The 105,000-nt window shown below is 39.6% G+C and overlaps 2 protein-coding genes across 3 annotated transcripts; both read left to right on the top strand.

Moving 5' to 3' along the window:
• Window positions 1-51,590: 51,590 nt before the first annotated feature.
• Window positions 51,591-89,820, top strand: LOC131686750 (ribosomal protein S6 kinase beta-2-like). 2 transcript variants are annotated; one of them, XM_058970700.1, is made up of 10 exons: window positions 51,591-51,614; window positions 63,980-64,147; window positions 77,520-77,651; window positions 77,732-77,865; window positions 78,031-78,222; window positions 78,317-78,407; window positions 78,477-78,725; window positions 78,793-78,900; window positions 78,960-79,453; window positions 87,191-89,820. In XM_058970700.1, coding segments are annotated over exons 1-10 (1,578 nt in total). In that variant the 5' UTR covers window positions 51,591-51,605; the 3' UTR covers window positions 87,192-89,820. The 2 variants fall into 2 exon arrangements, with proteins under 2 accessions (XP_058826683.1, XP_058826682.1); XM_058970699.1 differs by lacking the exon at window positions 51,591-51,614 and adding an exon at window positions 63,766-63,807.
• Window positions 89,821-96,353: 6,533 nt separating this feature from the next.
• On the top strand, window positions 96,354-98,258 carry LOC131691370 (tektin-1-like). The gene is made up of 3 exons (XM_058977695.1): window positions 96,354-96,594; window positions 96,664-97,179; window positions 97,574-98,258. Exons 1-3 carry the CDS (start codon window positions 96,449-96,451, stop codon window positions 98,151-98,153), a joined length of 1,242 nt encoding a protein of 413 aa, XP_058833678.1. The 5' UTR covers window positions 96,354-96,448; the 3' UTR covers window positions 98,154-98,258.
• Window positions 98,259-105,000: the final 6,742 nt, after the last annotated feature.

Raw genomic sequence — 105,000 nt, 5'->3', positions numbered from 1 at the left:
ATCGAACACGTTAACGCACAAACACTCGAGCGCCTCGCGATGATACATGCGATCGTAGGGACTTCCCGTACATATCTGAGCCGTACAATTAATGAATATCACATTCAGAATCACGGTCCGCTGCAATTGGCCTTAAGAGGTTACATACATTTTTATTTAAAAAAATCGAATTTATTTATTACTTTATCTGAAAGTACAACTCCTTGAGAATATTTTGCCAAATTTTTATAGAGATCCTAAAAATAGATTGAAAGTTAGAGGGCTACCAAGCGCGCTTCGTCTACCAAGAGCTAACTTGAAATTTTAAATTCTATTATCTAGAAATGTCATATACCCAAAAATGCTTTTTCCATGATCACGATTGCCGAAAAACCACTCAATCGAATTTCTTCAATGGATAGTAATTAATTTTTCTCGTACCTTAACGATTCCTTTTTTATGCATAAATGTGTTGTAGATGATAATTTTTAAATACAATTTTTGGAGGTTGAAACAGCGATTTTGTAGCAATACCGTTCCCGAATGCAGGAAAAAATTATTTACTCAACTAATCGTTTGAGTTTTGGGACTTTAGTTGATCTATTGGTATTCAATCGTGATCACCGCAATCCTCTTAAATAAAAAAGGGTTTAGGGGAAAAAGCCATAACTCCGCCAATTATTAATATATTTTTATAAACTAATGCTTGTTTATTTCACTGAAAAATATACTACCAAAATACCATAAGTTTGGTTTAATGCAATCATTGCTCTATGCCTTTACGCAAATTCAAACTTTCTTGGCATTTTTCTCACAAAAGAAATTTAATACCCTTTAAGCAGTATTTCAGTGGATGTTACCCGGCTCGTCTGCAATTGTAGTGGGTGATTCTGACGGGGATCTCTTCCGAGACCCTAACTCTACAGCAGCTCTCGATAAAAACTTTAGCGGTTTTCAACCTCAAACCGTATGTGTAGCGTCCTGTGTCTGTTTTCTTTAGCATTAGCTTTATAATTGCCCAATGCTTTTCTACTGTGTGGAGCAGTGTAATTTTGCCGTGGTTCTACTGTTGTAACAGTAGTAAATCTGACCAGAGCTTCACTGAACCTTTTCGAGTCTAATTGAAAGGAAGTATACATTTCTCTTTGCACTCTTGCGTATAGAGCTTAAAATTCATTGTTTTGTTGGTGATGAAAAGTTATGTTTTGAATCTGCAGCTTCAAATTCCTTGCCAAATCATCGGTTTCTAAGTGAATTCATCGACGAAAACAAACTTGACTTTGGTGGGAGCATTAGCCCGTGCTGTAGCCAAATAAAACGTTTGTTCGGGAACCGGTGTAGCCTGCTCGCTGACGGATTAAGTACTATTCACACGATACATCAAGCTTCCGTCACCGGTACGGAACGTCAAGATTACTTACATGCAATTAAATGAAAGCATTCACACACAACATCAACGGCACGGAACGTTTTGACGTACGTCACGTTTGAACGGACACAAGGGAAATGCATTAAAGCTGATGTATCGTCTGAATCGTCCTTTATACGAACGGTATAACTGCTGACAGTCCTGGGTTCCGATTGATCAACCTCAACATCTTCGAGTTCAGTTGCCTATCCAATGCTGTAGCACGATATTTGCTTTGAATCGTCTGGATCACGCTTACGATTGAGGGACCGCTGGCGAACATTCTCCATGATTGGTACTACAGATTTCAACTTTACGAAGATATTTCGGATTGACCTACGTGGGTGCGCAGGATCAATTTTACCTCTTGTTTTCCATTTGGCGCACCTTTTTTAAATACCGTACGTATCGTAGCGAAACTTTTTTACCTTCAAAACATTCCAAATTCAACCACTACAAACGTTCGGATTCAAAGCGGACGAGGCTTTACAGTCGTTTACGGTTTCGAGTATTTTGTTTTAATGGTCGTTGCTGGTGTGCCAATAGTTTGCTATTTGGCAGAAGATTGTGAAGTTTTTGGCTTTATTTTTGTGATAGAATGGTTTCTGCGCATGGTTTTTATCAGTGAAACTCTACACGGATGAGACACGTGGTAATCTGATTTTCATAAGTTCTCTACGTTGTCTGAGTGTAGAGGTGCCATGGGCCGAGGTTATGAAAGGTGAAATAGTGTGAACTATCAATACTTACATTCCGTTGTGAATGCTTGCTTCGGAATTGTAGAATACGGAGAACCTGCCATTTAACCCAATATATTCTGATTCCTGATTAGCATTCCTCCCTTTTTCGAGTTTGAAAAATCTCTAACCCTTTATGCGGTACTGGAAATCGAACCCAGGATAGTTGCGTACAAGGAAATCGATTTACCAACTACGCTATGCAACCCCTCGTACTTGAATCTTCATAGTCAGAATAGTTCTATTGTTACTAGTTACCATAGTCGGAATTTTTTTTTTCATTTGCCAAAATCAGCGAAACTGACGAAAGAACGAAGCTTCTTTTCATACCACTAGCACTTTGCGAAATCGAAAATGAGACAACGGGCTAGGACAAAGCAAGCATGCAGCGGAGCGTTTTCATTATTCTCTCCGCATGCTCGTTTTTGCTTTGAGATTCAGAATGAGATTGGTAACTTCGATGTTGAGCTTACTGCTGGGGAAACGAAAATACACTAGTAACGGTATTTATTTGTCGATGCTCAAATCTGTAGATTTGCGAGCTAATGATGGTATTGTAAGACGGAAGCCTGATCGGTGTGCATATTTCTCATTTTAACTATGTTCTAGTTGCATTATTAGATGCACATTGCATTAATTTCATTTAATGAATGAGAATCGCAAATTACTGAGCATGCATCAAAACGAAATTGAAATTTCGGATTGTCATAGGAAAACGAAAGTCGCTGCTGCTGCTACTCGTTTTCGTAGAATCGAGAGAGGAGGGGACATCGGCTTCATTGTTTCATTTTTTCATGCATTTAGCGACGAAAGAGGCATAGAAAGGACGAAGATGAATTCTCTGAATTTCGTCGTTCATTGAGAATTTTAGGCTCTGCTAGTTACTGCTTGAAAATTCTTTCTAATTTGTTCAGTATTTGATACCAATTTCTCACATGCTCACAATAAAAATAGGTTTTCCGTCGAAAGTTCCGTATCAGTAAGATTATTCTGATTTTTAGATCTATGTTGCAGTTATGATTTAAAAACATAATTTGAGTAAGACTCGCACGATTCCAAACAATTCCATTCATCACTGTAAGCGCACTGAGGAAAAACTTCTGTCCCCGTGCCAAATTGTCAATGACGTGATAATCAACATCATTCCGGTCGGCCAGAGTCGTGTGGACGTGAATTGCTATCAAATGCCATATCAGGGGAGGTAGCCCAACTCGGACCCAACTCGAACTCGGTTAGGCGGTTGAAATTCGCATCGATTTCGTATTCCGAGCACGCACATTATTTATCCGTCCGGTTCGACCAGAAGCAGACAGATCCCGGCGAAGCCTACATAGTTAGTTAGCATAAACGAAATTTAATTTTGCGTTGCCGCATACCTCCTCTTCGGACTTCGGATTTCAGCGGAGACACGTGTTCACAGGGAGAAATAAGGACCATGGAGTTGGACCAATTTGTGGGGGTGGTGGTGCTTATCGGGTTAGACGCGGTATTTGACGCACATTGTTTAGTGTGTTGGGGAGGGGGGGGGGGGGGGGTTGGATGTTGTTGTGAATGGGATCAGAGTGTTTAGCGAGCGGATATTTTTAGATATTTGCTATTTTTGGATTCTCTCATTTCGTCATCACATCAAGTGATGCTGGAGTGAAGATTGTCATCATAGTTAGGATCAGGCAGTCATCGATGCCGAATGCGTAGGAGGCATGTTGGGATGAGCCGCCTATGTCAGACGACATCTAGTTACAATGTATCGCTGAGTGGGTTTGGAAATAAATATTATTGATAATAGTTGTGCTGATTTTCTTCCACATCAGAAATGGTTTACAATTTCAAATTGCCTTTTGGAGCTACTAGATAGCTCCTACCTTGCCTTGATCCTGAGAAGTATTATAATAAAATTCTTTTGAGAAAGGCAAAAACCGATGTGATAGATTTAAAATACGTAAAGTGAAACTACAAATTCAGCGTCTCACTTTTCTTACTTAACGAAGACAGCCGACGCTGCTCAAACTAGTGTGTTCAAACGGGTAACAGGACTAGAAGGGCTAAGATAGATTAAGGAACAGTTACTCTACATATACACACTAATTGCATAGGTCTGGCTGCTTGACGACGCAATAGCTACGGAATCCGAGACGTAGTTTGTGTGATGGCGCCAGTGTTATATTTGATACAATTCTCAGATTTCTGTCGATGCAGGGAACACGAAACATGCTGACCAAAATGTTTATTCTTGGCAATTGCGAAATAGAGGCGACTGTATTCTTGTAACGGCTTGGCTTATATGCAATGCTGCATCTATTCTTTGAATCTGGCAAATATTCTTGGCATAGCAAGAATGAACTAAAAATCCTTGCATGTTCAAATCGATGTTATCCCCATTGAGCTGGGTCGTGTTGCTTACTTATTAAACAGATCAAAACGGTAAGCGCATGATTCCTTGACAGTCTTTGACGCACAAAGAAACAGTACAGCTGTCTGCTGTGTTATTTCAAAATCTGACTCACCAACATTGTTGACATCTGACAATACTTGCACTCCGTTTGAGGGTGTCTTCTCCATTCCTTAATTTAGAACAAGAGAGTTCGTACGTTCATTGTGACAAAAATGTTTCCCATCGATGTCTTTGTATGCACCTCAAAAATAAAATTAAAACTCCCGACTGCAACTTTCAAATCTTGCTCAATTTTAACTGAACGTTACCAGCAAATTTACATCGACGACGTGAACAATTAAACCTCCATCATTTGTTGCACGTTCCGGTGGACCCAATTGCAGTGTATTTCATCGTCATTGTCACAGCATGTCAGCTCGGTCATGGCCCCGAAACGAATCGGTCAATCTGTTTCGCTTCGATTGCGGTTTAGGTGCGGAATCGACCACACATCATGGGGGTTCCTCGAACGAAACAGCTATCCTCTGCTTGCCCAGCCGAACCAATCGTGTATTTCGTAAACTTACGTAAAATTCGCACACAGCGTTGTGCTGTCCGTCGTTGTCGGAAGAAATAGCCGGCAGTGAAAAAGAAAGTAGGTATGCCGGACGGATGACCGGCGGCAAAAGTCTCGAAATGTAATTAAACTAGGCCAAATATATTGGTAATGATTTCGGTGCCGTCCGTCTGGGTCGGGGTTTGGTGTGTGTGATTGAAGGTGCTGCTGATGGCGAACCTGCTGATGAAAGAACCGCGAAGCAACAGTTGCGGCGCGAGTGATTTCTCCATCCATTGATCGATAGCAGCAACACTTGCGCTGATGGTTTTTTGACGATGAAAAGATTTAAGAGTGTTGCCTGCGGGGAGAAAGCATCGTTTGCGAAGAGTGATTGTAGTTTTTTGGCTAGTGCAAAAAAGTACCGACAGGCTGTTATATCATTGATTGGGTTGACTGGCAGTCTCGAGCCGTCTTAGTCTACTTAGTTTGAGTAATGTTTTTCTGTTAAATGTTCCCAAATTAGTAAATTACTTCAAAATACAGTCAGATTTTATGTTTGGAATTCATCTCATCAGTAACTAGCACCAACTTGGGACCAGTTTGACGACAAATCCAAACTAAAGAGATTAATTCGAATTACAAAATCCAACTTTATTTAAATTAGATGTTGTACCCTTTATGCACAAATTAGGTATCTTCTAACTGGTGCAAATTTTGTGCTAGTTTAGATTTGTAGTCTAACTAATCCCAACTTGGTACTTATTACCGATGAATTCGAAACAAAAAATTCATCTTCATGCATACAGATAATGAAACGGTTGCTGTTGAGTTACGTATGAGCTTGAGCTTGCGCGAATATGATAAAAAAAAATAAATCTATTTACTGTCAGTTAGATCTTCGTTCTATTATCGTACAGGTGCATGTTATTGGATCGCGGGTCAACACGTACTGCAAATTCGCTGCGTCTGTTTTAATGAATCTAATTTCAAGTTCCGTTATTGGTAACAAGCCGGTGCATCAGGTTAACGATCCTCCGATATTAGAAATAGGAAATCCTTTCGTTGATTTATAATATCTCGAGCTATCATAACTCCTTCTCTGTATAACGTGTGACCGAGTGATAGGTAATTTGCAACCCAAAAAATATATCATAGAGAAGGTATAGCAAAATTAGTCTAAATAATGTCGCAATGAATAGTGATCCGGCCCATTACGCAGATAAGATTAGCTTTTCTAGGCAATACTCCCACGATCGGCTGTGTGGAGTTGAAATTGCTTTTGTTTAGAAAACATAGGATACTCTCAGTAGCCGGTTACCCAGAGTTAAAAAAGAACCAAAAACTAAACAAGATCTTCTTTTTCGAGCGATCGTGTTCTCGCAAAATACTACTAAACTACTACCTAATACACTATGGTTACAGGTCGTATCGCTTGCTTGGAGCGAATCCTAGACTCTATTTCCTTCCAAACCACCAACTCCGCGCCACCTATGGAAGAATCTGATGAACCTTCTGTATAAGATTATAAGACGATCGCCGGGTAAAATCAGCACCGACACGATAGAAACCACGAAAAAATTCGTCGCGTGATTGAATATTATTAAAAAATATAAGCAGTGCTCCATTTGCTTGTTTTGCCAATCGTATTAATACAACAAATGATAAATTTCGCAAATTCTCGGCAGCCGGCTTCCCTGAGCAATTATTACATGATAACGCTATTGGCACAATTACTAACAACTCTCCCCTTCCCGTGATACATGTGGAGATGCAGAGGATTCCTTGGTCTCTAGTAGCAACATGTATCGGACTAACATTGCTTCCTTTCCCAGAAGATCTGCATTCGGACGTGGCCGGCGTCGGTATTGATCAGCATGCAGGGATCAGAATAGATTGTACAATGTGGCTCATCATGTTATTCCCAAGCATGTTGTTCCAATAAACATTTTGCAACCTAATTTGGTATTGGTCAATAACGGAGTAGCAACAACGGGCGATCTCTTATGCTTATGCTTATCGTACAGGTGCATGTTATCATCGCTATTGTTTTCTTGGTTGTTCATAATCGGAGTTTTTGTTTGTTTCTTGCTATGGCGGCTCACCATTGTTTATTCATCGTATTCGGCGACTTCACTGGTTTTTGGCTTGATTTCGTAGTTAAGCGAGTACTCGTTACAGGATTCACATGATGGGATATACCCTAGATGCGTAACCAGAGTGGTCTGACTATATGTTATGCCGAGGATTGATTTGCTTTGGATGGTTAGGTATGTAGGTTCGGTCAGGTCACCACGCGAACTCCGTCGGGGGAAAGAATTTCCTTCAAGTATCTTCTTCACTTCTCGGTATTCTGACATGTGTCGTTTGGTAATGCATCCAATGGTACGCGAGGCCAGATCATGTAGTCGTACCCCAATGTTGCCATCGTCTATATAGACTGGTCTGCTGACTGCAATTAGTCATATTCGACGACGATGCAATACGTTCAGTGAATAATAAGTCTACTTGGGTTATGGTCCTAAGCATAATCGGTAGTGTGTTTTAAATGGTGCAATTGCAGAGTGTACATATAAGTTCTAAGGGAGAGGAGATAACAGTGAAACACATTTTTCCTACGATTTAAATTTGATGATAATACATGTTATTGGTGTAGCCAAAAGTGGTACTTAGAGCGACTTTGTTATTAACTAATACATATATTTTTTCCAGCTGGTGAATCTCGCGAGAAATAATGTTTTATGGGTAATAAATAGGTGGTAAAATGTACCAGTGTGCCACATAGGCAGGTATTATGAAACACCATGTCGTCTATAGTAAAATATTCTGCTTGTAAATTTTATTCTTTTGTTTTGACGAAGAATAATACTAACGCTTCGAATTAAAGTTATATGCATATTAGTTTCAATCCTGTAAGAATAGACAATTTCTACAAAACATGCCCAAATTTACCAATTTTGCACTATATGAGTAGTATTTACTGTGGAAAATCGGAACCCATTTTGACACAGACAACAAAAACAAAAAAACAATCACTGTTCCCCATACGTCATCGTTTCACAGTTACGCAATGGGTCTATTTATGAAAATTGTGAAATTACGCAGAACCATGACAAGTTACCAAAAAATTGTTTGCGGCACATGTTGAGTATAAAACTTGCTATATATAGCAATAGACTAAACATTTAATCGATGAACTTACAAAAATAAAATAATGTTTTTCGTTGCAAATTTACTCTGGCTATCACCCCCTCCCCAAGGTTGAGGGGTTTGACGGTATTGCAAACATCATCAAGCATATTGCGTGCATCAGTGCTACTCCGGCTATCACCCCTCCCCAAGGTTGAGTGGTTTGACGGTATTGCAACATCATCAAGCATTGCGTGCATCAGTACAGAACCCCTGACAGACAATTGCTTTAAGATGGTTATTGCATTACGCCTCGATAGTGGTGCGTAGAGGAGACCGAGAGGACTTATGCGCCTTTTTTGTGTTCTATGTTTCTTCATACTCTGCACCTGCACATACCAACGCTCAACCACTGGTCTGTGCGCGGTGCGTGGCCCACTGGCGGGTCGACATGGATTGACTTTTGCTGTGTGTCGTGTTTGCAAATATTGTGCTACAATTTGATGGCGGTATTCGTGGACGTGGTTTCTTTTGTACATCTATTAGTTTGCTTTTCCATTATTTATGTGTACCAAAATAGTATTGGTCAATTTATACTCTTCTAATCAAGCTCTTTGTATATTTTTTTCTTTATTTGGCATGTAATGATTCCTTTTATTAGTATATACCTACTATACGCTATCTATACTCATATAGGTATAAATGCTCGTGGCCTTCGCTATAACACAAACCTGGTCACAAACGCGACCATGCAATTGCAATAATCCCCTCATACTTACGCCCGCGATTTCGCCAACATGAAAACACCCCGGTAGTTAAGTGAACCACCTTTAAACTTCCAAATGCGGTCTCGGGGGTGGGCGTAGCGTAGTTGGCAAATCGATTGCCTTGTACGCAGCGCACCTGGGTTCGAGTCCCGACCCCGCACATTCGATTAGAAATTTTTCATAAGAGATTTTTCTAACCCGAAGAGGCGAATGACCTTAAAGTTAAAGCTTCTATAAAAGTAATAAAAAATGTCTCAAACATTAAGCCACCACTCGCGCGATCATGAAACGGTCACGTCCGGAAGTCTTTCCTCGGCCTTAGCGGTCTGGACTAATGCCTTCAGTTGAACCAATAAAAAAGGGACGCTCATATTCACTAAACAACACGTGCAGTGGTGACATGACCTGGAACTCTAGTGATATGGGGAAACGGACTCGCTTCTACCATCTGTACCATACACTAAAACATCAGATTCACGGTCCGCGCCCCCGATCATTCAAGAATACACGCTACATGATTATAAAATCAAAATTATACACGCCAAGTCACATACACGTGACAAACACGTTAATATACAAATGCTTCAGCCCTTCGCGACCATCCACGGCACCTACACTCGCGATCTCGTAAACATCCCGGTGATAAAATGAATGTCTATTCTCCTATAAATTTTCACACGCGGTCTCAAGCGTGAACCTAAAAACTTCCGCGCTCGCAAGATCACGAATCGGTCACTTCCGGAAATTTATATCGTTGGTATCAGCAGACTAGGTCCATGCTCTCAATTGGACCAATTAATAAAAGAAAGCTCTCATATCCACTGGATAACACGTTCATGGCGACATGACCGGGAACTCTAGTGATATGAGGTAACTCACTCCCTGTCAGAATGTGAATTGCACACCGGAAACTAAATATCATAATGAAGGCCGCGTGACCATTCAAGAACGCACGCGAATATGTTAATGACCACACGGTTACAAAAACCAGTTTTGTACACGCGAAGTTACAAGCACGCGAATACACGCGACAAACACATTAACATACGAACGCTTACGCCCTTCGCGATTGACAACGCCCGCGATCGCGCAAACCTAACCCTAATAACACCCCGGTAATAAGGTGAACGTTTTAGCGCTTACGAAGTTTCAAACGCGGTCTCAAACGCGAACCTACAAACGTTCGTGTTCGCGCGATCATGAATTGGTAGAATCCGGATATCGTTGTCCTCCGTCCTAGCAACTTAGGTCCATACATTCAGTTGGATCAATCAAAAAATAATATATCCACTAGACAATACCTTCCATGGCGACATGATCGGGGACTCTGGTGATGTGGAAGATCTCACTTTCTCCTGGCATCTGAGCCATACACCAAAAACTAAGTATTAGATTCACGGTCCGCGCGCGATCATCCAGAAACACAAGCGAGTATGCGAAAGGCACACGGTTATAAAATTGAAGTTACATACACGTTAGCACAAGCGACATACAAACGCACACGCGATTGAACACGTTGACGTACAAATGCTCGAGCCCTTCGCGATGATACACGCGATCGCTCGCACATATCTGAACCGTACCATGAATATCACATTCAGAATCACGACCCGCTACAATTGGTCTAAAGCAGTGTTTTATTGGACGCGATTGCCTGTCTCGTCTGCAAATTGTAGCATGTGATTCAGACGGGGAGCCCTTCCAAGAACCTAGCTCTACAGCTCCAGTAGGACAACTCCCGAAAAAACGCTGTCTCAAGCATTAACCTATCGTTCGCGCTATCATGAATCGGTCCGAAAGTCCTTACCCTCGGCCCTAGTAGCATGGGTTCATGCCTTCAGTTGGACCAATCAAAAATGACGCTGGTATCCACTAGACAACTAGACTAGACGACAAGACCGGTAAGTGATATGGGAGAACTCACTCTCTTCTAGCTTCTGAACCGTACACTGAAAATTATCGGATTTACGGTCCTCGCGATCATCCAAGAAGCACACGCCACATATAAACGTGGCAAGTGACATACAAACACCCATGCGATCGAACACGTTAACCACAAATGCCCGAGCCCTTCGCGATTATGCGCACAGACAGACATGCAATTGCGATCATTCACGCACAATAGGGCATTGCAAAATTTTTTTTTTTAATTCTCAAAAGCCCCCCCTCTCATATTGCGACAAATGTCAAAGTAAGCTCAGATGCCAAATTTCACATCATTTGGACAATCTCAGACCCCCGCCCACTTCGCTTGAAATTTTTTGAAATTGGTAGTATGGGAAAATATGGAGGAAAAATACATTAAATGCTATAACATTTGAAGTAGCAATCAGAAAATTACAATTTATACATCTTTTGAAAGGAAATAATCTTAGTATTTGAATGACGATGTTTTTGTTTCTAGGAAAATACGGAAAAGTGGGGTACTGGTCATTTTGGCCCCAAAATCCCATATTTTTAATGATTTTTCTGCTCCGTGATGCAAATCATACATATTTTGTAGTTTTTCTAATGTGAAAAATCTCAAAAATCGATCCGAGCCTTTTTGACCTTTGTCCAAATACGAGAAGTTGGGGTTAAATGGCCTTTTGTCATTCATATGCTGAAAATTTATACGGCAGATATACCGAACAAGAGACGTATTTTAAGTCTATAAAATTAACAGTCTGGTTGACTGGCAGAGCAAAAATATTGCAAGTGCTGTGCTTGGATATGAGGCATGCGTCAATATTTCCAAGTATGTACGCACGAGACACTTTACGTGGATTTTTCAGGCCGGTTTTGATGAAAGCAACAAATAGAAAATTTTCTTTTCTGTACTGCCTCTAGGATGATTTTAACCGGAGAAAGATAGTATGCTGTTATGAACCCTATTAGTGGACCACAACCTAGTTATAAGCTCAATCAAATTAAGATGAAAACCGGGTTTCAAATAAGAAGCTGGAAAATCAAAGATTTTTTTCAGAAATAAGTTTGTGGTGTTCTCTTGTGTTTTCATGTCAAACATAATTGCAGTCAGAACATGATACTTAGTATACCTCATCATCACTGATATCTGGCAATAAGATTGAAAAAGCAAACCATACAAACGATGGTTTACAGTCTGCACTTGCAAGACGACGCAAAAGTAAAAAGAAACAATCACCAACTACTAACACCATAAATCCTGTTCCGACGTCGATGAACAAGGACACAACATGGTATCCGGAAATCTTGGCTTCAAATTGCGCCCCGCTAGGAAATTGTTTGTTTATTGTTGGAATATCAATTGTCATCTACTTCAGCCCGCAATTAGTGAATCCATTTTATCATTGTTCAGCTATCTTACAGTTACCGTACATGTACTTTCCATTCGTTCGTTCCGGCTGAGATATCAACAACCTGAACATAACGGGTGCAGAGCCCATTCACCACAGGCAACCTTCTGAATCGAAGCGCATTTTGGACCCCGTTTTAACTTTTATATTGCCTTCTTCCGGTATAGTAGTGCTGCCAACCACGGTATCTATGCAGTAATCGTGAATAAATAGGGTACAGACCAATAACTATATCAATATAGATAAAGCCTACTAAGGTGCGATACGGTTGCCGGCATCGCCGTTACTCTCATTCCACCCTTCTTTACTTCTCTTGCGGGACTTCCATCCGTACATCGTTCGCTCTCTGCACTAAGACTGCGCATGATGTAGTTTGAGCTTTACAGCTGACTTACAACACAACTACCATATATCAAACCACAACGACGACGACGACGATGATGATGATGGTGATGACACAGCTAAATAGAAAAACTATGTCGTGACCCATTTTCAAAGCATTTAGTCGAGGTTGTTTCGTTCGGTTTGATTTTACTTTTACGGCCACTGTGAGCTGCTTCCCACTCGACATGCCTGCCATCTGGTTCAATTACGTGTTAGTAGCATATGTCGAATGTTTTAACCTAGCTTACTGGTCGGAACGCTAATTTTCCTATTGACTCACACTCGAGTGATAGTGATAGTAACAGTTTCGAGTTTAAAGAAACCATTCGTATCGGCGGAACACAACTCACCGATACACGATTCATTTCCCTGCCTGCCATCAACTCAGCCCGTGCCAGAGATGCATAATTTTGAATAAACAATGTACACACGACCTATTTATGAACAAGCCTCCTCTCCCTGACCTGTTGGGCGGCAGACGGCCACAATCCACATGTCGGCTATGACCTTAATTGGAAAACCATCATTACAGTAGCCGCCAGGCTTCCGGCTTTTCTCGTTTCCACGCCCGTTCGCCTGCGGCGGCCAAGGTATAGGTGGAGAATGCACGGGCGCATAACCATTTTGCTCCATCGTTCATTCGTTCGTTTCTACATCTACACGAGGTACTACACAACGACTGGAGTACGAACGGCTAGTTCATTGAGAAAATGTCGGCTCAACGTCTTGTTATTGTGCGGTGACCTCAGCAACACCAGATGGGTGTTGGTTCGGTCCGGACTTCGGTTCGTGCTGCAACATAGATCGATTTGAATTTCAAATGGGTTCCCTCGAGGTTCTTACTAATGGATCGGCTGCAACCGATGAATGTTTTGTGCTCTTCCCCCGTCTTCCTGCGTTAGGCGTTTTATGGTCACCCCGTCGTACACTGCCCTGTTTTGATACACCCTGTATCAAGCCGGGAATTAATGACATACCAGGCGGTCCAATGTAGAGCGTATTTACGTACAACTAGACATAGAAAAAGACCTCTTGGCGAGAAGTAGGTCAGCGACGAATGAATGAAGAAATGTGTGGTACAGAAATGGAAACTCAATGCTCAGTTTCGAACAGATTGTGCTTCAACGGAAATCACCAGCTGTTTACATTAGTTAGTATTTCAAAAAATCCTTACTGTTCGGTAATTAAATCAGTACAGTGATAGGATAGCAATATATTTTATAAATTCACTTTCCATACGATTGCAATACATACACCTTTCACATCTCACAAAATGAAGTTTAATAAATCATGGTGGGCGTTTGTGGAGGTATCTGAACTCAATAATCTCCCCGTCAGTCTCTTAAAACTGTAGACCTCTCGCCACAGTATGTAGTATGTAGTAATTCACCTTGGCCACCTTTCCCAGACTCCGTCGGTCGATCTCGAATGCGAAAAAATAAACCCAGACACACTCGAACCCGGAACTTGCCCCCTGGCGTGTATTTAAACCCAGCCGCTTACATTGGACACATGAAGTGAAGGTATCTGGTCTGGGAGGTAGCATTAAAAAATGTCTGACCGAAGAGGAAAAAAACATAAAAACTGGAATGCGTCTGGGGGCCTGGTCCTCACTGTGTCTAAATTTGGCTATGTGCGAAACCTCGAACTGTTTCGTCTATGTTTAGTTTCGTATCGAATTTATTCTCACGATTTTTGAATTGATTTTGATGAACTAGTCTCGCTATTTGAGCTGTAGGAATTCGGCAAGTGGAGGGGGGTCTGGCCGTATTTTTGATAGGGGCCCTGAATAGGTTTTTTTATCGAACTACTCAAGCCGGATAACGGGATCCCCGTACATTGCGCAGAGTCACGTTAGTCGTTAGGTTTGTAGTAACAGAGCAGTCACATCCACATCGGACAACCTATTAACGCTGGTAGAAATGGGAAATTCCAATTACGACCGGCATATTGAGTAACAATCGACTAATGCTGGCAAAAGGTTGCGATTTTGATTTGCAAAGTGAGAGTTCCTCAAGATAAAGTTGGGATCGATTGCTTTCGAAAGTTGAAACACCATAGCATTAAGAAGATGTTTGAGCACTGGAACTGTTATGATTGCTTTTGCTGTAGCCTTCGAGTACCGTGACGCTGAATGACAATGTACGTTGTACCATCCTTTCGTCTTTTTTCCTGTTCTTCCCATCACTTCGATTTTGCAATCCATGTGCATAGTTGACTATTGAAAAACGGAGAATTATTGAGATTGGAGAAATTGGGGAACGGATAAAATCATTGGTCAACTTTCGAACAGTTTGACTAATCTACGTGAAAGGCAACAAATAACGGACGCAACTTTCTGGCTATGAAATGCAGTGTCGCTCGTCACTGATTAATCGCTCAGTCTTCCGTCGTGATGCAAAGATTGTGATCTACTTTCGCTTTCGAGGTTAATTTTGCTGGCTTTGCATACTAATATGGCCTGCGCACGACTTGAGCTTTTTTGCTGGTATCCGAGATTGACGCGTTGTGACCATTATTCAAGTTCAAGGCATTTCTAATAATCGAATTGCGATATTAGCACAAAGATATTCAAAATTATTGCCACCAAGAAATATTAACGAAAGAATTTTTATTTTCGAGAGTTGTCCTACTGGAGCTTTAGAGCTATGGTCTCGACAGGGCTACCCGTTAGAATCATTCATTACAATTGCAGACGAGACGGAAAATGTCACTCATTAATACACTGCTTAGGGCCAATTGCAGCGGGCCGTGATTCTGAATATTATATTCATTGTGCGGTTCGGCTATGTGCGGCCGTATCATCGTGAAGGGCTCGAGCGTTTGTACGATAACGTGTTCGATCGCGTGGGCGTGTGCTTTATGTATTATGTAACTTAGCGTGTGAAAATTCGATTTTATAACCATGCTTTCTCTTGTGTTCTTGGATGATCGCGCGTGAATCTGATACATAACTTTAGGTGTACGATTCAAATGCTAGAAGAGAGTGAGTTCTCTTGAGCCATATCACAAAAGTTCCCGGTCATGTCGCCATGGAACGTGTTGTCTAGTGGATATGAGCGTCATTTATGTAGAGCTATGGTCTCGATAGGGCTCAGTAGCGTCTGGCTCAAATGGCACGTTCCCCATGTTGATCGGAGATTTGTGATAGGGCTACCCGTTAGAATCACTCACTACAATTGCAGACGAGACGGGAAATGTCACTCACTAATACACTGTTTAAGGCCAATTGCAGCGGGCCGTAATTCTGAATATTATATTCATTGTGCGGTTCGGCTATGTGCGGCCGTATCATCGTGAAAGGCTCGAGCGTTTGTACGATAACGTGTTCGATCGCGTGGGCGTGTGCTACCGATTATGTAACTTAGCGTGTAAAAATTTGATTTTATAACAATGCCTTTCGCGTGTGTTCTTGGATGATCGCGCGTGAATCTGATACATAACTTTAGGTGTACTATTCAAATGCTAAAAGAGAGTGAGTTCTTCCATATCACAAAAGTTCCCGGTCATTTCGCTATGGAACGTGTTGTCTAGTGGATATGAGCGTCATTTTTTTATTGGTCCAACTGAAGGCATGGGGCTAATCTACTAGGACCGAGGGTAGAGATTTGCGGACGTGACCTGGCTGATCGCGAGAACATGGGCGTTTGTAGGTTCAATATTGAGACCGTGTTGGTAAATTTATAAGTGTTAAAACGTTCACTTGGTCACCGGAGTGTTTTCTTTTTCGCGAGACCGCGGGCTTTGGTGTGCGTGATTGATCGCGAAGGTCTTAAGCGTTTGTATGTTAACGTGCTGAATGCTTGGAGAGAGTAAGATTTTTCATAATACTAAAGTAAACGGTCATATTGCCATGTTTCAGTGTTGTTTAGTGGATATGAGCTTCACGAAGAAACTCTCACAGCTGCCCACAAAATGCAAACCAAGCGTCGGAGTCGAATCATCGTCAATTGCGATAGAACGTCATTCGGAAAATTATGGCTGATCCACGCATCCTAAATTATGAATTGGCCCAACTAACCGAATGCCTCTGTACTTTGCGATGCATTCGTCCTGAGAAGGCTACAACTGTTACCGAACTAGTAAACAACCCAACAGAAAACTCAAACAAGGAACAGTAACCAGAACCTGTGCCCGTGACCTGTACGACCAGGTGCTGACGAAATTCGATGGATGTGTCTCGATCGACAATGAAACTGATGTGATAACCGATTTCAAACAAATCCCGTGGCTCAATCTAATTCTACAAGGCTTCCGCTCGTGGCAAGGTTCCTGACAGAAACACATTTATTTTCGCTGATAAGTCCGCAAAGGGATTTGTTCCTGTAGCAATAATATGTTTCTAATATGTCTATCCTCTCATCTCGCACAAAGCAGAAACAAACATAAAATCGCTACATTACAGCCACCAGGGACGCAAAAAAGCGCTTTGTTCGATATCCTGTGCACAAACAGTATTGTGTTGTTGAACTGCGCAGTGGAATGAGTCAGATAAAAAACTAAGAGGTAACACTCAATCAAAATGACTTTACGAAAACTCGTGTTAGATCAACAGTTCATGAGATAGAAGAACTATTAAAGGTTAAAATGGAGTTTAATCCCGCGGAAGTGATTTATATTCAACTACACCACGTTACAAATGTCTTCTGATTGTGTTTAGAAGTCCAAGCCATGTAGAAAACATTATTGCGAAGACCAACATGCTACATGACGTCACATAAAATAACATCAGAACCAAGATCCTCATGTATATAGGACTTTGGAGAAAATTTTTCACCGGCATTTGTGTCGTGATAATGCTTGTGACTAAACCTATTTCTTCTTATTTGACAATCGAATATAAATCACCGATAGATGACGTACCGATAAGCAAACAACGCTGATCACATACCCCGGACAGACCCCTACATGCCAGTTCTGTAAGCAGACGGTCCACTACAAAAAACATGCGCCGAAGCAACTAGTCAAAACTCGTCTACTACAGACAACTCTAACAAGTAGCCACTGACATTTACAGATAAACCACAAAAAGCCACCCAATCAACGAATGGCGAAGTGACAACGATTAGGACTAGCACTTGCAAACCAACAGCCAACATCAGCAATAAAGAAGCAAATATCGGTGAAGACTGATTTACGAGTGACCTGTAAGAAACAAATAAGAAAACTGACCGTGAGCAACAAGGAAGCACTACCCTAATAATAATCTTATGATTCAATAGCCTAACTACCTGTTCAGGGTATCATCCAAACAATATGTGGAATCGTAGGATTATATGGGTTAAAGTTCGTGTATATTTTTTATTAGGGTACCGATGAACAGCAAATGGCTCAAGCGCTTCAAGCTGCAATGAAACTAATAGTACCGACGGCTAATGCAACTAATGCTTCACCGCCAAGAAAGAAAATCTCAACACACAGCAGCAAACATTGTCAATATAGTCCAGCAGACTGGCATTTTTAGTATTGCTGATTTTTGCTTACTGTAAAAATATGAAAGGTCCACGGCTCGGTTGAACTAACGCTTTTAGCTGTATCAATTTTTTTAAACTCGTTTTTATAATGACTATTAATTCAGAATAGCACAAATGGGAGCGCCAGCACATACGGATTTTACCCTTCGTTAGGTCTCATGATGGCCCTGTTATGTCCAATTTAAATCCACTGGAACTGGTTTTTATAAGGTGATGGCCACCACTTGCCTCCAATCAAAAGGGACAATGTTACCCTCAAGGAACCTGTTGAAAGAGGCGAATGACCTTAAGGTTAAAACCTCTATAATAGAAATAAATAAAAACTTGTTGAATAAATTTCACAAGCGTCTATTTTAAAAGCCAGCTATATTATTCAACAAGCCGCATTCGATTCTTTCAAACCCCGGTGCGTTATTGTGGCATGACAAGATATCAAGTGAGAACTACACTACTGAAAGCGATGACTCGTTCCCGGTGTCTTAACACGGCGCGTAGGTTTTGTGTGCTGGCATAGAATCCTGATAGATCTCCTTGACGAAAGCGAATTACCAGCGCTTTGAATATTCCACGCTCTCGATAGGCACTGTTTCGTGTTCCAAAGCATATTCATCAATGTTTCTCTCGATAACCTGTCAACGAACCGGTGCCAATGGTTGCGTTGTCTAGTTTATATCAAGCGCCTCATTGTCTTTTCTAACGTCGTATACTTCTTGAAGTTCTCGGGTACTGTATCGTTCCGGAATGTTTTATAAATAGAGGCCTCATTCGCGTACACGTTACAGCATTCTTTCCCGTAACGGAGTAGAGGACCATCCGTGGGTGCTTGCGCCGGGTCTTAATTTTACTGGGAATTTGACGTCGAATTTTACGTGGAGCTTCACTTGGAATTTAACGCAAAATTTCATGTGGAACTTCACGCGGTTTTTACGTAAAATTTAACGTTTATTTTTAACGAATTCCATGTGGATTTGCACGTTATATTGCATCTGTAATTTTACACGGAATTTCACATAGCATGCATTGCGGAATTTCACGTAGAATTTACCGCTAAATTGTGCGTAGACGTTACGTGGGATTTCACGTAGAATTTTTCGCTCGAGCAATCCCACGTGAAATTCTATGTGGAATTTCTGTGTAATTTCATGTTGAATTTAACACGGAGTTTTACATCAAATTACAAGTGGAATTTTACGTTGGATTTCCTGAGGAATTGCACGTGAAATTTCGCAAGGAATAGCACGTAGAATTTCACGTGAAATATGACACGGAATTTCGTGGGAAATTTCACGCTAAATTTAACATGGAATTTCACGTGATTCGATGATGATTTCATAATTCGCTGCAAGGAGAGGTCATTTTGCTGTCAACTGACTCAAAGAGAGCTGTGAAAATTTAGTTCACCATATCATTAGTCCAGTATTGCAAAAAAAGGGAACACTGGAGGTTTTTGGTGTCACTAGAAGTGGTGCGTACTCCTTGATGGAATGCAAATTTCCAAGTCAGGGAGCAACTTGCTTCGGCTTTAAACCAGCACTTCCATTGTATTTATTGATTGAAGGTGGAGCCCTCACCTAGAGGAACACCTTGGGATCCTTGCAAGGGAGTCTAAGGGGGAAAAGATTCGTCTTCTTCCTGCACGCGCCCAAGTTAACAAAAGATGTTTTCTCTTGTGGATTCGTAGGGATTTTCGAGGCGGTGCCTTTGTTCGGCATTTCTGCGTAAAAGCGCTTCGCATTTCCTCAAAGGAGCGCTCAATTTTATCTCGTCACTGTTTGTACGCAGGGCATGTTCTAAGATCCCCTTGTAGTAAATACACTTTTCACTATCTTTGCCGTAAAGGCCATCCTTCCCCTCGCATTTACCGCACTGTTTCTTACTGCCGCAACAGGTTTGCTCTGTGGCCTAACTATTTGGAATTCATGCAGTTCAAACTCTGTACAAACAGGCGAATAGGTAGATTAATCTTTTCAAGGATATATATTCGAAAAGAAAAAAACCCGGCGAAGGTTTCCTTTAGTAAGTCTGATAGAGAGTAAGTTGTCTTGTTCTTCTCGATTTTTGCTTTTGCTTGCAGTGATGGGTCTTTAAAACAACCACCCCTGTACTTCAACAGGTCTTCGCTTTTCAGACCAGGTTTGGAGACCACGCCATCAATCTCTACTGCCGTTGCAGGTACATAGACAGTAATGCCTGGTCGAGGTTATTCGCTATAAGACGTATCTTATCTGACCGAACACGTGTTATCTGAGTTATTGCCAAGTAGTGAGCAGTCACGTCCAGAAAATTTAGTAGAATTTAGTGGTTATTGGTCTACATGGAAAGTAATGTGAGAAACAGGGAAATCAGGGACCATGTTGATATAAGGTGGTTTTTTGCACTCAGATACTATGGCAGAGCGTTGTGCAAACGTAAGTTTATTTTAATTTCACGGAAGGTGTGCGAGGAAACAAAATCTGTTACCTATCTTTACTAACGGCGATTATTCTGCTTCAGCTAGAACAATGTACTGGATTTAGTGCCAGCACCAGCAGATCAGCGCAAACAAAACAAACGAAGGTTGCCCTTCACTCAAAAAACTGAACTGAATGCGCCGAACACCACAGTGAAAGCAGAACGATTTGCGTCGGTCAAATATTCGGAAACGAAATTGATTAAAACCAGTTTTGCGCATGAAGGGAAAAAACCTGTAACTAAAATAGGCGCTACCTCAATCCGTATCTAAGTTAGTGTCGGATTCTGATGACACGAAGTCAAAGCGCAAATTCCATAACTAATTTCTTCAAATGAATTTGTCTTACGTTGTGTACTACTACCTTAACTAATTCTTGGATCGGGTCATTGTTTTTCGTTCGTCACGGAGGCCAACTTCTTTATAATATCTTCATTCGCTACAGCAGTCTTGCTGCCACCAATAAGTACCTAAAGTGTCAATTCCAACTCTCATTTCCACCTGCACAGCGTGAACAATATCATTCATGGTCTAACATACGCGCGTGTGCATCCCCATTACCAACCGCCAGCTTGCTTCAATGGGCATGCATATGTGCAGATCCCCATTCACCACCACACATAGACACATGCTACATAGTAGCATGTCGAGGACAGACCTAGTGACTCAAACAGATAGTGGAATGCTTGATGGTTTGCCCTAGATTCGACGAGTGAGCTAAATGCAACACATAATAGTCAGTGTCAGTTCGCAACCGTTCGTTGAATAGTTCCTAGGACCGGTCCGACCACTGCCGAACATTGCATTGCTTTGGCAGGCAGACTAGTGCAAAAGCAAACTCTACATAGCTCGGGATGGGGGTGGGAATACAAATTAAAAATCTGCTCTTCTGCTGCGCTGATCCAATACTGCGGCGGCAAACATACACTTACACTTTGGTTAGGTAAAGTACCTACATAGTAGAGTTCGAGAGAAAATAGTGATATGCCTACTCGGTCCGGTCCGACTCTGCTATGCGCGTGCCGGTTGGTCGGTGCATAGGCGAGAGCGTGCCGCTATAAGGAAATCGAGGTGTTCCAGTTTCGGGGTTTATATAACCTGCTTGTTGCGGTTGGTCTGCAGAAAGAAAAAAACCGTTCTCTCTTTCTCTGGGTCTCAGGCACCGGCAACGGTGTTTATCTTTTCTCTTTCATTGGTGTTGTCTATGCCGGTCTCGAAGGTACCAGCTAACGTCAATAGAATATCTCGGTGCCGCCGCAATGTTTGGCTTGCAATGACACTCAGCCAGCCAAACGGTGACGAATCTGCGGAGCCGCTTGGTTTGCTGCAGTGCTGTAGGCTGTGGAATGCTGTCCCATCGCAGGACAGGTTTCGGTGTTCTGGTTAATAGACAAGCTGACTTTGTGAACTAGTTTTGCTGCAGCACGACGGCGCGCGTGCTTGCATAAATAGCTTGCTCAGTCAGTGCCACACTCCTATATGGGACAGCACCGGTACATGAAGTGTTTACGATGGAATTGCTTTTATCAGTAGCGAACGTGATAAATGATGCAGATTTATTAGACATAAACGAGTTTTGATTGCAACCGGTCTGTTAGGATTATCTGAATGGATTACTGATTATTGACTCTGTAATTAATTTCTCCTTTTTCTCTCATTTCGTTACAGGTAAGTTGAAATTACCCACTGGTCTCTCAGATCTGGATCGCTAAGCAAGTAGGAAGCATTAAATGAATTCCATTAGTGTTATGACCTATTTATTCGGAAGCCTATTTCAGCATGACCGGCACCGGGTTGGTCTCCCGGTCATAACAAATTGATTTAAAATAACCCACTAAGGTTTTTAATCCGCAGTCAATGAGTAAAACATGAAACTACTTAATTCTAGTACATGTTCTTGCGAAGTGGGTAGCAGTGAAGGGATGTTCGTGTCAAATGAGCTTCTACAGGGTAGTCATTTAAGTTTTAAATCTTTTCCCCAACATACTCAATTGCCATAAAATTGTTTTTTATTGTATAATTATGTCCATAATATTGACATTTCTATGGGCGACCTAATTAACCGATTTTAACGAACTAACCAGCAATAAAATGGTCGTAAGACACAGATTTTTCGTATTTTTTTTCGATCCGAGCAGTTGTATATTTTTTAAACAACTGTCTAAAACAAACCCCCTCTCGCAGGTTGATGGGATTGAAAATATTGTAAACTTCATAAAGCCACAATAGATTCAATAGTTATCTAAATATAAGGACCTTTGCTCTTTTTAGTTTTTGTTTGCACCAAGTTCTACTACTAGAGGTTAATTAGTTCTCATGTTAGTAATCCTCCAATCATTATGACTACTCAGGATTTGAAGCCCGCTTCAAGATGTTTATTACAATACGCCTTCATAGTGATGTATCGAGGAGGCCGGGAGGGCTATGAGCCTTTTTTCTGTTCTATACCATTCCTCTTATTACCCGCTCATAACCAAAAATCAACCAGTAACAAATAGATAATTGAGAAAGGATGTGCTATGTGTTGTGGTTGGCTATTCAAGTATTAGTAGTGTTTGAAGTACTAATGTATGTCTTTCATGTGATGATCATAACTTCAGCTGTATCTTGTACCTGTCTAATCTATTACGTCTCTCATACATTGTCTTTTATTTATTCATTTCGAGTCCTATACTGCCATTCTACACCCGCCTTCAGCTGGGTCAGCAAAGATGGTGATAGTGCACGTCTTAACACTCACACATTCTCAAACGCGGTCTCAAGCGGGAACCTACAAAAATGCCCTCGCGCACTCGATTACGAATCACTTCCGGAAGTCTGTCCTTGATCCTAGAAGCCTGGGTCCATGCCCTCAACTGGACCAATTAAGAAAATACGTTCATACCTATTAGACAACACGTCTCATGGCGACATGCCCGGGAACCCTATTGATATAAGGGATCCCAATCTCTGCCAGAGTTTTAACCGCACACCGGTGCGGAAGTCTCTATCCTCGGTACCATATTAATCCATATTAATTAATAAAAAAATAAAATTAAAAAATTAAGAAAAGATAACTCCCATACCCAATAGACAAAACGTTCCATAACGACATGACCGGGAACTCTAGTGATATGGGATAACTCACTCCCTGTCAGAATGTGATCCGTACACTGAAAACTAAATGAATCACGGTCTGCGAATATGTGAATGGCCGCAGGGTTTCAAAATCGAATTTATACAAGCGAAGTCACAAACACGCAAGCAAACGCGACAAACACATTGACATACGAACGCTTAAGTCCTTCGCGATCATCCACGCACAACTGTGCCCGCGATCGCGCATACTTGATAACACTCCGGTAATTATGTGAACGTTTTAGTATATACGAAGCTACAAACGCGAACCAGCAAACGCGCGAGATCATGAATCGGTCACGTCCGGAAATCTTTACTTTTCATTCTAGCAACTTAGGTCCATACATTTAGTTAGACCAATCAAAAAATAAAGCTCATATCCACTAGACCGCACGTTCTACTGCGATATGACTGGGCACTCTAGTGATATGGAAGAACCCACTTTCTTCTAGAATCTGAATCGTACACGAAAAAATTAGTATCAGCTTCACGGTCCGCGCGCGATCATGGAGCACACGTGAATATGCGAAAGGCACACAGTTATAAAATAGAATTAATACACGCGAAATTACATACACGTTAGCACACGCGACATACAAACGCACACGTGATCGAACACGTTAACGTACAAATGCGCGAGCCCTTCGCGATGATACACGCTATCGCGAGTCACTACGCTCGAACATACCTGAACCGTACAATGAAGATCACATTCAGAATCACGGCCCGCTACAATTGGCCTAAAGCAGTGTTTTAGTGGGCGCCATTCGCCTGTCTCGTCTACAAATTGTAGTATGTGATTCTGACGGGGAGCCCTTCCGAGAACCTACCTCTACAGCTCCAGTAGGAGAACTCTCGAAAAAAAAACTGTCTAAAACAAACTGAAATAAAAAGGTGTTTTGGACCTCTTTTTGTCAAAAAACACATTTACTACTTTTAGTACCTGTGAAAACACCACTTGTCGTCCGACATTCATCGATGCCACTTGTTGTCCTTCTTCGTTGTGGCATTTCGGCGGTAGACAAATAGAACAAATGGGTCTACTTGTGACACTTTTTCTCTCGTCGATAAGAGCTGCTTGACGACACCAACACTACAAGTGCGATCACTGGTATTCTGCCACTGCGGCAGGCAAATGTGTCTACCCGTGGTTTGCCGTCGAAGCACCATTTGTTGAGGATGCCTTTGACCACGTCTCAACTGTCGCGCCACAATGAACGAATCGGTCTCCATTTCCCGCTACCCAACACGTATAGCGCCTCGCACTTTATCTAAAAGTACAACTCCTTGAGAATACTTTCCCAAATTTTTATAGAGCTCCAACATATAGATCGAAAGTTACAGTGCTTCCAAGCGCGCTTCGTCTACCAAGAGCAGTGGTAAATTGATATTTTAAACTCGATTATCTCGAAATGTCGTATTTCCAAAATGATTTTTCCGTGATCACGATTGCCGAAAAACCACTCAACCGATTTTCTTCATTTTTTTCAATTGATCGTAATTCCTTTTTTGTACATAAATTTTTGTTTTGTGGATAAGAATTTTTTATACAATTTTTAGAGCCTAAAACAGCGATTTTTTAGAAAAAACGTTCCCGAATACAGGGAAAAATATTATTTATTCAACTAATCGTCAAGGAATGCTCATATACTAATAAAATGTTTTGAGTTTTGAGATTCTAGTTGATCTATCGGTCTTCAATCATGATCACCGCAAAGCTCTTGGATAAAAAAGAGTTTCGGGGAAAAAGTCATAACTCCGCCAATTATCAATATATTTTTATAAACTTATGGTTGTTTATTACACTGAAAAATGTCCTACCAAAATTATATAAGTTTGATGTAATGAAATCATTGCTTCATGCCTTTACGAAAAGTTGATTTATCTGTATTTCGAATTATCTTTGTCATATTCCCACATTGGCATATTAGCTACAAAAGTCTCGATTCAGGTTGATGTTCATCAGTAAAAAATCGACCAGTCAGTTTTGGATCGTTTCTTCAAAAACGTTACTTGATGCATGTTTAAAAATCGTATCAAATGATTTTTTGTATGTGGACTAGTTCACAACGTTATGAACATCAATTATTCATAAAACCAAAGGTTGACTCATGATGTTATTCATCGATTTAGGAACATTAGTTCACAAAATAAAACATTCTGGAACTTTTCTCGTGAACTATTTAACGAAACATGGAATTTTTATTCATGGATCCATTCAATTATCGCGAACAAATTCATTATTCCTAATTTATCAGTTAGGATTCAATATCCGGGATCGTGAAATAATTCACAAAATCGTGAAATATATTTTTCATGTATTCGTGAACTAGTTGATGATTCCTAGTATAATAGTCACGACTTACCAATCGTGCTCGTGAAATAGTTCACAAAATCATTAAATATTTTTTATGTATTCGTGAACTGGCTCATGATTTTTAATTTATTAGTCACGATCCAATATCCGTGCCCTTGAAATAGTTCACGAATAAACGAAATATTATTGATATATTCGGGAACTCGCTCATGATTCCTAGTATAATAGTCACGTCTGATCATTCATACTCGTCAAATAGTTCAAGAAATCATGAAATATTATTCACGGACTCGTGAACCGGTTTTTGATTCCAAGAAGATGATTTACTATCAATGTTACGGGTTTGTGATATTTAGAGGATATGTGTATCAATTTAGCATTACACGTATTTAGTTTATTACTTTGATTTGTATATATAAATTTAAACATGTATACTAGAAAACTTACCAGTTTTTTCAGTTTTCTACCTGCTTTCCTATCTTCTATTTATGTCACTGTCAACTCGTATCAAAATTTCCTGTATTTCCTGTTTATTGAAGAAAAAAGAGAAGAAGCAAAAAAAGAGAAAAAAGACATAGCTGATTAACATCGCGTGTCCGGCGCTGCCGTTCCTCTGGGCCTGGTATCACTGCCTGTTGGAGTTGTATAGGTCTCCTGGAGATCTCCTAGTAGCAATCCACGGTGAGTGAGTACGAGGCTTAGTCGTCCTTAACTATTTTTAGTAGAAGCGTCTGTTGATCGATGTCATCGCCTATGCTGAAAAAACTGGGGATATTGCTTAAGTTTGGCTGTCATTCACTCGCTTAATCGGTCGGCGAGCACTATAACACTGCTAACTCGGACTACTTCGGAGCACGCGTTTTCCCTTGCCAGGGACAAAATTTTATAGAGTTTATGGTTTGCGACCGACCAATATTGTTCTTTCGAAATGAAAAGATGGTAGCCGGAACAAATTGAACCAACACCACTCGGTATGATTCCTTTGAGATTGTCAGTATCACATACAACCATTAAACACTAACAGTCAACGTTGGATACCAGCAGGCGAGATAATCTTTTTTGCAAAGGAGCCGTCTTACCGATGATCTACTTTGAACCGCGCTAATTTTGATAAGACATGTGAAGCCAACTGTTAATACCAAGCCAGATACCGATTTTATTAGGATCTATTTTTTATATCCAAACCTTAAACAAAAGGACTAACCCCTGTCAAATTTGTGAGGCTGGGTATTTTCATACAATAGGCTATACAGCAGACTTAACACCTACGCAATCTCATTCACACCTTGCTGTCCATTCTACCTATAGTTACTATATTCATAGTTAGGCGGACAAAAAAGCCGGAAAACTGGCAACTCTTATTTCAGAAAGAAAACACTAGTACCCCATGCAAATGTTCAAGCTCTCTAGCAGAAAAGATTCATTGTTAACATCGTGAAAGACATGTAAATCTAGAAAAACGACTTCGATTAAATGATATGGTTTTATGCTTGTGCGAATATTTCTGGGTGTCATAAGATTATAGTTGTTTTCGTTGTAATGCTCTATAACACAGGGAAAGAGTAACATATTTATCACAATAATCACTATACCTTCTCCATAAAGATACAAAAAGAAAACGTTTTGTGATGTCATGCTCTATTGGCTCTGAAATTTGATATGTTCAATTGGCTCCGCTCAATGTGTTCGATCAACTATGAATATAGTAACTATAATTCTGCCATCTTCCATTTCCATCCATGAACCACACTCAAAATCTTCGAATGAAATCTGTAACTAACAGCCTCACTCTTTCTCACTCAGTTGTACTTTTTACTGGTGTCTAACACTAGTAGTAAACCTTTAAAATCTCACATACTACGAACCACTGCCAGCTAGCAATTGAGCTCCTGTCAACTCTACTCCGATAAAGAACCGATAGTAACCAAAAAATAACAGATCGCAATAAGGGACCATTCATAAATTACGTAACACAAAAATTGACCAAAATTGACTCCCCTCCCCCCCTCATGTAACAATTTGTCACAAATTTATCTATCTCTATCATCCTCCTCCACTATTACGTAACGAATCATTCAAAAAAAAATTCTTCGGCAAAATATGTTATCTACCGATCTAGCTTAGCCCCCAAATAATTTAATTAATACGAGGTTTATTATTCATCTTTTCAGGAACTTGGTCAGGGTTTTCGTAAATCGTCCAGTTCCCGACTTTTCAAACAACAACTAATTCATTGTACATACTTCATTCGGTTAAAGTTTCGAAAGCATTCGACATAAAGAAATTTTGCTGTGATTGCTTTTTGTGTGGCAGTAAAAGAATTACAAGACTATTAGCTGTTTGAAGATTCCAAGGACATAAATTGATTATAAACTGCACTCCCTCTCTCGAATGGCATATTCTATAAATAAACAAACACACCTCAATATAGACACATTCCTATTTCAAGGCTTACCCCCTTAGTCCCGACAAGCAGTAACAACAACCCTGACGTACAAACCCTTATCCCATTTCCCTCAATCCTGCGCACCTATACACCGCCACAGCGACCGAAAGCCCAACAACGTGCTCGCTCGTGTTCCAACAGCAGCACCAAACTGTTTATTTATGCAAGCCCCGCGTGGCCTTATCACAACAGCAAACACGCGCTTGCTTGAAGAGCTAAATGTGAGCGACTGTGGAGCTGTCTGTCTGTCCTTGGCGGTCGGGTGAACTATCGGAAGCTGCTATAGTCGACTTCCCTTACGAAAGTTCAAGTCGCGTTTTATGTACCTAGCTATGTAGCTAGCTAAACGCGCAGTAACCTACTGTCTGGCTAACCGCCCGGGTTTATCGCTACCGGACGTTGTGATGCACGTGCTTCGTCCACCATGCTCCGAAAGGTGAGCAGTGAGCACCACCATCCAACGGCACGGAGGAATCCACGCGATTATATTACCGTCGTCAGTTTTTTTTTCCGTTACAAAGCCCCTTCCCCGTGCGCGTCCAAGCTCTTTTGCCGTGATGCATCACGAAACTCATATAGGTACACTTGCACTTTTTTTTTCCGCAAGCGCCCTTCATATTGCAAGTGGCGAACGAGGCGCTTCTGTTTTTGATAAATTTATTGTTATTGTTTACAGTTTACACGCTGTGTAAGCCGTGGTGTAATCTACACGCGCGGTCAATTTGTTTGCAACTTACCGACGGGCGTCGCGTCGCAATGAAAAATGCACACGGACTTGCGACGGTTGGTTATGGTGGTAGGTAGGTAGGTACGAGCAGAAGTTGGCTTGGAGTTGTAGTTGGTGGTGGTGGCGGAAGCAAAATTAATTTGCAAGCACATTACCTAGCTGTGTGATAGTTATAAAAGAGAAATGTACTAGGTGTGTGGCACATCGAATCGATTGGGTAATCGATTCAGAGATTTTATGGGACGCACCGGATATCGGTCTGGTTTCCTAGTATCGGCGCGTGAGTAACGTTTATTACGTTCTTTCTAGGAGCGCCTTTGTTTTTGCGAAGGTAGTGCTATAATGTGTTCAATGAAATGGTATCTGGATTGTTATTTATGACATTCACATGTTCAATTAAAACTTTTCGTGCTGATTGTGCTTTAGTATTTTCATACACAGAATGGATCGTTTCCAAAAATAATAGAATGTACTAAAGTAGATTTTTTTTGAAATTACTATCGATCTGATAGATTCTATCCAAAAGATAAAAAATCCACTAAATCGTTTCGGCTCAAAACAGACAAGCTGGAAAAGTAGGTACCCATTCTATGTACAGGACGAGGAAAAATATCCGTCATTTATTTCTCAGTGTAGGAGTCAAATTTGACATTTGCTATAATGAGCAAACCTGTGCCAATTGCATGTTTTACTTGCATCGTTTCACGTTTAGAGTCACAATAAAGCCATGTCCTCTGCGAGGTGCGGTAATTGTGCTTTATAATGAAGGAACTAGACCGGCCAGGACCTACATATTTGATACTTCATCGAATAATAAATCTAGAAGGTCAATTCGAAAAATTGCGAAATCATTAAAAACCAACCAATGTCAGTATGAGCTATTCTACGCGAAGATTTAAAGCTGCGTTCCTATATAATTTCGAAGAACCACTACCTAAATGAAAGGACCAATGCATATGTCTAGATCACACCATCCAGCTTCGACGATGGCTTGGGCAAAAATTACGGTTAACTCACCCAATATTTATCGAAATAGGCGTGAAAATCAACTAGTTTGGGTACTAGAACCTTCTGAAGAACATTATTGCACCTTGGACGCGTGTGTATTTTTTAAAACCACATTAATTCAAATACACGTAAAAAGCTTTTTTCTCGCTGGTAGAATTGAAGAATGGTTGATCATATTGATGGTGGTTTCAGAGTTTTGTTTAAACCGCAAACTGACATATTGGATTTCAAAATGGCGTCAATCATCAATTTGCATTATTTACTGACCACCCCTTTTCAAACGACACCCATATTGATGATGGCGTCAATCATCAATGTTTGTTACCTACTGACCATCCCCTTTCAAACGACATCCATACTGATGATCACCACTATAAACGTCTTTGTAAGGAGATGGTAAGTAGATAACAAAAATTGATGATTAACGCCATGATTAATATGGGCGTTTATTTTGTGGTAACAGCAAGACGCTATCATGGATTTCAATATGTCGTTATTTATCAATTTTCGTTATTTGCTAACCATTAGCCATCAGACGTTATCCATATTGTCAATGTTTTGTGGTAACCGGAAATCGCCATTTTAAATTTCGAAATGGTGTCAATCATCAGTTACCAAGGCAATAGTTACGATGTTTAGGGCGGTTTGTGTTAAATTAGTGAAATTTTATCAGCCACAGGTCCGAATATGTTCATAACTATGTTTCTATCGCCTCTTAAGAACCTACGCATTATTTTTTACCGCAAAAATATCATTTGTCGAGCCATTTTTGCAATAATTCTTATTTGACCTACTTTTGTCTGAGACTATAATAAATATAACATTTTGGATCTCATATTTGCTTGAAAACTAGAATAAAAGTACTTAAAAGAGAACTCAATCGGGTACCATGGAGAACACTTCATATCTCCGAAATTTCTAAACAAAAATTTGGCTCTTTGCGAAAAAGTTCCGTGATTTGAGCAGTGCTAAAACTTGGCGGAAGCAACCATTCTAATTTATCATCTATCATATGTTTATATATAATCAACGAAAAAGTTTTTACATGCATTTCATCTAGAATGAGTACCATCGCAAGGAGCGGAAAATACTTTGGAGATCTGTAGTAAATTTTATCCGAGATATTTAACCAAAGACAAATTCCCCTCACTTAAGTTAAGTCCGTAGGACTTTCTCGCCAAATCCAGAAGTCCAAAACACAGATTCTTAAGTCCACAACCCGTACTAAACCACACACATCTCTAAATCATCTATAGACCAGCCAGACAAAAGCCTGGGATACAATATCTGTTCGGGAACTGGCGTTCTTTCTTGATATTTCGTCTAGGCGATGAAAGATCTGTGTAAAAGTTAAGGACATTTCTACACATTTATGTAAATATCCAATTCTGTGTCAGTGCACCTATATTCCTAAGAAATATACTTTTGTTACATGCATAAGAAATAAAGCTATGACATAAACATTAATTACGGATAATTTTTCTCACTCTGCATATTATACAGTAAGCTTAAAAAATGGTATAACTTATCAAAAGTATAAAGCGTATCTATACATACTTGTCAAACTATTTGCTAACATATCATCAAAATCAAAACAAACAATTTGATTGCTACTTATTGTATCTAATATTTTGAGTAGTAAAAAAGATTTTCGTGCCGTAAAACCCAACCGAATTTTGAAAATGTAATTTAAAAAAAATATTCTGTGTCTTCCATTAAAATTCTAACCGCATAAAACACTTGAAAATATTGCGATATTCATAGTTTCACTGAATCACTAAATTCGTTCGTTTTTTTACATTTCTTATAAAAGAAATGTATAAAATTCGCTTTAAGTTTCTACACACCAAAAAATAATGAAATTTAAACGACATGTAAATCAATACGAATGTAAACATACAAAGATTGAATCAAAAATTTGATTAAAAATTACGTTAAAAGCAATTGGAGCATCAAACAGCACACAATTTTACACTTTCATTCGTGTAATATTACATGCCATCCATTTTACAGTAGTATTCGAGTAAAAATACATTGAAGTGCATCGGTTTTCCGTTTAAAGAAACTGTAATTTTGAATCCACGTGTAAACTTATAATAAAATTCGTTGAAGAAAGCACGACAAGTCGTGTGTATTTGTGGTGGAAGTTAATTTTACATTTATGTTCATGCTCCAAATATGTGCATGAAAATAAACTTAAAATTACAGAATATTTTTTTCTGTGTATTTTCATTCAGATTTACTACTAGAGAATAATTAGTTCTCATTTTAGTTATTCACCATTATGATTATTTCATCATTATGATTACTCAGGATGCCTCAAATTTTATCAGAATATGGCTTCAAGATGTTAATTACAATACAACTCGATAATGGTGCACCGAGGAGGCCGGGAGGGTTTAGCTTTTTTCTGTTCTATATTTTCCCTCTCTTTGCCAGATCACAACCAACAATCAGCCAAGTATTAGTAGTGTTTAAAGTACTAATGTATTTTTGTCATGTGGTGATAGTAGTTTTAGCTGTATCTAGTACTTTTCCCATCTTAACTTTCATTTCTTCTTATCGAGTCTTATAATGCTGTTCTACACATGATTTGCATTGAGTATGAGATAGTTGTACTTATAACGGCAGTGTAGTTAACAGTGAAAAAAGTTTGGTGATACGGCCATGTTTATTTCAAACGCGAAATGCGAGGTATACAACACCTAACCTCTTTTTATAATATATCTTAGCATGTGAGTCGTCACACGTGAACGACAAATATCCACGCGATCATGCAAACGCTCACGTGAACATACAGCCGCTCGAGTCCTTTGCGATATTACAAACTAGGTCTCGAACGCGAACATCAAAATAAACTCATCAACACATACCAACGCTCACGATCTCGCTAACGCGTAATTTAATCGCACTACGCGTTACACGTTAGCACTTACGAATGTATAGTCTTAATCGCGAATATGCAAACGCGCTTACACACGCGGTTAAAGAAACGGGTTCGCACACACCCGCTTCCATTCGATCATGGAAAATTCACGCGACAAGTTAACGTAACTGCAGCGCATAACGTAAGCTCTAGATCAAGCGACTTGACGCATACTAATGGACGATAAGGGGTGCCTCCAATTGAATGTTTGGAATATATCGAAGCTGAGTATCTTTCTCTTGATTGTATCTTTGCCAATAGAGTCCATATACGGGAAAATGTTTTCGGAAGGTCACTATCAATCAGCTCCATATCCTGATCACAAACTCACACATCAAATCGCCGAGTATCAGCAAAATTTTGCTGAATTTTCATCAGCTGAAAACTACGGGAATATCAGATGCCGAAAGTTCAGTAATTTGTATTAAATCCATTGAACAGATTCACTTTGCCGAAAATCAAAAATAGAAATTTTCAAATTGACGGCGCAATTGCCAAGTTCTCAGTATTTATGGCTGGATTATGCGGTGAATTCGGCAATTGCGGTGTCAATTTGACAAGTTTAATTTCTGAATCTGTCAAAGAAATAATATTCAAATTGCTTTACTTTCACCATCTTAAATTGCTACAACTTCCAACAGATGAAAATTCGGCAAAATTTTGCTGAAAACGACAAACAAATTTTTTAGTATGCAAATTAATTGTCACCCAGAAAGTGATTACGCAACTAACAGAATCCATATCTCAATCGCCAGTGAAAATGTATGCCAATGATCTACAAATATTTTCGAAAAAATCTCCCAATTCCAGGACTTCGTTCCGAAATTGACTGGTACTGGACTGGAGGTCGAAGAGGACACTGTGCGTCGGTACTTGAGTCAAAATATCAATATTATTTTAGTTGGAATTTATATAAGATTCCACGTCAGATTTCCAATTCCAATTTTTAATAATCCTGGAATATTTTTCTCGCATTCTTTAGTGAAACATATTCGACACATATTTTCTGTTTTTTTGACAATATATTTTTTTGAACTTTTAGAATTTTTATAATTGAACACTTTTCAATCAATGACTACAAGTGTCAGGGCGCCGCTCTGGTCGTATGGGGCACCCTCTCTCATATAGCGTCTGAACCGTACATTCTAAATCGCACACCAAAATCACGACCCGAGCTACAAATTTATACACGCGAAGTTATATCATACCACCAGCACACGCGACATACATACGCCCACGCGATCAAACACGTTACCATACAAACGCTCGAGCTCTTCGCGAGAGAAGCAACCTGACCACAAATGCGAACATACAATCGCGATCATTCACGCATACACACGCCCGCGATCTCGCAAACATCTGACTCGACTCGGTTATTAACTCGACGTGTTTACATTTATGAATTTATAACACCTCCTAAAGTTCAAAGATTCAAACGCTTGTTTCCGTACGATTATAAATCGTTCGCGCTCGGCTGACCGCACCGTCGGTGCGTCCATGGCTTCAGTTGGACCATCCTAAAAAACACTTATTAGGAATCAGAATATATTGGTTCGCTTGGCACTTTCCCCATACTATTCGTAGAATTGTGTCTTGCTATGTCGTCTCATCACTTTCCTGATGGGAACGGAAAGGGAGGTGTGAGGAAAAGGTAGAGGAATGGAAAAAGATAACACAATACATACACAACGCAAAACAGTAAACAGCTGGGATTCTTCACTCGCGAAAGAATAATGAACCCTACTGATACAGCCTTAAGCTCTTTATCGCACTGGGTTGAGGACAATAGCATAGTGTCAGATTTATGTACAGGAATAGGTTAATCTATGTACGAAGAACCGAAAATCCGGATGCGCAATTAAATTACGGCAGTTATATATTAAATGACATAAAGTTCTGTATTCGGTTTCACAAAGATCACAGGAATACTCAGCACGCTGAATAGCAGCCTTGTGATAATTGAGTTTGCAATGTACAGTAAGTGCCCTGACTAGAATACTGCAATTGTGCTTGAAAAATGCAACAAATTCTGCAACATTTTCGGACTCACATCCGAAAGAAAAGGTTTTGTTTGAACGCAAGTTTGCAAATTGCGCCAATGGTTGGCATGTTCGGATGCAGCCAAGCAGTACATCTTGTGCTTTATCCAATTCGACAGTGGTGGACCAACGAAATTCGTTGCGGCGCCCGCTCTAGCCAATTCGTCTGGCCGTTCATTTCCAGTGAATGAGCGGGCACCCATAGAAGCTAGTAACCATTTGAAATGCTAAGTTTTTCGATTTGAGGTCGAAATACGACTGCTTATTTCGACCTCGAATCTGCCATACTAAGTGCGTTTGGGGCAGTCTGACTGTCGGAGCAAAAGTAAATTTATTTACCGTAAATTCCCTGTTGAAGTGCTGATTGTACACCACACAGAATCGCAGATTTCTGCTTGGAATACGGTACAGTATCTACCAAGCAAATGGGATTGGTCTCATCTCAATTCACGACAATAAACACCAGTACCAGCTCGGCTGTCCAACAAAGAACGGTCAGTGTAACAAACTACGTATTCTTCAAGTTGTCGCTCCATTCAGCCAGACAGCCATTCCTCGCGAGAAGGAATTCTCACATTAAAAGTTTTTAAAGAAAAACTGCATGTGAGTATAAGGTCACTAGAAGCAAGCATATTCTCATTCCAAGTAATCATTTGGGGGCCACAGTCCTGTGTGGCTAGTTGCACGATCTATTGCGGTACTGTTCCAGAACCCGGTAACCTTAAGACGGTATGCAGAAGAGAGTGCTTTTTGTTTCACACATAGTAGTTTTGTGTGACAGAGTTCCTCTAGAGCACTAGCAATAGCAGTGTTATCGAGAACGCATCAGTTATTGTCATCAAGACCATCCTCTGAAGATGGTTTGACTTCGATTGGATTCTCGTGACTTCTCTCTTCTGCTACCACACAAGGCACCCGTAAGCCAGTATTGGTATAAAAATTGTTGTGTAGATTCACTAAATGTACTTGGGTTTGAGTCCCCAATATTTGCCAAAATCCCGACTACATTGGCCGAAGGCCAAGCAAGCTTTCTTGATTCTGAAATCGATGTGAGCTGTCCAATTTAGTTTTGAGTCAAGAATTACCCCAACGTACTTAACTTAATTTGCGACGATTATTTCAGCGTCAAAGAACTGCAACGGACGAGCTCCGGTTGTAATCCTTCGTTCCGCGAAAGTGCCATTGATGTTTCACTGATAGATTAACATGAAGTCACCATTGCTCAACAACACTGGTTGGCAGCATAAAATCAAAAAGTGTTGATGTAAATTCCGATAATAATTATATATGATAATCATCGACGAAACTATATGTCGGAAACCCGAGCTAATTAAACTTCAAAAAGGCAAGCTAAAATTGGGCCTCTGAGATACCTTGCCTTTTTGAGGGTTTAGCTTCCTCAACAAGACATTGGCGACAAGGTTCCATAAAAGTGGTGACAGTACACCACCTTGAGGGCATCCACAGACACTCAGTTTCCTTATCTCTACTTGTCTCAACCATACGCACAGATGTCGGTTGCTAAGCATTGCGTGCATCCAGTTCGTGATATATAAAGGTACCAATGACCCAAAAGCATCTTCAATATCGATAAAACTTTTGCGATAAAACTCAATTATTCAATGTTGTCGACAATGTTGTGTAACAGGGTGATAGTAGACTACCCCCGCTGATTTGAGTGGGAAGGAAATCAGACTGATAGGTCCAAAGCTCAATTACAATTATTTCCCGACACGCTGTATGGAATGTATCCTGTTGCAAGGCCACAGGTAAGAACTTCATTATAAATATGCTTGAAGTGTTCATATCCCCTTTGAAGGAGAACTGGAATGATTTCATTTTTCCCCGGAGACTTATACGGAGCAAAACTTACAATCGCCTATTTGATCGATTCGGTTGTGACAATTCTACGAGCAAATGCCCAATAATCAGAGCTACCTGAAAAGAACTCGGGGGCAGTCGTCGGTGATGGCTCCGTACAGTCTGGAAAGCGTGTGTCAAAAAGACAGTTGAGTATCTTTGTCTGATGAGTATTCACCATTAGCAGTTCTAATCGAACTAACTTGAATAGCTTTTCCAACCAGTTCGCTCAGGAGATCGAAGGGTATTTCTGTATGCTGTCCGAGCCAACTTAAATGCCTCCGATCCGTCCATGCGTCTGCGTTTCCAAGCTCTTCTACATAGCTTTTTAAGTGTAACATGTTCGACAATCCACCAAGTGGTTCTTCTAGAAGCGGACACGTCTCTTGGTATGAAATTCTTCTAGAAGCGGACACGTCTCTCGTTGATGCTACTATAAGTAAGTTTGTTGCATCCATGATCTCATCCAAGTCACTTGGAGATTTAATCGTTGGAACATATCCAAGGTCCCATCTCGTAGATTTGGGATTACGATATGCGATGATATCTAGTAAGATGTTTAAATGATCAAGGACTATGTACATATGATCAGATAACGATGGTTCAAGTTCGTTGGGTACGAGCCCGTTTGCCAACTCGTGCGTAATACTGTCAGAGCAGAGTGTTATATCTAACACCTCTTCTCAGCCAGATCGTGCAAAGCAAGAAGATGTCGGAGATTTCAAGAGATCTTTCGTACTTCCTCCCTTGAATCTTTTATCATAGTAACAATTTCATTATTTCTTGAATGTATTCCAACATATGATCTGCTCTGTAAATCAGAGTGTAATACGTCCAAACTACTGTAATTTTTAGTTTTGACGGAAAAGTTTTGACTCACGCTTCATTGATGCATATCGTTGTGTATGAAAACCGCGAAACTGTTCCCCCATCAGTGGAAACTATGTCGCCATCGCACAGCGACTCTCGAACGTTGTGTGTATGATAAGTGATAATCCAAACAGTAGAATCCGTTCCCTAATTGAACTGACTTCCTCGCCGTATTTCTTTGTGTAATTTGTAGCAAGTTTGATACCGTCATTGGTTCGCCCTCGTCAAGTGCTGTCCCGGTTTTACCTAATCTAATCCATTCCCAAGCAACATGTTATTCCCCGTTCGCTTTTAAGAGTCAATTTTTTCCCTTTACAACCTCATTCAAGGATTTTCCAATTTCGCACGTTCACCTTGACAAAAGCATTGATAAAGTTGGAATCTGTGTGCTGTACAAAACCGCCCGAACCAGTCAAGGGCGTGACAAAGGTACATTGGCATGTGCATTCTCACATTCGGCGATAATGATAACGGCCCGCTGGCGGCAACCTTGATAAGTTCTTTGACTTCGACTTTGGACAGCGCGAGTTGAGCGAGTTGACGGGTACGAAAAACTGCTCCTATCAACAGGTGAATACAATCAGTTGCCTGTTCGATTAAGCACATAGTACTGCCGACTTCCGTGTTTGCATTTCTAATTTGATGCTCGAACCAAGTGACACCAGTCTGGCAAGTTTATTGCTGACTGAATCGGCTATCAGGTTCAATTTACCGTAATACAACAGACATCAAATACTCACACAGACATCGATCCGATTGGAGATTTTCTGCGAATGTATCACTTCACACTTCTATCGAGTTAGTAGTTTGTCAACTTGTTTGACTTTGGCTTCACAGTAACATAATGGATGTCAAACAAGGATTACGGACTCCATTGAACATTTAGTTCACCTTCAAATCGCGTGTGAACATACATAATCGTAGCATAACAACCGATCCGACCTACGTGCTGAATTCATTCATACCAACAGCTCCCCCTCCGAACGGTAATGGAAGTAGATTGCATAAACTATAAACAACACTAAATAGACCGAGTAACCAAAACAGAATTGAAAATGTTGTGCTGGAGCTGAGAGGCGGTAGTTACTGCAAATGACGCCGGCTTGCATCCACCCACACACTGCACCACCCAACGAATGAAGTGTGCGGTTGTTGTGCATTTGCAACGAGTTGCACCGATTTGGATGGGGGGAGAGATGCTTGGAAGATTTCCTTTTACCGCATAACGAGCGATGGATAGAGTTCGACCTTAAAACATGCTTCCCATCCATGCCAGCTCCGATCGATGCCGCACCACACCAAGAGCACAGTATGGAATGGCCTTAAGGGGTCGTTACTGCGTTAGTGAAGGTTGTTTTAGATGTTGCCCTTTTTCCTGTTAGAGAGTGAAGAGAAACAGGTATTTGTTTCGTCTAGTTTTGAGCACAGATAATTAAATTACTCAAAGATGTAATACTTAAACGACATTTTGGTGATATTTTCGTAAGAACCAGCTTTATTATTACTGTAGATAACTTAAATTATGGTATTTGTAGTTCAATTTTAAAAGATAAACTTTTATGACTAATAGAAACAAGACTCGATTTTTAAAATCGATTCAATCTTGTACCATTATTATCCCCGAAACAGCCGGGGCACTGTGGTATCGTTGCTACAACAAAGTGCACCAAAAGGTAGGTCATGAATGCATCAGACTCATGAGCTCAGATCAGGAATGCTGTTGCATTCACTTGCACTGGTTGCATCGCAGCTGACACCCTTATTATCGATGAGAAGGGAAAAGAGAAAGTTGGATTACTCATATTGCTGTTTGGTGAGATTTTTCCATGGGTGAACGGCAAAATGTACTTATTATTAAGTCACCAGTTATTTTGAATCGCAGATAGCTCATGGTATATTATTAACAGCACCTTAAAAGTATGCATGGGAAAGTTACATCGCGTTCTGTTTTCTTCGGCAGGTTATTTTTCATATTTCATATTGGATTGGGTTTCACAAGTATTCATTAACTAAGAAAGTCTTGGAAACCGAACATCTTTGATAACGAAAAAAGCCGGTTTTCATGAAAATCGAAATGCTCAAATTAGCGTTCGTTTATAAAAAACGCTTCCAGATTTAGTTTATTAAGTCGAATATCAGCTTGTAATATCTGGCCATTAAATAGCAATTTCCTATGTTTCGTCCTAAGATCTTGATCGCACCAACCGTATTCTAATTCTTCTCACACTTACATTATATCTACCGTTATTAAAATTGCTGTTATTAAAATTAATCTGTTGTACACAAATGCCTGTACCCAGTATCATCGATAACCAATCTACATGATCGGATCGCTGCCTAAGTTGTGTTTAAATCAATTTTCTGTCTCGAGGCATAAACTAACATTCAACAGCGATAACACGTGCGAAGAAATTTGCTGAGCGCCGCTGGTGTAGAGAAGATGAATAGCCTTGAACTAAAACAAACGTGCGATTCCTCATTCTTGCTGCTAGCCAGCGAACATTGACGCCGCCTTCGATGCAAATCGATTGCGAGTATTTATCAAGAAAACGAAGTTCAAGGGAAATGCAACATTGCAATAATTTTAGTAAATATTGTGTCGATTTTAACCGTAGTGAAATTAAGCGTAAACAAATAAGTCAGAAATTTCATCAGAAACTATATGATATGTACATTGATTTGGCAAGATTTTGAAAGTGATGAATAGTAATCTCAAGCATCGTTGGTTGAAAATGGTTTTATATTTTTTACTATTGTTAAATAATAATTATTTTTAAAGAAAAAGCTGTTGCAGGGGACCTTCTCCTGGATTCGGCAGAAAATCAATATTTGAGATTTTTTTAGTAGAAAAATGAAAAGACATACGAAATTCTACTTTTGATCTTTTATTCGTTATATCGATACAGTGAAGACCCGATTTTATCAGCCCCCGATTTGATAAGCTTCATATGAAAATTGATAGTTGGTAGTTTGATGGGCTCTAGCAGACGAACCAAATTGAATACGAGTAAATCCTTTCTTGAGCATATTTTTACTATCTTAGAGATCCGAAATACACAAACAAAAATTTTATTTTTTTTTTTAATTTTGCGCTATCCCCCTTAAGGGAAGTTTAAGCTAAATAATCAAGATAGGTTATGAGGCTATATCCAGGGACTAAATTAGAATATTTTAAGAGCTTCGGTTTCTTAAAAAGAAAGAAAAATATATGTCCTGATTTTAGCAACGTGCCGGTTTTATCAGCCTAAAATTCTCCAAGGGGCTGATAAAAACGGGTCTTCACAGTAATTATTTTTTTTTTCTTTCCAAAATTTAAAATGGCGGATCTCGTCGACCTCTGCGCGCGAAACATCGTCCTACTTCGCCAAGTCTAGAGCCTCTCGCAGTTAACCGAAATGAAAAATTGATATAGTTTATTAAAATAGATAAAATTTCCTAGTTTCAATAAATTTAGATGAAAAAAAAAAAAACAATTTTATAGTCGTTAAAGAAAAAAGTGAAATTTGTCTCTTTTATTACCGCAATCTTGTTTAAAAATTATAAATAAATTATTTGTCATGCCAATGTTAGTTCCCTCTCGCAGGTTGATGGGATTGACGGTATTGTTATCAAGCCACAATAGATTAAATAGAGTTATCTAAATATAAGGATCTTCGCTCTTTTTAGTTTCTATTTGCACCAAGTTCTACTACTAGAGGCTAATTAGTTCTCATGTTAATAATCCACCAATCATTATGACTACTCAGGATTTGATTTATATAAGAAGCCCGTTTCGAGATGTTGATTACAATACCCCTCGATAGTGGTGTATCGAGGAGCCCGGAAGGCTGATATAAGCCTTTTTTTGTTCTATACCTTTCCTCTATTTGCCCGCTCACAACCAACAATCAACCAGTAACAAATAGATAATTGAGAAAGGATGTGCTATTGGTGGTGGTATTTCAAGTACTAGTAGTGTTTGAAGTACTAATGTATGTCTTTCATATGATGATCATAACTTCAGCTGTAACTTGTACCTGTCTATTACGTCTCTCATATATTGTCTTTTATTTCTTCTTTTCAAGTCCTATACTGCCATTCTACACCCGCCTTCAGCTGGGTCAGCAAAGATGGTGATAGTGAACGCGGTTTCAAGCGGGAACCTACAAAAATGCCCTCGCGCACGCGATTACGAATCGGTCACGTCCGGAAGTCTGTCCTTGATCCTAGAAGCCTGGGTCCATGCCTTCAGTAATCGGGGTCTGGAGTAGATGATGGAGCTGTTTGGGCTTTGCTCGACAATATGGCTAATTTTGGCATCGCTGCGATGATGGTAATACCGGAGTTAGTTCGTTGGGAGTGGCCTTGATGATTCTTTCTTATATGACAAGACTTCGGGTTCAATTCCCGATCAATCTAGGATATTCCCAGTTGGGAGTTTCTCTTGACTGCCTTGGGTTAGTGGTAGATTAGTTTGAGGTCTGACGTTGATGATTAGGGCATTGCAAAAAATTTTTTTTTTTTAATTCTCAAAGGCCCCCCCTCTCATATTGTGACAAATGTCAAAGTAAGCTCAGATGCCAAATTTCACATCATTTGGACAATTTTAGACCCCCGCCCACTTCGCTTGAAATTTTTTGAAATTGGTACTATGGGAAAATATGCAGGAAAAATACATCAAATGATATAACTTTTGAAGTAGCAATCAGAAAATTACAATTTATACCTCTTTTGAGAGGAAATAATCTAAGTATTTGAATGAAGATATATTTGTTTCTTGGAAAATACGGGAAAGTTGGGTACTGGGTCATTTTGGCCCCAAAATCCCCTATTTTTAATGATTTTTCTGCTCCGTGAGGCAAATCATACATATTTTGTAGTTTTTCTAATGTAAAAAAATCTCGGAAATCAAACGGAACCTTTTTGACCTTAGTTCGAATACGAGAAGTTGGGGTTATAGGGCTTTTTGCCAGTCATATTAAGTTTTATCATTTTCTCATGCATATATCTCTATTATTCTTCAATCAATTTTCATAAAATGTAACTTATTGAACGTGTAAAATTCTGAGGAATAAAACAAAAATAAAAACGTTAAAGGTAAAATTCAGAAACATCAAACTTTTTGATATTTACTCTACAAATCTCATTTTTTCATTATTTGTCCTAATACCTCAACTTCCCCTATTTTTCCAGGAATGAAACTTTTCTCATGTGATCCCTAAGCATATTTTACACTAAAAGTAGTAAATTAAATAAGAATTTTGTTGTTAAATGGAGTTAATATGTGCGATTTTATGATAAAAATGTGAAATCGACACTATGTCAGATAATTTGATGTTCCTGAATTAAGGTAACGTATCTATTTTTGTTATAATCCTAAGAATTTTCCACGTTCAACAAGGTATAGTTTATGAAAATTGAGTGAAGAATAATAGAGATATATTCACGAGAAAATGATGAAGTTTAATATGAATTTCAAAAGGCCATTTAACCCCAACTTCTCGTATTCGGACTAAGGTCAAAAGGGTTCCGTTCGATTTCTGAGTTTTTTTTACATTAGAAAAACTACAAAATATGTATGATTTGCATCACGGAGCAGAAAAATCATTAAAAATAGGGGATTTTGGGGCCAAAATGACCCAGTACCCCACTTTCCCGTATTTTTCCAGAAACAAATATATCTCCATTCAAATACTAAGATTATTTCCTTCCGAAAGAGGTATAAATTTTAATTTTCTGATGGCTACTTCAAAAGTTATAGCATTTAATGTATTTTTCCTCCATATTTTCCCATAGTACCAATTTCAAAAAATTTCAAGCGAAGTGGGCGGGGGTCTAAAATTGTCCAAATGATGTGAAATTTGGCATCTGAGCTTACTTTGACATTTGTCACAATATGAGAGGGGGGGTCTTTGAGAACTCAAAAAAAATTTTTTTTTTCAATGCCCTATTGATGATATAAATCGGCTAGGCTCTGCACTGCCACCATACTCGATACTTTCCATCTTTGTATGTAGGTAGTAGTAATTTGCTTGATGAACTCTGGTTGTTTGCGAAATATTTGAAGCCTATCTGGTTGCGGTCTTTTGAAGGAAAATCCATGTCTGAACTGTTAACCAGTCCGTATTTGTTTTGTTCACTGGTTTAGCCATGTGTAAAAATATCAATTATCTATTAGATAAATCGTCCATCTCACACCTTTGTAGGGGTATGAGGTGGGACCATCATCATCATCATCAGCTGGACCAATTAACAAAATCCGCTCATACCTATTAGACAACACGTCTCATGGCGACATGACCGGGAACCCTATCGATATAAGGGATCCCAATCTGCCAGAGTTTTAACCGCACACCGAAAATTTGATATCAGAGGTTCGCGCGACCATTCAGGAAATATGTTACAAAATCACGTCAGCGTACAAACGTTAGAGTTCCTCGCGATTTTCCAAGCAACCTACGCCCACGAACTCGCAAACATGATTACACCCCGGTGATAAGGTGAACGTCTCAACACTCAAACTTACCAACGCGATCTCAAGCGTCAACCTACAAACTCCCGCGCCCGCCATCATGAGTCGGGATCATCCGGAAGTCTCTATCCTCGGTACCAACAGTTTAGGTCCATATTAATTATAAAAAAATAAATTGAAAAATTAAGAAAAAATAACCCATATCCACTAGACCACACGTTCTACGGCGACATGACTGGGAACTCTAGTGATATGGAAGAACCCGCTTTCTTCTAGAATCTGAACCGTACGCGAAAAAATAAGTATCAGATTCACGGTCCACGCACGATCATTCTAGAACACACGCGTATATGCGAAAGGCACACGGTTATAAAATAGAATTTATACACGCGAAGTTATATACACGTTAGCACACGCGACATACAAACGCACACGCGATCGAACACGTCAACGAACAAATGCTCGAGCCCTTCGCGATGATACACGCTATCGCGAGTCCCTATCGACTGTCATTTTCCTGAAATGAAAACAATTCTAGTTTATTTTGAACTATTGTCAGTACTTTTAAATTATTCACATCATAGGCCCGTATACATTTAAAAAACTAGGATTTGCATCTAAATTTTTATGTTACGTTTACTTTAGGTCGGTTCATATTGCCAAATATACACGAAAAAAGAGTTGCGCAAAATTTAGTAACTATACAACAACTTTTCCTCCCCTAGGTTGATGGGTTTGCAGACATCATCAAGCATATGTCGTGCATGAGTTCTGAAGAACCTCTGATAGATAATTGCTTTATAATGGTTATTGCATTATACCTCGATAGTGGTGCAACGAGGAAACCGATAGGACTAATGGGCCTTTTTTATGTTTTGTGTTTTTTTTCATATTTTGCATCAGCCCAAACTAACGATCAACCATTACGTGCGGTTACCCCAATTCGGTAAATAAGACACATTTTTGTGAAAAATCGAGTGTTAGTACATTTATCCAATTTCCATATAATAATGCAACAATTGAACAATATTTTCTCAAAATTTCATTGCAAAATACTGAAAGTTGAACGAGTGACAAAGAGTCTCCGGAGGCGCCTCTTTGAAAACTTCTTTTACGGTGTACATCGTAACTTAAATTCTACTGGACCAATCGTTTTGAAATTTTGCATAGTTCTTCTGCACAACATTTCTCAGGTAATGATGGGAGCTTCTTATTTTTTCTCGTCCTTTTTTTTAATTTTTTGTGGCACTTTGAAGCTAAAACCCCGATTTTTGCTAACAAAAAAGGTAACATGTTTTATAAAAATAATAATATTTTTGTAAAAGGCTTCCGTAGTTCCCTGGACGTTCATGTGAAGAACTGTGCAAAATTTCAGAACGATTGGTCCAGGAGATTTTGAGTTATAGTGTACACCGCAATTTTTCGAGGTGCCTCGTGAAGATTCATTCACCAAATTTTCAAGATTTTGCGATAACAATTAAGGAAAATGTTCAAATGCCGCTTTATTGTATGGAAATTGACTAAATAGATCAACACTTTCTGTATCGTCAAAAACAACGATATACGATCTAAAACATTATGAAGCAGTCACGTCCGAAAGTCCTACCCTCGGCCCTAGCAGCATAAACATATGACGCTCACATCCACTAAACAACTCATGTTCTTCTGGCATACACAATTAATAAACTATAAATGCGGTCTCAAGCAGAAGCCTACAAACGCTCATGTTCGCACGGTAATGAATGGGTCACGTTCGGAAATCCACCTTCTGTCCTAGCAGCCTAGGTCTATACCCTCAGTTCGGCCAATCACAAAATTAAACTCATCTACTATACAACACGTTCCATGGTGACATGACAGGGAACTCTAGTGATATGGAAGAACTCACTCTCTTCTAGCACCTGAACCGTACAATGAAAATTAAGTATCAGATTCACGGTCCGCGCGATCATCCAAGAACACACTCGAATATGTGAATGAACACCCAGTTATAAAATCGAATTTAAGCATACACACTCCCCGCGATCGAACACGACATACAAGCTCCCACGGGATCGAACACGTTAAGTTACAAACGCCCGAGCCGTTTGCGATTATACACAAAGCCGAACATGCAATCGCGATCATCCAAGCACAACTACGCCCTAGATTTCGCAAACACAAGAACACCCCTAAATTTTAGTGAACGCTTGTAATCTGATTAACGGGTTCTCAAGTGTGCACAAATAAATGCTCATTCCCGCGCGATAGTAAAGTTCCATCGCCCGCTCATAGCTGAACCGTACATTGCATTCAGAATCACGATCCGCCTTATTTGGTCTTAAGCAGTTGGCCTTAAGCAGTGTTTTAGTGGGTGACATTTCCCGTCTCGTCTGCAATTGTAGTGGGTGATTCTTACGGGAAACCTTTCCGAGAATCTAGCTCTACAGCTCCAGTAGGACAACTCTCGAAAAAAATCTTCCGACTTTAAAAATAGCGTTATATATCATAATCGTAAGCAAGCACAAAATATATAACCAAACAGTTCGGAATAAACCAATTTGCTGCTGTACACTTCACCGTAAACACATTGTGAATGCAAACCTAATCATTTTCGCACCAGAAATTAAGTCGAACTAATATCTCAGTAAAGTGACAATAATTTGATTTTCAGCGATATATTTTCCGAGTTTCAGCTAAAAAACGTTACTTGTACTGAGACCTCGCAAAAGCTTTGTTTTCTGACTGCTCGGCTGTGTAGAACTTGGTAAAAATTGCGAAAAAAAGCTAAGGTTCGGTAGAACAAAATTAATGGTGCAACACCAGACGATGTTCAATTTTGCAAAGGTGTCGGTGTGGCCAGCCATTTCTGAGAAGGATGTTTCAGTGCCCCTGATCCGTCCAAACATAGCTGAAGCGGTCATTGTAGATATTTATATCAGTAAATGCTTACTGAAATTGAAGAAATTTTTCAAATAAAATCACGCTCATGAAGAAATCATATTTTGGCCGGTTGTTTGAAGCTGCCATTACGATAAAAACCTGTTTAAATCCACATAGTGGTGCAATTGAGCCTTTTTATGCATCGAAACATTCCATTATTTGTTATTTTCAATATAAACTTGACAAAATCTTGCATTTTGATTACACTTATACATATACTTGAAATGATTTGCTGCATCCACGAAATTCGTAATCTCTTCAAATATTACTGTGTTCATTTTGAAATAATTATTTTTGTCCATCAGCTTTTTCTATTAGAAGGTAAAAAACCGCTTACACTACAAGCAATTAAACTGTTCAGGTGTTCAGAGCGAACTTCAAATTTTAATTCGATTAAGCAAACAATGTATACTATATAATGTATATAGTTCAACAGATTGTACAGTATCGATATTAATAAACTCCCGATTGTTAAGAAACCCCGATTTCACGAACTTTTGTTCCCGAATTTGAATAAACCCATAAACCCAAGGTGTCAAACAGACAGTTCAGTGCTATTAATAGTCAATAAAAAAGGGTTCAAGTGCTATCATAATGTAGTCATAATCTAGATTGTATAGCGTAATTTACCACATGTTGGCTATACTAAAGAAAACAGCAAAGTGAGAAATTTATATCCCATATGATCAGACAACACTGGTCACACACTCAGATCAGATTCCTACGTGCCAGTTCTGCACGAAGATGCTACACCTCAGAAAACCTTGTGGAGACACCGTCAAGGAAAATCCGAAACCACAAACAGCTGCGGAACAAAAGTACAAATGAAGGAAATGTCGAAGAAGACGGATACACAATAGCATAAAAGACGCACGGCTCAGTTATGCTAACGCATTGAGTCGTGTCAAAAAAACAAAGCAGTTAAAAAGTTTTCAAATTTTTCCTTTTAAAATCTCATAGAACATTTTCATATCATATTGTCATCGCAGAGGAGTAAAATCAGTTTGTTACAAATTTTACTATTATCGCAGTCCGTAATTTGATCGGAGAAATCGAAGACAGTTAACTGCATCTGATTGCGTAACCTAATGCGTTTTCTCGTACGACATTTGTTAGAGGGCAGTTTTATTGCAGGATTTACAAGTTACAGTCTGGTTTCCATTGCTTCCGTATATTGTCTACCTGTATACCTGAGTCAAAAGTAAAAAAGATGCATTGGTAATTTGAGAGACAAAATCGGATAGAAGCAGAATATACTTCACGTTTGCATATCAACTGTATAATTTTACATGATTCTGAAATATTTTATTCAGACAAGTCCATAAACATCGGAATTTAATGTACACTTTTTTGTTTTGTTTCGATTATAAAAGTTTTAACTTTAAAAATAAATAAAAATCTCTAACCCTGTGTGCGGAGCACAAGGAAATTGATTTACCAATATATTTTCTTATTTGTACCCAACATATTCTCATACATTTCTTCATTTCGTTGATGGGGTATCTATAGAATTTTTTTGCACAATGTTCGTATATATGATTGGAGGTTATGTCCGTTTATGTTTTTTTTTAATTATAGAGGTTTGAACCATAGGGTCATTCGCCTCTTCGGTTTAGAGAAATCTATGGAAAAATCTCTGTGCCTATGTGCGGGGATGGAAATCGAACCCAGGTGAGCTGGCGTACAAAGCAATCGATTTACCAACTACGCTATGCTCGTTCCCCCTTCCGTTTATGTTCATAAAACGTCCTGTAATCCGCTATAAAGTTTTATGCGACGCGATGAAAAAAAATCTTGGTAGGAGCGCCCGGGAACAGATTTAATGACTTAGCAGGTAAGCTACTATAGCACTGCGTCTGCGTTTTACTACATCAATTGATAAGTCTTTTCAGAAGGCTTGCATCATCAAGGCATTTGACGAACGTGAATAGCTGTAAGTCGTCGACATTGGAAAGCTTGAGACATTCAAGAGACTGCTGGGTATCGTTCCTGTATAATAGGAACATTATTGGTCCCAGTTGGCTTCACTGTGGAACTCTGGAGATAGTAACAAATGACACGGAAAAGGTATCTTCAGTTTTAACGCTCATTTGTCAGTCTAGTTTCTCATCTTGCTCAGCTTCAGAAGCTAAAATCACTTCGTTGTTATGGCAGGGCACGCATTAAAATGTCTGTTTACAAAAGGCATAATATCGTTCCTTCTACCTAGTGTGTGAAACGTGAACAAACAATGAGTGACAATCACGAAAAATCCCAGAGCACCGAGAATCGTCGAAGAGGTACGAAAATGGAGTTGAGAAACTAAACGAACAATGTTTCAGATCATTAGCTGGGATCCCAACTGGGCCGTGGTTGTCGCATATTTTTTTCGGATAGTAGAAGGAAATTGATGAAAAATTACGTCTTCCGTTTGTTTCTAGTAAGTCAGGATTGGTTTTTATGAGCATTTGTAGATATTTTTGTTTTATTAATTTTATAAATAGCACCCTCACTAGGTTGTTTTCAATATATTCTTAAGAGAAGTAAAGTAAAATAAATGTACAAAAGCAGTTTTTTACGGTCAAGATCACATGCCGTCGAGGAGGTTTTATAACATACATCTTCTGGTGAAACAATTTTGGTTATTAATTCTCGTATTAGTAATTGGGAGGCATGAACTCTCAAAAAAGGTAGAGACTAAATGTCTTCTTTACAGTTATTGAGAATGCTATTATAAATAATTTTGTTAAACATATGAAGCCTCTACGTATTAAGGGTATTGAGATAAATTAAGTAATTTTGAAAACTAATAATTTGTTCGAATCTTGCTGTTTATGTTATCACTTACATTTATTTGACCTTCGGCAAAGTTGTTTAGAACAATAAAGTACTTTTTTTAAATATTTTATTTTCTCTAAAATTACTTCTAGGTGGATGATTTTGTTATATCACTTTTTCTATAACTTTAACCAATACCTACAAATTACTGCGAAAATTGTTTTTAAATTTCATTTTTCTTGAATTAAAAAGTGAATAACTTGAGAACGAGAGCTTATGTACAAAATCGACATAACATTCACCACCCAAAAGTATAGTATGAAAAGCCATTTACTTGGCTTTTTCTTATTTTTTCTCATCTTCAATCCCACTGCTTGACTGAACAATACTATGGAGTTACAATGATTTGTGGGAATCGATTGAAGGGCATATTAAAACGGAATTGTGAGACTTTTTGGGCAACGAAAAGAAAATTAAGCAAAAGTGCCATCTGTTCAAAACGTCAATTAGATCATATTCAATAACAGTATACCAGATATTATAGACTTAAATTATAAAAACTTATTTCATAATATGTTGAAATTAAATATTTCAAGATCCCTCTGGAATATTCCCTCTACCCGCATTCCCACACATTCGAGTAATAAAAAATTGACATACAAGATCAACTTCCGATCCACGAACGCTAATCTCGAAATGACACACACAACCAAGCAGCTCAGTCCCACACAGTCAGTGAAGGCCGGTCGCAAAAGCATTAGCTCCGTCGAAAGACAGGCAGACCGGTGAAGGAAGCTAAAGTTCGGATGTTTAACCAACCGCGTAGAGCAACTGCGGAAAGGCAGTTGGGAAAGGAGGAGGAGCGGTGAAACGTGTCCCCAAGACTAGTGAATTATTCCATGAAAGACGAAAAGCGCAGTCATATCAAAAGACCAAGGAAAGACGACCAGACGCAGCGAACAATTTATCGCCCCAAAACGGAACAGTCGGTAGCCAAAAAAAAAAAAAATAACTCACCCCAACTGAACCGTCAGTAGTGGTGTGTTGGTGGTAGTTGTAGTGCTGCTTTGCTCGTGGGGAATCGCGTCTGCTAGACCATATGCCAACGCAGACGGTTTTCGAAGTGTGAAGACGGTGTCGAAGATGAACATTTTTTTAAAAATGTTCTCATTTTCTAATTAATTAGATTTTATTTTATTCTCTCGGCAACAGGTTGCCCATCGAATCTATTTGCATCTGACACTAGAAAAAATGTCCACTAAGTATCAGAATATGTGTATTTCAAAACTTCCTAGAAAGTTAGTACAATTATTTTCACCGAAATAATCGAATACCAGACCAACCGAGAGCTTCTTACATTTCAATCACACTGACCGAACAGCGTTGAATAACCTTTTTCGCGGAGAAAAAGAGAAAGAAAAACACAGACTAAATCATTCTGCATCGACCCCCAGGAAATGGAAAGAAACGGGCGAAGAAATAATCGTTGTGGTCGTCGTCGTCGTCAAAATATTTAGTTTGCACTACCTTGAACTCGATTTTTGGACAAGAGCATCGACTGACCGAAGATGGTGGCGCAGTGAGACGTCGGTTGATGCGTGCGGTAAGCGGTTCCAGCTGTGATGTGGATGTGTGTGGTATACTAGAGGATATAGGTATTGGGGTGTAGGACATCATCGATTGAAAAATCTGCGCACGAATACAGCACTGATTTTTGGTAATTTATTCGCTGATTACTGCCGTATTGGGAACTGACACACAGCAACTGATTGAAGCAAGGAAAGTTGTAAACTAATTTGTATTTTTACATATAAATTAGGGCTGTGGTTGGACATAATTGGACACCGGCCAGAAACATATCTTCTGGTTCGATCTTTCTGTAATCAATAATTGTGCCTAATTTGAATTTTGGTTATGTGCGAGTAACAATAAGTTATGAATAACTACGTTAATTTTTTTCTGGAGTATTAGATCTGACGTTTTCAACTGAACAATACCTTAGCTTCATTCAACATTAGAAACCACAATTATTGGATATAATAGTAAATATGCTATGGGGAAACCTTTTTTGCATATTAATTTCTAGAGCTCAAAGTTTTCCCAAAAGAATGTAATCAATTATGTGAGTCCATAGTCTACGAAGCGTCTAACAGCAGGGAAGCATAGTACTGCAGGGTTCCTGTAAAATGTTTCAAATTAAATACCAAACATACTAACATTTTCCTTTCTTAGATTTTTTTTGTTTCGAGTGCATCTCGTCAGTAACTAGCACCAACTTGGGCCATTAGACGATAAATTTGAACCAGCACCAGTTAGACGCTAAATCCTTTTGAATTGCTTGTATTTGTGTGAAGGCGTAAGTGGCTGGTTCCGAGTGATGTCTCGGGAAGCAAGCACAGAAACTCTGATTTACTGATAAGATGTGGAAATTAACCCTTTTTATACAGCTCGTTTATTCAACCCGGTAGTTTACGTTAGCGTGGCGGTGCCATTTTTTTTGTTTTGCAATTTAGTTTTTTTCTAACTAGGTAAGTGGTTCTCTGAAACAAGCAACAAGGTCTGATAGTTCTGTGATTGTAATATTAAATTTGACGCAATCCGTAATCTTATGCTGATCCATTATTTTATATCGAATGCAGACGATCATTAAATACATTTTTTATATGTTAATACAAAGAATTATGTTTCATGGAAACTCCTAATATTCATTATAATTCAGTCACCTGCATTCATTTTCACCCAATATTGCCACAAAACTGTGAAGTTCAACGGCCCCATTTCAAGTCCTTGACCCGATCGTTCGTCGACCCGCACTGCGTCTTGTAAGCCAGATCCGTTCTTCGGCGACACGTTCCTCTATCTGTATGTCTGTCTGTCCGTCTGCAAAAAATAACAAGAAACACCGAGGGACCACGGGAACGGTTTTAAACATACAACAATAAATATCATGTCAAGATCGTGTGCGCTAAGGACCAGCCACCGCAACTGGTGGAAGTATATCTCGGCACGACAAGAAGCGCACATGTGCGAACCGAACAGGCCAGGGAAAACAGCTGCAACGAGTTCAATAACTTCTCAGTCAGCCTTCCCCAGAAGTCAGCTCGTATATGCTTCTGATCCCACTTAATCTCATCCTGTCAATATAGGTGATAAATCCGAAAAATATGTTCGTAAAAGCGTAGCTCTACCGGAAGATCAACTGGAGCGAAAAGTCACTCACGTACACTTGCAGACTTGCCGGTTTTTATTATCCCATTACATTCCCCCGAAGACACGATGCTTCTCATTAGCGAGAAACATTAGAATCCCTCCACCCACAAAGTGTCACATTTCTCATTTCCAATCATTTAAAGCCTGGTTGGGGTTGGTTCTGTGCTGTAGCAGCACGGCGGCAGACCCTCCAAATACGGCACACAAAGAAGAAACATCTGCGCGCTACGTGGCCCTAAAAATAAATCACAACGAATTGTGAAGTAATTTCCGCGTACAGAGAAAGCTAAATTTACTGCACGTCGCGCACCAACAATCATCGTCTGCCTGTTGCTCCCGAATTTTTCAACAATTGCCACGCTGCCACATCGCACATTGCAGCTTGGTATACATAGACCGAGCGAGCGAACGAGCAAGCGATGAGCATTCGAGCAGATCCTGAGCACCTCGGGCCGTGGCCAAATACATCGCCGCACGGTGGAGAGGGTGGTAGTAGAGGGTATGGGCGAGACCTGCGGGGATCGTCTCTAATAATAATAAAATTTTACGCTTGTGAAATAACAATGCGCGCCGGCCGGCCGGTTTCGTTCATTCATCAAAACGGCGAGAATTAATGAATTTGAATTTTGGCTGAGCTGAACGATTGGGCGAATCGTTGTTTTCGAATCATTTCGATAGTGTGGAATATTTTCGAACAAGGCTGTTTTAATTTGTGGGCTATTAATATACAGGTGATAACTTTGGACTGATTTCGGTGGAGCAATCTAATTACGTCGCACTGTTTGCAGCGGTTGTTTTGGCATATTCTTAGAGTTACAGTTTAAAATATACTAACATACGTCCGATTCGTAATATTGCAGTGTTCTGATTTGATCTGTCGGTAGCTGTAAAAAAATTGTGTAATATTTAATTCTTGTTTATATCCCGAACATTGTAAAATTGAGGTTTTAAATGGGACATCCGTATATCCGTATTTTCAAGAAGAATAAATTTGTAGGAATATGTGGAATATAATTGCTCAAACGCTCTTTTTTCGTATTCACGGCTCATAATTTGCTATATCTCTTTCTCTCTCTCTCTCTCTCTCTCTCTCTCTCTCTCTCTCTCTCTTTCTAATTTGTTTCGCACGATCTGTTACTAATCGGACAAATTCCAATATTCAATTTGATTTGATATGTGCGGGAAGTTATTTTTTTAGCCACTACATTTGAAATAAGCATTTTAACTCAAAAGTATTTGTTTTTAAAAAATTGTCTTTTTTCGTTTATTTTGCATTGCTCATTGCGGTAGCATAAGGGAGTCGTGGGTCTTTTATATATTACCAATATATAAAAATAAAAACATTCCCGGTGCCTTACTCACCGATGCTGGAAGTTGATTTTGGGATGCTGGATGCTGCTTTCGTAGTTGACAGTATGACCCAAACAGCTGCCACAAATTTACGAATGGTCCCTTACTTTTATTTTGTCCTTTTACATATGCATGGGAATCTTAAGTCGTACACTATTGTAACATTTCTCAAATAGAGACTTTATTTTTGACGTCACCAAAGCCCATGCTGGCGGTGCTTTTTTTTGGGAAACTGTACATGTAGATCGGTTTATTGAGTAGACGATGAATTAGGGTATGCAACCCGCCTTTATCGTATAACAATATGCAGAATTTTTTTTGGATATGTGTTCCTTCACCAACCGCTATGTTTATTTCCGATAGTTGGTAACTTGTAAAAATACCGAAAAACCTGATTTCCAAAAGAATCGACCCAGAGTTCGTTCGGGTTAGAGTACTGCTTATTTCAAGAAAATAGCAACCAGAAAGCTTGAATTGTATATTCGTGAAAACAGTTGACGCTAGGTGTTTGAAGGCAACGGAAGGAGCATCTATTCAGAGGACTGTATGTTAAGGTGCCAATGGCATGCACGGGGAAAAATGCCATCGAATATTATAATCGCCTCAAGAGCCTCAGCACCTCGAAAAAAACTTCTAAACAAAATTTTAGCTCAATCGCATATGATTAAGAAATCGTGCAGAACAGTCAAAGTTCAAAAAAATTCACCCCCTTTAGTGTGTAAAGGATCGATCCAATGAAATTTCCAAAAATGGATTTCGTATTTTTGATGTCAAGTGTCTGAGAGTATCATGAAACGTCAAGATCTAGTGTTACCTGAACAAAAATGTTTGGGGAAATTAGGCAAATTTGAGTTGAATTGAGACGTGTGTTTTAAAAGAATACTTTTGTTTGTTTTTGATGGCAAATGTCAAATGAAATAAATAATAGCATCAAAATATATGTTTTCTGAGACATTTGGCATCAAAAATACGAATTCGATTTTATAAAATTCAAAGGGTTGGTGTTTTTTGACAGGTATAAACGGTTGAGCTATGATCGCTTTAGCTGCGTCCGGTTTGAAAATTCAGGATTACCGTAAATATTTGCACCCTACTGTACACTAAGGTTTTTTTACGCGGGGGATACAGGCCGCGTAAATGAAAACCGTGTAAATTTCAAAATCCGCGTAAATGAAAACTGCGTAAATTTCAAAATCCGCGTAAATGAAAACCGCGTAAATTTCAAAATCCGCGTAAATGAAGACCGCATAAATTTAAGAATCCGCGTTAAAGGGAACCTCGTTAATGGATACCGCGTAAATTTCAAAATCCGCGTGAATGAAAACCGCGTGAATTTCAAAATCCGCGTAAAAAACCGCGTAAAAATACCGCGCAAACAAAAACATAAAAAACCTGAGTATATGAAGATTACTATGCCGAGACGTTAAATTTTAGGAGCTGGTGGATTATTAATTACGGTGCATATCATTAGATTTGAATTACCAGTCCAAATGCCATCACGATATTCCAGTAAAGTTCCAGACATTATTCACATTTTTGCACACGTGAATGGAACAAAGATACTTTTATAATCTCTTGCTGGCAAAGGTTTTTACACATACTTCGAAGGAAATGGGTAGCATTTAGTCATCATCAAGAGAAGATAGCTAACCACTATTTTCTGACTTATCTTTTAATTATATTATATTTCCCGATAATTCTGTATCTTCCTTCGTATTCTCCAAATTATCGCTTTGCGCCATGTTTCAAGCCCGCATATAAATAAACTCTTCTGAAAAACTCAGCTGGTGGTAAAATCGATATCGAAGAAGACTCGACATAAAAATACGAATTCCCGTTTAAAATCATACACATTTAACTCGGTCGGAGCAAGCATATAACGTTACTGGCGACATTCTTTTTATAAAGGTATACCGCGTATACATGCTCTCTCATAATGTTGAGATCGATGGTGTATCCGCCGATTCAAGTTTGTCATGCGTGGATCTACTTAAGCACGAAGTTGGCTGTTTCAAGGACCTTTTTCTCCAGTGAGCGAAGATTTTGAATGGCATTCGCACTGGACAGGATAAAAGCGATGTGTGTCTTCACAAACAAAGGGTGAACGGAGCAACGGTTGTGTTGGATGACCATTGGCGGGATTGTGTTGCGTTAAAGTCTTCTTCGATAACGACCGTCTTCATATTTGGCTGTTTATACCATGTGTCATGCATTGCTGCTTTGCACTAAATACGAGCAAATGGGCTATTGTACTGAAAAGTGTGCTCATTGTGGGGAGAATCCACAATATCTATCACCGTATCCCGCGTGCGAAAAGCGTCCGAAGAATCTGAAGCGTTCTCTTAAATGACGATGTAAACACTCCTTTGTACAAACGCTAAAAATCATTATTCGTTCTTGGCTCAGAAATAGCGCAACTTTCGAGAGATATATTGTAAAGGCTTAAATTATTCTCATGAGAGGCCGTCAAATAAACCAGCTTGAGGAAACTCTGATACAAAGCCGACGCAGACAGCTGCTGGTCTTGGAAATTTGGGATCAAACGAGGAGTTTTCAGTGCTTCTAGGAACACCAATAACACGGTGCTACAGTGATTTTGTACGTTTCAAGTGACCTAGTATAGGTTGTAGATCTCATCAAATGCAACACAAAATAATGTATGAAAAATGTTGCATACCCTCAAAATCTTGATTTATAGGGAAAAACGATTTTTCGTAACTCTCGGCACCAAAAATATTCTGCGCGGTAATTTTTCAAGGGATATGGAATTTTTTTAGTGTTCTGGAAAGAAGAGGAAATGATTTTTCCAACGATATGCTATATTATGTTCTTTTGTGAAAAATACTTTGCGATTTTAGGTCAATAATATGAAAACTACTTTTTCATTATAAATATGAAAATTGCTGCACATTTTTTATACGAAGCGTTCTTATTTTGATAGAAATTTAGAGAGAAAATTTAATTCCGCATCCTACAATGTATTTATGATGAAAATAGGTTGACAAATGGCAGAGTTATTATTTTTTGTCAAATTAAAACCCTGCTCGCATGAACTTTTAAGGTGGCGGTCTCATACAAAATTTTCAAAAAATAAATTTATTTTTCTTGATTACGTATACATTCAAAAGTATGTGCGTGAACTTTGCACTTGAAATTGGAAAAAAATAACGGAAAACATAATTATAGAATCCTATAATGCGAGACAATACCTCACTAACCCCTTAAGAGTTCATGCGGAATTAAATGTTTTCTCTGAATTTCTATTAAAACAAAGACGCTTCCTAATAAAAATGCTGAGCAATTTTCATATTTATAAAAAAAATCACAAAATAACGGTAGTTTTGATATTGTTGTCCTAAAATCGTAAATTCATCATTGAGGAAATTCACTTGATGCTTCTTAGCATTATTTTATGTTTCAATAATGGATCTGCTATTTCTTTTTGTTTGACTGCAATTTAATATTCAACGGGACATGACGTCCACACAAATTCTCCTAATTCATAATAAAATTCCGTCGAAAAGAATAGAGATGATAATGAAAACTAATTGTGTAACTTGCTAAGATGCATTATTTCGATTATTGTAATGGTAATGTTTGTTATTTATTAACACTAACATCACAGTCTATCTTCTCACCCCACATAAAGCAGAAGCAAAAAAAAATCGCTTCGCTAAGATATCCGTGAAACTGGCAAGCAATCTTATCTATCGCTTTGTTCGACATCCAGTGCACTAACAGTACTGTAGCGTTGTCCCAACCTCACATAGGAGTATTTGACTTAAAAAGCTAGCTAATATTCAAAATTTCAGAAACTGCTATCAGGTGTATTATACTACAACATTATAATCTCCAATGATTTTTGCATTAGATGGAAACTATGTAGTGAATACTAAAATTTGGCAACAGTACTAACTGTAAATACTAGTAAATTCAGCTAGACCAATAAAAAATCGCACGTGGAAAAAATATCTTCCAAGGATTGATGCTACGACCTGTTCCGATTTATATTGTCTATGTTTTTCATAAACCAAAGCCAGCGTCATATTTTGGCCTTAGTATTCTTAAAACGGTAGGATTAAGATACAAAGACAGAAAAATCCGCGATTTTCTCATTTTTCGAAATTGAAAAAGTTCATTTTTCTAACTCGTATAAATGACTCAATAATCAGGTAATTTATATATTTTTCTTCATTTTATTGTATTGTCCGTGCGAAGTTCATACTTTTTAGAGGAAGTTTATTTAAGAAATAATGTAGATTTAGATATCTGGGAAACAAAATGATGATTTTATTAAACGGCGCACCTGAGTTCTCCAAAGTACTTCGGAACCAACTAAGTCATTTCAAACAACAATTGAAGGAAAATAATCCTGAAAAAAATCGATTTATGAAATATTAAAAATAAACAAAATTACCAGTCGGCGTCCTTTTAAGGGGGTAAGGATTTCAGCGTGAAAAAAAACCCTTTTTTACGATTTTTTTAGAACTTTTAGCTTTTTGTAGAACATCTCTGGTATTACCTGCCATTCCAAAACTACAGAACCGATTTCTTTCAAACTTTGCATACACATTCTATGTAAAAAATACCTAACCCCTACGTTGAATTTTTGAGATAAATTTTCAATTAAGGGTTTTTTTTACTAATTTTAAACAAAAATTACTATTTTTCACGAAAAATTCCGCGTTTTTATGAGTAAACACCCCCTTAAATGAAAAATTATCCCTAAAACTCAAGGTAGGGGTTAGGTATTTTTAACATAGAATGTGTATGAAAAGTTTGAAAGAAATCGGTTAAGTAGTTTTTGAATGGCAGGTAATACCGCAAATCGTGTTTTTTTCCAGAGACGTTCTACAAAAAGCTTCGTCACTACAAAAGCTTCGTTTGTCGATATTTTTGCATAGAAAAATTACAGCGTGTTTTTGAAATGATACACTATAATGTAAAAAAGTTTTGATAAATTTACTTCACACAAAGTTCTAAAAAATTCTAATAAAAAAAAATTTTTTTCACACTGAAACCTTTACCAACCCCTCACCCACACCTCCCTTTAATGATGTCGGATTAAGCAAACATTTGCTTGTATTCATTTTCGAAGCAATAAACATTTGCTACATGGTTTGATTGAATAATTTTCATTGGTACCTTCCCTATTGAACATGCTTAGTTCTCTATACAGGGGGAGGGCGTAGCGTAGTTGGTAATTCGATTGCCTTGTACGCAGCGCACCTGGGTTCGAGTCCCGACCCCGTACATAGGGTTAGAAATTTTTCATAAGAGTTTTTTCTAACCCGAAGAGGCGAATCACCTTAAGCTTGAAACCTCTATAATCGAAATAAAAAAAAGTTCTCTATACAAACTTTACTCCCAAACTCCCGAATAAAAATAAATCCAACAGTGAATACAGTGGAGACCCGATTTTATCAGCACCCGATTTTATCAGCCCCCGATTTTATCAGCTTTTTGCCTCGATTTTATCAGCTTCATGTGAAAATTGATAATTGATAGTATGATGGGCTCTAGCAGACGAACCAAGTCGCAGCAACGCGTGATGGGTTTTAGCTAGTTTATCATAAATCATATATTTCGTTTACTATACAACGACTCAAAACATATAGAACTACACTCAGGTTTTTTTACGCGGGGGATACAGGCCGCGTAAATGAAAACCGCGTAAATTTCAAAATCTGCGTAAATGAAGACCGCGTAAATTTAAGAATCCGCGTTAATGGGAACCTCCTTAATGGATACCGCGTAAATGTCAAAATCCGCGTAAATGAAAACCGCGTAGATCTCAAAATCCACGTAAAAAATACCGTGCAAAAAAAACGTGTAAAAAACCTAAGTGTACTTTACATCTTATATATTATATCTTTATAGATTATACTAGTTAAAGTAACGATAAACTGAATGGTAAATATAAGATTATGTGTAATTAAAATTCATTAATTCATTTTATAATTATTGTATTATTACACTATGGCTTGAACAAGATAACAGAATTTTTCAACAACCATTAATGGATGATATGTGTTATAGTTACGTTTATCGTTGTCATGGATGAATAAAGGTATAATTAGTAGTGCGATTCCCCATATATTTTAAATTAAAACATCAGAATATTTCTTTCTTAAGACTACACTACACTACACATCAGTGTATTATTAATACTTTTCTGATACTCATAATACATATTTTATGATTAATATTATATAAAATCCATTTTTGCTATTAAAACTGCATACCGATATGATACCGAATTGACATGATTTGCTTAAAAACATAAGAGACTACAATGAATTTTCTCACAACTTTTGTCTTAATGAGGTGTTAATAATCGATTGATACCAGGTTTTCGTATTATACCAGAAAATAGCATGCTCGGGTTATTGGACAGTTATTTTCTCCTGGTCAGGTATGATGGCAATTAATCAATAACTATTACTGGCATGATTCAGCCATGGTTTTCGGGATTATTACGAAGCTTTCTCAATATAATTTGAGCCCGAGTTAAAATCTGCTTTATCGACACAAATTTGGACTATGTCGATAAAACAGACTTATATACACTCTCAAATTATATTGATCAAGTTTCGTATTTATCCCGAAATAATACCAGAAATGGTTATCATTGGTTAATCAATTTTTTACAATGTATACTTAAAAACAAGAGATGATTCCGATTGTCGTATGGCCACTGAATCATTGAAATCAGACAACACGATCTGTAAACTGCTTTATTTATCAGTTTAACTTGCACTTGGCTATTAACTCAATCATTGCGCAAAAATAATGACAATAAACTAACGATTCCTTGAGTTATTGCTCGAAAAACATGAGAGAAAAAAAAACATTTTCTATGGGAATGATATTTAATGACCTATTCAGTGCATCGTCAGAACTAATTAATAGTTAATATGATTAATACTATCGTCCATACGGTTATGATAGGTTTCTACGATAGTGCTAAAAATCAAGGAAAATTTCCTAATAATAACAAAAATGATTTTTGTCACGGTATTGTATGATACTACTCTATTCGGGCTGTGAAGCCCCGTTTCGTTTTTTTTCTTTATCACGGGTTTCCTGAGACCCCAATCTTCGGATACTGTTCGTTTTTTCTGCTCCCAAAACTTTTTTGAGCGACTTGGGCGAATGTCACGATTGGCACTCTTAAAACAAAGGTCTTCCGGAAGGGATCTGTCTTAAAAGGGTTAATAGTCTTTCAAATGCCATTTTGCTCAAATTTATGCCATCCAATAATTTTTAATGGAACCAAGTTTTTGAAACACTGATATAGATCTTGATAAGAACCATATAAACAAAGATTATGCAGTGAATATGTAATTTATATTCCCGGAAAATTATTACGCTTAAGGTGTTGGATCCCTATTCTGTTTTTTGTCACAGCAATCCATATTTCAAATTCGTTTTCCTCAATTTAGTATTAGTGTAGCCAAAACTCTTGTGACGGTCTACCGGTCTTTAGTACGGAATTAGCTTTCGCGTAGATTATTAAAAATTGCTGTGGCCTTTTTCTGTTGCTCTGGAAAATTTAAACTATTAAAGTTTACACAATCGGCGTTCAGCCATCTTTTTATATCGCAACGTGATTTACGGATAATTCCTAACAAATACCCACTCGATTTGTCACACTCGATCGTATCGCAGCAGTGACTCGTTGGACAGTGCCACACGCTGAGCTATGTTATTTAATGATGATTGGGTATGATTCCGGGAATAGTTCGACCAAAGTAGTAAAGATAAATACAGCGACGACTCGATTTTGTCAGCTTCGCTTGATGTATTTTAGGCTGACAATGGCGGGAAATATTACTTGCTTGAAACACAAAAGAAAATAAAAGATTCTTGCTTAGCTCTTTCACTCAACCTAATACACATAACCTCGTTCTTTAAAAAAGATTAAAGGTTTTTTTCCATTTGTTCTATATTTTGCGTCCATTCAATGAGACGTGGTTAAGTGAAGAAATTCTCACGAACTGGGTTCAGTTCGTTAGATAAAGATCAACAAACGCATCGCTGTGATGTGTGGAGTTTGTAATTTGTATCAATAGTGCAACTTTATACGGGAATGTGTATGATGAGACGTATTTCCAATAAACCGATCCCTTCAGTACTTCGCAGAAATCTAAATTCAGTGGACTGATAAAATCGAGTCTTCACCGTATAACTGGAAACTCGTTTTGCGGTGAAGGTTCTCATAAATCAATAGATCAGTTCTGAGATCTGGCAAGTAGATCATCAGTCTTCAGCAATCCAGATGTGGATTGAAAACAGAAAGCACATAGTAAAAATCATTGTTTCTAATTGATACTAAATCATTTTGTAGATTAAGATTCTTTGTTGTGAGCGAAAGGAAATGTACTATCTACACTAACAACAGCGGAATATCACTGCCCGACTGGAACTAAACAAATGTTCATAGAGTCGTCTGTTGTTGGTTCATCTTACACACATTCGCAACAGTACCTACGAGTTTGTCGGATTCGTCGCGGGTGGTATTTACTCATATGGAATAAGAATAACTTGTTTGTCAGGTAACCAATTACGTCATTTCTAAACCGTTGCCACGGAATACTCATCCACCATTCAAGCCAGAGTGTTTCTTTGTTTACAAAAAATGATGAATTACGCTGAACAGGATCTGGAACGGTCCTTGAAAAATACTAGACAAATTCATTCATAGCATGACTATTTCAAAACTGCCTCCGAAATTTTCAATCATAAACATCTCAAAATAGCAACGGCTAGGAAACGTCACCGACTGAAACGATGCCGGTGGGCGTGCAGATCGTAAACACGAATTATATTGTGACTGCCACTCGATTGTCGTTGCCAAACGGGTGAATCATCTGGTGGAGCTGAATTTATGTTGGTTGGTTTTGTTATGGCGCCTATTATGTGAGAAGCATTTCACGTCACACGACACAAATTTCGTAATGGAACGAAACGATACACCCACGTTGGAAGGAAACTAGGATTGCTCGGTTTGCTCGTACCACTCGAGCACAGTGAGTAACGTGGGAAAGTTTAAAAAGTGTTGGTTTCTGATCTGGGAAGTTACAATAATGGGCAGATGGTTTTAATCTAATCGATAATAGATTTTTTGTGCAATACACAGTAACAAAAATAGACTTTGACAACACTATCGCGATTATTAAATTATAGTCAATATACAGACAAAAGTGATGTTATTGTTGTCTGCCTATGTTCATGTATGCGTATAAATAGCATATTACATTTCGCTGCGACCCGAAGTATCGGAAGCCTCGGAACGGAAACTAAGCATGACGTTGCGAGTTTTTTGCCTTCCTCTAGCTTCTTGATGCGATAACTTCACCAGATAACTAATTGCCATTTCCTATTTTTCTTTCTTATCACCCGTAGGTCGATCTGGAACCGGAGCTACACATTCACAGTGACCTAGATGCGGAAGGTTCGGAAACCATCCCACTCTCGGAGGACATTGTCAACCCGGGCCGGATAAAGCTTGGTCCGCAAGACTTCGAGCTAAAGAAAGTGCTTGGAAAGGGTGGCTACGGAAAAGTCTTCCAAGTAAGTTTCAAACAGATGGTAGCAGCGGTTTGTCTTTCTGTCACCGAAATAGGTTTTCGTCGAGCGGTTTGCCCATTTTGACTGCATTTAGGAGGATGTCGCAGTATCTCGTTGAACCTCACAAAGGCGTCTCAGAAACCGACGTGAAATAATTGTCGAGTTAAGCTGAGCTTGTAATTAGAAATTGAAACGATTGAACGTTTTCGATTTTTCACTCTACTTCCGCATAAAAAGCGGAACCTAATAAAATTCAGAAAATAGTTTGAAATGAGAAACAATTCAAAGTAAATTTACGTTCGGCATTAAAAAAAGTGGATACAAGAGCGATACAAAATCTGATGGAAGGTGTAAAACGTAAAGGCCGACAATTAGTCGTAGAAACATCGGAAGCCTAATTTGTACTTTGGAGTCATTACACTTCAAAAAGAAATATAGTTGGTCCATTTATATAACAACAGCGTGCACCTAATTATGTTTGATCAATTGTTAACCGTTCCACTCTGTAGTAGCGCACTAACAAAATTATCATCATTCTCATTTTTCTAGGTTAGTCAATATACAAACCGCAACCTTTGAACCACCCTCGTGTAACCACTGCCGCCTCGGTCGGTCTACTTAAATTTAATTATAATCATTCGCAAACTGTAAAACATACTTAAACGTGACACTAAAATTCATAATGTATCGAATGCAGTTTGATCAAAAACTGTTGGTAGAGCGACCGTGAAAATTTCCCGCCCGTGTTCGGTTAAATTTAGAATGCATACGTGAATGTTGGCAAAATATGAAAAGCACAACGAACGGATAACCTTGTGTCTTTATAATATTTACGCGTGCAGTAAGTGAAGTGTCACGTTCCGTATGGACATAATATGGTGTATTGATTGAGGACTAAACAGACCGTTTAGTTCTGGGCGTCCACAATTCCGACTTATAAAGAGAGATCTTCATCGGAATCGGTTGAATATTAATTGTGCTAATTATGGCTAACACGCGCTGCAAATTGTGAGCAAGCTGGTTCTTGTCGATGATATACCAAGGCACACAAGAGTTTTTGCTGTTGTATTCTCTACAATACGTTTACGCTATAATTATCCTGTAGGGTGGTGAACAACTTAAGTTTGCCGCAGAGTGTCGCATAAATATTTTGCCGTTTAAAAACCAACATCGATAGACGTGGTGGTATGATGCATAGCATACAAGAAAACAAATCCTCAATCTCTTTTATGATTAAAGTTTTGTTATCCTTAGAAGCCATGATAATGGTTCATCATATCATGATGAAAAAGACGAACATCATGAACTACCACAAGCACTTCCATGATTACTAACCATGGCCGCTACACATACCGGCAATTTTTGCCATGTGAGTGCCTGGTTGCCGTTATTTATTCAACTGTTTTCCTTCACGACATCACATTGAATGAGCTAAATTGAACAAATACAATCTGGGTCTAATAACTATAATTGGTTTCTAGACCCAAATATAAAGAAATACAATCGGCGTCTATGGCAGGCTACTAACTTGAATTTGACAGACAGTTATTATACTGCGACGATCAATATTAAGCCCTCAAGGAGTGAGAGCAAGGATGTGAAATATGCAGATCGAAAACATGAAGTGGTATTAGAAACAGGCTTCGAATCTTTTTATTGTTGTTGGAGACGAACCACTGCGACCAGTATTTAGATCTATTGTGGTAGGCTTCGAATCTTACGGACTGATCTTTTGGTTTCTGCTGACAGGAGTCGAGCTTTGGAAGAGTTACTACGAATCGCTCAAGTCTACCAACATGTTTCTTGCATTTTGAAATGTTTTGGCGTCAATAAATGAGTCCCGATTTTTTCAGAAAGGCATAAAAATAGTGTCGAGATTCAATGAGGGCTAGCAATTGTACTAAGACTATCTTTAACAATGAAATAATGGCTCAGGCAGGGATGTCAATCTAGACATACAAATTTATTTTTATCTGATTCAGATTTCAAAGAATTTGTCCAGATTTATCCAGGCAATTAAAACGAACTAGCTGATATAATACTCAATTCCGTCCAATCTAGCATCCCCAGAACCAGTGGGTCCCTCTCCAAGATAGAAATCAACTGGTAGTGCCCCGAAGTGGCCAATGCCATCAAAATCCGCCGGCAAGCACTACGAAAACTCCGAAGAAAACCGACGGATACCGATCTCTGGACAAACAGACGATTCCTTTTCCGGCAACGAACGGCAAAGAACGCAACAAGGAAGGTATCACCGAAGCTAACGCAGCAGGTTAGAGCGACTTCCTGGACGGAAGCCACTCCTATTCTCCCGCAGAGGAGATCTGGCGAAGAAATAGCGCCCTCAGTTGGAAATAGCGGAACAAAGGATTCTCCATCCAAACTGACAGCATCTCAACTACAAAGTTTCAAAAAATTCCCAACGAACTTGGACACTACTTCGCAACTCTTTCCACAACCACATCATTGCCACCTGACTTCCCGAGCAAAGAAACCTATTCTCGACGCAACCTATGTTACCATCCCCCCGCCCCTACACGCGAGTGCAACCTTTCTCCAGACCCGTATTTACCGACGCCGTTTCCCGCAGGCCTGGAAAAGCCACTAGGCTCGACAACATCGGCTACCGATTACTAAGGCATCTACCTCTCCATGACAAAAATGCACTGCTGCGCAGCTACAATCGAATGTGGGAGGGCGCACCGTTCCCAGACTCCTGGTAGACTGCATTATTTATACCGATTCCCAAAAGGACTCAAGGGACATGCACACCCAAACACTTCAGGCTAACTATCCTCTTCCTTTGCACGGTAAAAACACTGGAGCGAGTGGCCAATAGACGCCTTACCACAATCCTTGAAGAGCGGCAACTAGTAGACAATAGACAACGCGCATTTCGGAAAGGAAAAGACACCGGGTCCTACCTTGCATCCATTGAGGAGATCATAGGCCAGGCAACAAATGAAGGCTTTCACGTTGACATCACCGCCGGACATCGATAAGACCTACAATACAGTATGGCGGGAAGTCATCCAACAACTTGACCTCTGAAGCAACCTCGGCAACTACATACAGCTATTCCTTCAAAATCATGAATTCCGGGCTGGAATCGGAGGAAGCGGATCCGACCTCTTGGCTAAGGATAACGGTGTACCCCAGGTATGCGTATCCTCCTCATTATCAGCATGCTATTCATCTTCGGCTGCCTACGACGTGGAATCTACATATTCCTATACGCCGAACCCATCCTACTGGCAGTTACCAGAAAGACCAAAGACCGAACAAGAATTAAGTTGCAAACAGCAGTTTGCGTCGCTTCTCGATGGGCTACATCCGTTGGTTTCCGGATTTCAAACCAGAAAAGCTTTTGTTCACACTTCTGCAACTCCCACCACATACACGGATCAACCGACCGTCCGATCCAAATCAGCAACACACCGATCCCATACTGTAAGGAGCTGAAAATTCTAGGAATCACAATGTATCACAAGGCGATCTTCGTCCCTACTGCCGAATGGTTAAGAACGAATGTGCCAACCAGAAAAGGCTTGTGGGTACCATATACACCAGACCAATAGAAACCCAGCAGTAACCATCGAAAAAGCGATAAGACACAGATGGATCTACTACGGGATCGAAATCACCGGACGTAACTGCGACGAAATGAACCACATCCTAGCACCTCTATACAATGGATCAATTCGGACGGCCTACAAACTACTACCGGGTACACCTGCAAAAAGCGCATGCGTTGAAGCCGGCCTTCTGCCCTTCCGTTGGAACATCGCTTTCTTATCTCTTCGACGAGCAATATTCATCTCAAAAAAACATCCGGAAACGAGTCCGTAGCCTATGAATCAGTCGAAGCAATATATCTAGAATTCACCAAATCCCAACCACCATTCACACGGCTCCACCGAACGCGAAATCCCCTCAAATCAACACAACACCATCTCTGACCATCCGGGTTGGAGAAGCCCCCGAAATCGCACAATCTGTATACAATCAACTCAATCTGAGGCGTTTCCCTAATCACACTCGCATCCATACGGACGGATCCAAAAAGGACGATGAGGTTGGAATGGAAGTCAGCAATAACGGAACAGGTCTCTCTCTCCGCCCACCATCTGAATGCTCCATTTTCTCCGCCGGAGATGCTGCCAGAAAACACAACAAAGCAACCGTTATCTTCACCGACTCCCTCTCGGTAAACCGTGCGCTTGTAGCTGGCCAATCCCGACACCCATTCGTCCAGGCCATTGAAATCAACATGGATTCATTTACCACCCTCTACTGGATCCTGAGGCACTGCCATATACGGGGAAACGTAGAAGCCGACTACCTGGCTTAACAAAGGAAGTGCCAACCGCTGACATCATCCCAAGCCCGCAACAACTTTATCGACCACTGGCAGACCTCAGAGGGATAAAAGAGCTCCTCGAAAAATAGGACGACAGCGAAGATTGGAGAGAACAAACGGTCCTATCCAGATTTCGGACCGAGCAAACCCCGATCTCCCAAGCCCACACTATTTCCAGCACCCAACCTCCCATATACATCACCTGCCAGACCGGAAGACAGTTGAACACATTCTTTCCAACTGTCTTGAACTCCAGGACCTGCGAGAAAGATACGACCTCCCGCTCCCAATCCGCGACATCCTGGCTAACGACTCTGTATGGGAAGAGGTCGTCTTTAGTTCTCTGAAAGATGCCGAACTTTTTGATAACATCTAAGCTTAAACTCCACACCCATATCAACGATGGTCTCTTTGCCACACCTCGGTGCTGGAGAGGGCGCTCATGGCCCAATACAATCACCAGCAGCAGCAACCCTATCCCCTTCCTTCGTCACACTCCACGAGTACCGGAAAGGTCGCCCGTGGCCCAATCACACGTAACGACACAACAATCTAGCAAGCAAGCCTCAACCAGCGTGTCCTCCTACCCAACCTACAAACCTCTGGCCCTCCACTCTTGCGCTGAAGAAGCCACCCATGGGCCAACCCTACCTCCACATTCCTCCTGTAGCTCGGGAGGTCACCTGTGTCCAAGGAACAAAGAAGCCATCTCAAGCTGACACCCCCAGAATTAAATGTAACATTAATTTTAGTAATTGAATGTAACTAAAACACTCAACAGCGAATGACCAAAAGGTTAAGCCGTAAATAAGCAACAACAACAATTCGAAAAAAGATAAAATAAATTACAAGAATGCACCCTTGCTTCATAAACCACTTTTTTAGAAAGTTGGAAACACAAGATGCCACAGTTTTTTTCGCTGAAAGTCAACTATTTTTTTCCGACTTTTCATCAATTAGAAGTTCCAGCAGTCTAAGATTCTGGAAACTTCAAATTTAATCCATTTAAAAGCTCAATGCATAAAATTCAGCATTTGAAATTTTCAGATTAGAAGTGCATTCAACAAATTTTCAGTAAGTTGAGATATATTCGCTAACATACAAACATGATTCATTAATAAAATAAAAACAAATGTAACCAATCGATGAAGAATGAATCTTTTCCAGAAGAATTTTGGTCATTCAGACAATCCCAGACTTTTTAAAAACAATATTACAGATTTTTTGGAAAAACACTTGGCATTTCTGGGCTCAGGAGTACCTAAAGTTTCAATGATTCCAAGATTATGATAAACTGCCGATCTAGACAGAGCCGTGTTCTGCAAGCCTAATCGATTCGCAACCCATCAATTTAGAATATTTAATAAGGGTTATCCAGCCAACGTAGGCGATCTACGATTCCACGAGTGTGTTCTTGTACTGACTTGGCAAAAACTAAAGTGGAATCGGGAGTATGTGGTATGCTGACATACATAACTAGAGATTATTTCTTGTCGCATGTGATTGGAATACACTGTCATGAACCTGGTTTGAAAAAATCTGTGGTCACGTCTTCCTTCGGAAGGGAAGTAAAGCCATTGGTCCCCGGTCCATGAGTTGATTACTAACAAATATCCTCCTCCGTGATACTCGTGGAGTATGCAGTAGGTATATACGGCATCTAGCAAAAACAAGTATGGGACTAACATTCCTTCTCTTTCCTTCCGCGATCTACGTTCGGGCCTGGCCAGCGTCGGTACTGATCAATAAACACTTTAGGATTACCAGGAAAACAAGAAAGATGTTTTGATACTCCCAAGCATAATAATGTACTGATTCCCTGTGCAACTTCAGCTAGTCCAGATCGATAACGGAGTAGCAGCTAGGGGTGCTCGCATAAGCTCAAGCTTCAAAGCGAGACTCTTTTGTTCAATCACTAGCTAGGGTAACTGCTCCCTAATTCATCTTAGTACCTCTATTCATCTCACCTATTTGAACACATTAGTTAGAGCAGTATCTGCTATCTCTATTCAACGCATTAGCTCAAATGGTAGGATGAATAAGGGTACGTTGTGCTCGACTTTTCGCTTCGCTCAAACGCGAGTATTTTACATTTTCCAGGAAAATTTTTTAAACTGTACTGCTTCTTAGGAACGAAGCAAAGATGATGATACCTATTTAAGCGCAATCCACTAACTCTAAGTCGAGTTATCAGCGAAATAGTGTGATATCCTGACTAATGAGATGAATAAGGGCTCGTCTACCCTATATAAATAATGCTGGGAGGTTCAAGATTGATCGATTTAACAGTATTCGAAATATGTTGCTCACTGTGTGGTTATTTTTCGGAAAACTCTATATCGAAACACTTATCAAAAGCTTGAAGTGTGCAAGAACGCGGTAGCGTGTTATTAAGAACTGTAACTTCAGTTCCAGTTCTCAGATCACTATGAAAATGTGAGTAAACCCGGTTAGGATACGTAGGGGAGACCGGGGCTGGTTGGTCGAGTCTTGCTTTCGGAATTTCTGTACTCATTCTGGTTATACTTTTTGAAAAACGGTTTGCGCTGTCATGCAAATACAACCCTTGAACACATATGTAATTTTTTTCATTCATGAAAAAAATCGGGGAAAAAGTTATTAGCAAACAAATACGGAAAGAAAAATCGGCCAACCAACCCCAGGGCTGGAGTAGGTTGGCCGAGTTTGGTAAAATAAGTTAAACTCGTCAAATGTATCGGTGGAAAAACATTATTAATTAAAAAAAACATCATTTATATATATTTATATATTGGTAAAGAAAATAAAACCGACTCTTCACTTTTTATTTTTTTAACCCTTTTGGACTTAGTTTCGGCAGCTTTAGTGAACTTTTTACCATCTCTCGCTGCTTTTTTTCATCCGTCAGCGTACACTTGCGTTTACTTTCATTTTTTTCCTCCTCCAATGCTGCTTTAAATGGGGAATCGGTCAAAATTTGAGGCGATCGACGTTTACGCTCTTGCCGCTTTTTCGAATCAGATCCTGCACTCACCTTGGCGAGAGGTCTGACGTCTTCAGGGAGGTTTACATCTGCAGCAGATTCCATGCTAATGGACAAGTTTCGTTCGGGGTTGGGTCGATCTGTGACAAATCCTGCCAGAAACTCCTCAGGAGGAAAAATTTCAGGATTGAAGGGGCACACGCCAGAGACTCTGAAACCAACTCGAATATTGTCAAAACATTGGAATCAACTTTTTTATAATCAATTTCCAACTTGTAATAATTCTAATCTCTTATTTCTATTTGGTAATAATTTTAAATTATTTGCATTACTTATTTCTCGCGTATATTTTTCCTTATAATCATAAATATTAGCAAATTTCTAATTTCGCTCTGAAGAAGGTTGGCATTACACAAATATCAAAGTGCACATTGCTCTACGCTAAATTTCCAACTCGGCCATCCAGCCCTGCGGAAAACTTGGCCAATCTATCCCAATGCATATTTTTGAGATCAATCACGATTTACACAAACAAATATAAGGTTACATTGGTAACCGTTTTACCTTTGAGTACCCTTTCCAACAGTACCACGTGGACGCTCAGCTGAAATCATTCGGAGCCTACAAACAAGACAATCCGTAATTTTGTGAAGAATTTGATTGAATACGGGTCTGTAGAGACTCCCCAGATTCCTATTCGACAGCGCCCGCAGCGTTCCAATGAAGTTGTTGTAGCGGTAAAAAAAGTGTTTCCAATAACCCGAATACGTCGTATCGTCGCCGATCTCAGGAGTTAAACGTGAGTGGAACGAATCTTAGGAAGATTATGAAGGAAGATCTCCTTTTTTTCCATACAAAGTGCAATTTACACAAAGATTATTGCCAACGGATGTGCCACGCCGCTTGGAATATGGAAATGCTGTGGCAAGAATGATTGATGCAGAGCCTGATTTTTTCGACAAAATTTTAATGACGGACGAAGCTCACTTCACCCAGTACCAGACATTTTTTCTGTGGGGTTACTTGAAAAGTAAAGTTTATTCTAATAAACCTAAGAACCTTGACGAACTCAAAGCTAATGTACAAGCTGAAATTGCTGCGATTAAGCCCGAAATGCTGTCCAATGTTATGCAAAGTACCCGCAATGCGCTGCTTTTTGTGTATCAAAGTGGAGTGGTCATTTAATCGACGTTGTATTCTAAACCTGGTTTATAATAAGTAGCATAAAATATCCTAAAAAACTTGTTTACTTGTGAAAATCGGCGGAAAAAATCCGAAGTTGCTCAATGTTGAAAAAGGATACATCCAGCTGGCGCACTCTGTACCTGAAGAGAGAGTTATAAGAGCTATAAAAATGTCTTTTCACACCGTTAGGTGGATTAGAAGCATACTTAATTTCTATGTCTATGAGATAGAACTAAATCTTTTAGTTTACCCCTTTTGTCACTGATCCAGACAAATTATGAATATCAGGTACAGTTTAGTGTGGGTAACTTTCAAATTGTTATTAGCTGTTGGATTGCTATGAAATGCAAATATTTTCCAAGCTTTCTTCTGACATATGAGGAATCCCGCGAAGGTCCGTCCAAAAATCTTTAAATTAGAAAAAAAATAAATTTTACACGTTTCATCGGCATGAAAAACTAAACATTACATTGAACAAAAATCTTCCAAAATTCGATAGTTATTCGCGATCCCCCATCATAAAATGTCGACAATCTATTGTTTATCGTTTTAAAGACGTAAAAGAAACTTTTTCAACAACTTTTGACATATTTTTAGAATTCATACTACTTGCTGTAATAGATAAAATTTTCTTTTCGAATATGATTCTAAACTCCACTTAAAATCAAAATGCTCATAACAAAAATTTTCTAAAATGTGATAGTTCTCGAGACATTTTAAATTTTGGTGTAACAACACTATCACTTTGTTTTATTACGACCTTTTCATAAGTTTCAAAATACCCAAAAAAAATCCTGTAACTTTACCCTTGACATCAAGCTTGGCCATTTTCATTGGAACCCTATTGTTTCTTGCGTCTCTCGCAAACCAACGACTCGTTAAAAAGAGTTAATCGAAGAAGACACAGAAGGCGCACGATGTTTCAAAAAGAACCAAAACACAACTTTGCATTATTTGATCTTTATCACAAGCTTCTACTGATAAATATGACAGAAAATACGTTTATTTATTTATTTATAATTAATTAATATCAACAGACACAGTGTGGTCCTAATGATAATTTCTTAATCTATTTAAAAAGTCAAATTGTAATCTGCTACGTGGAATGTGAAGATCGAACTCGGATGACACTCTGTTGAAGGTCCGCTGCAAACTAATGATGGCACCGTTTACTTTATAGTTAGTCCGGCGAAGAGGTAATCGGAGGAATAAATTATTGCGAAGGGCGCAAGGGCGAACGTTCATGTTTATCGCACTGAGAAGCTCGGGGCAGTCAATTCGATCTTGCAAAATATCCGAAATCGTCACAGCACGGAATAGATCCCGTCGCACTTGCAATGTATCGAGTCCAATAAGCAAACCCCGGCTTTCATAACTTGGCAGCTGGTGAGGGTTGCTCCAAGGCAATCGACGAAGGGCAAACCGAACAAATCTGCGCTGTACTGTCTCAATTCGATGGACACCGTTGAGATAATGAGGGTTCCACACAACTGAACAATATTCCAGAGATGATCGAACGAGTGAGCAGTAGAGAGACTTCAAGCAGTAAATATCTGAAAAGTGCTTAGATATTCTCATTATGAACCCCAAACAGCGTGATGCCTTTGCGACAATATAGCTGATATGCTGTTTAAACGTCAGTTGTTCATCGAGAAAAAACTCCGAGATCTTTGACGCAATTCGCTCTGTCAATTGTGGATTCAGCTAGACAGTAATCGAATCGAATTGGCGTTTTTTTCCTCGAGAACGTAATGACCGTACATTTCTTGGGGTTTAGGGTCATTCGGTTGATCTCGCACCATTCCGCAAAGGTTTCCAGTTGGCGTTGAAGGAAAGCTGCATCATCAGTATTCCGGATTCTATGGTATAACTTGAGGTCGTCGGCGAAAGACAACCGTGGTCCTTCCAAACAAAAGTTAACGTCGTTGAAATACAGAAGAAAAATCAATGGACCGAGATGGCTGCCTTGCGGAATACCAGATGAAGCAAAGAACTCTTCGGATACACAATCACCTATCTTGACTGCTAGACGACGATCACTGAGATACGATTGCATCCAACGGAGAATATTAGTACCAAAGCCAAGTCTATCCAATTTTGCCACTGCAATAGCGTGATTTATCTTGTCAAAAGCAGCTGAAAGGTCCGTGTAGATAACGTCAGTTTGAAGGCCGTCCGACATAGCATCTGTAACATATTTTGTGAACGACAGAAGATTCGTAGATGTTGAACGTTTCGGCATAAATCCATGCTGAGTCTCGGAGATATACTGTTTGCAGTGGTTGGAGATGGGTTCCAACACAGCCATTTCAAACAGCTTAGGAACTGCGCTTAGCGTTGTAATACCACGGTAGTTGTCAACTACCTTTTTATCACCTTTTTTGTGAACTGGAAACATGAAGGAGGATTTCCAGAGTTCGGGAAATACTCCGGTTGTTAGCGACAATTGAAACAGATGACAAAGAGGTTCAATTAGACCGGCAGAGCATTTTTTTAGAATAATAGTTGGTATACCATCTGGGCCTGCCGAGGTTGAAGCCTTCATGTTGCTAATCGCCAGTTGTACCACATTATTGTCGATATTGATAGAGTTCAAAGACTGGTATGATTGAGGTACATTGAGAGCCGCGCGTGAAGCCTGGGTCGGTGTCAGTTTCTCGTTGGAGAAAACACTCGCGAACTTTTCAGAGAATAGTTGGCAGATCTCCTGTAACCTAGAGCTCATACGTCCTCCATAGCTCATCGTTGAAGGCAACCCGGATTCCTTTCTTTGCTCGTTTACATGCTTCCAGAATGTTTTAGGTTCGGACTTCAACTTACGTTGCACGTTTCGCAAGTAATCGGCATGGCAACGCTTCGATGTCTTTTTATAGACTTGGTTAACATGAACGTAGTGTTGTCGCAGCACGTAGCCCCCAAACTTGGAGTACTTCTTCAGAGCGGCTCTTTTAGTCGCTTTTAACCGTCTCAGCTCGGCAGTGTGCCACGCTGGGTGCTTAGATTGAAGGCCACTTCTTTTGGGTACATAGCGATCGATAGCATAGCTCATAACATTGGAGAAGGTCTGCACTGCAACGTTGACATCGTCATTGTCGAGAATTTCAGTCCAGTGGATATTCGACAGGAAGTCAATAATGCTAATATAGTTGGCTTTCCTAAAGTTATAGCTGACGGTGTCAGAAGCATTGCAGTCATGCTTCACTCGAATCGCTTCAAGCAATATATGCAGGGGAGGGTGGTGTCTAACAGTCTTTACCAGGGGGAACGGTGCTGCGGTAACTTTTGGCGCGTAGTCAGATTTGCTCGAAAAACAGAGATCAAGGATTCTGTTGTTCTCGTTCACCACATTATTCGTTTGGCGCAGCAGATTTAGACTGTAGCAGTCAAGCAAACTGGTGATACCAGCATGAAAAGATGACAGTTCGGGATCAGCGAACATAAATCCGTCAGAAGCAGAGCGACATTTTAATCCGGAGAAATTGAAATCACCAACAATCAGGATCTCATCAACCGGGCTTGCTTGAGCGGAAATCCGTTCCAGTGACTCAGTATGTGAATCAATCAATGTCGAATCGCGAGTGCGGTCCGGTGGAAGATAAACCACGCAAAGAAAAAGTGCGTAGCCAGCCAGTTTGATGTTTTAATTCCCGTTTTCTTTAGGTATTAAGCATGAATTGTTGACATCGAATCGTACTAATAGATACCAATAGATGGATTTGGTTCATTCCCGCACGCTGCATTATCCCTGAAAAAAACCTACTGACACAATTTCGATCTTTTTACTCAACCAATAGCATTAATAGCTATGGGATTTGCATAACAATGGGGGCGATTTCCGCCAGAAAATGATCCATCTAGTCATCCGACTATCAAAAAAAAATCAATTAGGCTATCGAATATGGAGCGCCTGTTGAGGTCATGGTAGGGTGGGTGAGCCATTATTGCTTCTACTCTCTATATTTCCATAGATATGCATTTAAAGTATGCATCAAATGATGATGGACGCAACTATTCAGCCGATCTATGAAATATGAAGTATTCGTTGTAATCGATTTCATATACACGATGATTTATATGGTACTATTTCATCGTCTCATGAATCGTTGGGTGTGTCCAAAACTTTTAACACTGTGTGAAGATTGTGTTATAATAGTTATTGGACATATTTTTTCGTTGACACTGGTGGATATAACCAATGTAAATTTTCGGGTTGAAAAAAGATTGCTGAAAATATCCGCTTTTAGTACTTTTTAACTATTTTTTGGTGTTGTATACAATCTAATGGGATAAAAGCCACGTAGTTCGAAATTTGACATTGTGTTACCCCCTTGTAGATTTTAGTAGGCCTTTACTTTTCAACCGCCATTTTGTATTTTTTCCAAGAACAATCCATGAGATCAAACATATATGCATATTTACGTAAGAAACAACAACGTATCGTGTTGTTTTGTCCAAAACAAATGCGAGGGTTCTGGATTGAATTTTTCTGAGTAACAATCACGATTAGTAGAATCAATGTTGGGTCAGCCACCCTGGTGTTTGACATAGATAATAAACCACTTCTAATATACAAGGAGATAAACAACACATGTTCCCAATAACATGTCGATAAACTGGCTTAAAATACCAATTCATCTCGTCAGTAGCTAGTTGATAAAAAATATCTATCATTATGAAGTGTTTATTTCATACAAATGAAATGGTAACGAGTTTATCTTGGTATCTGTTGCTAGTTTTAGGTATATAGCGCAGTCTTATTTAAAATCGAACACGTACTATTAGGCATTCAACTCAGCTAAAGTAAAATCGAGATAAATATTGTTATCGTCTGTCGCATCTCACTAATATTTCGCTCTTTATTATTGCAGGTTAGAAAAACTACCGGTGCCGACGCAAACTCCTACTTCGCAATGAAGGTGCTGAAAAAGGCTTCGATAGTTAGGAATCAAAAAGACACAGCTCATACACGTGCCGAGCGAAACATATTGGAAGCAGTGCGGGCAAGTTTTACATCGATTTCTCCTATCGGAACCAAATTCTCATTCGTAACTTTGTTTGTATCTTCCCCTCCGAACAATAGCATCCATTTATAGTTGAATTAGTTTATGCCTTCCAGACAGGTGGAAAATTGTATTTAATCCTAGAATATCTTAGCGGCGGTGAGCTGTTTATGCATTTAGAACGTGAAGGAATCTTCCTGGAGGATACCACTTGGTGGGTAAACGGTCCATAATCGTCCATAGTCAGTTCCACGCAAATAGGGATAGAACATGGAATAGTCTTACAATTATGGCCAGCACAGCGATAAACGGATATCTTGTTCGCTGCGACATTTTATACTAATTTAAATTTTTATTTCTTCCAATTCCAATCGAATAGCTTTTACCTGTGTGAAATCATTCTAGCACTAGAGCATTTGCACAATCTTGGTATAATCTATCGGGATCTGAAACCGGAAAACGTACTACTGGACGCCCAGGGTCACGTCAAACTGACTGATTTCGGCCTATGCAAAGAACACATCCAAGAGGGAATTGTGACGCACACTTTTTGCGGTACTATTGAATATATGTGAGTATGGAAGGATGATCAACGAATGTCTGAATTTAATTGATTTTGAAATACGTTTAAAGCTAATATTATATATTCTATTAACTTTCCATAGGGCTCCAGAAATCCTAACGAGAAGTGGCCACGGTAAAGCTGTCGACTGGTGGTCACTGGGTGCTTTAATGTTCGATATGTTAACAGGAATGGTTAGTACCATCTTTAAAGTAGACGGTCAGAAGTAATTCACTGTAACTTCTCTACTTTGTCATCGACAGCCTCCTTTCACGGCAGACAACCGCAAAAACACCATAGACGCTATTCTAAAGGGCAAACTTAACATCCCCGCATATCTTGCGACCGACTCACGCGATCTCATTCGTCGGCTCATGAAACGACAAGTGTCACAGCGGCTAGGCAGTGGCCCCACAGACGGACAAGCGGTTCGAGCACATCCCTTCTTTAAAAATGTGAATTGGGATGATGTGTTGGCTAGGCGATTAGATCCACCAATCAAGCCTGTATTGGTAAGACTTGCTTTATTCGAACGAATAATGTATCGATATATAAACTAAAACTCTACTTAACTTTTAGCGAAGCGAGGATGATGTTTCACAGTTCGACACCAAATTTACCAAACAAATACCGGTAGACTCACCAGACGATACAACGTTAAGTGAAAGTGCCAATTTAATCTTTCAAGTAAGTTACAAAACAGTCAGCCGAAATTAGCATCACTTAATATTATTGCACGTTTCCAGGGATTCACCTACGTCGCACCTTCGGTGCTGGAGGAGATGCAACAGCCTCGTGTGGTGACAGCACGTTCCCCGCGGCGAACACCCCGTCAACACCACGGCCATCATCATCATCACCACCTGAGTAGTCACAGTAGTCATCATAATATGCACGCGACCAACAGCAGGCTGGTGGAAAACGGTGCAATTACCCTAGCGGACGAGCAAATGCTTAGTATGCCCCGGTCGCAATCCATCGCCGGACACAGCAGCAATCATCAGTCGGTGCCGCATCATCTGGTGTTCCAGACGCAGCACCCTCAGCCTCCACAACCTCATCAGCTTCCACCTCAGCAAATGCAATCGCAGGCGACGGCGAGGAGTACGCAATTTTTGACCGGTCCCATCAGTCATCCGGCCAACACTCGACACACACCGGCACATTTGCAACCGTTCGCGCCACGGCCTTCACCTCAAGACGAAATGATGGAGGTGTACCCGGAGCTGCCGATTTCATAGTGAGTATAAAAAACAATAGAAACTCTGGGATATATATTATTTTGAATGCACAGATGCATCCGGGCTCTATGCTTACGTAAGTGGACGGGATGTTAAGTACACGTGGCGGAAAACCCGATCATTTCGTCCGTTCTATTGTGAATCCTCTACTTGCGCATTGGGCACTGCGTAGTCGTATGTAAAGTTGAGGTTCCTAAAGAAAACTCAATAGGTGGCGTGAAGAAGTTTCTCTGATCGCTTCAGGGCAATGGCAATCTTTACAAAAGATCATTTAGCTAATTTCTTGAGCCTTTCCTAAGTTGACCATTGCGGGCTATGAGAGAGCAATGGCATGTTAATTAGTCAGTAATTTTCTTTCGTTCAAGATTGCGTAATGCAAGGAATTCTCTAGTCTTCTTCTTTGTGTATTTAATATACAGTCTTGATTGAGAATGGTTGGTAGGGTATCAAAGTATTTCTCTTTATCCCCTTCTCTCAATCGTCGACCTTTACACTAAGGAAGCTAAATCCAAATCCAAAGCATTGTTCTAGATTTATGAAACGAGAGACAGCTCCCCTATTAAATATCTTTATCAGCCATCTCATTCCTTATCTTTCCATGTGCCCTAGAACCCACATCAAAGTCGGTTTAAATTTTCTTGCTAGATTCATCAGAATTTGCCGACAGCCATACACGAGTTTAGACTCGAATTAAAGAACTTAGAACTCGTATGGTTGATAGACTAACGATGTAGAACCTATAGAACATTGCACGAAAGGAAGAAAATTAAGAACATGACGCCACCAAAGGAAGAAAATTAAGACAGTTCTCGGAATTTGTTTACAAGGTCTTCCATTGAATCCATTCCAAGTTGCTTTAACGTAGATAGTGAAGATGAAGTTTTGATTCACGAAAAGTAACCAGAGCACAGTTTCATCTATCCACGTACAAGTACCACTCAACCCAGAGCAAATTCTTGGCTCCCTGCAAGCAACGTTAAGAACTTTCGCTACGATGCTGAGGAGACATCCAAATCGCCGAACACCCGACTGAAGACCATATTGCTTTCGCTTGCCGTGTTAATAAAGATTGCGCTGAGTTTGAGCTGGGACAGCTATCGGAAGAGCAGTTAAGTGCATGACCTACGTTCGCGGACTGAAAGCAGAAAGCTACGCAAAAAAACCCGTACATGACTGCGCTCCAGGATTGAGTAAAACAATGGAGTCACGTTGAACCAACTAGCGGAAGAATGTCAGCGTCTCCTTAACCTCAAACATGACAATGCAATGATCGAGCCAGCCACATGCTTCTGTCAACTGAATACCGTCCGTCTTTCAAGCCGGTACATACGAGACGGTTGGCCTCCATCAAAAGCCGTGATCCGGAACTTTAGCGATTCCATTCCAGACAGGAGTCACTTACTGTGGTTGATGGAAGTATTCTATTTGCTGAACGACTCGTTATTCCATCGCAGTATCGAAAACGGTGCTTGGATCAGTTTCATCGTGGGCATGCAGCGGATAAAAGCAATCGCCAGAAGCTGCGTCTACTGGCGCTCCATAGGTGATGACATCGTTGGTTATCTGCAGGCGTGTCAGCATTGCGCCTCCTTGCGCTACTCCTATACCATGGTTGAAAGTATCCGGCTTGTGGCAACGCAATCACGTAGATTTTGCCGGTCCCATCGAAGGCGAATATTACCTTATCGCCATAGACTCGTACTTCAAGTGACCTGAGGTTGTTCAAACCAGCTACAATCAGTATCCTGCTTTCGGACTTTTTGCTAGACTTGATATACCAGTGGCTCTCGTGTTCGTCAACTGAACCCAATTTACGACCGCGGGATTTGCTGAGTTTTGCGCTATCAACGGCATTGAGCCCATGCCAACAATCCCCTTTTATCCACGATCCTACGGCCAAGCTGAGCGCCAAGCAAATTCCAAAGAGGAGAGGATCAATTACTGATGCACTGGATAGCGTCTTGCTCGTATATAGAAGCACACCTAACCTTTCGGCTCCTGAAGGCAAATCTCCATAGGAAGTTTTGTTCGTTCGCCAAATTCGAACTACTTCGGGCACCCTCTGCGATAATCGAGAAGCAGCACAGCCTGTTGAGATTTTTTAGTCGAAATGATCCAGCATTTGCCAATGTGTATACAAGAAACAGTTGGAAATGGTCTCTAGGTGTGGTCGTCGAAGCATCTGGGTGAAGAACCGTCGAATGCTACGTTCGCATAATAATCAACTCATTAGCCGATCAACCACTAACACAGTAGGACAGCAAGCCAGGTATGCTCAGTTTCCTGTGGGCATTTTGTTGGACGTTTGGAACCTGCCTAACTTAACAACTGATACAACATTCCAGTCATCGTCGAAGTTGCAGACAACTACACTTGACGCCTCGTAGTGAGCAGCCGCCTGAGTCGGTGGCTAGTGCATCACTCTCTTTGCTGTCTTCGTCATCACATGCAATATCTTCTGAATTTGAGTTAGCGATTGAAGCTGATCCGGCGGCAACACTATCACGCCGGCATAAGCGAAAACCACTTTTCATCAGCCAGTTTTACAGCCCGTTAGAGCATATGCTCTTTATTCAGTTCGTAGTTAATGTTATTGTCTCATTTAGACGGAGAAGCTAAACAGCTTGTGAGCGAATTCGCGATTACGGATGCAAATGATGTGCAAGCATGGGACAAGCTTAACGACTTCTATGATAAGCAAAAATATACAGTCGCGGCATTAGTGAGAGTTCATTGTACAATCGCCCTTTCGTCTCTCGTTGGGTGTCGCAAACTTTTGTCGCCTCCGATGAAGTAATCAGACAATTGCAAGCGCTTGGTAAAGAATATGCGCGTCGTGATCCATAATTGATACATCTTCTTCTTGAGCGCAGAGCTGTGGAAGCTGGCGTATCGTTCAGTAAGAAGGGATACAAATCTACGAAACGGGATTCAGATTACAAGAGTGGCCAGAATTCAAAATCAGTTTTATCGAATAGGCTGATTCGAAGCTTTCACGCTACCGCCCAGCTCTCTTGTCCAAAGTTCTCTCAAACTCACACCATCTATCATTGTACCAGCTTCAAAGAGATGAAGACATGCGATCGTCAGAAATTTGTACAAAGATCCAAATTTTATTTCAACTGCCTTAAGATCATTCATTCAATTTCAAGGAATTCTTCTACCATAACCTTTAAAAGCTGTAATCAAAAAATCATTCACTGCTGTGTTCGATAAATGATCTAGCAATCTCACGTTTCCAAAAAAAAATACAAGCAGGAAACTCCAGCTGCAGAACCAAATCAGGAAGAATGTATGTCGCAAGAACCGAGACCAAATGTCCAACGAACTGCATCAGTATGGTGCAGTTTTAGGAAAAAAAAGACGACGTATTTCATCGTTCATATTGGTGGACTCTGTCTGCATGAACTCGACGCCACCAGCATACTTGTCAGGGGAATCACTCGAGGAAAGCACAGTAAGACAAAGAGAAAAGTTACGTTGCATATTCCATCGCAATTTGATGAATCAATCGTTATAGTACTGGAATAATTTATTCTCGATCAGCTCGTTCCGGACCAGCCGTGTCATGAATTCGATATTGATACAGATGCCTTGATAGGCACATCGTTAGCAGATCCCTCGTACAACAAGCATGGTAAGATCGATCTTTTATTGGATATAGAAGCTTTCTTTCCCATTTTAGGACCAGGAAAGCTAGTAGACAGTCGGAAAGTACCGATAGCGTAGAACTCTATCTTTGGATATTTGGCAGCGCGGCATTAGTGACTACTCCAAAATCTGGCGTTGTTGCTCAGGTCAGTGAAGTTAATTTTGAGAAAAACCCTTAGACGATTCTGGCAACTTGAGGACCTACCTACCTACCAAAAGTAAAGTCATACTAAAGATGAACGACATGCATTTCCAAACAACTTCTGTACGGAACGTAGATGGACGATATGTGGTTAGCCTACCCTTCGATGATACAAAACCACCGCTTGGTGACGCCGCCTCCGTCGCAATTCGACGATTCAAGGCAAGGAAACGAAAGTGTAGCGTCGATTCACAGTATAAAAAGCTATACAAACAGTTCAATGCAGAGTATTCATCTATTGGCCATATGGAGAAGATTCCATTACCGGAAGCACCAGATAAATGTTTCTTTCTTCCACATCACGCTGTTCGGAAGGAAGACAGTACGAGAACTAAGTTACGCCGCATCGTCTTTGACATCTCAAGTAAAAGCGCATCTGGTGTGCCCTTAAATGACCGTTTGTTGGTGGGTCAAAAATTCAACGGACCATTATTTAACACGAACGTATCGAGTCACAGGTATGGCCGATATCGAAAAATGTTAGAGGCGCGCTCTTGTGAATGGAAATGATGTCAACTATCAACGAATTATATGGCGCGAACAACCAGACCAACCAACCATTGCAACATTAGCGTTTACTGACACTCACTTATGGTACGGCCCCTTAGCGTTCGAGTGCGCATCCAAGAACTTCTACGTAGATGATTTGTTGTCGCCAAGTTTTTGCGAGAATAGCTTACAATGAGAAATTTCAATTTGCGAATATGAACGTCGAATGAACCGCAGCTTATAGAATCCGACGGGATCAGCAATGAACCCATAACGTTTCAGTTACCCCAGGAGGAAGACAATGTTAAGGCCCTCGGGATATGATGGATTCCATAGGATGGTGTGTTCTGCTTCAAGGTTAGCTTTGACATCAACAGTGCTAATACAAAGAGACAACTGCTATCCGATTCGTCCAAGCTATTCGATCCAAATGGCAGGATTGCCACTGCAATTATTCGCACAAAAATACTAATTCAACACCTGTGACTTTTTACAATCTAGACTGAGATGATCAGTTACCAGCAAGTGTTTCCGATGAATGGATCGAGGTGAAGGAAATGTTGCTCCATATCGAGAAAAATTCGTATGAGCTGCTGGATTCTCCAACACACAGGAAAGGTACAATTTCACGGTTAAGCTTAAGAAATAGTGGTTTATGCGCGAGCAGTTACTAACGCATGAACGGTTCACATAAACATAGTCGCCCCAGAAACGTCGTTTTTATACAACAAGTATTGTTGCCTAAACTGAAGCTGTTGGCAGCATTTTACTTAAGGATATACGCAGTCACTTGCGCATCTGCAACTCGAACTATTTGCATGAACTGATTCGACCATCGTCCCGCACTGGCTCTCTGCGTATCCAAGGAAATGGCAGACGTTTACAGCGAACCGTACATCTAAGATCCTCGATTATCTCCCTAGAAAACATTGGCGTCCTGTGTCTTCACGGGACAATCCCACCGACTGTGCTACGCGTGGTATTTTGCCAATTGTATTTGTCAATTGTCCTCTCTGTTGTACAGATCCCAGATGGCTGAAAGTAAATGATGCTGTATGGAATTTGTACATTCCAGCAAAAAACGGATCTCAAGTGGAAGAATGGTCCCCTCTGACACACCTGTCAGTTCTTAGTGCAGCTCTAGAATGTAATTATACCACCGAAACGCTCCTACTCAATCGATTTTCTGTCCTAATTCGCATACTACATATGGTCGGTGTTAAGTCAGACCGGACTAAGTGACAAAATATTGATTTCGAGAAAAACAGGTTTAAAGTTTGAATCACCGCATCCTTTACATTATGATTGGAAATTAATTATTGCCATAACTCTAGTTTATTGTTACATATTTCAAATCTGGTAAAGGTCGAATGTAGCTGACGATATTCTTTATCCAGTGCTGTCATTATCTCATTTTTTTATGTTTTGCGACTTAGTCCGGTCTGACTTAACACCGACCATATAAATTGCTGAATAAATCGTTTTAAATTCAACCTAATGGCTTCTTAGAGCGGCGTTTCCGAACTGACAGGTATTATTTCGCTGACGAAGATATCTAATGCTTGTCTCCAACTAGCTAGAATCGCTCCTGCAAGCGTGAAATAGACTGCCTACCAAAGTGTGCACCACTACCAAGCGATAGCAAAATTGAAGAACTATTTTCTACTGTTGACGATGAAGGGACCTTACGCTTAGGTGGTCGTCTATAGAACTCTAGCCAAATATGCGACAACCAGTAATATTGCCAAAGCAGCTCCGTTACACCTTTCTGCTGCTATTTGAATTACATTTGCAAAATCTTTACGATGGACCTACATTTACCCTCCGGCACTCGCGTCGTTGTATTTAGTGAAACACCTTCAGAAACTGCGAAATCTTATTTCAGCACCAGCGGCTGCTCATTCGGGTAGCCATTCGCGCGAGTGTTGGAGGGTTAATGTTTGACCCCTTGGTTTTGGGTGAAAGGTTGTGGCTGTGCGTGAAGTTGTTGATAGCTGCATACGCTGTCGTAGGATGAAAGCGAAAACATCACCGAAACTGATGAGAAGCCTACCGTCTAAATGAACACACCAGCGACACCTCTTATACACTGCGGTATCGATTATACAGGTCCAATAATCATACGCTCTTCCAAACTTCGTGCTGTAAGGGCACTGAAGGGATACATCGTTGGGTTGTCTTTTTTATCGACGAAAGCAATTAATTTCGAGGTAGTTACAGGTATGTCAACTAACACCTGTTTGGCAGCTTTCAAACCGTTTATAGGACGACCTGGATTATGCAGCGAGATTTAATCCGACCATGGCACCAATTTGTCGGTACAGATCGACAAAAACGGAATCGTCTTCAATCGAATGAGTTCGACCAAACAGTAGCTCAGACCCTATCGGACATTAGAATCAAATAGACGGTCATTACTTCATACGCACCCCACAAGGGTGGCATTTAGGAAGCTGCAGTTAAATGTATGAAGATCTCGGTAACCGTACAGACACTTCCTAAGAGCTCTCATCCGTTTATTTCAAATATAGGCATGTCTGAGCCCGCATCCTCTTTACCAGTTGTCAACGTCACCCAATTCTTGTGAACCTTTTACTCCGGGTCACTTAATTATTGGTCAACCTCAAAACTTCCTTCCTCAAACCAACCACGCACTGGAATAAGCACCTAATGCACGTCATTCATATCCCAGAGAATCGTTCAACGTTATACTGCTGGACGATACGCTCGTTGGAGACACGAATACGCAGCCACCCTTCAGCCTCGGCCAACAGAACTTGGCTGTTGGTCATCTAGTGCTGATTAAAAACGAGAATACATTTCCTCCGGTATGGGAACGTGATAGGGTAGTAAAAACGCATCCGGATCGGTATGGGATTGTACGCACCGTCACACTTCGCTCTTGTCAGTTGGAGTATCAGCGTCCGGTGCACAAACTAGTGCTATTGCCATGTATTTGAGGTATCTGTCTCAAGGCCCGGGAAGATTTTTGTATGTATTTCTACACCTCAGAAGACTGATTACCTATCCCTCGTTTTCAAGTTTCATTTTTGATGTTAAAGAAATGAATTGAATTTTCATTATGTCAACGAATGGCGACGCGTTCTGTTTTAATGAAAAAAGATGCCGTCCGCTTTTATGGAACTCACGCGCTTTATTCATAAACCACGATTCCGTTCCTATGTTTGCCGGTGTCCATTTATTCGTCTGCAGTCGGCATAAAAAAACTCTAACAGGGTACACAACGCAAGAATGGCAATCGATTCCCCAACTATACTATGCATATTCCCCTCCTCCTGGCTGGTTGTGGTCAATGATATTGACTCCTGAAATTTTCTCCAGTTAAGCTTAACTTTTCTTAACAAGAACAATTTTTGTGCTTCTTCTTTTTCAGGCCTAGGATGGAATACAACAAATTTAGAAGATTTATAATCTAACGAAATACCAGTAGTTTAATTTTTTTTTTTCCAAATGATGCAAACAGCTATTGCAATTAACATCTTTTTTTCACGTCAACCATCAAAGGCCCACACACAACCTCTGCACACTATAGAAAGTCCGATTCTGAGGCGTTTTGGCGCACGAGGTTGACGAAAGTTGTTATATAGAGAGGCGCTGATTATTATGAAAATGGTAGCGGGAATATGTGAATAGGCGATATTTTACGTGATTGACCATTATTGAAAGCGAAACACACACACAAAAATAACTAAGAATAGAAGGAAGATAAAGTAATTGCAAGCATAGCACTAAGCTAATAGTTGGAGATCAGAACGCAGCAGGTTTGTCGTAAATTTAATATGAAATGAATACATTATGATCGTGCACGTGTGTGTATCACTACCGGAAGCTACACTGTAGTAATGAGCGAATAAAGAAAGTTGTTAAAATTTCAAGATCGGAAAGCGATCGTCATTTTGGAAGTACTCCGAAAGAAAGTAAACGAGGAAATTGAGGTGTGTCTACTAAACTGTATTACCACTTGACAATTCAAGGAATATGATTTATGTCCAGTCTGATAATCAACTCTGCTATAGAATAATGAATATAAAAAACAAAGTGAATGAAATTGTTGAAAAAAACCTTTTACGAGTGTGTGGATTTATAGCGTTACCGAAAAAAGCAGAGATCAAGTTTCAATATAATTCTGAATGAAAAAAATATACCTAACATGAAACAGAACGACACTGTCAAGTAAAACATTCATTTTCTGTGTTTATTTTTCTATCAATTGTTTTAGTAGTCTATAAATTTAAGCGACGTTCCGCCGTTCGTTCCTGTATGGGTGGAGATGAATACTACATCTAGAAAACTTAAGTTCCTCAAAACAGACGCGCACCGCCCGTCGGTGAATAGCAGCGCAGAGCAGAACGTTGGCTAATCTAAATAATATACCAACTATGATAAAATTTAGCATAAAACTGAACAGAAAGCAGTTTGATGAAACACTCGTCAACATCTAACACAACACGAAAACAAATTACTTAGGAAAGGCAAAAAACTCACCTATTAAAAACGGCACGATTGAGATTTTGTTTTGTTTAGAACCAATACAACCGAGATAGCAAGTGTGTGAACCGATATAGGAGAAGGGTTTATTTTTGTTAATATAGACACCAACCCAACAGCAGCAGCGGCCACAGAGGAGCACCAGGAGAGGATGGAGTCATGATCCAGGCAAGAGTAAGACGTAAAGGAATGCCACGCATAAGCAAACCAGTTGAATTGAGATCAACGTAAATGAGAGAGTTTGTATAGTTAGATGTCCTAGCAATGTAACCTTCTTTAGCCAAATATCCCTCCAAAAAGCAAAAGTAATAGTAATTTTAAACACTTTAGCTCGATGATGAAATGATTGGAAAGGGTGTATTATTCTAAACAAACGAACAGAATAAACGCAAACAAGAGTGGGAAATGACCAATAGTTTAAATTTTCAATAGACCTTACCGATCACATGTACACTGCAAAATCAATTACAACTAATATAATTTTAATGTAACCCTTAACCAATAGACAAATGTAACGAGGTCTTATTTTTTAAAGATTTTGTTGTGCTAAAGTTAGATAAATTAAAACAAATCTGATGAACCATAGTAAAACTCAATAGCAGAAAAGAAAAAAATGCAATAGTCTGGATCAATGTGAACAAACTAATTTGACTGATTTTAAGGTAACTCTCAACCTTTAGGCTGTAAGTAAAACCACAAAAGCGATGTACCGTGCGCAACCGATGCTCACGGTGCCTTTGTTTGTACAATAATAGATCAGATTTATAGGAAAGAAAAACTTTATATAGGGAAAATGGTACCAACCAACCTTTACCTTAATTTATACCATCTTTATTTTACAACCACTGAACGCTCTTTACTTGCTCAACCCTTCATATACACAGATCAACGATTATGGCAGGCGGAATCTTTTCCAATACTCTGCAATCATGGCTTGCGGATAGGCACCGGTCACTGCTTCACTGAAGAATAGTCTCCCTGAAAGCTCAACCACGTACTGGAATAAGCACCTAATGCAAGCGTTGTCTCGTTTCCGATAGACTATTTTACTGCCATTTATTTCGCTGCTCTGACTCCGGTAGCTAGAATTTTTTTAAAAATATATTTATCAGAAGCAAAATTTGGTAACAAAATGAATGAAGTACGTATTCTTGCGTCGTTGCCGATTTTAACTGGATTGATTTACGGAAATAATCAGAAATCAAATAAGCAGGATAACGAGAAAGTTGAACCAAACTATGATTACATAGACAGGTGAAGATAGCTAGTTAAAACAGTAAACGATGAATGAAAAATGAACAACTAGACGAGGATTATGGCCTTTTTGTTTCCGATATAGTTTACCAATTTTTAAATTATCTGAAATTACCTACTTATGTACGTAGACACAAAGGAAGAAAATAAAGTCTAGGTTTTAGTGCAAACTAATCAAATTAATGAAACAAATGAAATGAGAAAGAGCAAGTGAAAAGATGAGAAAAGATCATATAAAGCGCTTGAAGATTTGAAAATGGATTGGTTACTCTTTTATAATTGAAACATCTATGATGACAGTCCTACGATGGTTTATTTCAGCATCGAACAAATCGGATTCGAGCTGTCGAGTTCACAGAACGAACAAGCACTAAAATTTTCTTGGTTGTTATGCTTCTGTGTTTCGTTGCGTTTTGGTGGACTTTGCCGGTTGACTTCATCGAGTAAAGTCAAAGTTGAGGTCGTCATTAATTGTATCAAATCTTAAAACAAATGCTTTATGGTGAGTGTCTACCTTCAGTATAGATGTCCGAGGCTCAATCAGTTCGAACACGTCCGTGTCGTTGACGAAGGCTAAATCGAGGGTCCGTTCATTCATTCACAAGCGACCAACGTTTCTGTGATGGCCGTCTGATGTTCCAATGTTGCATTTTCAGGAAGGTTGCACTTTTAATCGTCATCAAAAATCAATACTGGAGACAAGTAAGATTGTAATCAGCTGCAAAAGACTCGTCTATTAGCTTTGTCCCGAATCCTTTGACTGTTCGAAAGACTCCATCACGACCTTCGAACGCAGGGGCGGGACGAATAAGTAAGTCACTGGCTGGTAGCCCGTTTAGGGGTCGAAGCGTTTGGGGGGGCTTCCATGGTACTGTCGTTTAGTTGATTGAAGTCATTGGAGAGCGCGACCGTGGCGGGAGGGTAAAATTCAAATCAACTAGTATGCAGATGATCTTCGGTGACCGCGTCGAAACTGTTGTATCCAGCAATAGATTGTAAGGGGAGGCATTCCTAGTGAGCAGAAGCTATGCGAACTTGCTATTTTCACATTGAAGTTGTTTGTCAGGCAGGTTTGCAATGGTGATAGAATCAAACGAGTTGTGTTTATCAACTTAATTGATATTTGTTTAAAGGGTGTGCAGAATCTTGAATTGCTTTGGAAGCACATAGACCCTCATTGGCTTTACCTGACACATAAAAATGTCTCCGACTCGTCAAGAAGTCCGAGGTTGATTGCCCAGGAAACTCGAGCATTCCAAGACACTCTCACAAGACATCTCGAAATTATCCTGGATTCGGCACCAATGTTCGAACCGCATACTTCACACATTGTGGATAGGACATCAATACAGCTAGAGATCATCATATACTCTCTAAAATCGCTTTGTTGTGCGTTGGTCCGATCAACACCACAGTGGGCCCTATTATCACAGTCACGTCACTTGGTGACTAGAAGGAAATTTTCTTCTAGTCACTAGGTGACGTGACTGTGAGAATAGGGCCCAGTATTGTTCTCCTGTTTGGAATCCTTACTACCAGAACGGGGTTGTCAGACTCTAGGATGTTCAACGCCGGTTCTTACGCTTACCTCGACACTCTCAGCAGAGGGACCACTCTCGAGCCCTACTCGACACGGACTTACTGTCTACAAGGGTGGGTTGCTCTAGATTTGTGGTACGCCTGGATCTTCACGCCCGCATTCGAGCTCTATGAAATATCTCTTTTGCGGCTAGCTTTCAAGAGAACCATCCACGATCGACATAGCGGAGATACGGGACTTCAACGAATTTGTACCGCATTCGACTTCCACTTGACGAGAGGTACGATTAAAGCTGAGTTTTTGACTATCCTAAGTAACCACCATCAGAACCAATGAGTTTATGATTTGAGCATCAAGAACATCTCAACTCAGCTTAATCCACGCCCTTCGGCACCAGTTTAGCCTTACCAGATCGCAACGTGGGTGACGTCGTGAAAATTGGCGAATACAAGTTTACATCAGTTTGAAGCAACATATAATCTGCCCATAACAACATAAGAGTCCCATATTGAAAAACAGCAAGCCGAGAAAAACGCTGTTCAAGATTGTCCCATCCATTGAGCCAAATGGATGGGACAACCATGTTTTGGTATTTTTTCATATTTTCTGAACAAACCCGGTAATCTTATTTGTACAGTGTGATTCAGTGGTAATACAGAATACAATCCAACGGATAACTCATATTTCGACAAAAATCCATATGGGACTCTTATGCGTTTATGGGCAGTAATGCTGCTTCAAACATTTACGATTTAAAGCTGGATTTGCCATCCAACCTAGCATAAGTTTATAGACTATTGCTGTTTTTGCTTGACTCCAATGAGTCAGATTGGTACCGCAACCGCTGTCAGTTCATACAATTTAACAGCTATTGGGGGTTAGAACCTGACTGAGTTTCGTTTCAAGCAAAAACGGTATAACTGTTATTCTTTCACCTACAATTGTGTTCAAAGATAATGCGGTGCCAAAATTGTTAAACCTTTTTTCGATGATCAAGATCCCAATTACTGTCGTCTGAGACACCGACTTCTTCCGCTGGATAATGTGGGTAACTCCATTGAGTTGATGGATGGTTGATCTTCCTTTGCGGAACCCAAACTGTTCCTGTACAAAGACATTACATTCATTATCGAAAGAAAATATTCGGATTTGGATTGCTTTCTCAAATAATAGCTTGGAGAGTGCGGAGAGTAAACTGATGGTTCGCTAGCTTGTGGAAACAGAAGCATTACGATTTCAACACTGGGATAACTTTTGCTAACTTCCACACTGAAGGGAAGTAGCTAAGTCCCCAACCTAGGTTGAATATTTTAGCCATGAGCTTTGGTTCTAGTACTTTAGCTCGATGTTGAAAGCATTGTCGAAATCATATTTCGGAATGTCTTAAGAAAAGTCCTCAGCTCATATGCAGTGACCCTCGACTCCTCTCGAATCAAACTCAGATTGATCAATCGCGGCGACGTTCTTAACAACGGCCCTTTCCTGTGGACTAACTATGGCAAGCCCCAAGTTATTAGAAAATAGCTAGCCCCAACGTAATCGCCTATTCGTTAAAGGTTATCAAAACAGCATCATTGTCTACATCCCCAAACTAGATCAGCGGAGTTACAGCTCTCGGTTTTTTCTTAAAGACCTTCATCAGGAACCATCAAGATTTGAGTGAGGAGGAATTCGCTGAATTTTTTTCTGGAAATCCCCGTTACGAAGGTCCAAAATTCTCGCCTGGATAACCCTTGATAGAGAAGAGTACATTGAAAGTTTATCATGGACGCCAGTTCTTCAATTAGGTCTCCGGTAAATATTCCGGAGACGGATAAGTTTTTTCGTGATGAGAGAGTTGCTTACCTGATTTTGCAGCACGGATACCGCTCTGTCTTGAGCAACAACAATCCAACGTCGATTTCCACCAGGCAATGCAGTGGTGGATCTACGTTGATGCTGGTCGACGACTCGTTGAAATGCCTCCCAGTTGTCGCGATCGTAGTTTCGCCGATGTTGATGTTGAAATATTGCGCCTCACTGAATAAGACCGGAGAATTCTCGGTGACGATGAAGATGTCCAAGATTGAATGGACCCCCTATCTGGATATTCTCGTCTGGAGGCATTCTGTGGCAAGAATGTTGAATTGATCGGCTTCTAAATCTCCAATGAGAATGAACCCGTTCCGGTTTCGCCGTATATTGTCCCACATCACGTGCAAACCATTCGGGTTGACAGCGATGGTGAATTTAGCATACCACCGTGTCTGACTTGCCCACTCGTTTCATATTAGTGCCGAGGTACCATGGATGGTAGTTTGTTTGGAATAATACACAATACTAACAAATGACAATCCGTTGGCAGCTGCAGTAGTAAGGCGGGGCAGCGCTGCGAAACGGGTATATCCCGGTAAAACTTCAAGCGAGTAAGTTTCTATTTAGGCAAATATTGACTAATTCTTGCACTTTTCAACCGATGTTGATGATTAACAGATTTTTGGATGCGGAATTAATTGTTTTCTTAAAATGTTTATTGGGATAAAGACGCAACTTTAGAAAACTGTCGAGAAGTATTTTTTTTCGAGAGTTGTCCTACTGGAGCTGTAGAAATAGGTTCTCGGAAGGGCTCCCTGTCAGAATCCCATACAATTTGCAGACGAGACAGGCAATGGTGCCCAATAAAATACTGCTTTAGGCCAATTGTGATTCTGAATGTGATATTCATTGTACGGTTCAGGTATGAGCGGGTGTAAGGTAAGGGCTCTAGCATGTGTACGTTAATGATCGCGTGTGCGTTGGTATTTCGCGTGTGCTAACGTGTATGTAACTTCGCGTATATAAATTCTACTTTATAACATTGTGCCTTTCGCGTATTCGCGTGTGTTCTAGAATGATGGCGCGCGGACCTTGAATCAGATCAGAATTTTTCGTGTGCGGTTCAGATTCTAATTAGAAGAAAGTGAGTTCTTCTATATCACTAGAGTTCGTAGTCATGTCGCCATAGAACGTGTGGTCTAGTTGATATGAGCTTTATTTTTTGATTGGTCCAACTGAATGTATGGACCTAAGTTGCTAGAATGAAGAGTAAAGATTTCCGGATGTGACCGATCTTGCACATTTGCGGGTTCGCTTTTGAGATCGCGTTTGTAACTTCGTAAGTACTAAAACGTTTACATTATTATCGGCGTGTTATCAAGTTTGCGCGATGGCGGGCGTAGGTGTGCGTAGATGATCGCGAAGGGCTTAAGCCTTCGTATGTTGACGTGTTTGTCCGTGCTCGCCTGTATGTGACTTCGCGTGCATAAATTCGATTTTGTAACCCTGCGACCATTCACATATTCGCGTGTGTTTTTGGATGGCAACGCGGACCGTCATTCTGATATTTAGTTTTCGGTGTACGGATCACATTCTGACAGAGAGTGAGTTACCCCATATCACTAGAGTTCCCGGTCATGTCGCCATGGAACGTTTTGTCTAGTGAATATGGAAGTTATTTTTTTTTAATTTTTCAATTTTCTTTTTTTTTAAATTAATTAACATGGACCGGAAGTCTGGAAGTCTCGATACCAACAGTCTGTTGGTATCGAGACTTCCGGCCGATCCCGATTCATAATCGCGCGAGCGCGGGAGTTTGTAGGTTGACGCTTGAGATCGCGTTGGTAAGCTTATGAGTGCTGAGACGTTCACCTTATCACCGGGGTGTTATCGAGTTTGCGAGTTCTTGGGCGTGGGTTGCTTGAATTATCGCGAGGGGCTCTAACGGTTGTATATTGACATGATTTTGTAACATATTTGCGTGTGTTCTTGAATGGTCGCGCGAACCTTGAGTCTGATATTAAATTTTTCGGTGAACGGTTCAGATTCTAGCAGAGAGAGGGTTCCCTTATGTCACTAGGGTTCCCGGTCATGTCGCCATGAGACGTGTTGTCTAATAGGTATGAACGTATTTTCTTAATTGGTTCAGCTGAAGGCATGGACCTAGGCTTCTAGAATCAAGGATAGACTTCGGGACGTGACCGATTCGTGATAGCCTGCGGGAGAGCATTTTTGTAGGTTCCCGCTTGAAACTGCGTTTGAGAATGTGTGTGTTAAGACGTTCACTATCACCATCTTTGCTGACCCAGCTGAAGGCGGGTGTAGAATGTCAGTATAGAACTCGAAAAGAAGTAACAAAAGACAATAGACGAAAGGTAATAGATTAGACAGGAACAAGATACAGCTGAAATTGATTTTTACATGAAAAATATACATTAGTACTTTAAACATTACTAATACTTGAATAGCCAACCACCACACATAGCACATCCTTTCTCAATTATCTATTTGTTATTGGTTGATTGTTGGTTGTGAGCTGGTAAATAGAGGAAAGGTATAGAACAGAAAAAGGCTCACATCAGCCCTCCCGACCTCCTCGATACACCACTATGGAGGCGTATTGTAATCAACATCTTGAAGCGAGATTTTTATATAAATCAAATCGTGAGTAGTCATAATGATTGGTGGATTATTAACATGAGAACTAATTAACCTCTAGTAGTAGAACTTAGTGCAAACAGAAACTAAAAAGCGCAAAGGTCCTTAAATTTAGATAACTATTGAATCTATTGTGGCTTGATGATTTTTACAATACCGTCAATTCGATCAACCTGCGAGAGGGAGAAAACTGTTGAGAAGCATTTTTGAAGGAAAAATCGCAAATTTTCTTCTTAGGATGAAAAGTGGGTAAAACAGCACATTTTCGAAATTCTTTAGGCAATTGAATTGATGAGATACACAAGGATAAGATTCTTTTACTTTGGATTGACTTCCCGAAATCGAAAATTTTGATGGATATTTTTGCAATGTAAATAGTAACCCGCGTGCGTCAACTTACCCCAACCGCAAATTTTATAAAAAAGGAAAAAATACTTTTGTTTATGTATAAATGTAATATCTGTACGGAAACTGAAAACTCTTTTCACTTCCTATCGAAAAATATAATCATTCGGGAAACGGGATTGAAAATCACATTCAATAACACAAGTTTAAAATTACGAAAATTTCCTTATAAGTACTATAGTAATCCGAATCTAATAAATTCAAATAGGTAAGAATAATAGGGGGTTGAGATGAGCAAGGAAGCGTGTACCCTACGTTAAAAATGCTTTTTTTTTAATTTTGGGTGGTTCCTACAATAAATCCACTTTTCGAAAAGCACGAACAAAACGCTGCGTAAAAAAACTGAGTCAGTCAGAAAGTCGACTATGCGGGGTACCATAGCAACCACATCACATTTTGTCCAGTTTGTTGATATCGATTGCTTTCCCGGTTACAGCTTTCACTTACCTCGAACTCTTTCTAGTGAAACGAGTTTTTTTCTGGAAACAAACCATGTCCAATTATTGTCTGGCTGATCACAACCTGGTAATTTTTCCGCCAGTGCGTCCCAAATATACGCCGCGTGACTGGGACCTGAACAATCGCACCAAGAACATATTCTCCGTCAACCAGCAAACGCTAGCGGAACGGGTCATCTGGTAAGAAATCCATTATAAAAGCGATGCGACCTATATTTTTAACTTTCTCCCGTTTTTCATCGGATTTAGTGAAAGTGAACGAGTGATCGATGAAACCAAGTTCACCACCGAGCTAAACAAAAATGAATCCGACTTCCGACTGAAGGAACGCATCTCCGATATTAAGTTCCGGCTGGACGAGCTAACGAAACAAAAAAAGGATGCCCATGTCGAGGAGGAAGCGCTGAAGGTGTACAAACGGAGGACACTGGATGCTATCAATACTTTGAGGGAAATTGCTCTTCCCATCTGTCAAAAATGTATCATAATGCGGGAAATGAGACAGGGTGTCGATCTAGTGTTCGATGAAGTAGACAAAGAGTTGAAACGGGAATTAGGAGTCATTAATGGCTCTATCGAGTTACTGCATAAGTTGATGGACGAAGGCGTTGAACAGCTGAGACGACTCAGAGCGACGATCTATCTGCTGGATCGTGATTTATCCAACAAGGGAAAATCGGTACAAATCGACGAGAAGAACATTGAATTGCGGCACAACCAGATGGGAATGAAGGTGTATGATGGAACGGTCCCGCTGGATCCCTAGTAAGTGTTGAACTTTGTGATTAAAATGCCGTAGATCCGATCCAATATTGAGTGTGGGACGATGAAGGAACAAGTTGTTTGGGTATATTCTGATCAAGCGACAGACCACATCCGTAAACTGATGGCGTGTTACTTTGAAGCACTTTACTGCCAATAATTGCAAATTTGTATCATGTTCTTCAAGATTTATCTTATCAACAAGGACCGAATCGCAATTATAGGCAGTATGCTTCATGTTTTCGGACAGCATTTATCACATTTCAAAAAATTTCGAACTGGCGATTAACGTCGACATTCGACAAAAATTAAGCAATGTTGTTCACTGTCATCGCGTAAATCCCTAATTTGACATCATTGTATCATTTGAAGCATTACATTGTTTTATCCTTTCCAGCAACAACACCGACCCCGAGTGGATACGCGTAACTAACGCCAACATTGAAAACACTGCCAAGGAAATTAATTCAGCACAAGCGCTACGCTCCTACATCGACCAGGTATTAAAACAGGCTGCCGAAGACATTCGCCAGCAGGTGGAACGTACAAATACGGCCTTTGCGAAGCGAATCTCCGAAATGCGCTACACTAAGGTCAAGCTAGAAAACGTCCACAAGGAAACGACACGACAGGTTAACGAATTGACGCGAAACGTGACCAAACTGGAGATGGAAATAGCCGAAAAGGAGGGCTACGTTGCGCTGGCCCAGATGCGGATGGCTAACCGAGCTCACCGACCCGGAATGGAGCTGTGCAAGGATAATGTGTACAATAGTTTGGCAAAGGAAATGGTTGCACTGCGGGAAAATGTCTCTAAGCTAGACCTAATGCTGGTGCAATCGAGGGCGACGTTGCGGTATCTGTTGAACACCCAGGTAATGCAGGAAGATGAGATCAATCTAAAGACCAGTTCCCTCAAGATTGATGAGGCGGACTGTATGACATTGAGGGAGAGTTTGAATTTTCAAAATTTTTGAAATGGCATCGAAAGAGTGTAGCGAAAATTGCACATTAGTGGTATTTAGTGAGGTGTTCTGCATTAGGATTTCTTTCGTGGCAATGAGCTTAGGAGTTTCGGCCAGCTTCACGTTTTATGGATTTATTTATCTATGCAGTTTTGATTATAAAATAATAAAACATTTCGGGTAGTCTAGTTTTTGAGTGATTGATTTTTCGGGGGTTGAGTTTCAGTTATTTAGAAATGCTTCGAAGGGGATATTATTTTTAACAAGGAAATTTGATAGTCTCTAAGTTACACTACAAATCGGATCCATTGGACTATAACTCAAAATGGATAAGAAAGCTTAATACCATCCATAGCTATGAAAACAGTACTGACGACTAAACGCTGTTTTGCGCACATTCGATAACGAATGACGCATGGTTTTTCTGAACATTTCGAACGTTGTATCGTATCTCAAAAAAGAGATACCCACATTGTCAATTGAAAGAGTAGACTATTTTAATTTTACCAATTTTCCATATAGATGAATACTTAGCTACGTGCTTTTGTAGAGAAATTATCATAAAATGGAAAACATGATTGAAAAAAAAAACAGAAACAAAATACTAAAATCTCTATGCATCCATAAATAATAAGGAGTTTTCGGTTAGCGATACATTTATGCAAACTAACCTTTTTACGTTGACAAATATAACCGATGATAATCATTGGCCCCGAAGGCACAGTTGCACTTGGGGCATTTGCGCTGGCGGGTTTCATATCGTGTTCGCAGGCAATCGTAGCAGAAAACATGGAAACACTTGGACAGAACGGCATCCTTTCGCTTAACCTTACACGAAGGACAGGTAAGGGTTTCCTTGTATTCGCGAATTTCCTCCAGCATAACCTCGTCGATCGTAGTGCCGGACATTTCGATTTTCTTCATGCGTTCGGCCTTGCGCTTGAACTGCGCCAGTTCCTCCTGCAGCCGCTTAGTCTTGTACGCTTCGGCTTCCAGGGAACTTGTCTTCTCCGCGACCACCTGCTGAGCTTCCTTCATTTGAGCGTGGTACTTTTCAAGGTGAAGTTTCAGATCTGCTGCCGACTGGGCGGACTCGATGGCCTTGCGTTTGTGCATCTCCATCGCCTGCTGGCGGGCGACCAGTTCCTTCTCGATGGTGGTCACCGTGTTCTGCAGGATTCGTTCCTTCTCCTCCAGTTTGCGTAATACGACATGCATCGCCTCGATCTGGCTGTCGCGCGTTGTGACCTAGAACGGCAAAGGATTAACATGATTGAAATGATGAATCTTTTTTTAGCGGGCTGATAGGACCGCTTAGCTTAGATGATCTCGGTCCGTCCCGCGAAACAAAATTTGCAAAATCGAAGTGGCAACTGTCGGCCAAGTTAACACAGGTTCTAAATAAATCAGAGAGCACTGGTAACAGTAATGTCCGTAAATACTTATTTCCCTGCAAATATTCTGCCAGTTATTATTCCTGTTATAGTGTGTATTAATGATTGTTTTGTTTGATAATCAGAAATAATTTAAAGTTTTAATATATTAAAACTAAGTCACAGAGAACAGATATCCAGGTTCGAACAAACTACTAAAACTTGTTTTGCCATTAGAACAAATATCTGCTAGCGGCTAGAACATTACGATGTTACACGAAATTCGTTATGGAATATTGTTTGTTTGAGAACGGTGGGCGTAGCGTTGTTGGTAAATCGATTGCCTTGTACACAGTGCACCTGGGCTCGAACCCAACCCCGTTAGAAATTTTTCATAAGGGATTTTTCTACCCGAAGAGGCGAATGACCTTAAGGTTAAAACCTCTATAATCGAAATAAAAAAAAATCATAAACCCTAACTGTCAATACGCGACATCATTTATGAACGGCCCCTTGGTGATATCTTTAGAGCGGACAATCCAATGAAAAATAGGATTGGCAGGATTATAGTGCGCTTTTAGCACCGTGTGTCACATCTTTATGTTTGTTATACATACTACGAATAGCAAATCATGTGATGTGATGGCCAGAAGATTAGAGAAGCAATTCTCCCCCCCTTCCCCAAAGATTAAAATGATAAATCTCAGGGAGATAATAAATCGTTATAGCATAGTAAATAATAATCATTACTGCTTTCTAGTGCTTCGTTGGTCACGTTCTTAACTCGATGTCAGGCAGCTTCATATCAGCATCATGAACTGTTTGTCTGCCCAATTTATCTATATTAAGTATTTCTCCTCTATTATAATAGCGTCAATATCAATTTCCTACAAACCGGCATCATCTTCGTCGATGATAAGACAATTTTTTGTCGGATACCGGCTGTAACTGATGCTGCATATCTTCATGCCGAGTTTTATGCGATCTACAATATCGTCCTACAATATATGATATGAGTATAAATTAGCTGCTTCGCTTCGTTATTCAGAAATTTCATTTGAAAGCAAAGAACACTCCAATTATCGCCCTGCCATTAAAGCCAACACATTTAACAAAGATGAAAGACACCGTTCTAATCAATGGCTTTAAATTGAATTCATGCGATGTGATGGCTGGCGATCGTGGAAATAAGTGGGAAATAGACTCATTATCCTATATCTCAATTATTTTTCAACATTTTTTTTTACGAAATATGCCATATTAGACATGAACAACCCTCAAAATTAAACAGAACTGCGTGAATTGGAAGCCGAAAAACGGCAACGGTGCTTCTGCCCGCAGGTATTTTCTTCGTAATACCGTAAACCGGGGTGACTTTGATCATCGGGGTGACTTTGATCACTCGAAACTTTTTTCGTAGATCGCTTATTAAACCAGAATAGTCCATCGAATCATTTTAATTTGAAAAGATTTTTACTCTAAACTTATAAAATACTGATTTGTTATACTTTGTGAGTATATTGTTCGGTTTTTGGCTACAAAAACAACAAAAAAAGAAATTTGACTTTACCTTATTATTACGAAGCTTCGTTAAGTGTCTATTTTTTATAAAACAAATAAATCTCAGATTTGAGCAAGAGAAATAAATTACAAGCGAGTTTTTGTTTTCCTTTAGATTGGGATGTGCCAAATTTAGTTTTAGGAGTTTGTTTATTTTAAATACATTTTTTTGTGAAACTAGTTGGCAATTATTTCAAATTATTTTAAGCTAAAATTCGGAATATTTGTTTTATTGTTCAATATTCCAACGTGCTAAAATGGATGAAGCTTTTTGTACATTGATAAAGCACTGACATAAAACAATTTTAGTAGTTTTAAAGGTTTTCAGAATCTTTTATTCTAGTTGGACACAAATTATACGAATTTTGGTTACTCGAGTTTTACAGTACATTGAAATACTTTGTGTAATACCAATTAACATCTATTTAACAGTGAGTATCTTTTCAGAATTAGTTTAAACAAACATTTGAATGAAAAACATTGACATCAATAACTTAATGTAGGTGAACATGCAGGATATCAAAGTCACCCCGGAATACGAAAACGTACTTCAACTTGAAAACATTTTAGGAAAAAGCTGTACATTTTAGCTGTAAGCGGACAATTTTAGGTAAAACCATCCAATCTTGTTCTCCATACATCAGTACATGTTTTAAAAATATTAAACTTGAAAAAAATGTGTTGCGTCTAAAAATATGTAATGATTACTTCAAAAAGTGATCAATGTCACCCCAGTTTACGGTACTCAGTGGATTGACTGGGTGAAGTCCTTCGTTTTCAAGTTCAAGAAGACCTCTTGGCGTACACTTTCACAACGCCAGAATACTTATTTGTGGAGTCAAGCAAGAAAACCTCGTAGGAGAAAAGCACCAGTAATTGCTGTTGACGTAGGTGGAATCAAAATAAAGTTCATCGTAGACACAGGTGCAACTGAACAACAAATTGATCGAGTTTTATAGTTAAAATATTATTCGAATTTAACATTATGGGGTGCTTTTCTTTCTTGCACATGCTTAGAATAGGATATTTTCAAACATTTAGAATATATTTAAAGATAAATAACTATCCGAATTTCTGACAAACAAAGGAAAAGCGTTTGGAGATATCAAAAAGTAGGCTAAATATTCAAGTGTGTTGATCATGTAGTTATTGAGAATACCACCAACGAAACAAATTGGTAACAAATGTCAATCCTTGTGTACTCTCATATGCTGTTGAAAAGAACGGGAACAAGATTGAAGGTGAAAAACATGGCAACAGGAGTTGAGTAGGACAGGCATGTAAAAAACATCTTTTCCATCAAATCCGTTAACAGGATGATGACAGAACTAAAGCAACATCAATATGGCATCGTGGATCCAAAAATCAAACTAAGTATTCTTGTTAATTGAATGATTTTTCAGTATATGAATGTAGTTATAATTATAAAAGATTAAATTACTAAGGAGATGTAGTGTCTACACTAGAGTGACAGGAAAAAAATGACTCCTATCGGCCCACCCCTGATTCGATTCCTAGTCCCACCAGGAGTACTTGCACCAAATTTGAAGCAATATGGACAAGTCTAGCTACTGGACCAACGTGCCTGAAGTTTGTATGGGATTTACATGCACGCAGTAAAAAAATAGTAAAAATAACCAAATTTTGGTTTTAAATAATTTTCTCGTTTGATATAGTGACAAATAAGATTAAGGTTTGATTCAATCAATACTGTTGGTTTAAATTACCAACTAATTCATTTGTTGGCTTTTCAATAGTTTCAACAAATATGTTGTTTGAAACAACAAAATCATGTTAAGTTTAACCGAACAAACAAGTTTGAAGGAAAAAAAATTAATCTTTTGTATCAACCAAAGGAGAGAACAACTCAAATTTAGTTGAAAGTAAACAAAGATTCTGTTGGTTTTTAACAAAGGAATCAGTTAGATCTAACAAATTTTATTTTGATTCAACAATGTTTCTATTTAAAATGTAAACAGAAGTATTTGTTGAACTAAACCAAACACATGCTTTTGAAAAACGCCCATTTCAGTTTGAAACAGTCATTCGCCACGTTTTAGATTCAACAAAACGTTTTGTTGATTCAAAAGGCCTGATTCTTCTGCGTGTGGAGAAAACCCACTAACTCGTAAAAATAAGAAAGATAATTTAATTGTCTACAACTTTTCCGAAGACTGCTAGTGAATTCGGCTTTGTTAAAAGAAGTTATTAAACTTTTAGTGAAATGATGTCTGAGTCAGTTTTGCATGGGGCCTAGCAGTGCATGGTTGTGTATCAGTACTCGATTCGCGCGAGCAGTAGATACAGAACACTAGATTAGGATTGTCGCAGGCATCAGTGGTAGGAACATCATTGTTTTGATTCCGGGATATACCTGTCAAATAGACCAAATAAAAAAAAACAAAAAAATAATCCTCTATCGTCGTTTCATAGCGACGAATCATTTTTGTTCCTTTTAGCCACCAACACAATGGCCATTATTGGCTGATGTATTCTCACTAATTAGAATGCACAAATTATCTAAACCTGTACTGAATTTTGATGAACTTTCATTTCCTTGTGCGGTATATACAAACTCTTTCATTTCATAACAATAACAGTCGAAAATTTACACCGAGAAAATTCGTTATATTGAATATATTGATTTCACACATAATTTTTTGCAATTTGTAGTAGAACATAAAAATTATCTGTCACGCATAGATACCATGTGAAAATTAATGAAATTATAATAGTATGCCACATAGAAATTTGTTCCATAACAGATATCACATCATTTTTCTGTTTGCCTATTGTTTATTCTGCTGTAAACTTTATGCATTGGACATTTTCGGTTTTGATTGCATAAAAATCACAGTAGAATAAACGAGACTGAAATATAAAAGGTAAACTCTGCATTTTACTAATTTTAAGTTCAACTAAACGGTTTGTGGTTACAAGCAAGCCATATTTTTCTGCGTGTACCAAAAGTGCGGACCAAAGACTTTTTAAATAGAGAGACTTTCGATACCTTGACAGATATATACCGAAAGCAAAACAAATATGTTCCGAGACGAAAACAATGGGAACACCAGCGACAATCCTAATCTAGTGTTCTGTATCTACTGCGCGAACTAAACATTTTTTTGAAATAACCGTAAGATTTAGCTCTATGTTATGTTCAGAAGAATTGTAGTAAATAATACGAGCCATGTTTTAGTTAGAACATTTTAGCTCCACATTTTACACTTAGAGGGCGCCAGCACTAACTTCTCAACCAAAAGAGATAGAAATTAGGTATCTTCCGCAAAGTTGTAGAATAGACATTTTGCAATAATTCTTCCGAACATCTTGATATTCTATCTCTCTTCAATGAAAAGTTAGTGTTGGCGCCCTCTATGCGGTCACAGTTGGAACTAAAAATTTTCAACCAAAATATAACTCGTATTATGTGTTACAATTCTTCTGAAAATATCATTGGGCTAAACCTATCGATTATTTCACAATAATGCATAGTTCGTGGGAAACGAGTACTGATACACAACCATGCACTGCTAGGCCCCATGCAAAACTGACTCAGACATCACTTCGTTAAAAGTTTAATTTCTTTTAACAAAGCCGGATTCACTAGCAGTCTTCGACGAAGTTGTAGACAATTAAGTTATCTTTCTTATTTTCACTTACAGTGATAATACGATGCATACAGTGCCACCTAGCGACAAAAATGCGAGTTAGTGGATTTTCTCCATGCAAATTGTGGAAAAATCCCATACAAACTTCAGGCCCGTTGGTCTGGTAGCTAGACTTGTCCGATTTGCTTCAAATTTGGTGCAAGTACTCCTGGTGGGACTAGGAGTATTTGCACCAAATTTGAAGGTCAGAGATGGGCCGATTGAGTTTTCAAAAATTCATTATTTTTCTGGGCAATCTAGTCTACACATATGATC

The sequence above is a fragment of the Topomyia yanbarensis genome, chromosome 3 (assembly GCF_030247195.1).
Source record: "Topomyia yanbarensis strain Yona2022 chromosome 3, ASM3024719v1, whole genome shotgun sequence".
In the NCBI taxonomy this organism is placed as follows: Eukaryota; Metazoa; Arthropoda; class Insecta; order Diptera; family Culicidae; genus Topomyia; species Topomyia yanbarensis.
The sequence above is the reverse complement of the archived record's forward strand: the minus strand, read 5'-3'. Positions and strand labels throughout refer to the sequence as shown.

Bases quoted from the DNA above. Each gene is read 5' to 3' on its own strand.
- LOC131686750 (XM_058970699.1), top strand. From the start codon at position 63,781: ATGTTATTGTTGTCTGCCTATGTTCAT. The intron at 63,808-63,979 runs GTATGCGTATAA...TATCACCCGTAG, and splicing joins TGTTGTCTGCCTATGTTCAT to GTCGATCTGGAACCGGAGCT. The intron at 78,726-78,792 runs GTAAGACTTGCT...CTTAACTTTTAG, and splicing joins CACCAATCAAGCCTGTATTG to CGAAGCGAGGATGATGTTTC.
- LOC131691370 (XM_058977695.1), top strand. From the start codon at position 96,449: ATGTCCAATTATTGTCTGGCTGATCACAACCTGGTAATTTTTCCGCCA. The intron at 96,595-96,663 runs GTAAGAAATCCA...CATCGGATTTAG, and splicing joins CTAGCGGAACGGGTCATCTG to TGAAAGTGAACGAGTGATCG. The intron at 97,180-97,573 runs GTAAGTGTTGAA...TATCCTTTCCAG, and splicing joins ACGGTCCCGCTGGATCCCTA to CAACAACACCGACCCCGAGT.